A 143380-nucleotide genomic window follows, 5' to 3' on the forward strand; every position below is an offset into this window, starting at 1 on the left:
ACTAGCTCGTTGATCAAAGATGGTTATGTTTCCTAGCCATAGACATGTGTTGTCATTTGATTAACGGGATCACATCATTAGGAGAATGATGTGATTGACTTGACCCATTCAGTTAGCTTAGCACCCGATCGTTAGTATGTTGCTATTGCTTTCTTCATGACTTATACATGTTCCTATGACTATGAGATTATGTAACTCCCGTTTACCGGAGGAACACTTTGTGTGCTACCAAACGTCACAACGTAACTGGGTGATTATAAAGGTGCTCTACAGGTGTCTCCGAAGGTACATGTTGGGTTGGCGTATTTCGAGATTAGGATTTGTCACTCCGATTGTCGGAGAGGTATCTCTGGGCCCTCTCGGTAATGCACATCACTGAAGCCTTGCAAGCATTGCAACTAATGAGTTAGTTGCGGGATGATGTATTACGGAATGAGTAAAGAGACTTGCCAGTAACGAGATTGAACTAGGTATTGAATACCGACGATCGAATCTCGGGCAAGTAACATACCGATGACAAAGGGAACAACGTATGTTGTTATGCGGTCTGACCGATAAAAGATCTTCGTAGAATATGTAGGAACCAATATGGGCATCCAGGTCCCGCTATTGGTTATTGACAGGAGACGTGTCTCGGTCATGTCTACATTGTTCTCGAACCCGTAGGGTCCGCACGCTTAAGGTTTTGATGACGGTTATATTATGAGTTTATGCGTTTTGATGTACCGAAGGTTGTTCGGAGTCCCAGATGTGATCACGGACATGACGAGGAGTCTCGAAATGGTCGAGACATAAAGATTGATATATTGGAAGCCTATGTTTGGATATCGGAAGTGTTCCGGGTGAAATCGGGATTTTACCGGAGTACCGGGAGGTTACCGGAACCCCCCGGGAGGTATATGGGCCTTAGTGGAAGAGAGGAGAGGTGGCCAGAGATGGGCTGCGCGCCTCTCCCCCCCCTTGGTCTGAATAGGACAAGGAGAGGGGGCCGGCCCCTTCCTCCTCTCTCTCCTCTTTCCCCCCTCCACGAATCCTATTCCAACTAGGAAAGGGGGGAGTCCTACTCCCTGGCGCGCCTCCTCTTGGCCGCCCCCCCCTTTGAGCCTTTATATACGGAGGCAGGGGCACCCCCTAGAGACACAAGTTGATCCACGTGATCATATTCTTAGCCGTGTGCGGTGCCCCCTTCCACCATAATCCTCGATAATATTGTAGCAGTGCTTAGGCGAAGCCCTGCGACATTAGTACATCAAGATCGTCACCACGCCGTCGTGCTGACGGAACTCTTCCCCGACACTTTGCTGGATCGGAGTCTGGGGATCATCATCAAGCTGAACGTGTGCTAGAACTCGGAGGTGCCGTAGTTTCGGTGCTTGATCGGTCGGGCCGTGAAGACGTACGACTACATCAACCTAACGCTTCCGTTGTCGATCTACAAGGGTACATAGATCACACTCTCCCCTCTCATTGCTATGCATCACCATGATCTTGCGTGTGCGTAGGAATTTTTTTGAAATTACTACGTTCCCCAACAGTGGTATCAGAGCCTAGGTTTTATATGTTGATGTTATATGCATGAGTAGAACACAAGTGAGTTGTGGGCGATATAAGTCATACTGCTTACCAGCATGTCATACTTTGGTTCGGTGGTATTGTTGGACGAAGCGGCCCGGACTGACATTACGCGTACGCTTACGCGAGACCGGTTCTCCCGACGTGCTTTGCACATAGGTGGCTTGCGGGTGACAGTTTCTCCAACTTTAGTTGAACTAAGTGTGGCTACGCCCGGTCCTTGCGAAGGTTAAAACAGCACCAACTTGACAAATTATCGTTGTGGTTTTGATGCGTAGGTAAGATTGGTTCTTGCTTAAGCCCGTAGCGGCCACGTAAAAATTGCAACAACAAAGTAGAGGAGGTCTAACTTGTTTTTGCAGGGCATGTTGTGATGTGATATGGTCAAGACATGATGCTAAATTTTATTGCATGAGATGATCATGTTTTGTAACCGAGTTATCGGCAACTAGCAGGAGCCATATGGTTGTCGCTTTATTGTATGCAATGCAATCGCGCTGTAATGCTTTACTTTATCACTAAGCGGTAGCGATAGTCGTGGAAGCATAAGATTGGCGAGACGACATCGATGCTACGATGGAGATCAAGGTGTCAAGCTGGTGACGATGGTGATCACGATGGTGCTTCGGAGATGGAGATCACAAGCACAAGATGATCATGGCCATATCATATCACTTATATTGATTGCATGTGATGTTTATCTTTTATGCATCTTATCTTGCTTTGATTGACGGTAGCATTATAAGATGATCTCTCACTAAATTATCAAGAAGTGTTCTCCCTGAGTATGCACCGTTGCGAAAGTTCTTCGTGCTGAGACACCACGTGATGATCGGGTGTGATAGGCTCTACGTTCAAATACAACGGGTGCAAAACAGTTGCACACGCGGAATACTCAGGTTATACTTGACGAGCCAAGCATATACAGATATGGCCTCGGAACACGGAGACCGAAAGGTCGAGCGTGAATCATATAGTAGATATGATCAACATAGTGATGTTCACCAATGAAACTACTCCATCTCACGTGATGATCGGACATGGTTTAGTTGATATGGATCACGTGATCACTTAGAGGATTAGAGGGATGTCTATCTAAGTGGGAGTTCTTAAGTAATATGATTAATTGAACTTAAATTTATCATGAACTTAGTCCTGGTAGTATTAGCATATCTATGTTGTAGATCAATAGCTCGCGTTGTTTCTTCCCTATGTTTTATATATGTTCCTAGAGAAAACTAAGTTGAAAGATGTTAGTAGCAAAGATGTGGATTGGATCTGTGATCTGAGGTTTATCCTCATTGCTGCACAGAAGAATTGTGTCCTTGATGCACCGCTAGGTGACAGACCTATTGCAGGAGTAGATGCAGACGTTATGAATGTTTGGCTAGCCCAATATGATGATTACTTGATAGTTTAGTGCACCATGCTTAACGGCTTAGAATCAGGACTTCAAAGACGTTTTGAACGTCATGGACCATATGAGATATCCCAGGAGTTGAAGTTAATATTTCAAGCAAATACCCGAGTTGAGAGATATGAAGTCTCCAACAAGTTCTATAGCTAAAAGATGGAGGAGAATAGCTCAAGCAGTGAGCATGTGCTCAGATTGTCTGGGTACTACAATCGCTTGAATCAAGTGGGAGTTAATCTTCCAGATAAAATAGTGATTGACAGAATTCTCTAGTCACCATCACCAAGTTAGTAGAACTTCGCGATGAACTATAGTATGCAAGGGATGACGGAAACGATTCCCAAGCTCTTCGTGATGCTGAAATCAACGAAGGTAGAAATCAAGAAAAACATCAAGTGTTGATGGTTAACAAGACCACTAGTTTCAAGAAAAGAGCAAAGGGAAGAAGGGGAACTTCAAGAAGAACGGCAAGCAAGTTGCTGCTCGAGTGAAGAAGCCCAAGTCTGGACCTAAGCCTGAGACTAAGTGCATCTACTGCAAAGGGACTGGTCACTGGAAGCGGAACTACCCCAAGTGATTGGCGGATAAGAAGGATGGCAAAGTGAACATAAGTGTATTTGATATACATGTTATTGATGTGTACTTTACTAGTGTTTATAGCAACCCCTCAGTATTTGATACTAGTTCAGTTGCTAAGATTAGTAACTCGAAACGGGAGTTGCAGAATAAACAGAGACTAGTTAAGGGTGAAGTGACGATGTGTGTTGGAAGTGGTTCCAAGATTGATATGATCATCATCGAACACTCCCTATACTTTCGGGATTAGTGTTGAACCTAAATAAGTGTTATTTGGTGTTTGCGTTGAGCATGAATATGATTTGATCATGTTTATTGTAATACGGTTATTCATTTAAGTAAGAGAATAAATTGTTGTTCTGTTTACATGAATAAAACCTTATATGGTTACACACCCAATGAAAATGGTTCGTTGGATCTCGATCGTAGTGATACACATATTCATAATATTGAAACCAAAAGATGCAAAGTTAATAATGATAGTGCAACTTATTTGTGGCACTGCCGTTTAGGTCATATTGGTGTAAAGCGCATGAAGAAACTCCATGCTGATGGGCTTTTGGAATCACTTGATTATGAATCACTTGATGCTTACGAACCATGCCTCATGGGCAAGATGACTAAGACTCCGTTCTCTGGAACAATGGAGTGAGCAACTGACTTATTGGAAATAATACATACTGATGTATACGATCCGATGAGTGTTAAGGCTCGCGGCGGGTATCATTATTTTCTGACCTTCACAGATGATTTGAGCAGATATGGGTATATCTACTTGATGAAACATAAGTCTGAAACATTTGAAAAATTCAAAGAATTTCAGAGTGAAGTTGAAAATCATCGTAACAAGAAAATAAAGTTTCTACGATCTGATCATGGAGGAGAATATTTGAGTTACGAGTTTGGTGTACATTTAAAACAATGCGGAATAGTTTCGCAACTCATGCCACCCGGAACACCATAGCATAATGGTGTGTCCGAACATCATAACCATACTTTATTGGATATAGTGCAATCTATGATGTTTTTTAATGATTTATCACTATAGTTTTGGGGTTATGCATTAGAGACAGCTGCATTCACGTTAAAAAGGGAACCATCTAAATCTGTTGAGACGACACCGTATGAACTGTGGTTTGGCAAGAAACCTAAGCTGTCGTTTCTTAAAGTTTGGGGCGTCGATGTTTATATGAAAAAGTTTCAAACTGATAAGCTCAAACCCAAATCGAAGAATTGCATCTCCATAGGATACCCAAACGAAATTGTTGGGTACACCTTCTATCACAGATCCGAAGGCAAATTCATTGCTGAGAATGGATCCTTTCTAGAGAAGGAGTTTCTCTCGAAAGAAGTGAGTGGGAGGAAAGTAGAACTTGACGAGGTAACTGTACCTGCTCCCTTGTTGGAGAGTAATACATCACAGAAACCTTTTTCTGTGACACCTACACCAATAAGTGAGAAAGCTAATGATAATGATCATGAAACTTCAGAACAAGATACTACTGAACCTCGTAGATCAACCAGAGTGAGATCCGCACCAGAGTGGTACGGTAATCCTGTTCTAGAAGTCATGCTACTAGATCATGATGAACCTACGAGCTATGAAGAAGCGATGGTGAGCCCAGATTCCGCAAAATTGTTTGAGGCCATGAAATCTGAGATAATATCCATGTATGAGAACAAAGTATGGACTTTGGTTGACTTGCCCGATGATCGGCAAGCCATAGAAAATAAATGGATCTTCAAGAGGAAGACGGATGTTGATAGTAGTGTTACTATCCACAAAGCTAGAGTTGTCGAAAAAGGTTTTTGACAAAGTTCAAGGTGTTGACTACGATGAGATTTTCTCACTCGTATCTATGCTTAAGTCTGTCCGAATCATGTTAGCAATTGCCGCATTTTATGAAATCTGGCAAATGGATAACAAAACTACAATCCTTAATGGATTTCTTAAAAAAGAGTTGTATATGATGCAACCAGAAGGTTTTGTCAATCCTAAAGGTGTTAACAAAATATGCAAGCTCCAGCGATCAATCTATGGACTGGTGCAAGCATCTCGGAGTTGGAATATACGCTTTGATAAGTTGATCAAAGCATATAGTTTTATACAGACTTGCGGTGAAGCCTGTATTTACAAGAAAGTGAGTGGGAGCACTACAGCATTTCTGATAAGTATATGTGAATGACATATTGTTGATCGGAAATAATGTAGAATTATTCTGCAAAGCATAAAGGAGTGTTTGAAAAGAGTTTTTCAAAGAAAGACCTCGGTGAAGCTGCTTACATATTAAGCATCAAGATCTATAGAGATAGATCAAGACGCTTCATAAGTTTTCAATGAGTACATACCTTGACAAGATTTTGAAGTAGTTCAAAATGGAGCAGTCAAAGAAAGAGTTCTTGCCTGTGTTACAAGGTGTGAAATTGAGTAAGACTCAAAGCCCGACCACGGCAGAAGATAGAAAGAGAATGGAAGTCATTCCCTATGCCTCAGCCATAGGTTCTATAAAGTATGTCATGCTGTGTACCAGATCTATTGTATACCCCACACTGAATTTGACAAGGGAGTACAATAGTGATCTAGGAGTAGATCACAGGACAGCGGTCAAAATTATCCTTAGTGGAATAAGGATATGTTTCTCGATTATGGAAGTGACAAAAGGTTCATCGTAAAGGGTTACGTCGATGCAAGTTTTGACACCGATCTGGATGACTCTAAGTCTCGATCTAGATACATATTGAAAGTGGGAGCAATTAGCTAGAGTAGCTCTGTGCAGAGCATTGTTGACATAGAAATTTGCAAAATACATACGGATCTGAATGTGGCAGACCCGTTGACTAAATTTCTCTCACAAGCAAAACATGATCACACCTTAGTACTCTCTGGGTGTTAATCACATAGCGATGTGAACTAGATTATTGACTCTAGTAAACCCTTTGGGTGTTGATCACATGACGATGTGAACTATTGGTGTTAAATCACATGGCGATGTGATCTAGATTATTGACTCTAGTGCAAGTGGGAGACTGAAGGAAATATGCCCTAGAGGCAATAATAAAGTTATTATTTATTTCCTTATTTCATGATAAATGTTTATTATTCACGCTAGAATTGTATTAACCGGAAACATGATACATGTGTGAATATATAGACAAACAGAGTATCACTAGTATGCCTCTACTTGACTAGCTCGTTGATCAAAGATGGTTATGTTTCCTAGCCATAGACATGTGTTGTCATTTGATTAACGGGATCACATCATTAGGAGAATGATGTGATTGACTTGACCCATTCTGTTAGCTTAGCACCCGATCGTTAGTATGTTGCTATTGCTTTCTTCATGACTTATACATGTTCCTATGACTATGAGATTATGTAACTCCCGTTTACCGGAGGAACACTTTGTGTGCTACCAAACGTCACAACGTAACTGGGTGATTATAAACGTGCTCTACAGGTGTCTTCGAAGGTACATGTTGGGTTGGCGTATTTCGAGATTAGGATTTGTCACTCCGATTGTCAGAGAGGTATCTCTGGGCCCTCTCGGTAATGCACATCACTTAAGCCTTGCAAGCATTGCAACTAATGAGTTAGTTGCGGGATGATGTATTACGGAACGAGTAAAGAGACTTGCCAGTAACGAGATTGACAAAGGGAACAATGTATCTCGGGCAAGTAACATACCGATGACAAAGGGAACAATGTATGTTGTTATGCGGTCTGACCGATAAAAGATCTTCGTAGAATATGTAGGAACCAATATGGGCATCCAGGTCCCACTATTGGTTATTGACAGGAGACGTGTCTCGGTCATGTCTACATTGTTCTCGAACCCGTAGGGTCCGCACGCTTAAGGTTTTGATGACGGTTATATTATGAGTTTATGCGTTTTGATGTACCGAAGGTTGTTCGGAGTCCCAGATGTGATCACGGACATGACGAGGAGTCTCGAAATGGCCGAGACATAAAGATTGATATACTGGAAGCCTATGTTTGGATATCGGAAGAGTACCGGGAGGTTACCGGAACCCCCCGGGAGGTATATGGGCCTTAGTGGGCCTTAGTGGAAGAGAGGAGAGGTGGCCAGAGATGGGCCGCGCGCCTCTCCCCCCCCCTTGGTCCGAATAGGACAAGGAGAGGGGGCCGCCCCCCCTTCCTCCTCTCTCTCCTCTTTCCCCCCTCCACGAATCCTATTCCAACTAGGAAAGGGGGGAGTCCTACTCCCTGGCGCGCCTCCTCTTGGCCGGCCGCCCCCCCCCCTTGAGCATTTATATACGGAGGCAGGGGCACCCCCTAGAGACACAAGTTGATCCACGTGATCATATTCTTAGCCGTGTGCGGTGCCCCCTTCCACCATAATCCTCGATAATATTGTAGCAGTGCTCAGGCGAAGCCCTGCGACATTAGTACATCAAGATCGTCACCACGCCGTCGTGCTGACGGAACTCTTCCCCGACACTTTGCTGGATCGGAGTCCGGGGATCGTCATCAAGCTGAACGTGTGCTAGAACTCGGAGGTGCCGTAGTTTCGGTGCTTGATCGGTCGGGCCATGAAGACGTATGACTACATCAACCTAACGCTTCCGTTGTCAATCTACAAGGGTACGTAGATCACACTCTCCCCTCTCGTTGCTATGCATCACCATGATCTTGCGTGTGCGTAGGAAATTTTTTGAAATTACTACGTTCCCCAACAGATAGAACTTGAGGGAATATTTGTTCTACCTTTAGCTCCTCGTTGGGTTCGACACTCTTACTTATCAAAAACTGTTGTGATCCCCTATACATGTGGGTTATCAAATATTTTCATGGGTGAGATATTTATTTTGCACACGAACCATTTCGATGATTCGAAAGGCTTCGATCTCGGTGGGGGCGAGATGATCATAGTAAGGTTTAAGGATATCTTCTTCTTCCTCGGTAGTCAAGGCCTGCTCAAACACTGGCGCTTGATCTCCAGTTTCCTTCTTGCTCTTGTCCCCTTTGACGTCTTCTACGGGCTCTTCTCTCTTCAGCTCGATCTTCATCAACCAAGCATCCTCTTCCACATTGTTGGAGGAGAAAGAAGACTTGATGCCTGGCTTAAAAAAATCTGACCGAAAACAGCAAGAAACGAAAATAGAAGATATCTCCACGATACGGTGGTCAATAGGTTCGGGGGGTATATAAAGATTTTTTATCTTGGGAAACAAGCAAACAGAAGAAAAATGGAGTCCGGAAGGTACCCGAGGTGGGAACAACCCACCTGGGCGCGCCTGGCATGCCCTGGTGTCTTGTGCCCACCAGGGGTGCCTTACTGGTTGTTTCTTATTTTACTAATTTCTGTTATATTTGAAAATGGACAGAAAATATTTTGCAATTTTTCGGAGTCTGTTTACTTACAGTATCACGCAACTCCTCTTTATCATGATTCTGGAGTGTTCCAGAAGGTTTCTTTTATGTGTTCTTCCAGTGTCATAGTTTGGATAATATTGCTTTCAACATTAATGGGCCTGAGATATAATGTTTTATTCATTGTCCATTAACAACCTTCGGGTTAGTACCTTCGACATTATTTAGTTCGATGGCTCCAGATCGATAAACCTCCTCGATAACATAGAGTCCTTCCCATTTGAAGAGGAGTTTTCCTACAAAGAATCTAAAACGAGAGTTGTACAAAAGTTCATATTCTCCAACTTTAAACTCACGCGTTTGGATTTTTTTATCATGCCATCTTTTAAATTTTTCCTTAAATAACTTGGCATTTTCATAAGCTTGGGTTCTCCATTCATCTAGTGAGCTAATATCAAATAACCTCTTTTCATCGGCAAGTTGGAAATCATAGTTGAGTTCTTTAATTGCCCAATAAGCTTTATGTTGTAACTCAAGAGGCAAATGACAAGCTTTTCCATAAACAATTTTATAAGGAGACATACCCATAGGATTTTTATATGTTGTTCTATAAGCCCAAAGTGCATCATCTAATTTCTTAGACCAATTCTTTCGGGACCTATTGATAGTTTTTTGTTATATTAACTTTATTTTTCTATTGCCAAGTTCAACTTGACCACTAGACTGAGGATGATAGGGTGATGCAATTCTATGGTTAACATCATACTTAGCAAGCATTATGTGGAAAGCGCCATGAATGAAGTGTGAACCACCATCAGTCATTAAATATCTAGGGACTCCATACCTTAGGAATATAACTTCCTTAAGCATTTTAATAGAGGTGTTGTGATCATCACTACTAGTTGGAATAACTTCTACCCACTTAGTTACATAATCAACAGCAACGAAAATATGTGTGTACCCATTAGAGGAAGGAAAAGGTCCCATTTAATAAAATCCCCAAACATCAAATGGTTCAACAGCAATTGAATATTTTATAGGCATTTCTTAACGCTTACCAATATTTCCAATTCTATCACAAGATAAAACAAACATACGGGCATCCTTGAAGGGAGTAGGACAATAAAAACTAGATTGAAATACCTTGTGAGCAGTTGTATCTCCCGCATGATGTCCTCCATAAGCTTCGGAGTGACATTTCCATAGGATTTGAACCTGTTCATGCTCAGGTACACAAAGTCTAACAATACCATCTACTCCTTCTTTATAAAGATGTGGGTCATCCCAAAAGGAATATCTTAAATCATAGAAGAATTTTTTCTTTTGTTGCTATGTGAAGCTAGGTGGTATATATTTAGCAACAATATAATTGGCATAGTCAGCAAACCAAGGAGTATTATGAGAAACATTTATTGCAGCTAATTGTTCATCAGGAAAACTATCATTAATAGGTTGTGGGTCATCAAGAATATTTTCTAGCCTAGACAAGTTATCAGCCACGGGGTTCTCAACTCCTTTTCTATCAGCGATATGTAAATCAAATTCTTGTAGCAAAAGAACCCACCTAATGAGTCTAGGTTTAGCATCTTTCCTTTCCATAAGATATTTTATAGCAGCATTATCTGTGTGAACATTCACTTTAGAATCAACAATGTAAGATCTAAATTTATCACAAGCAAACACCACTTCTAGGAATTCTTTTTCAGTAGTAGCACAATTGCTTTGGGCACTGTCTAGAGTTTTACTAGCATAATGAATAACATTTAATTTCTTATTAACTCTTTGTCCTAGAACATTACCAACAACATAATCACTAGCATCACACATAATTTCAAAAGGCAAGTTCTAATCGGGTGGTTGAACAACAGGTGCAGAAATGAAGGCTTTCTTAAGTGTTTCAAAGGCTTCTACACAATCATCATCAAAAAAATGGAACTTCCTTTTGTAAAAGATTGGTAAGAGGCCTAGAAATTTTAGAGAAGTCTTTAATAAACCTTCTATAGGAACCAGCATGACCGAGGAAACTAGGAATACCTTTGATATCTTTAGGACATGACATTTTCTCAATTGCATCAACCTTAGCTTTATCCACCTCAATACCTCATTCAGAAATTTTATGTCCCAAGACAATACCTTCATTAACCATAAAGTGGCACTTCTCCCAAGTCATGATGAGATTAGTTTGCTCGCATCTCTGCAAAACTCGATCAAGGTTGCTTAAGCAATCATCAAAAGAAGTTTCGTAAACGGAAAAATCATCCATGAAAACCTCAACAATCTTTTCACAAAAATCAGAGAATATAGCAGTCATACATCTTTGAAAGGTAGCAGGTGCCACTACTGGAGTCCACTTATTTGCCGTCTGCCACTTCTTTGCCGTCAGCTAGCGGACGGCAAAGAAAGGCTTCGCCATCAGCAACCAGAAAACTGACGGCAAAGAGGCAGCGGACGGCAAAGAATGGCTTTGCCATCACCATATCTTTGACGTCCGCTAGCTGACGGCAAAGAGGGTGGGTGGCGGGCGTACGGGGACGACCTAACGGCCATCTTCCTTGCCGTTTGCTGGCTCACGGCAAAACATCTTTGTCGTCCGTCAGCAGACGGCAATGAAGATGGCCGTTAGTTCGTCCGTTTCCCCCAGGCCCCACCCCACTAGGTACGCTCTTTGTCATCTGCTGGCAGACGACAAAGAGATGTGACCTAGAAGATAAGGGGCCGCGCCCGCGCCCGATCTGTCCATTCCCTCTCTCTCCCTGCCCGAGCCGCCCCGACCCCTCACCCCTACCGCCGCCCGGCCGCGCCGCCGCCCACCCCGCCCAGCCGAGCCGCCGTCGCCGGTCGCGCCGCCCCGCCTGCCCGGCCGCGCCTGAGCCGCCCCCGCCTTGCGCCACCCATTTCGTCGGCCGCCCCGCCCCGCGCCACCCACGTCGTCGGCCGCCCCGCCCCGCCCGTCCCAAGCCGTAGCCGCCCAGGCGAGCCACCACCGCCGACCGCTACGCCCCGCCCGCCCACCCGCCCGGCCACGCCGCCCTCGTCCCGAGTCGCCGGCCGCCCCGCCGCCGTCCGCCCCGCCGCACCGCACGGCCCTGCCTCGCCACTGCCCCGCCCCTCATCATGGTGAGTTTTTTTTCCTGTTTTTTTAGATTTAGTTTATATTTGTTTAGTTTAGGTTAGTTTAGTTTATTTAGTTTAGGTCAATTTAGTTTATTTTAGGTTACATTTAGTTTATAGTTTTGTTTAGGGTTTTTTCATGTTTTTAAGAATAATCAAGAAAGATGAAAAAAAGAAAAAGAAGAAGAGGAAGAAGCAGAAGAAAAAAGAACAATAAGTAGTAGTAGTAGTAGAAGAAGAAGAAGATGATGATGAAAAAAGAAGTAGAAGTTGAAGATGAAAAAAAGAAGTAGGAAAAGAGGGCGCCCAGGGACGAGCAGGTTAGGGGGTTCCTCGGTGTCGATGGAACCCTAAATAGCAAGTATCGTCGGTGCGAGGTACATGTGGTCATCGGTGTCGAATACTACATCCACGTCCCACAAGTGACACCGACGTCCGGCGTCCCAAAGCGACTGTTCTCGGCATCGATGGCGGTCGAACACCATTGCGAATTTGTCTGGCAGCCTCTGCGATGACGATTAAAAGGCAAGTGTTGAAACTTGAAACACCCAAACTGAATCAAGTCGGTTTGGTTGTTTGAAATTCCAAAACTTGGGTTTAATCCTCATCGTAGAGGCTGCCAGACAAATTCGCCAAGGTGTTCGACCGTCATCGGCCACCAGAACTATTGTTGCGGGACGCCGGGAGCCGGCTTCACTTGTGGGATGTGGATCTAGGGTTCAACGTCGACCGCCTCATGTAACTTGCACCAATGGTAGTTGCTATTTAGTTTACCCGGGGACGAGCGGGTTAGGGGGTCGCTATGTTACTCATCTTTGGATTTAAATGTGCAGTTATTTCGTCGCTGCGAGGGTCTAGTGTTCAACGAGCTCCGCCCCTGCGTTCGTTGGTGAGCACAAATGATATCTCCTGATGAAACTTGCTAGCTATAGGTGTCAATCATCAGTATGCGTAACCACTATGCGTCTCCCGTTCGAAAGGGTTACATCTATAAATATGCATGTATTTGCATCTTTATAATCGTGATTCTTTCGAATTGTCCAACGTTATCCATGGACAGCCCGAGTATGTGTAGATTGGGTTCATTTTCCCATATGCTCAGCTCTGGATCCGATGCAGAATTTCGTCAGTGCCTCCATGTTGTTCTCCGGGTACACATTCTCTCTGCTTATTGCCGAGACATGTATCAGGAGAACAACGGGGAGGTGCTGCCGAAATTTTGCGTCGGATCCGGAGTAGAGCAAGGGAAAACAAACCCGATCTACACATACTCGGGTGGGATTAGGACATATCTTTACCTATTATCGTGTAGGTTGCATGGACGTAATAAAACTGACAAACTCCATTAACTGATGGATATGGTTTGCTTAATTATGTATATATTTCTTGTGTGTCCAGTAGGAAGTCAATATGAGTGATCGTGCATGTATGTACACCGGTTACACTAGTCAGAAAGTTTGGACCGAGGAATGGTTAACAAAAACCAAGGGGTTTGTTAGAGCCGCATTTGCAAATGGCCAGGAATTTAGCTGGTGCCCCTGTGCCCATTGCGACAACTATAACAAGAGGGATGAGCTTGAAATGAGTATAGACCTGTAGAAGTTTGGTTTTACGCCTGGTTACATGGTCTGGACATTACATGGTGAGTCTGCCCAACGTGCCAGAGCCGAGGTTCATCATCGCACCGACGAGCATGGTACCGGGACCGCAGACATGGTGCAAGACTTTGACGATGCTCGGGACTCGGACGAGGAGATGGAGGAATCTGCAAAGGCCTTCACTGAAATGTTGGAGTCCTCAAAACGTCCTCTCCACGAGCACACTGTGCTTTGTCAGCTGGATGCCATCTCACAAATGATGGCTTTGAAGGCTCAATTCAACTTGGGCAGAGAATGCTACGACGCGATGATGCCAGTATTTGGACGATTTCTACCCAAGGGCCATGTGCTACCTCCAAATCTGTATCAGTCAGACAAAATCCTCCGTGCTCTTAAGATGCCCTATGAGAAGATACATGACTATGAGAAAGGATGTGTCTTATTTAGGCTTCAGTATGAGGACTTGAACTATTATCCCATTTGCAATTCTTCCAGGTATGTTGTGGTAAACAACGGTATGGGTGAGAAGACTCAGACCAAAATACCCGTTAATGTTCTTCGGTATATGCCAATCGTACCAAGACTTCAACATATTTTCATGGTCGAAGAGACGGCCAGACAGATGACATGGCACAGAACGGGCAAAAGAACCGAACTACATGCAGATGGGAATGTGATGATGGTGCACACATTGGATGGTGAAGCGTGGAAGCGCTTCGATGCATTACATAAGGAAAAAAAAGGCAGATCCAAGGCATCCTTGAGTCGCCGTCAGCATAGATGGGTTCAGTGTGTTTGGTCAGATGGCAGCCCCATACAGCTATTGGCCCGTGTTTGTCATTCCACTCAATCTCCCCCCCCCCTCGGGCAGATTATGCAACGAAAGAATATTTTCCTGACGTTGATAATTCCAGGGCCCAACTATCCGGGGAAGAATATGAATGTGTACTTGCAGCCGCTTAAGGACGAATTGCAAGAAGCTTGGGATAATGGGTTCAAGACATACGACACCTTTAGCAAACAGAACTTCATAATGCGTGCCTGGTACATGTACTCGACGCATGACTTGCCGGCGTGTGTGCTATTCGTTGGCTGGTGTGTGCATGGAAAGTTCCCGTGCCCCACATGCAAGGGAGCTCTTGAGTTTCGTTGGCTGACGGCAGGGCGCAAGTATAGTTGCTTCGACTTGCATAGACCGTTTCTACATCCTGGCCATAAGTTCAGGAAAGACAAGAAGAACTTCATCAAAGGTAGAGTTGTCAAACACTCTGCACCACCTGCGTTGACAGGCCAACAGACCCTAGATTAGTTAAACGCTCTCGAGCCAGATCCAGAGCATCCAGGGTATTTCAAGCGGTATAGTAAGGAACACGCCTGGACTCGCAAGACATGCTTCTGGGATCTGCCTTACTTCAAAGACCTCCTTTGCCCACACAACATCGACGTGATGCACACTGAAAAGAATATCGCCGAAGCCATTTTTGGTACATTGTTCGGCATAGAGGGGAAATCAAAGGATAATACTAAGTCTAGAGTCGATCAAGAGGAGCTATGTGATAGACCATTAAAAACATGAAAGAACCGAAAGGAAAGGGGATCAACTGGACGAAGCGAAAGGCATGATTCAATCTTGGAAGGCCAGCTATGAAGGAAATTATTTTGTGGGTGAAAATGGAGTTGATGTTCCCCGATGGGTATGCAGCAAATCTAAAGAGGGGAGCGAGTCTTAAAAAATTGAAAATATTTGGTCTAAAAAGTCATGATTGGCACATATGGATTGAGCGGATAATGCCGGTGATGTTGTGTGGCTTCATCCCTGAGGATGAATGGCTAGTACTGACAGAGCTGAGCTATTTCTTCCGTGTTCTTTGTGTGAAAGAACTATCTCCTGGCCTCCTAGAAGAAATGGAACAGTTGGCGCCGGAGTTGATCTGCAAGTTAGAGAAGATCTTTCCGCCAAGCTTTTTTAATCCAATGCAACACTTGATTTTGCATCTCCCGACCGAGGCACGATTGGCGGGGCCCGTGCAAAATCGTTGGTGCTACTCAACTGAGAGGATGCAGAAGACGCTTCGAGCAAAATGTAAAAATAAACGTAGAATAGAAGCATCGATGGTGGAGGCATTCATCACTGAGGAGGCGGCAAAAACTTCGTGAAAGCACACTATGAAGCCAAAAATCGTCATTTGCATAATCCGAAGCCTCGGTACAATGTTGACGAACCTCAAAAGGGTCAATCCAACCTCAACCTATTCAAAGGGAACCTCGCACCAGCTAGTGGTTGGAAACCAGTAAGGTTGGATGTTGAAGAATGGCGGACCATTTCGTTGTATCTCTTCAACAACCTAACAGAAGTGCGGCCGTACATCGAGTAAGATCTCGGTACATTGTTTCACAACTTCTAATTCCTTTGAACTTCTCTTATTCATGGATATTTGATGCAGTCGATACGTCGCCATATTCTCATATGGAGCGGTGATCCAAAAGGATTCCGTCGAAGAGTATGAGCTTCTGGCAAAATAAGGAGCCGGATAACCCGGTTTCATCTCTTGGTTCAAAAAATAGTAATTTCCATTAGACCCTTTCTTTTCTTTGGCTAATTTGCGTCTAATGCAACAATCCTTTCGTATTAAACTTGTAGGCTAATTCAGAGATTATGGATGCCGAATTGAGACAAGTAGCTAATGGTTTTGACTATAAGGTCCGTTCATTTGACAAATACGACATCAACGGGTATCGCTTTCGTACCTATGGCAAAGAGCTATCTATGGCCGACCGAAAGTCTATGAATTGTTGTGTCTCTACTATCGGCGAAGGAGGTATCAAATATTATGGAAGAGTTGAAGCAATTTATAACTTGAATTCTATGGTGAAAACCCACCAAACGTCGTAGTCTTCAGATGTTATTGGTTCCAGCCGAGGGAGACTAGAAGGAGTCATGAACATATAGGGCTAGTCGAAATCAAACAAAGCACCCATTTGGATGTTCCCGATGTCTATATTACGGCTCAACAGGCAACCCAAGTTTTCTATCTACCGTGGGCTTATCAAAGTGATCCAAATCTCAGTGGTTGGGACGTCGTTTTATGAAGTGCCGCCACGTGTTAGACCACCTCCCCCCAATGAAAAGGATTATGAACCTCACATTAACCAGGACACATATGACGAAGGAGAATTCTTCCTAGCAACACGTCTTTCCAAAAAAACATTTCAAGAACCACTCTACTCCACCCTAGAACATTGAAGTAGACAAAGATAGTGAATCCGACTTCACCCGTGAGCCGGAACAAGAAGAGGCGGAAGAAGAAAAAGAAGTTACTGCTACAGATGACCTGTCAATGCTTGAACGATTACGTAAAGGTGGCCTTCCACATGATGATGCATTTATTAATGATGATGATGAGCATGTCATTACCGATAGTGATGATGATGATGCTTTTATTAATGATGATGACGAGCACGTCATTACCGATAATGATTATTAGGTATTCAAATTTTTATGGTGTACTTGATTTATATAGTTATTTGTATGATTGTATGATTTATATAGTTGGTATTTATAATTTTCTTACTTTGTATGATTGTTTCTTATACATAGTGCCATGGTCTTCATTTCCGTCCTGGCCGGCCCTCGCCTGCTTTATGATTCAGATGTGGTAAATTCTCTTTCATAACTATTTGTTGCATTTCACATTTATGCAAATTATGGCCATCAAGTTGACATAGAGATATTTTAATCTAGGAGGTATGTGAACCGGAATTTGAAACGGACCCTCTTGTCCACAACTTAAATTTAGTTGAAAAAGAAAATGAGTATTTGAAAGAAAAAATTAAAAGAATTGAAGAAGAGAAGATGACATTGGAGTTGTACGTTGCCGATGTCATCGATGATCACAAGATGAAGATGAATGCAATGCGCTTGAAGATGGATGCAATGCGCCTGAAGCTTAAGAAGATTAGAAAATATGCCATTGATAATGAGGCTTGGTATCATTATGCCATTGGATCAATTGTTACCTTAGTTGCGATCTTCATCACATTTGTTGTGATGAGGGTAAGTTTTCTCTAGTGTTTTGCTTTACAAATGGATACTTAGCTTATTTTCATCCTAAATGGCATAATTACCTAAGTTAGATAAAAAATAAGCTATACTTAGCTTATTCAGTTCATTTATGACATACTTAGCATACTTAGGTAAAAAATGGCATGATAATCTTTGTTAGCTCCAAAATGATATAGACTTAGCTTATTTTTCTCGAAAATGACATAATAACCTTACTAAGCTCCAAAATGACCTATTTACCTACCTTAGCTCTAAAATGACCTACACTTAGCATTTTTACCTAGCTTAGCAATAAAATGACATTTTTACCTAACTTAGTTAGAAGAAGAAGAAGATAAAGAAGAGGAGAGGAGAGAAATAAAGAGAAGAAAAAAAATCTTCTTCTTCTAACTACTCTTCTCCTTCTTATTATTCTTCTAACTAGTCTTCTTCTTCTTCTTCTTCTAACTTTCATCTTTCCAATTTGTAGATTTGCTTTACATGAGGAAGCTTGGATTCATGGAGTGTATTATTCTAATTATGTTCGATATGTATGCATGGATATGTTGTTGGAAACTAGTTTCTGCTTATGCATGTATATATGGATATGTTTGATTTTGTTGAACTATGTTGGATTCGATGAAATATGATGTTGGATATATATGTTGTTGGATTTGTTGAAATATGATGTTGGACTTGCTGTTATATGTTGTTGGATATGTTCCATATGTATGCATGTATATCTGTGTTTGAAACACTGTCAAATTACATGGATTAAAATAAAATCAGGGGATATGTAGCCTCTTTGCCGTCTGCTAGCGGACCGCTTTGCCGTCCGCTAGCAGATGACAAAGAGGACACATGGCAGTCATCTGTGCAAACTGGGAACACTGGCTGCCTATTTGGTCATTTTGCCGTCTACTGGAAGACGACAAAGTGACCAGCTATGCCATCAGCCAGCAGACGGCAAAGATTCATACCTCTTTGCCATCTGCCTGCGGACGGCATAGCTGGACACGTGGCAACTTCCCACTTCTGCCTAGCTGAGCTCTTTGCCGTCTGTTGCCAGATGGCAAAGAGCGCCGTTAAACCCCTAACGGCTCTCATGCCACCGCACTGCCATCCATAGTCTGTGCCGTCTGCTGGCCTTGGATGGCGGACGGCGTAATCCTTTGCCGTCCGTTTCTAAGAAGCGGACAGCAAAGAAGGCCTTTGCTGGCATGCGTTCATCCAGACAGTTTGCCGCCCGCTAGTGGACGACAAAGAGTTTTGCCGTCCTGAACCATGCCTTTGCCGTCCGCCATGGCGGACGGCAAAGAGGCTGATTCCAGTAGTGTGCATTGCATAAACCAAAAGGCATACGTCTATAAGCATAAGTTCCAAAAGGAGAAGTAAAGGTGGTTTTCTCTTGATCAGGTTGTGAAACAGGTATTTGAGAGAAACCAGAATATCCATCAAAAGAAAACAAAATTGTGTGCCTTTGATAGTCTTTCTAGCATTTGATCAATAAAAGGCAGAGGGTAATGATCTTTTCTAGTATCTTTATTTAATTTTCTAAAATTGATTACCATTCTATAACCAGTGACAATTCTTTGTGGAATAAGTTCATTCTTATCATTAGGAACAATGGTAATACCTCCCTTTTTAGGGACACAATGAACGGGACTTACCCATCTACTGTTAGCTATGGGATAGATTATACCTGCTTCCAGAAGCTTCAGTATTTCTATTCTTACCACGTCTTTAATTTTGGGATTTAAACGTCATTGGTGATCAACAACGGGTTTAGCATCATGTTCCATATTAATTCTGTGCTGGCAGAGAGTGGGACTAATGCCCTTAAGATCATCAAGAGTATATACAATGGCAGCTCGTTGCTTACTCAAAACCTTTAATAATCTTTATTCTTCATGTTCTGAAAGGTTAGCACTAATAATAACAGGATAAATCTTTTTTTTCGTCAAGATAAGCATATTTCAAAGTGTCTCGCAATAGTTTTAATTCAAACACAGGATCACCTTTAGGTGGAGGAGTACCTCCTAGAGTTTCAGTAGGCAAATTGTGTTTCAGAAGAGGACGTTGTTCAAAGAAAATTTTATCTATTTCATTTTTTCATGCAGATGCATATCATTTTCATGGTCTAGCAAATATTGCTCTAGAGGATCAGTAGGAGACATGGAAATAGAAGCAAGACCAATTATTTCATCCTTACTAGACAAGTATTTCTTATGATGTTTTCTACTAAACTTGGAAAAATTAAACTCATGAGACTCATCACCAAAACTAACACCGACAGTTTGTTTCTCATAATCTATTTTAGCATTAATGGTGTTCAAGAATGGTCTACCAAAGATAATGGGACAAAAGTCATCTTGTGGGGAACCAAGAACAATAAAATCAGTAGGGTATTTTATTTTCCCACATAAGACTTCAACATCTCTAACAATCCCAAGTAGTGTGATGGTGTCCCTATTAGCAAGTTTAATAGTAACATCTATGTCTTCTATTTCAGCGAGTGCTATATCATTCATAATTTCTTGATATAAGGTAAAAGGAATAGCACTCATGCTAGCACCTATGTCACATAAACCATGATAACGGTGATCTCCTATTTTAACTGAGACAACAGGCATGCCAACAACGGGTCTATGTTTATCTTTTTCATCGGGTTTGGCAATTATAGCAGCTTCATCACAGAAGTAAATAACATGCCCATCTATATTTTCAACCAAGAGATCTTTAACCATAGCAACATTAGGTTCTACTTTAATTTGTTCAGCAGGTTTGGAAGTTCTAATATAACTCTTGTTGACCATAGTTCAAACTTTAGCATGTTCATTTATCCTAACAGGGAAAGGTGGTTTTTCAATATAAGCAGTAGGAACAACTGGATCAACATTAAAGATAATAGTTTCATCTGTAGCTATTACCGGTTCTTTAATTTCTTCGTTGGTACGTGGGTGATATTTAAACCACTTCTCCTTAGAGAGGTCAACATGAGTAGCAAATGATTCACAAAAGGAGGCTACTATCTCAGAGTCAAGTCCATATTTATTGCTAAACTTTTGAAAAGCATCAGTTTTCGTAAAAGATTTAACACAATCATACTTAAGCTTAATACTTGACTCTTTACCTTCGTCGAGTTCCCAATCTTCAGAGTTGCGCTTAACTCTTTCTAAAAGATCCCACTGGAAGTCAATAGTCTTCTTCATAAAGGAACCAGTACAGGAAGTATCAAGCATGGATCGATCATCATGAGAAAGCCGAGCATAAAAATTCTGAATAATAATTTCTCTTGAGAGCTCATGATTGGTGCATGAATATAACATTGACTTAAGCCTCCCCCAAGAGACAGTGATTTAAGTGGGATAAGCACCTCCCGGTATGCTCCAACCTTCCCCTTATGGTCCCCAAGAGTCAGTGGTTTATTTTTCCTCCAAGCATCCTTGTTAGTATGCAAGTTTCTTTTGAATGAGCCAATGTTAAAACTCTGCTCCCTCCACTTCTTCCACCCAGAAGCTCATCCCTCACACAAATTTCCTTGGCCCGTGTCACTCTCCCTACGGGGTATAGAAGCTTTCATCCATGCTCTGTATTAGGGTTCCTCCCCTTTTTCTCAACTTGATGTTGCACTAATTATTTACATGGCCGAGCCTCCCACATGTGAAGCAAAGATCAAGCAGGAACTCATACTGAAACCTACACCAGAGGAACACATCAGTTTTATCATCACTCCCCCATTCCCCGTCCTCTTCATCCTCCTCTATCATGAAACCTCGCATAAGGGGCTCCTAGATATCTAGACGAACCTTAACTCTAAGGAATTTGCCAATTGCCACCTCGTTTACACCCACATACACTTCCAGAGTCTCCCCTATGAAACCTCTGACGACTTCGCTTGCATCCCGACACATCTTACCGAGGGTAGGTTGAAGATCCTCACGCACACCACACAGACACCCATTTGCAATTCATATTCAGCAAAGTTTTACTCGGGACAAAATCCTTCACCACTAAGAGTGCCTTACCTGATTTACATGGCCCATCCTCAAGTATTTTTCTCTTCCTTGTCGGCTGGTGAAACGTGAACAAGAAGATGTTCTCTCCCATGTCTTTGCAGTCCAAACCCCTCATAGAGCATCATACTCTAGCTAGAGCATTGGCTAGTGCCTCTGCGTGAGCCAGCTTATCTAACAGGATCTTTGATATGGCTTGTGGCTCCACAACACACACCTTTCCTCCCCCTCCCGGCCCCCTCCTCCTTCTCCTCCTTCCAGATGATCTTCCTCCCCTTGCTCTCCATCTCCAACAATTTTGGACTCTTCATCAATCCTTTTACCGACCCATGGTCCCCGAGCACCCTCCAATGAAACGCCAGACGAAACTAGGTTTGGTGTGGGTGGTGTATGATCGTGCGCCCTAGCACACACGAAATGATTATGGTGGAGGGAGGGATGGGTAACTAGATCTTGGCACAGCCCTTGATAGGATTTGATCTATGCGGCAGAAACCCTAAGACATGACGATCGCCTATCCTATCGCTAGAGTAACCAACCGTCACATGAGATACAGACTTGGGATGGAGCATTAGTTACCTGCTTCTATATTAGCAACACCTTCGCCTTGTACGTTCGTGCAGTACACTTCAACGTATTGGACCATTATAAAAACATTTTTTTTAGACATACCATTAAAAAACCATGCCATAGAAAGAAAAAAACCTCACTCGAGCGCTCTGTTCCGCTCGTGACGAGTCGCCACGCGGCGGCCTGCAGCACCCTCCCAGGAAAAAGGACGAATAAAAAACCGGCTGCCCAAAAACCGGGGATGGGCCTGGCCCATGAGACACGCGCCTAGTTTGTTGACGCTACTGGGAGACAGCGCCTAGCCGACGAGAGACAGCCGACAGTCCCCACTCTCGAATCCCGCCGCCGCCGCCGTCGCCGTCGCCGCCAATGGAAGAGCTGCGCCGGCCGCCCGAGTTCGACCACATGTTCACGGACGAGGCGTGGGCCAACATGACCCAGGACACGCGGCGTCGGATCGTCGACATCTCATGCCGGGTGGAAGAGGAGCCCACCGAAGAGGAGCGCCGCATCCACGATGAGCTCATCGTCGGCGGCGGCAGCATCAGCTACCCCCCCCCCCCCGACCCCTCCCTCCTCCCCGATGGTAGGCGCACACCTCCTCTCTACTCGCTAGGGACCTCCTCCGAGAAACTCAATTCTTTTTTCATATAGTACTCCAGTAGTTACCCTAACCTACACTGAGCCCATGTTCCCAACACGCAACATTAAGCCCAGTGTGTTAATAAGCTGGCCTAGGTCTCGAATCCTTCACGACCACATCACCCCAGGTCCCAAACGATAGGGGGCACTAGAAATTTGACATTTTTTAACATTTACCTACTGTACATGGGTTCATTTTACATGTTTGTGATGTTTGTATCTGATAGTCTGATATGGGTACCAGCAAAGTATCTCATTTTTCATTGTTCACGGACGGACGGATGCAGATTTTGAGGGTCCAATTGAGTCACTTGGCCGTCCGTGGAGGATCTTCGTGGATCCAGATGCTGTTCGTGAGGTCTTGAAATCCGCAGAAGAATATCACTGGCAAATGGAGCGACGTGACAGGGAAGGGGTACTGCAAGGGCTGCATTACGCTGAAAGTGTTGGCTGTAGCACCTCTGGCACTGAGGATGTGCTGCTATTCGACCAGGTATGTGTATGCTGCTCGTTAGTTTAAGCAATGTCACTGTTGCATGCCTTGCACTCTCTCATGGATTGGTAACACTAGTGTCTTTTTGCCTACTGCCTGAAGCTTATTCAAGGCATTCTACTTTGATAGTGCACAGATTGGACTATGAATCCTATTCAGAAGCAAACAATACGAGTTGTAACTGCCCACAGATGCTTGTGTTGCCAACATCCTGCTTTCTTGTTTGTCTAATTCAAATGTCACCGCTGCTAAAATGCTGCTTATTGTCTATCTTCAAATATCTCACATTTATTTTGTCTCTGCAGTTGATGGGTGTGGTTGAAGAGCTCTCTGAGCGTGTAGCGACTATGGAGAAGAAACAGGTCTGTTTTCAAATGATGTACCATGTTCAAATGCCTTATGTATGTTACACTGAACCTTTGGATCTTAAAGATTAGGAAACAATAAGATGTTTGTCATCCTTCTAACTCATGATGAAATGGAATTTGCTCATATATGAAAAAGTTCTTACGTGTAGTTAACTTTTCAGGTAGACTGTAGTTTAAACAAGTTTACTATCTTCTTATGTGGAGGGTCAAACAGTTTTTAAATGTTGGAAACCCTTTACTAATTAGCTTCCTTTGGTGTTATGTTCCTGATATTTTGGCATAATTGAATGCAGGCTTGCTCCATCGACAAAGTCAAATACCTACGTGGAGAAAATGGCAGGTTACTGAAAAAAGTTGTTGAGCTGAATGGCACTGTGAAGAACCTGAATTCTCAAATAGACCCTTTACCTCTAGATGATTCAGTAAACCAGTTGATTAAACAGTGTTTGGGTTCAGACGTCATTTATCTTGTTGGTGGTCTAGATGACATGTTTTGTCCATCGTCACTAGGTTTCTCATGCTTTTCGCCCTCCCTGGACGTACTAATACCTATGAAACCAATGCCGGATGAAAGGCTTTTTAACTCTACTGTTGCCTTAGACAACAGAATATTTGTTCTGGGCGGTGCTGATCATCCGTATGGAAGCAGCATTGATGCAGGTGCTGATCATTTTTATGTTTACCTTCCCAAAATCTTTCTGGTTGCCGTTTCTGCCCTAATATGTGCTTTTAATCTTTATCATGAAGTTTGCTGTTATGACACAACCTCTGATGATTGGACCCTATGCCCACCAATGACCCGTGCAAAGGCAAACCTTGCCGGAGTTAGTTTGTGTGGGAAAATTTATGCATTTGGTGGTGGAGATGGTTCTGAATCTTTTCTTGATGTTGAGGTCTTCGATCCTGCATATGGGAAGTGGATAAAGAATCAGCCTATGCTGAAAAAGGTATAGCTACCTACATTTTTAACATATCATCCTTGATTCAGTTTACCGTTATTAAGTAATGGTTTGATTTGATCTTGGGTTTGCCGTATATGTTGCAGAGCAAGAAAATAAAATTACCAGTGATTTGATAGTACTCTACCCAGAAGAAGGAAATAATGTGGTGTTTTTCTTCAGAAAAAAATGTGGTTACTGATTAACTAGCTTGTTAGTTACTGGGTTTTCATTTGAGATAGTAAAAAATTTAGAATTGCTTCAAACTCTTAGCTATTAGTCTACATCGTTTATTTGCTTTCATTTTGCAAATTTCCTTATCATTGACAACAGTCTTTACCATCTTTTTACTTTTTACAATGTACCTAAACCTCGCCTGAAACAAGGACAAGTCGTGGAGAGATATAATCTGCTCAAGGAAATGCATACTTTTATAGTGCTCTCAAAATGCCATCTTATTTTTCTACTTACTAGTTTGGTTTCTTACTTAGTTCTTTATAATGTTGTTCTGGGATATGATTTTGTACCTATGTAGGATGTGATGATTTCTTTTATCTGAATAACTTATCCCACTTGGTCCTCAGCGCTCTGCTCTAGCTGGTGTGGAAGTCAATGGTGCGATTTATGCGGTTGGTGGATATGCTGGTATTGAAACTTGGAGGTGATGTCCTTTTGCTGCCTGTATGTAGAGCTACTGTTACAAACTCATGTTGATTAATGACTTTGTGAATCCCATGCGAATCCTCTATTTAAAAAAGTGGATAAATAATTGGCTTAAAGTTAAAGTACTGTACACTGAATGACTAGTGTAAATCTGTAATCAACTGAATCGTTTCTTTAGACTTAAGCACTTAATCTACTGATTATCAGGGATACAATCAGACCGTAACCCATGAATCATTTCACAATGCTCATTAGACTATTTCCTATGGCTTTCATGGTGGTGAACTTGTTGTTGAAGTGAGAATAATACATGGACTTTTTTGGCTAACATTATGGTGTTGGTTGCCAGCTGCGCTGAGAGACTTGATCCTAGGGAACCTCACTGGAAAATGCTCCCAACGATGAGTACACAAAAATGCTTCCATACGCTGGCAGTTCTTGATGAGAAGATGTAAGTATGGAGCTAGCTCTTTCTTACAACTTAGGAGGATCCACCAAAACTTGCCTCCAAGCATTGTTGATGGTGTAGTCATGAGTTGCAGATACCTAACTTGTCTTGCCATTTGTTGCTTTCAGATACTCGATTGGTGGTTACAATCCTGAGGCTAGAGCAGGGGTGGCCACTGTTGAGCTGTACGACCCAAGGATGCCATCATGGGTGGCAGTCTAACCAATGAAGTATTCCAAGGCGTGCCATTCTTCAGCCGTGCTTGGTGGCTCGATATTCACATTCGGTGGCCTGGAAGATCCAGAACAGAACATCTTAGACGTGGTAGGTAGCTACACCAAGATCTATGCTTGCATCAGTAAATCTATCAAGCATCAGATTGCTAATGTCCAAATTGTATATAGTTATAGAACATACTACTCCCTCCGTAAAGAAATATAAGAGCATTTAGATCACTAAAGTAGTGATCTAAACACTCTTATATTTCTTTACAGAGGGAGTAGTAAACTTGTGGTTGCATTGCATGTATGTATGTGTGTCAGTGTGGAAACTCCTGATGTATGAACTTGTCTGTTCTTATTCTTATAATTTTGACTAACTAACAGTTGGAACCTTTATGTTGGATAAACTTGTCAGGTAGAGTGCTACAGTGAAGGGCGTGGTTGGGTGAATACAGCGCTCAAATCAATCGGCAGGAGAAGCCATTGTTCTGCCATTGTCTACTGACTTGGTTGCAGATGCTTTACAGTGGCGCAGCAAGTCTACTTGCTAGTAATGCATCAGAAAGTTTCCTATATGTACTGAAAACTGGAGTGAGCTCAATTTGGCAAAAGCCCTCTTTTTCTGTAAGGGAGGAAACTCTAGTCCCCCTAATCCAGTTTCAGATCCCAGTCCGAGCTCTTATCTTATCTGAAACAAAAGCAAGAAGACGGCAGCGCATGGTGAACACCAAAAGTATTTTGCTCTAGAATTTTCCCTAGCTTAGGGTTTTCTACCTAACAGTATCTTCCTATGATTACCTTGGTTATCCGAGAACCTTTTTCTCAAAGTAAAGAGCTAGGACAAGCTTGCAATATGGCTAAGGGAGATATTTGGAACACAGTTTAATTAAGCACTATATGAGGAATAAGTGTAATAGCGTCTCAGTTCTTGTATTTGATTGGCTTCTCTGATTTCATATCATAAGTGTCAAACACAAGTTCTTCTTCCTTCTCTCTCATTTCTACTTACAGAGATAAAACACACGAGTTACATTGAATTTGAATTGCGCCTGGCTTAAAAAAAACTTCTTTGCTGATTTCATAAGAGCGCCAAACATAATTCATTTATGAAAAACATTTCAATTATATGTCAGGTTTAATTTTTTTTATAATTTCAGAAATTCATAGACAGACTATTTTGGGCAAGTTTCACAAAGTTTGCCAGAACTGGCATTAGCACTATATGATCAGCAGACCAGAAATAAGTGCCCCTTCAAATACACGAATAAGTGACATTGACCATTCATATAACTTCTAATGAGCATCTACTAAATGATCAACCATGTAATCGTCAGTGTTACACCATCACCGAAAAAGTCAGGATCAACCGGTTTTAAACATTATTACAGCACTAATCAGCATCTACTTGTGCACACTTACACCAAGGCTAAAATAGCAAATAGGATATCATTCTCTCCGGCCTTCCATCTAAGAAAAAGATAACTCAGGCTACTCCAACACCGACAAAGAAACTGACTTTGAAAACTGGGCGCCACTGATCATTCTTCATAGTCGTCTACACTTAATATAGTTGACCACACAACTCGCACCGAGACCAACGCTCCATTGCTAAACCGATATGTCTGCTCCTCTTCGCCTGTCTTGGACGCCACAAATGAAAGCGCGTCTTGGCCCTCCTCCATGAAGTCTATACGCAGCGTGTCGCCTAGATTCACGGCTGCAACGAACTTTTAAATGTGCTTCCCGCTGGATGGTATAAAACCAACTGTGTCACGGCAGTGCTCATCGATGAAGGAGTAGGAGCCTTGGGAAAGGACAGTGTTGCCACGCATGCGCACAAGAAAGCCATCTGCAGGCACCTCCACAAAATCCAGGTCTATAGTAGCCTCCATGCCTCTAGGAACAACACATGTTTCCAGTGTAATCTTGCCGTTGATATCATCGACATGGTTCAGTCTCCACGGGTCAAACTGTTCAGATGCTTTCAGGCAACCGGAGACAATAGTCAAGTCTTCAGCAGCCACCTTGGCCTTGGCCTTTATATCAATTTCGATCAAGCAGGATGCTGCGAGTATTCCTCTTGCAGGATTCCTCAGGCATAAATAGCCACCTTTCTAAAATGTAGGGAAGAGCAATGATAATCAGACTTAATATTGGATATATTCTCCATAAATAACATCAAGGATGTGTATGAAAGAAGGAAGGATTACATACTGGGTCAACTGCTTGTGCATTCTCTCTAGAGCAATGGAAAATGTAGTTGCGCGAGAAATCCAGGTGATCCCTTACTGCGATCACGCCATAGACGTCGATATTATTCGATTGTACCATATTCTCACGCAAAAACTTGACGAAACAGTAAGATTTCGTATACAGCTCGACCATAACATCGAGGAACTGTAGCATAGGGACAGGATTGTGTAGGCATCTGTCATCACCACCAAATTCACACGAAGCGTATCTCATCGGACCCGGCCGAGCTGAATAAATCAAGTAGTTTGGGTCATACTACCACTTGTATCATCATCATCAGATTGGAAAGGAAAGAAGAACGCTAGTACTGATTGGTAAAAAGATTTGCTTGTGCAACATAAAATTAGCTTACCTGGTGAGGGTCGGTGTAGGAGGTGTAGCTGGTGGTATCTAGTCCAGAGAAAAGCCTTTGATTTCTGTATATCCCTGGACAATGTTTGGTTCGGCGGCCGGGTGTCGACGGTCTGCGCCATCGGCGTCTTCATCATGGTCTTGCCGTCCTCATCGTCATCTGCGCATTCGTCGGTGTAATGCCGCCCTTGCAGCACCGCCTCCCAGTCCTCTCGCTCCGCCTCCCGCTGATGTCTGTCCGCGAAATCCAGTACCTCAGCGACGGCAGCGGCATCGGTGAAGACGCTGCAGGGCCCGGATCATTGCATAGCCTATACCATGCCAATGATTTTCCCTTCAAAGATAAAGAGAAAACTTTCTTCTTAGCTTCATCTCCGGGTAAACGTGCAAGCTTAAATAATCCACAAATTTCATCCACATATATCAAGTGCATATCAGGATGTTCGGTTCCGTCTCCTACATAAGGATTAGCTAGCAGTTGTTCTATCATACCCGAAGGAATTTCATAACCAATACTTTCAGTAGGTGCAGTAGGTTGAGGGGTAACTAATTGTGGTTCCAGTCGAGGTGAAGATAGCCCGAACAAAACATCAAAGGATTGTTCTCCATAGTAACATGTGACAACAAATTTCAGCACATAGTCATAATTTTTCCTTAGTGATTTCAACTTAACAAGAGCGCTTCACTCCCCGGCAATGGTGCCAGAAAAGAGCCTTGATGACCCACAAGTATAGGGGATCAATCGTAGTCCTTCCGATAAGTAAGAGTGTCGAACCAAACAAGGAGCAGAAGGAAATGACAAGTGGTTTTCAGCAAGGTAATGTCTGCAAGCACTGAAATTATAAGTTACGAGTAATTTGATAGCAAGATAATTTGTAATGAGCAAGTAATGGTAATGGTAAAAAGAATGCAGCAAGGTAGCCCAATCATTTTGAGGCAAAGGACAGGCCAAAACGGTCTATTATGATAAGCAAAGTGTTCTTAAGGGTACACGGGAATTTCATCTAGTCACTTTCATCATGTTAGTTTGATTTGTGTTCACTACTTTGATAATTTGATATGTGGGTGGACTAGTGCTTAGGTGTTGTTCTTACTTGAACAAACCTCCTAGTTATGATTAACCCCCTCGCAAGCATGCGAAACTATGAGAAAAGTATTAAGAATAAATCTAACCATAGCATTAAACTTTTGGATCCAAATCAGTCCCTTACAGAATAGCGCGTAAACTAGGGTTTTAGTCTCGCAACCCATCATCTAATAACTACTCCACAATGCATTCCCTTAGGCCCAAGTGTGGTCAAGTGTCATGTAGGCGACGTTCACATGACACCACTAAGGGAATCACAACTACATACCATCAAAATATTGAACACATATCAAGTTCACATGATTACTTGCAACAAGATTTCTCGTATGACCTCAAGAAAAAAAGTAACTACTCACAAATGATAATCATGCTCATGATCAGAGGGGTATTAAATAGCATAATGGATCTAAACATATAATCTTCCACCGAATAAACCATATAGTAGTCAACTACAAGATGTAATCAACACTACTAGTCACCCACAAGTACCAATCTATAGTTCCGGTACAAAGATTGAACACAAGATATGAACTAGGGTTTGAGAGGAGATGGTGTTGTTGACGATGTTGATGGAGATTGCCCTCCCCAAGATGGGAGAGTTGTTGGTGATGATGATGACGATGATTTCCTCCTCCGGGAGGGAAGTTCCCCCAGCGGAATCGCTCTGCCGGAGGGCAAAAGTGCTCCTGCCCAAGTTCCGCCTCGAGACAGTGGTGCTTCGTCCCGAAAGTCCTCCCCTGATTTTTTTTCTAGGTCAAAATGACTTATATACTAGAAGATGGGCACCGAAGGTGGGCCGAGGAGGGCACAACCCACCAGGGCGCGCCTGGGCTCCTTGGCACGCCCAGGTGGGTTGTGCCCACCTGGTGGGCCCCCTCTGATACTTATTTGCTCCAATAATTATTATTTATTCCATAAAAATTCCTCGTGAACTTTCGGCTCATTTGGAGTTGTGTAGAATAGGTAGCCCGACGTAGCCTTTTCAGGTCCAGAATTCCAGCTGTCGGTATTCTCCCTCTTTGTGTGTACCTAGCATATTATGAGAGAAAATGCATTAGAATTACTCGAAAAAGCATTATTATGCATAAAAACATAATAAATAACAATAGGAAAACATGATACAAAATGGACGTATCATCCTCTTCATCGGATTTGTCAACAGGAGGAGGTGCTTCCGCTGGAACATGTTCAGTTGATATATCATTATCTGCACCAACTATTGCGGAAACTTCTTTCTCTGTTTTAGTAGCTCTTACATCAAACTGTCCAACTATTTCAGATCTAGTTGCAACAGATTGTGCTACTGTTTCAGTTCCATTTGCAGCAACCGCCCTTCTTCTGACTTCCATCTTAGGAGGTATAGAAACTTATGTTGCACCAAAGTATGTCTCCAACTTAGTTGGACTTGCAGCAACATATCCCTCTGTTTCATGAGCAGAGGATGCACTAACTTGAGATTTTTCAGCAGCACTTACCATCTCATCAACCACTTTAGTGTCAACAACTTTCACACTAATAAGTGGTAATTTTGTCCCTTTGTGCCTAGAGTAAGTTTCTTTTACATTTACTGACAACAAACCTGCATATATGTCAAACTGCTCATCACCTACACATATGTCAAACTGCTCATCACTAAGAGATAGCATGGTTTGGTCTTGATGCATTTCTGTATTACGAACAAAGTGCTCCTGCTGAATTGGCATGTTCATTTCTTCAACAAAAACATCAGCATAACCACCATCTTTTAATCCAATGTCCATCCTCTTCACCGAATCATCATCAGACAGGAACATAAGATCATCACTGTCTTTTTTTCTGGAAGTAACCAATGTAATTTGTAGCTATAAGAACCTCTGAAGTGACCTCTATCCACTTGATGAATATCTTCTGCATAGTTACATAATTCTCCAAACAACAAATTATCCCTTGGAATGAACATCTCTGCCACCAATTCCCCAATGTAATCCAACTTTCCATCCACTCACTACTAGGGAAAACCTTATACACAGAAGTTTATCAGTAGCGCGGTCTAAAAACGGGCGCTACTGCTAATTAGTAGCAGCGTGGGGTATAAAAACCGCGCTACTAATAAGCTGATAGTAGTAACGAGGGGTATAAACCCGCGCTACTACTAAATGATCTTCATCATACCCCTGAAAGAGGTCATAGTAGTAGCGAGGGGTATAAAACCCGCGCTACTACTAAGTAGGTAGCTATAGCGCAGGTAAGAACCCCACGCTATTACTAACCGTGTCCACTGCTGCACCATCCACCCCGGCCCAATCCACTCCCACCCCACCACTCTCTCTATCTCAGGAACTCCGCACAATCTCCTCGGTCCACCCCACCCCGGCTCCTCTCCCCACGATCTCCTCGCCGCCGCCCCCACCCACGCCGGCCGATTCCGGCGAGCACCGGCCGCGTGCAACACCCCACCTCCTCCTCCCCCCCTCCCTTCCCCTTCCTCCTCTGCCCGCCCCTTCTCTCTCCTTCCTCCCGGCGGCCGGCGATGGGCGCGGACGAGGAGGAGCACCAGTCCCCTGCGTGGAAGCGCGAGCACGAGGAGGGGGAGGAGCCCGCGGCCGCCGACGAGAAGTGCCCGCGCACGGCGGACAAGTCGGAGGGCGTTTACCAGGAGAGGCCGCCCCGAAGCCTCTCTCCTCCGGAGACCCTCGCCGCCCATCTCCACCGGAGCACCGGCGAGAAACCGTCCTCCTCCCGGTAAGGAAGCCCTTATCTTTCCTCGGATTTCCCTTCGTTTCCTCGCTTACATATGACCTCCCGCATGAAGAACCGAGCCGGATCGAGTCCGGTCTGGCTGGCCAGCCCGGATCTCCCCCGTCCGAGGCCGGTCTCGCCCCCCGCCGGTAGCGCGCGTAGGCACTAGGTAGGCAGGGCCGTCACCATGGCGCTCCATCGGGCGCCCATGTATTCCGCCACGGAACTCTAGGGATTTGGGGGTCGATTCAGGGACCAAATCGGGGGATCACTGGAGGCTCAGGGGCGATGCAGATCGATGATGCATTAGTGCCTCAGGTCTAAGCTGCATGATTGGGCTGCAGGTGTTGTTCCTGATCGCTCCATCATGCTACATACATACATTGTGCAATTCGTTGCCGGATCGGTGATACCCAACGGCTTCATTTTTGGCTCTACTCTGGCCAATGTTTCGGTCTCCGTCCGGCTATCTGCCAGCTTGGAGTTGTCATCAGTTTATTTGTGCACTTCATCAATTTATACACAAACATGCTGTACCGAGATAGCTTAAATTTGCTACCTATGTTCAGATGCGTGCTTGCCTGTTTCTGTAGACCTATGTGCTAGACTCTTAACACATGAATGACGAGTATTGAATGCGAAGCTTCATTCAGTCTCACAGTGTCATAGGTTTTCGACAATCCGGCAACTTCTTTGTGCTAGTGCGTCATGCTTACATGACAAAGGAGTTGATGTTTAATTTTTATAGATCTGGCTACTACTATATGCAAATAGGGAAAATGTGAATTAAAGTTTCTTTATTTATCCCAGTATTACTCTACGTAATTAGTTATGCTTATATATTATGGGATTATAAGTCAAGACATCTAAAGAAAATGAATATCATTTTTGCTCCTTAGCTGCAGGGAAAAGAAACATGTGTAGATGTTGAGGTAGTCATATCCAGTGAACCCAGGTAATAAGTGAAGATGAATATTACATGTGTATATTACTTTTTCCTCTGTCGTTAGATTATGTTCAGAATATTTCTGATATTTTTTTGGAATGCTAGGACCATCACATATAAAAAAGAACTTTAAATCACAAAAATGTTGATTTCTTTTATTAAAGATCTCGAGGGTGAGACAGTTTTCAGCAGATTCAGAGGAATAGCTTAAGTACCATACAGAGGATGACACAAATGGTAATGAACACATCATGGATCTTGCATTAATTTTCTTATTCTAGCAGTACAATTTATGCAGGGAAGTCATTCATTTGTGATGCCATGGAAGTATCGTTTGAAGTTTCCTTGATGTTAAGACTTTTTTTTCAACATCTATGAGGTGGCAAGCAAAGTTATGGTAACTGCAGTTCATATCAGGTATAATGTGAAATGTAGGTCCATCATCTCATCATCCTTTATGCCCTTTCTTTCCCTAATATTTTACAGCAAACCAACGGATCAGCTAACCACAAGCTTAGTATGTGGTATACTGCATAAATATCTAGCTTGGTAGAAAGCATGGTCAGTAGAGCGTTTTTTAACCATGCACTAGCAGTGCCCACTCCATGCTACTGTTATGTACACAGATGAGAAGTTTGTTTGAGAAAGAGTATGCTTGTTGCCTTTCATCTAATATCATATGTTTCTGTTTCCTATGTGAAACTGATGGTTCACGTCTCTAACTTCTACTGCTTTATAGTTTTGCACAATAAGTTTTCACTTTCTCGACTGGGTGCAGGGTGACCGACGAGGACTACCGCGGCCCTATGGGAGTCCTGTTCTTCAACTACTCGGGGGCAGACTTCACCGTGAAGCCTCGCGACCGCGTCATACAGATTATCGTCCAGGTGATTGCGACGCAGGAGGTCCCTGGGGTGGAGGACCTCGACGCCACCGTCCGGAGGTCACCGAGGTGGAGGACGACGCCACCGTCTGGAGTTCCTCAAGGTGGAGGACCTCGACTCTTTGTACATACATCTAGAGAAGTGGTCTGGTTAGGTTGGTGGTGAAACACTAGGGAAGGTACCAACCTTTTGATGATGGTTGTGTGCGTCCTCGTGATCTCTTCGTGTTGAGATGTTCAATGTTGCATCCATGAACACTGCAAGTGTTAAGATGGTTCTGTGAAATTTATTTTGCATTGGATGTGTCTCTGATCTCCATTCATGAATACTGCATCTATTTTTATTTTTTTTCAATTCCTATTTTGTTACTAGTAGCGTTGGGAAAAAAGTGCCCTACTAGTATTTAGGATACTAGCAACGCTGGTATTATAGGCATGCTACTACTACTTCATTAGTAGTAGCGCGGGTCTGTAATAGCAGTAGCGTGGGTGGCACACGCTACTACTAACAAAGTTAGTAGTAGCGCGGGTTTCACCCACGCTACTACTAACTATTAGCTGTAGCGCCTTATTAGTAGCATGGGTACCCGCGCTACTGATACACCTAAAACCCGCGCTGCTGCTAGCCTTTTCCCTAGTAGTGACTTGCTGAAATGATCCATAGTAATGAAACCTGACAAAGAAGTTGTCCAATGGATCGGGACCAGGAGAACCTACAAATTCAGAAAGGAAGAACTGACGTTCAGAAAACAAATAAAGTTGAATCTTTAGCTCTGACCATACAAAATTCAGACAGGAAGAACTAACATTCAGTTAAGCATGGCAGATCATTTACTCTGAACTGAAAGTATGTACAGTGCAACTTCAGTTCTTTCAGGAAAAATATGTCCACTTTTCACCTAAACCAAACAGGAAAATCCTCTACAATAAATTCAGACAAATATGTGCACTGAAAGTCCATTCAGCCTCATTTACTCTGTAGGAGAAAGTGCAATTTTTCCTACACCAAATTATCTTGAAAGGTTGCTCCTTTTCCTACCAGTTCTCCTTGCATTCAAAGTTCAGTCAGCCCCACTTTTTTTCTAAACTATCATTAGAACAGGACAACTAACATAGAACGCAGTTGACATAACAGGGCATCATCCAAAAAGCTACATCTACCCTATAATCGTAGCACTAAAACATCCAATTCCCCTCATATGAACCCATGCCTCTACAGCACACGCGATTCCGCCGGCGCTCACGATTCTGTCGGCGAACGACACCTGAACCCAAACAGAGGAGCAGTAGAGATGGAGTGAGATGCACATGGACACATGGTTTGGTTCTGCCCGCTACAGATGAGCGACAGGCGATGGAGGCGATAGCAGACGGCGCCTGCGATTGCCAAGCCCTAGCGAACGAAAGAGGGGAGGCGATTCTTCTGGAGGCGGAGCTCTGACGAAGAAAAACGGAAGGTGATGATAGAAAAAGGAAGAAAGAAGGAAGCCATCTGACTAATGGGACCCACACTATCCTACTTAGCTTTCTCTGCCCAGTCAGCGCCTGATCAGAATCATGGGGGGGGGGCAAAAACCGCTCCAGATTACAAAGAAACAACTCAAGGGGGTTATTAACCTGGTTTGAGTAATTTTAGGGTGTTATTTGTCCCGGTTTTGAGTTCAGGGGGTATTTATCCCAAAGAGTGGATTTGAGGGTGATTTGTATAGTTGTTTCAAGTATAAATACCTGCAGAGGCTATGGGCCTCTGCTTGGGCTGGGCCCAAGGCCGTCACACTCGCCGCCATGGCCCAGAGCTGGCCCTATATGTAGTTTGCACAAGGGCCTCTAGAAGGCAAGGGTCTGCCCTAATGGACAGATTCTTCTCTTGCACACTACATCACTTTTTGCGGTTCCGACACTTTTGTAGCTCTTTTCTTGGATACTTTCGGTTTGTGAGCTAGAACTGCTCTCATTGAAGCTTTTCCTGTATTTCTTGCACCCCATGTCCTCACTGTCTGAGCTTTGGTCGGATGATTTGTAACACAATTTAATCTTCTTGTTCTTCTTAGCATATTTTTTATCATTTTTCGAGCTATCACCAATCGTCGTTTTCTTAATCTTCTTTGTTCTGCGTTCAGGCTCACATTCATAGCTTGATCTGGCTTTCTAATTTTCCGCTTCCTTTTTGCGAGTGCTTGTTCACTTTCAGAACTTGGCTCCACTATGCTGTTTTTCTTTCTAATCTTTGGATTCAAATCTTTAGTCTCGGATAAACACTTTGCTTTCCTTCGATGCGTCCTCATTCTAGCTCTTTGCTCCACTAGTTTGCTTCCTGTCGGGGATATACCCCGCGGTATGACCTGACTGGAGATATGACCTGGCTGGGACTTTGTTTCATTGGTGACCCGGCAGACTATAAGCCGGTGGGAACAGTTAAGCATTGTAAGCCGGCAGACATAGTCATGTAACCCGGTAGACACAGTCATGTAACCCGGCAGACACAGTCATATAACCTGACAGATACAGTCATATAAGCCGGACAGTTAAGCCGGCAGATGTTAAGCCAGATGATAAGTCAGATCGTAAGCCAGACCGTACGTTAGATTGTAAGCCAGACTGTAAGAAGCCCAAGACGTTAAGAAGCCCATGGTGAGAAGCCCATGGTAAGACGTCAAAATAAGGTGAAGTCTTAAGTCCGAGTTGGACTCTACATGTAACCCGCCCCTTCAGCTTATATAAGGAGGGGCGGGGCACCCCAAGAAGAGGAGGAAACAATCTCTAGGGTTAGACATAACACGGAGAGCTGGCTTACGGCAACTCCTCTCATGAGCATAATGAGACCTATCCACAAACAGCATGTAGCGTTGTTACCGGATGATGTTTCCCGGGGCCCGAAGCTGTCTAAATCTTTGTCTTGCATGTTGTGTCTCTCGATTCCGATCAACCCCTTCAAGCTACCGCATAGATGCATTGGCCTCACGACTAAGTCCTCACACTAGGACATCTGCCGTGACAATTCCACGACAGTTGGTGCCCACCGTGGGGCTCGCGCACGGTCGTGTTGAGTTCTTGGAGGGATCTCTCCGAGGGATCGAGAAGCTTGCAATTTTCTGGAGGAAGAATATCCGGATCGAACGGATCTACATCAGCTTGAAGATCGTCAATCCAAGTTTATAATCTGTGATTTCTAAAAGTTTAAGAGGTTTTAGGGTTACACAGCGGATTACAAATCGAGCCGCCGCCATCGCCGAGAGCGACTTAAAATTCTTCTTTACAAAACTACCATGGCAAGGAAAATAGATGAGATTCCAAATTGAGCCGGACTCGGACTCGCTGGTCGCGCCTCTGCCATCGAGCCGCCAAGGATACTGCCGGCCTTCGACCCAGAAGCAGATTCTCCCGGGCTCAGACTCCTCTGTTGACCGCTCTATTGACCTGAACAACAGCGATAGGGACTCCCCTGCCGCGCGGACCTGAACAGCAGCGATGGGTTATCCACTACCACCACGGCTGGGTCAAACCTGTCTAGGTCGACCTACCAATCCTCCACCGCTACGGCTCTGCCACGGCCGATGCGCCGTTCCGTCGCCGCGGTCTCAAACCTCCACCTCGGCCGCGACCGCGCTAAGGCGCCTTGGCCTCCGCCACCGAGCTGGTCCGTTTCGAGCTGCCGCCTACCTCTTTCGCCATGGATCGCCGCCGCTGCTAAGACTCTGCCACGTCAGCCTCACATCACTGGCTCACCTCGCGCTGGCCTGCTTGCCTTCAAGACCGCGCCCCCAACACTGAGCCTGCCTACCTCTGCTTGCTCTGAACCGTCCCCGCGCTTGACCTCCCGTGCCCTGAGCCGCCCGTTTGCTGCTGCCGCGAGATGCCCCGGTTTCCGCCTCGTGCTGTTGTTGAAACACCGGTGCGCCCTCGCGTTTTCTTAAACCGCCCCTGCTGGTCTCTGCTCTTCCGAACAGCCGGCCGTCGAGCCGTTTCCACCGTCGCTGAGACCTGCCTCGCCAACAAGAAGTCACAACGGCCGCCTACCGTCATCGAGGCCTCAAAACGACTCCGTTGGTCTCCGTTTTCAGCCACGGTTTCAACCCGCCTTGCTCCACACGAGCCGCCATGGCCTCGAAGCTGGCCACTGCAGTCAACGGCCGGATCTCGCATATTAATCCTTGCAGTGAGCCGCCGTTGGCCGGTCTGCCGCCTCTGCTGCTAGCCTTCTGCCGCTGTGTTTTTGCCTCGACGCGGCTATTTACTGTCGCTGCTCCAAGCCGTACTTGTTGAATCGCCTGGGTCCTCCGCCTCTGGGCGCCTCCTCCGGCGCGCCTCGCTGGAGAGCCTCGACAGCGATCTCTCGGCCGGCCTCGATCCGCCCAGCAGATTCGTTTCAATTTTTGAGGAGTTTGGTGGTTCAAATGTTATATCAGCCGCCCGTTGACTTACCATGATCCGCCGCCTGTGGCCTCGATCGAATCGCCAGCAAGCTGCTGCTCTGGCACCACCGTAAATCGCCGCCCCCGAGGCCGTTTCCATTGAGCTGCGCTGCTGCCCCGATGTATTGCACCCGCCGGCTCCGCCGTGAACCGCCCACGCCGGCCGCCCGCAGATTTCTCGCGCCGCGGCAACTTTGCCCCCGCGAGCCCTCATTGGCTTGAGCCGCCGTCGCCTCCATGGTTTGCCTTGCCTCGCCCTGCATGGATTCGTTCCGACTTGTGATCTGCCTGCGTCAAGACGCCGCTCACATCTGCCCGCGCGTGGCCTCTAGGCCATCGGCCGCTACGGCCGTCATTGCAAGCCGGTGTCACTTCGGCGCTGCTTCCAAGTTGTCGCTCCAAGGACCGTTTCTACCGCTCCGTCCCAACCCGTCGATTTCGTCGTTGCCGGTTCGCGCCCATCTCCGCACCGGGTCTCTGGGCGCTGGGTTTCATCATCCGCCCAGCTTGCCTGCGCTGTCGCCGTCCCTCGAGCCGGCCACTACCGGTTTACCTCGCTGCCGCATCACATCTCTACCGAGTCACCTTACTGCCCCCGCGGCCTGCTGAGTCACCGGCCCTATTTTCGCCGTGGCCACTCTGAGCCGCCGGCCCAGCTGAGTCGCCGCTCCTGAGCCGGCCTACCGCTCCTCCTTTGCTGCGCCATAGCTCGTCTTCGCTCCATCTCCGCCTCCCACGGTTTCTGAGCGCTCCACAGCTCCGCAGGCCTCGGCCTCGAGCCACCGTCACAGGGTCGTCCTGGTTTCCGGGTCGCCACTCTGCTGGAGGATATCCAAATCGACGCTGCCGCCTTGCTCCGTCTCCGCAGAGCCGCCGGTCGTTGTCATCACTTCTGTGGCCAGTTCTGCCCTTCGCCTCTGTCGCGCGTGGCCGTAGCCTTGTGCTGAGCCGCCTTCGAGGTCCAGCTGCTCTGTTCCTCCACACCAAGGCCGCTGCTGGCTTGCCTCACGCCGGAGATGCCGGAGAGACGGCCTGATGCCATCTCCGTGTGACTCGCCACTGCGAGCCGCCGCTGGAGAGCCGCCTCGCGCCTCCGCCAATTGCCATCCCCATGGCCGAATGCCAAGTCATGGTCGAGCCACCCCATGTGTCCAGCACCTCACCGGTGGTCTCATCTCGCCTTGTCGAGTCGCCACGGTTCTTCCTCTTTGCCTGGCCATCTTGAAAATGGACTTGACCAGCGCCTTTAAGCCACCGCCGCCTTGGGCTGACTCTCCCGCCTTGGAGCTGCTTCGCCTCCCAAGACGCCAGTCTGCACCACCAACGAGCCGTACTGAGCCGCCTCCGAGGAATGCTGCTAGCGTCTGAGTCGTTGCTTCCATCTCGCCAAGACGTCGGGATTCGGTTGAGAGTAGTAGCAAACCAGGAAGTTTACTGTGTCGTGGAACCAGCACAGTAATATATTGAGGACCACAACAAGGTCAAAGCAATGGAGGGAGAGTGCCAACGTGATTTCTATTACATCTCCTGGGGTTAATGCTACAGTTTTCTGAACCCAAAAAATGCAACGAGTGTGATCAGCAGTATGATTCCTATCTATACTATCCAAGTTGCCAATTTACACAAAATGTGACCGATCCATACCAGTACTATCGACAATGGAGCAGATGATAGCCATCCGGTTACAATATATATTGATGGAAAATCATATGAAGATCCAGACCTCAATGGTATGTCTTTTTAGATAAAAGGCCGTGGCCCAACTTTATAAATAAAGCCACCAGGCAGAGTTAACACATACCCATAAGACTAGCACGAGAACATGCAGAGTATCAACCCAGACAACACGAGAGAATAGTCTAAGTACATGGCTCCCAGGCCAGTACACGACTCGCAGGCCGGAGGTAGAAAGATAACGAAAGCAAGCCACCAGCGCCTAAGTGCCTGCTTGTACTTGGGAAATGGAGATAGCAGAATTTCGGATCTTGGCCAACATGGCGTCGAGGGCGTCCCTGTCTTCCTCCTTAGTCAATAATCTCCACTGCTGTAGGAATATACAAGTCTTAAATAAGCAATCAGCGGGCTTAGCAGGGAAAACATGCTTGATAGTAAATTTATTCCTTGTCGTCCAAAGGGACCAGCACATGGCTGCGAAGCCCACCCAAAACAATCTCCTCTGGGCCCCAACCAAAGAATTGACCAAGATGCGCAGGTTAGAAAAGGAAGTCGGAGCCCAGGAGACATGCATCCAGGATCTAATACAACACTAGAACAGATTAGCCAACACACAGTTGAAGAAAATATGTGACATGTCTTCTCTCATCCCATACAAAGCACACCTATCAGATCTCGGACCATTTCGCTTGCGAATTTGGTCACCCGTCGGCAGACGCCCATGAGAGGCTTGCCAGAGGAAAACCTTGACCTTAGGAGGAATACGAGCCCTCCAGATCCATTTGAATTTGGAGGTGATGGACACGGCAATGAGCTTACCATATAGAGATTTAACCGAGAACCGAACAGAAGGGGAATGGGGCCAAACAACCGTGTCTTCCTCCTCCGAGAGCGAAGGGAAGAGAGCAACAAGATGCTGCCAGTCTTCCAACTCTACGGGAGAGAGAGAGAGAGAGAGCGAACGACGCAGACGCAGGTCCCAATTATGCGACGCGAGCTCGAAGATTGAGATCTCAGGGTCCGGGCAGTAAGAAAAAAGAACAGGAAAAGCAGTAGCCAACGAAGAAGAACCACACCACCAATCTAGCCAGAACCTGGTGGACCTACCATTGTGAACAACGAATTTGATGAGGCCTTGAAAAATAGGCCTGAGTTTAACAAGGTTTTTCCAGAATTGAGATGCCCCCGAGGCACGAGCAAACATAGGACTAGAAGAGGGAATGTACTTTGCTTTGAGGATGTTGAACCAGAGGGGCTTGTCCTGGTGTATGGTCATGATCTTCCACCACCATTTGATGATCAGAACTTTGTTCATGACAAGAGTGTTGATAATGCCCAGCCCCCCAAGGCTTTTTGGCTTACAAATAAGGTCCCATTTGACCAAGCAATATTTGCGCTTGTTATCAACCGCGTTCCAATAAAAGGCACCTCTATGCTTATCAAAACCAGCATGGGTTCCCATTGAAAGAAGGTAAAAGACCATCAAGAACATCGGGAGAGATGAGAGGCAAGCGTTAATCAAGGTCACTTTACCCGCCTGAGTGTTGTACCTGCCCCTCCAGGGCATTACACGATTACCAACCTTGGCCACCGTAGGAGCAAAATCTTTAGCAAGGAGTTTGTCAGAGGTGATAGGTAAACCCAAATACTTAATAGGAAACGATCCAAGAGAACAATTCAAGAGACGGGCCACCCATAAGGCCTCGGTACCCGGCACACCAGTAACAATAACTTCACTTTTGGAGAAGTTGATCTTAAGACCCGAGAGAGCTTCGAAGCAGAGGAGCAGAAATTTGAGATGGGCAATGCAGTGATCATTCAATTCCACCAAAATAATAGTGTCGTCCGCGTACTGAAGGTGAGTAATACCCTCCGGGATGAGGTGTGAGCTAACAGGAAAAATATGGCCGGCCTTCGCGCCTCTAGAAAGGATATTAGAAAGAGCGTCCGCCACAAAGTTAAAGAGGATGGGCGAGGCTGGGTCACCTTGCCGGAGACCTCTAGAGTTCTTAAAGAAATTGCTAACTTCCCCATTGACATTAATGGCAGCGCGGCCCCCCATGACCAACTGCAGAAAACGGTGAACCATCCCACTGTCAAAACCTTTAGCCAGTAGGACTTGTTTAAGGATGCCCCAACTCACCGAATCGTAGGCCTTTTCGAAATCCAATTTAAGAATGACAACCTTGCCACCTGATTTATGGATATCATGGATAATCTCATGAAGGCAGAGGACCCCATCCAGGATGAAGCGACCCTTGACAAAGGCCTACTGAGTAGGGGAAAGGGTCCGATGAGCCACCGGGGTGAGGCAAGTGGCCAGACACTTGGCAGGGAATTTGGCGAAGTTATTAATAAGAGTAATAGGTCTAAACTGAGAAATAAGTTCGGCACCCTTAATTTTAGGGATAAGGGAAATAACCGCATAGTTGAGCCTGGATATATCTACTGTCCCCAGACAATAGCCTTGAATGACTTCACAAATAAGCTCTTTAAGTAATGGCCAGAACTTTTTAAAGAAAGGGATGGAATAGCCGTCCGGGCCCGAGGCAGAGTTAGGGTTCGCTTTATTAATCGCAGAGAAGATCTCCTCTTCAGAGTAAGGAATCATCAGGGCAGTATTTTCTTCCGGGGAGACCATGACCCCCTGGTCCCAAAAGTTAGAAGACAACCTGAACCCCTGGTCAGGTTTGGCAGAGAGGAGAGAGGAGAAGAATGCCACAATATGGTTTAAGATGGTGCCTTGGTCAGAAGACCTAACCCCATCAATGATCAGGCTATCAATAAGGCATCTGCGCCGCCTCCCATTAGCAATAGCAAAAAAATAAGCAGTGGGGGAATCAACTTTAAGCATCCAATTAATCGAGCCCCTCTGGCGCCAATATATCTCATTAAGGCGGTGAATCTGCACTAGAGAGCGTTCAAGGGAGAAGCGAAGGGTCCAATCAAAATCGGAAAGACTAGAGGAGTCAGCCCGAGAATCAAGGGCCTCGATCTGGGCCAAGAGAAGGGCCTTCTCTCTGTGTTCCTGGGCCGAGTGATTACGGGACCAACCACGGAGAAATTTGCACAGCAGGCCCGAGCATTTATGCCATTCGTCCAAGGGCCCAAAGGAACGATGAGGTGCCGAAAGGAAGCCACTAATTTTAGAGCCAAGGAGGTCACTAAAGCCATCAACAAGAAGCCAACACGCATTGAACTGAAACCTAGGGGGGAGGAAACCGGTCAAATCCTAGCATCAAGGATTAGAGGGGCATTCTCCGAGCCCACAATCGCCTTAGATTTAAGCGTAGCTAGCGGGAAGAGCGAGTCCCAATTCGAACAGACAAGGACTCGATCCAGAACGGAGCGAATAGGGGAAATTTGATGGTTAGTCCAAGTAAATCTAGAGCCCACCCTAGGGATCTCACGAAGGGCGCATGAGCTAATGCACTCGCTAAAGGCGTTAGCCAGCGCCTAAGAGAAGTTATTAGTGTTCTTATCCGCAGGAGAGCGAAGCAGATTAAAGTCACCTCCGATCACAAGTGGGAGGGTGCAAGCTTTTCGACTTTGTTCGAGATTTCGTCCAGGAAGATGGGGGAGAGGGAGTGATCCGCCGGTCCATAAACAACCATAAATTCCCAAAGCGAATTGAGCTGATGGTGAAAAAGCACGGAGTAGGCCCAGAAGATACCATGATCAAAGCTAACAAAGTCGAAAACATCACGTTTTGACCCTAACAAAATGCCACCCGAGTGGCCAGAAGAGGGAAGGAAATTCCAATCAAAGCGATCAGCCCCCACAATAGAAGAAAGATCATGGGGAGAGAAGGAGGGTTTGAAAGTTTCAACCAAGGCAATCAAGTCTATATTATCTCCCCTGACAATATCTTTAATTTGGTCCCGGCGCCCCCGAGCGCCGAAACCTCTGATATTCCAGAAAAGAGCTCTCATTTGTAGGATAGATTTTTAATGCGTAGACTCAACCTGCAGGGTGCCAAGCAAGTTTTAGCACATTTAGAGACACCCTTCTTCACAGAAATCTGAGGGACAACACCACTAGCAGAGACCCCCTCCTCCGGAACCCCAGCAGCCACAACTGAGGGGGCAGGAGGAGCCGCGGCGGCCTCTTTAGCCTTGGCCAAAGCCGCCTGGGCCACCTCATTGGCCCTAATAAGAGCAATAAGAGAAGAGGGAGATCCAAAATTATGATCAAGAGAGATGCCAGAATCCGCGAGAACCTTAGTCAAGTGCTCATCCGAGTAAGGTGGGAGGGACATCATCCACAAGGACCCAAATCTCCGAGAGGGGTGATATAGGTTTAGCCCCATTGGTAGCCACCTTCACCGAGACAACTAGTTGGTTAAGAGGGAGAGTGAAACTAGTGCAGGAAGAAATCATATTAAGACTACTCTTAGAAGGGAAGACCACAGCAAAATCGAAATCGGACAACTATCGGATCTGCCAATCCCAGCCCCCATCGTCCCACAGTTTGAGCTCATCCAAGAGAGTTTGGGTGGTGATTTTATGGTCTTTGATCGAGATGATCGTGGCGTTGGAGAGCGCAGGAGCCACTGCCACCTAAGGAATATCACTATCGAGCGCGAAGAAGGAGCAACCAGGGAGACCTTGACCAAAGAGCTTAAAAGATGCAGATTTGCGACGATTTTGGCAGTTCACGGTCAGGTGACCGTCCTCTCTACGGATAAGGCAGAACGGGGGGTTGAAATAGCGGGATTGGAAGTGACCAGGTTGATGACAGGAGAAGCATGTAAGATTAGGGTTTGGAGGTTGGAGAGGCGGAGGAGATGGACGGGTCGGTGGAGGAGGAGGAGGAGGAGGGAGGATCCCATCTCCCAAGGCGCCAGAGGACGAACCAGGACCAGACGCCGGGAGTCGACGGCCGAGGGAGCCAGATCCGCCGCCCCCGTGACCCAACGAACGCCCACCAAACCCAGATGACGGACCAGAGCCGCGGCCGCCGCCACGAGCTAGGGGGCGGACCATGCGAGGGAGGAGGAGGGGGACGAGCCGCAGGACCAGAGCCGCCAGCAGCCGCCGCGGCCTCCCATGGATCAGCCCTAGATCCTCCCGATCCGGGGGCATCAGATCCAGAGCCCACCACGGCCGGCGCCGATGCCCTAGCGCGCTCATCGCCCTGGAGCCACTCGGGCCCCGCCGCCCAAGCCTCGTGCTCACGGGCCATTTGCTGCCGAGCCGCCTGCTCGGCCTCAAGCTTAGAGCGGAGGGACGCCTCGAGCTCCAGATCGGCCACCCCATCGCCCGCATCCTCCCGCCGCTGCTTCATGCCCGACACGGTCTCGCTCGAAGACCCACGGGAGCGATCCATGGCAACCACCGCTGCGAAAGGGAGGGAGGGAGGTGGGGGGAGGAGATCTGTGGTAGGTAGGGATGCGGAGGCGGAAGTGGCGCAGGTCGGAATGAGATGCAGGAAACCCTAGAAATGGGGGGGGGCGAACCCTTTCGGACCCATAAGTACCCAGAGCAGGCCAGGCCGGGAGGGGGCGACGCATGTTGGGCCGGCCAAAGCAGAGGAAGGCACGAGGGCCGCGCTGGGCCCAGGGCCCAAAATGGAGAGGGGGGGAATCAGAAAAGGACGACAGCGTTGGCGGCCCAGCATGAGCAGACGGCCCAGGAAGGCCCAACTGAAACGGTACGGAGAGCCCACGAGCCTCACGCACAGGAGACGGATCTAGGGTTTGAGAAGGAGGAGAGACGACCGTCGTCGCCGCCAGCGGCGCCGACACCACCGAGACCACCGGCGGCGAGGACGGCGGAGAGCAGGAGGAGCGAGCAGGGCCACCTGCCCGAGAAGAAACACCACCAAGAACCGCACGGCCCGGCGAGGGGAGCGTCCCCGAGCGCTTCCGTCGCCGGCCGCGCCTCACCTGGAGCCAGCCCGAGCCATCCACCTCAACAAAGACCATTGGACGGCCGCGGCCGCCCGGAGCAAACTTCCGGACCCTACCAGACGGCGTCGACTCCGCCACCAGCGAAGCGGACGGAAGAGAAGCCAGGGGAGGGAGGGAGAACCAACCTCCAGATCGGGATCCTCATCCGCCTCGTCCGACAACAAGGCCCAGAACTTGTTCCTAGCTCCAGATCCAGAAGCGAGCGAGCAGCGAGCAGGCCCAGGAGGCGAGGGAGGAGGGGCGGCGAGGGAGAGAGCCGGCGACGGCTGAGGGAGGGGAGCGAGGAGAGTCGGACCAGGGGACCGGAGCGAAGACGGGGAGGGGGAGGAGGGAGAGCGTAGAGAGGAGGAAGGAGGAGGAGCCATCCTCCCAATGGTATGTCTGGTACGGCTGTTAAAGGACAGAAGGAAAGAACAGAGGACCGGCTGTCCATGTAAAGTTGGACTAAAGTCAAAGAAACCTGTCCATGTAAAGTTGGACTAAAGTCAAAGAAACCAGCTGATCAAAGGAGCTACATCACACATTTGATATACTTTGGATCCCCAGTATCCATGGTTAAAAAAAATCAAGTTACAACATAGGGTCACGTGGATGTTATGCTACACCACATCAGCGGAGCTCAACGTGCATATACTATTCAGTACTATATGGCACCAGCATCCGCGTTCATCCGACAAAAACAAAATCAGGTGTTTTCCCTCCTATATATTTTATCAGTACATTTTAATTCCTATGAGAACCATTACACTGCCCTATTGGTGTTTTTATATACAGGTAGACTGCGGGTATAGAGCACGCACTGGCAACGTTCTACAACGGTGTTTTCCTCCGTGTCATATTACCCGATGAACGAACGGCCGGTTCATACGTCCGCACCGGTTTACAACGCGGAGGACAACTTGCTCGTCCGCACCGGTTTACAACACGGAGGACAGCTTGTTCGTCCGCACTGGTTTACAACGTCGCGGCCGATTCATTTATCTGTTCCCACGACCGATCCGGTCGTGATTGATTTCAGCTTTACCGGGGTGATCATCAACTCCACGGTGGATAACTTCTGGCCTAACATATCAGGTGAAATCCATCCGGTATATTTTTATATTATATATTGCTTTCTTTAAAAAGAGCAATTACTCTAGCTTGCAAGCTTTCTAATGCATGACAAGTTGTCTACTGCAAAAGGGATTATTATATCACTGAGTTGTTGAATGACTCATACCGGTTTATATCACGGTCAAATATGGAGAATCTCATGACAACTCCTTGAGTCCTCTTGAGACTCGGGGGTTACGATGATATGACTTAGCAAACATTGTGAGATTCAAGACCCCGGGTCATTGGAGGGAAAAAATAACCCGGACCCAAGGCTACTGCCACATTGGTGCAAATTTAAAGGTCGTCAGAAAATTTCCGGCTCAAAATGAAGATCCCTTTTGGGTCCGACATGGATCGTATTCGAATCAGCATCGTTAAACAACTCTCAAGGTCATTTGGGGGCTTCCTGTTCAAACATAGGTCGTATTCAAACCAAAGAGAACATAGCTGTCAGTACCCTTTTGATCGGCACACTGCCAAACTCACTAGGGGGCTTCTTGATCGTATTCGAATCATAGCTTAACCCCTTTTGGGTCCGACGTGGATCGTATTCGAATCAGCGTCGTTAAACAACTCTCAAGGTTATTTGGGGGCTTCCTATTCAAACATAGGTCGTATTCGAACCAAATAGAACATAGCTGTCGGTACCCTTTTGATCGGCAACGCCAAAGCCACTGGGGGCTACATGATCGTATGCTAATCCTAGCTTAACCCCTTTGAAACGGTTTACTGATCGTATTTGAATTAGAAGCCTCAATTTTTTCTATTTTTTTAAGTTTTTGCAAACAACCTTTGATTTTGTCTTGAGACCTTTTTGTTCATATCTGAAGCATACATGTGGTTTCGATTAACCCGGCTTGACTTTGGATGATAAGTCGCCATATATGACAATCATAAACATTTGGAAGTTTTTGGCTTCTAAAGATTGGGTTATCACCCTTACTGCACATGTATCCTAAACCGGCAGTACGATTCAATATCACAGGAACCGTTTTTCCAAACCGGATTATATTATTCAAATATTTAATAGCCAACATGGCTGGATTTTTATTATGGTTATCAATAGCCAGTATTATGATGGAGGTCTTCAAAGTCGCTTCAGCGCAATGGCTATTATTTTATCAATGGGCATGATTTATTTTACAATGGAGGAAATAGTCCCGAGTCGCTGCAGGCTTACGACCCGGCACTTGGGGGCTACATTATTCAAGTTGAGATTACATCAAATGTGCAAATCTCATGTCGATGCAAGCATGCACCATGACACTTGGGGGCTAATGCAAAGTCATTTTACTGACCTTATTGAAGACCCGACTCATCATATCATAATGAGCCGGCCCTTGGGGCCTACCAATTGCTCCTGTAAAAAATTTCAGGTACACAAGCTTTAATCCATTATGTTGGAAGGTTTATTGTTCAGTTGTTAGAGTACAAAGCTCTTAACCTTGTGGACGTGGGTTCGAGCCCCATGGTGGGGGTTACGTCATATGAAGTTATTTTCAATGAAGTATATAAAGTCCCAGCTCAGTATTATCTTACTGAGCCGGCCCTTGGGGACTACACGTTGTTGTTCAAGTCTACATGATCATATCTATTAAGTCCCTGCTCATTATTGCATAATGACCCGACACTTGGGGGCTACATATGTGGAATACTCAGTTTTGACTAGTGATTGAGATAAACAACATGGATTTCTTCAAAGTGATAATATTTATGTTGAAACAAGTCTTAAGTCATTACTTTGTTCTGCTCAAGACTTGGGGGCTACAGGTAATATGGATATGAGGGAGAGAAATCTTCAAAATTCTCAGTTTTAACCCGACATCGACAACAATTATGACTTAGCATCATCTATTTATAACCCGGCAAGTTTTTCCATCTTTAAACCGGTTGAAGGTCACATGAGTATTTCAAGACCTATATTTTTAAACATTGGGAGATGGTCAAATGAGTTATTCTTCAGTCTTTCTCTGTGAGAAACCAACGTCAGCAAATTGATTATGAAGTTGGCTTATTGACCTAGATTTTTGGAAAAGGAAATAACAAGGAGTTAAGGATGATCAGGTGCTGGCTTACAAAGATGTTTAACCCGGAGCATAATATGTCAAAATTGTTCTTGTGTTTGTTTTACAGGATCAGTTTAACATGGACGAATCCAAATTAAACTGGGGGCTAATGTCGGGGATATACCCCGCCGTATGACCCGGCCGGAGATATGACCCGGCTGGGACTTGATGTTTCATTGGTGACCCGACAGACTATAAGCCGGCGGAAACAGTTAAGCATTGTAAGCCGGCAGACACAGTCATGTAACCCGGCAGACACAGTCATGTAACTCGGCAGACACAGTCATATAACCCGGCAGATACAGTCATATAAGCCGGACAGTTAAGCCGGCAGATGTTAAGCCAGATGGTAAGCCAGATGATAAGTCAGATCGTAAGCCAGACCGTAAGTCAGATTGTAAGCCTGATTGTAAGGAGCCCAAGACGTTAAGAAACCCATGGTGAGACGTCAAAATAAGGTTAAGTCTTAAGTCCGAGTTGGACTCTACATGTAACCCGCCCCTTCAGCTTATATAAGAAGGGGCGGGGCACCCCAAGAAGAGGAGAAAACAATCTCTAGAGTCTAGACCGTCATATGCTCGAATCTTAACGAACTGCGCTCTCTAGCATTTACTTGTTATATGGTTCTGATTTTGCTTTGTCAAGGCTTATATGGTTCTGCTAAGCATTTGTATCTCTGACCCACAACAGATAGTGCAGATATAAACAAAACAGATCATTACCACCTCCATTATATGACCCTTATCGAGGTGTTCGTGTATGTGCATCAAGCAGTACGTGTTCTACTGAGCAACTATGCACCTCTTCCTGGCCCTAGGAATTGCGGCGCCTGCCAAAAAATGCAGATGCTTAAAATGGTTCATCTGGCAAACAAAATAGACGGAAGAGAGCAGGCAGAGATCATAGCTTCTTGCCTCCTTTTAATGGCAGATGCTACAGCATCCGCTGCGTACTACGGCGGCGGCGTGCGGAGCTGATGAACCGTGCGAAGCAAACGGCAATCTCTGTCTGTGCTACTCGCTGGATATCTTCAACAGAATTGAACGTGCGGGCCACAGCGGGGTCGTGTACTCATACAAACTCGCGCCCTATACGGTGTCGATGTGTACTCCTACACAATGGACCAGAACTAGTGGTTTGCCACATATTTCGGTGTTATGTACCACGAAGGAAGACCTTTATGAATATGAAAACAGGAAATTTCTCCACGCATGATTCTGTTCCTAGTCGTTTGTACGTACTAAGACTGGGCCAAGATATTGATCAAATCAACACAAAGATAACACGTCATCCTGGTGCACTAGACATGCCAGCCACTCTCTGTCTATATATAACTGATTCAAGTGTGCAGACCAGATTGCCTTCCATTATCCAGTCTGACAATCTCCAGATAGATATCACTTGACAATCAGTAGCCCAGAAATTCCTACGCACCTCGTCTATTAGAACCCAACTCATCTTTTAGAACTTGCAGCTGGAGAACCACACTTTGAGGCCAGTGATGATAACGCGAAGATAATTGAACAACGAAGGCGAAAAAACACATGCATTGAAACAACGGGTTCATATATTAGAAAGCAACAATAAATCGTGTTAAACTACTACAGTATTATATTACCATATCCCAGTTTCAGCAAACATGAAAATAGAGCACAGAAATGGAATGGCAAAAATAACTGAATCTCCATGGCACGTACTCCTCGAATGCTCTAGAAATGCAACAGCAGTCTTGGGCATTCCAGGTCCACCCAAACAGCAAGATAAGTTACGGGCTATAAGAGATTAAGAACAAGAATATAACCATTCATGTACTGCCGTAAACACATACTGGTATACTGTGAAATTTTCACAAACAGAGAAATAACAGAGACCAGAATCCAGATCTTAAAATATTAATAATAGTTTCAACAAGATGGCACATATCCATGATTAAGTACAGAACTACAAAAACACAGGCAGAGTACTAAATTGACTGAATAGCTAGCAGCATAAAGTCAGTCCATGACTTCACAAGCACCAACAGCTTCTCACAACTTACCAGATTACTGTTCCTCATATTCAAGATCTCACTCCACTATCATCATCAGAAAGGTGGACAACTGTGAGGCTCCAATACACAAGACCATTATTGCCCATCTGCCAATGACTCCGAGAACAAAGGAACACATGAAAGATAAGGGCGCCTGGAAATCCTTCCAATATCACATATAAATTTCAGCTCCTTAGAATCAATTTCATATGAAAATAATTTCAACTGTAATCGTTCCCCCGATAATGTAGATTTAGATTCTACGGTTATGAATATCACATTGTCTTCTTGGTGGACTGAGATAACACCGTAACGTCCCTTAGATCTTGAACCGAACAGTTGCAGGTAGCTAATATTGTGCTTCAAGGTCCAATAATCTTCACTGCTAGAATCTTCAAGCACCCAGATTGATGCTTCAGCAGCACCATAATATGCGACATACAATTGTCCTTGTGAAACATAAACATCATGACGACCACAACCATCATGTAAAGTAGGAGCAGGAATGAAACGACAGTTTCCCTCCACGTCGACAGCTGCAACCAAATTATTATCAGAACATAAATACAACACCCCGCTGAGAAATGTGCCAGCTGAAAAGTTGCATATCTCAAATGGATCGTTCCATTCAATTTGATGTGTCCAACCTCCAGCTTTGGACGAGTAGATCCCCACCTCTTCGATGTTATAATCAGACTTCACATTCGCATTCAAAGCCGCGGCAGGTGCCAACTCAAACACATGGAAATGGGAGGAGATGGCCGGGTCGAATCCCAAGCGAGCATACGAGTCCGAGGACCATTTGTTGGCGGGGACAGTTACCCATTTCTCAGTGGCAGGATTGCACACCACGTAATTCGGTGTCTCGGGATAAGGCTTGGAACATCGACAGAGCAGGAGGCTGTTGCAGCAGTCCAACAAGTCGATCTTCTTGTATTCGGGCAGGAATGAGAGTGAGGCATCAATAGGGCACCAGTTCCCTGAGAGGCTTCGGTAACCATGAGAGTCATATTGACAGCGGTCCATGTCGTAGGTTTTGTAGAAGAAGCCAGCGGGTTGACCGGGGAACCTTCTCCTGGTGGTCGGAGTGGGCGATGAGGTCCCGCCAGCGCGTGTTGACGCACTTGCAGCAGCGGGTGGACTTGTACGGCACGCGTGAGATGATGTCCATCAGGACGTCGCCGGGGAGCTTGGCCGTCGGGTCGCTCATGAGGGCCGTCTCCATGGATCCCATGAGGACGGCTAATCTGCAGATCGGGGCGGAGGAAAGGATAGAGATCGAAACGACTCCTTGGCGATTGATCGCCGGAGCGATCGATTCCGACCACGTGTGGCGCACGTTCTATTCCCTTTCCCTTTCCTGCTCGTTTCCTTTTTGGGAAAACCGACCGCATCTTATTCCCTTTTCCCTTTCGCCATCCCTCCTACTCTGCCCTGCCGCTTCCCCTCCTCGCCGGCGGCTCCTCCCTCGCGGCAGCGACCAATACGGCGACACGCCCCAGCCGCACGAGCCCCCGCGAGGTCAACGGCGAATAGGGCGAGGCGCCGCGGCCGCACGAGCGCCCGCGAGGTCAGTGGTGAATACGGCGAGGCGCCGCGTCCGCACGGGCGGCAGGGGCCAATACGGCAAGGCGCAGCTGGCGCACGGCCGCCGCGATGTCCAGGGGCGGAAGCGGCCAATACGGCGAGGCGGTGGCTGTCCGGCGGCCGTACGTCCTCCTGCCTGGGCTCGACCTCCCGCTGTGCGTCCCCAAGCTTCCCAGCGGCGTCCGCATCGGCTCCGAGGATGTCCCCGTACCCCCCCCCCCCCCCCCCCCCCCCCATCCCTCTTCCTTCCGATGAGTCCATAGCTGATGGTGGCCACCTTCTCTGAGCTCACGAACACCCAGATTTGACAGGGAGCAGCACATGGATGTCGATTTTTGGCAGCTCTGCTCTCATGAAACTAGTATGGATAGGTTCGTCAGGCACAGCTTGCTCGTTTTCAGCATGAGGAGGAAGAAGATGATTTCATTTCTTTGGAAGGACTAATCCAGCTAATCCAGTGAGGATGTTGTACAAGAAAATAGGAGGAATATGGATCTCAAAACTGAAGAAAAGCATGCCACCTTGGTGGCTCTGTGCTCAGAATAGAGGATTGCTTACTGATTCACAAAAATAGGACTTTTCGACAGCAACTCATCCGCATCAGTCTCATCTTTCGTTGACGCCGGAGGACAACGTAGTAGTGTTTGGGGCGCATCTTCTCTGCGAAAATCCTTACAAGTATCAGAACCGTCTGTGGAGATTGGAAAAAGGAAATCCCTAAATGCTTCTCTGAAACAATGACATTTTTTCAGTCAATGAACTGATACTAGCAGTTCATTTTTATTCTGTAGGGGAATCTTTCTTGGATGAAATTCTGAACACTATTCAAAGAAATAAGCAGCTGGCATTTGTTCATGTACTAAGTCTGTGAACATTGTTTTGTTTCTCTGTAGCAAGTTATTCTATAAATACTGAACACTATGCAAGGAAATCAGCAGCTGCCATTGTTCAAGAATGTACTAATTCTCTGAACATTGTTTTGTTTTCTGTAGCAAGTTATTTTTATAAATACTGAACACTGCAAGGAAATCAGAAGCTGCCCCTGTTCAGAGAATGAGCTAAATCTCTGAATATCATTTTGTTTTTCTGTAGCAAATTATTGTATGAATTCTGAACATTTGTTCAAAGAAACTGAGCTCTGAACATTGTTCAAACAACAGAGATAGAGCACAATCTGTATATACATTGAGCATTAAGCTAGGAGAATTCTTAGCTAATCCTTGATGAGACATTGGTGTGCCGAATGATCTCTGTTACCCACCATAATTTTATTTATTTTTATATGAAATATGCATGCTTGTATGTGTTGTCCCATTTTTTAGTACTTGCGGTGTCATCTTCAGTTGTTTTCTCATAAATTATGATTTTGTTTAGTTATCAATTTTAGGTTTCTAATCTGGTGCCTGCTACTCCTTTTGACCATTTTTGCAGGTCATAGTTGAAATAGACCCACAAGATAGAACTCGGCTCCGGATTAGTCCTTCCGAAGCTGAGTTATTTTACATCAGTTTACCCCCTTTTAGCAGTTGCCATTTTTTCCGGTACTCCTCTCGAGCATTGTTGAAAGAAATCAGCAGCTGCCATTATTTTACATCAGTTTACCCCTTTTTAGGAGCTACCATTATTTCTGGTACTCCGTACTCCTTTCGAGCATTGTTCAAAGAAATCAACAACTGCCATTATTTTACATCAGTTTACCCCCTTTTAGCAGAAACGAAAAACTCATTTTCTCGATACTCCTGATTTTTTATTGTGCTTTTGTGTATAGGAGGAGAAATTGATTCTCGGACCACAAAAACAAAAGAACAGCAGGGATGATATTCAGGTTGATATATCTCCATAGACAATCTAACCTCTACAGGGATGAGTAAGAGATGAAAAACTTCAATTGAAAGCACCACAAAGGTATCTAAGCAATGGTAAATCATTTGAAGAGCATCCCTTTTTCTTCCTTTCTTTTCCCTGTTTTTTCATAGGTTAATAAAAGCGTAAATGTCAATAACTTTACAGCACAAATATCTTTTGCTATAAATGATGAACTGAGTACACAAATAATGGTGGAAATTTTTAGTAGTTGCGGATGCTTGTTAGAGTTCCAATCATAAGTGCATATGATCCAAGTAGAGAAAGTATGTTAGCTTATGCCTCTCCCTCAAATAAAATTGCAATAATGATTACCGGTCTAGTTATCGATTTCCTAGGGACAAATAACTTTCTCGTGACAAAAAGCTCTCTACTAAAACTAATTTAGTTGTGTCTTTATCTAAACAGCCCCTAGCTTTTATTTACATGCTCTTTATTATTTTGCAAACCTATCCAAAAACACCTACAAAGTACTTCTAGTTTCATACTTGTTTTAGGTAAAGCGAACGTCAAGCGTGCGTAGAGTTGTATAGGTGGTCGACAGAACTTGAGGGAATATTTGTTCTACCTTTAGCTCCTCGTTGGGTTCGACACTCTTACTTATCGAAAGAGACTACAATTGATCCCCTATACTGGTGGGTTATCAGCTACCTCAACGGGGATATGCACATCCTCAATAATAAGAATATCATATTTCTTCTTAATAGTAGGCAAAGGAAATTCAAAACCTCCAATAGTAATCGATGGAATTTTCCAATAGAGTTGATATTGTGGACTTGAGGTTGTTTCCTCGGAAAGTGTACCGTGTGCTCATTACCATTAACATGAAAAGTGACATTGCCTTTGTTGCAATCAACAACAGCCCTACAGTATTCAAAAAGGGTCTACCAAGGATAATTGACATACTATCGTCCTCGGGAATATCAAGAATAACAAAGTCCGTTAAAATAGTAACCGTTTGGAACCACAACAGACACATCCTCACAAATACTGACAGGTATAGCAGTTGATTTATCAGCCATTTGCAAAGATATTTCAGTAGGTGTCAACTTGTTCAAATCAAGTCTACGATATAAAGAGAGAGGCATAACACTAACACCGGCTCCAAGATCACATAAAGCAGTTCTAACATAGTTTCTTTTAATGGAGCATGGTATAGTTAGTACTCCTGGATCTCCTAATTTCTTTGGTATTCCACCCTTAAAAGTATAATTAGCAAGCATGGTGGAAATTTCAGCTTCCGGTATCTTTCTTTTATTTGTAACAATATATTTCATGTACTTAGCATAAGGATTCATTTTAAGCATATCAGTCAAACGCATATGCAAAAAGATATGTCTAATCATTTCAGCAAAGCGCTCAAAACCCTCATCATCTTTTTTTCTTGGATGGTTTAGGAGGAAAAGGCATGGGTTTCTGAACCCATGGTTCTCTTTCTTTACCATGCTTCCTAGCAACAAAGTCTCTCTTATCATAACATTGATTCTTTGATTGTGGGTTATCAAGATCAACAGCGGGTTCAATCTCTACATCATTGTCATTGCTAGGTTGAGCATCAACATGAACATCATCATTAACATTATCACTAGGTTCATGTTCATCACCAGATTGTGTTTCAGCGTCAGAAATAGAAATATCATTAGGATTCTCAGGTGTGTCAACAACAGTTTCATTAGAAGCATGCAAAGTCTTATCATTTTTCTTTTTCTTCCTCCTAGAAGGACTAGGTGCATCAACATTAGTTCTCTGACAATCTTGCTCAATTCTCTTAGGGTGGCCCTCAGGATACAAAGGTTCCTGAGTCATTTTACCCCCTCTAGTCATAACTCTAACAGCATTATCATTCTTCTTATTATTTAATTCATTGAGAAAAAAATCATTTTGAGCTTTAAGCACTTGTTCTACTTGAGTGGTAACCATAGAAGCATGTTTACCAATAAGTTTAAGTTCACCTTTAACTCTAGACATATAATCACTCAAGTGTTCAATCATATAAGCATTGCGTTTCAATTGTCTACCAACATAAGCATTGAAGTTTTCTTGTTTAACAATAAAATTGTCAAGCTCATCTAAGCATTGGCTAGCAGACTTGTAACGAGGAATATCACCTTCCTCAAATCTATAGAGAGAATTTACCTTTACTACCTGTGTCGGGTTATCAAGACCATGTATTTCTTCAACAGGAGGCAAATTAAGACCATGTATTTCTTCAATAGGAGGTAATTTCTTAACATCTTCAGCTTTAATACCTTTTTCTTTCATAGATTTCTTTGCCTATTGCATATCTTCAGGACTGAGAAAATAGAATACCCCTTTTCTTCAGAGTTGGCTTAGGAGTTGGTTCAGGAAGTGTCCAATTATTTTCATTAGTCAACATATTATTGAATAGCAATTCAGCTTGATCAACAGTTCTTTCCCTGAAAACACAACCAGCACAACTATCCAGATGGTCTCTGGAAGCATCGGTTAGTCCATTATAAAAGATATAAAGTATTTCATTTTTCTTGAGAGGATGATCAGGCAAAGCATTAAGTAATTGGAGAAGCCTCCCCCAAGCTTGTGGGAGACTCTCTTATTCAATTTGCACAAAATTATATATTTCCCTTAAAGCAGCTTGTTTCTTATGAGCGGGGAAATATTTAGCAGAGAAGTAATAAATCATATCCTGGGGACTACGCACACAACCAGGATCAAGAGAATTAAACCATGTTTTAGCATCACCCTTTAATGAGAACGGGAATAATTTAAGGATATAGTAGTGGCGAGTTTTCTCATCATTAGTGAACAGGGTGGCTATATCATTTAATTTAGTAAGATGTGCCACAACAGTTTCAGATTCATAGTCATAAGAAGGATCAGATTCAACCAAAGTAATTATCTCGGTATCAACAGAGAAATCATAATCCTTATCAGCAACACAGATAGGTGAAGTAGCAAAAGCAGGGTCATATTTCATTCTAGCATTCAAAGATTTTTCTTTAAGCTTAGCTAATAATTTCTTAAGATCACTCCTATCATTGCAAGCAAGAAAGTCTCTAGCAGTTTCTTCATCCATAACATAACCCTCGGGCACAACAGGCAATTCATATCTAGGGGGAGAATCTTCATCATCACTTTCATCAATATTATCAGTTTCAATAATTTCATTCTCTCTAGCCCTAGCAAGTTGTTCATCAAGAAATTCACCTAGTGGCACAATATTATCAAGCATAGAAGTAGTTTCATCATAAGTATCATGCATAGCAGAAGTGGCATCATCAATAACATGCGACATATCAGAATTAATAGCAGAAGCAGGTTTATGTGTCGCAAGCTTACTCAAAACAGAAGGTGAATCAAGTGCAGAGCTAGATGGCAGTTCCTTACCTCCCCTCGTAGTTGAGGGATACATTTTGGTTTTCTCGTCTTTCAAGTTCCTCATAGTGACCAGCAGATATAAATCCCAAGTGACTCAAAGAATAGAGCTATTCTCCCCGGCAACGGCGCCACAAAATAGTCTTGATAACCCACAAGTATAGGGGATCGCAACAATTTTCGAGGGTAGAGTATTCAACCCAAATTTATTGATTCGACACAAGGGGAGCCAAAGAATTTTCTCCATCGGCACCACCGGTAAGCCACTTGCTATTTGCAGATGACAGCCTGCTATTTGTTAAAGCCAGCTCTGTGGGAGGAATGGAATTATCTTCCTTGATGGAGAACTATTGCAATGCTTCGGGTTAAAAAATAAATCTATCAAAATCCTCGGTCTACTTTAGTAAGGGATGTCCAAATTCTCTTATAACGGAGGTGAAGACTGCTTTGAATATCACCAATGAATTACTTTCTGATAGATATTTGGGAGTGCCATCTGATGTGGGAAACTGTAAGGATGGGGCCTTCAAATTATAAAAAGACCAAGTATGGAACAAAGTCAAGGGGTGGATGGAGAAGCTGCTGTTAGTGGGAGGAAAGGAAGTTCTAATTAAATCTGTTGCACAAGTTGTTCCTGTCTACTCGATGTCATGCTTCAAACTCCCCCGTGGCCTTTTTGAACACATCAACTCGTTGATCGGGAAGTTTTGGTGGGGCAGAAAGGAAGGGAAACGGAAGCCAAGCTGGGTCTCATGGAGCATGATGACACAGCCTAAATATTGTGGAGGTCTAGGTTTCCGCGACATAGAACTGTTTAACCTAGCTTTACTAGCTAGACAAGCATGGAGGATCTTAATGGACCTAGGATCTCTTAGTGCACGCATTCTGAAGGCAAAGTACCATGCTAATGCTGAGTTCTTGTAGGCCGAGCTGGGTTCATCCCCTTCTTAGATATGGCGGGCCATCCTTCATGGTCGTGAGGTACTAACTCAAGGTCTTATTCGGCGGATCGGGGACGGACAGACGATTGCACATTTGGCAGCAGAACTAGTTACCGAGACCAGCGAACATGAGACCAATTTTGAGAAAAGTCGTGAACCCCCCTCGGCTGGTGGGCGAGCTGATCCTGCCAAGTGCAGAATGGAACCGTGCTGTCGTTGCTGACATTTTCTTGCCGATAGATGCCTCCGCGATCATGTCGATTCCTTTATGCACAAGACACATTGAGGACTTTTGGTCCTGGATACATGAAAATAATGGTGTTTTCTCAGTCCGTTCTGCATATCGAATGCTTGTGGAGACAAAAATGAGAAGAGAGGCCTAGCTTGAGGGCCGATCAGATTCTTCAAATACGGGCAAAGAGCAAAAGTCTTGGGAGATGATGTGGAAGGTCGATGTTCCCTCAAAGGTGAAAATATTTTTATGGAGATTGGCCCAACAGTCAATCCCTACAGCTGACAGATAACCCACAAGTATAGGGAATCGCAACAGTTTTCAAGGGTAGAGTATTCAACCCAAATTTATTGATTCGACACAAGGGGAGCCAAAGAATATTCTCAAGTCTTAGCAGCTGAGTTGTCAATTCAACCACACCTGGATAACTTAATATCTGCAGCAAAATATTTAGTAGCAAAGTAGTATGTAAGTAATGGTAATGGTAGCAAAAGTAACAGTAGCAGCTTTGTAGTAATTGTAACAGTGGCAACAGTAAAGTAACTAAGCAAAGATCAATATGTGAAAAACTCGTAGGCATTGGATCAGTGATGGATAATTATGTCGGATGCGATTCCTCATGCAATAGTTATAACATAGGGTGACACAAAACTAGCTCCAATTCATCAATGTAATTTAGGCATGTATTTCGAATATAGTCATACGTGCTTATGGAAAAGAACTTGCATGACATCTTTTGTCCTACCCTCCCGTGGCAGCGGGGTCCTATTGGAAACTAAGGGATATTAGGGCCTCCTTTTAATAGAGTACCGGACCAAAACATTAACACTTAGTGAATACATGAACTCCTCAAACTACGGTCATCACCGGTAAGGATCCCGATTATTGTCACTTCGGGGTTAACGGATCATAACACATAATAGGTGACTATATACTTGCAAGATAGGATCAAGAACTCACATATATTCATGAAAATATAATAGGTTCAGATCTGAAATCATGGCACTCGGGCCCTAGTGACAAGCATTAAGCATAGCAAAGTCATAGCAACATCAATCTCAGAACATAGTGGATACTAGGGATCAAACCCTAACAAAACTAACTCGATTACATGATAAATCTCATCCAACCCATCACCGTCCAGCAAGCCTACAATGGAATTACTCACGCACGGCGGTGAGCATCAGGAAATTGGTGATGGAGGAAGGTTGATGATGATGACGGCGACGGCGACGGATTCCCCTCTCCGGAGCCCCGAACGGACTCCAGATCAGCCCTCCCAAGAGAGTTTAGGGCTTGGCGGCGGCTCCGTATCACAAAACGCGATGAATCCTTCTCTTTGATTTTTTTTCTCCCCAAACACGAATATATAGAGTTGGAGTTGAGGTCGGTGGAGCACCAGAGGGCCCACGAGGCAGGGGGCGCGCCCCCCACCCTCGTGGACAGGGTATGGGCCCCCTGGCCTTGATTCTTTCGCCAGTATTTTTTATTAATTCCAAAAATATTCTCCGTAAAGTTTCAGGTCATTCCGAGAACTTTTATTTATGCACAAAAATAACACCATGGCAATTCTGCTGAAAACAGCGTCAGTCTGGGTTAGTTCCTTTCAAATCTTGCAAGTTAGAGTCCAAAACATGGGCAAAAGTGTTTGGAAAAGTAGATACGATGGAGACGTATCACTGACCTATTACATCATCGGAATATGTCTACCACTACACGATGTGGGTTATGTGGTGCTGATGATTATTGGCAACATTCTTTGCTTCATTGCACTGTTGCTCGATGTGTTTGGGCATTGCACGATCAGGATCTGGTGGAAGCACTGAACAATACCAAGGAGCCTGATGCAAAAAGGTGGTTGTTTACACTTTTGGACATGCTCTCTCCAAAAGAATTCATCTGGTAACTGTTACCCTATGGGCGCTTTGGCACGCACGGAGGTTAGCCCTTCATGAGCATATTTTTCAAAGTCTGTTATCCACGTATAGTTTCATCATGAAGTATATCCGAGAGATTGCGGAGTGCAAACCGAAGAAAAATCTACGGGAAGTACCTCCAAATATTGTACGCTCGCAGCAAAGATGGATTCCGCCACCGCCAGGTATAGCGAAGATCAGAGTGGATGGGGCTGTTTCACGAGATGCTATGCATGGATCTTTTAGTGTTGTTTGCAGGAATGCAACAGGAGACTACATGGGTGCTTATGTCATTAAGATCCTTGGAATAACGAAACCGGCGACGCTGGAAGCTTTAGCCTGCCGCGAGGCATTGGCACTTGCATCAGACTTGGGCCTGACACACATCACCATTGCATCTGATTGCCAAGGAGTGGTCAACAATATTAACCTCCGCATGGGGGAGCTTATGCTAGCACCGTAAAGGAGATTACGGAGAAGGCGGAGTTTTTTGCCCACTGTACCTTCATCTTTGAGAGGAGGGCTACAAATATTGAGGCACACAGCCTCGCTAAACATGCTTTCGGTTTGGACGATGGGCGCCATGTGTGGCTGTTAAATCCTCCAGACCTTCTATGTATCCCTTTAAACATTATTGAGCAATAAATAAAGTGTATTTAGACTTAAAAAATATGATAGGGGAAAATCCCTCAAAAGATATGATAGGGGAAAATCCCTCAAAAAATATGATAGAGAAAATGAACGAACGGGACAAATGAAAGATTACAATTCCCTGCTCAAATGGAAAGGCCTAAAATTTTATTCACGTTTAAAAATATAAATTGACTCCAATTTAAGGCTTCTTTTGATTGCATGAAGTAGAAACATAGGAACAGTAAAACCGTATAGTAGGATTGAGATGGCATGTCCTATGAATTCTTACATGATTTCAAAACATAGGAATTATAAGGGCCTCTTTGATTCACATGTGCACATAAGGATTACACATCCATTGATCATGAAGAGGCTGGCGCGACCTCAAATCTTAAAGATGCGACCGATCAAGATGAATGGGTCGACTAGGGGGGACCGGCCTGATGGACAACCCAAAAGGCAACATAGGCCTAGGCATCGAAACAAGCTCGAGACCAATAAGATTGTCATCAATTTAGTGTGCGAGCCATCCGGTCTACCCGTTAGTCCCAAGAGGGCCAAACAAGGCTATAGTAATGCGCTAGGCTACATCCTATACGAAACTGTGAGCATTAATGAAACTAATCTTAAGTCAAAAAATAATGAGCCACCAGCAAGCACTCCTCATGTGAAGATGCACACTCGATATATGTTCTCGAATGAGTCCCTATAGGAGATCACTTCAGTAAATAACATAGCCATCTCCATGTTTCCACTCTTTTGAATGGTTGGAAATCCAAGGCCAAAAATGAACACCTTGCTAAAGATTGCGACGAGATCCAAAAGATGTGGCCTTCGGTTTCTGAGGTGGAATGGAACCTATTCAAGGAGCATGGCAAAACCCTTGAAGTCAAGGTGATGGAAAATGAAGTAGAATATGCAAGCACGAAAGGCAACACCATCGGAAGTCATGGTTACCTAGGGAAGAGGTTGAAGTGCGTCAAGCAAGATGTTGAGTTTGTTGCGGCGGCACACTAAACCCCTTCAAGCATTTCCAAAACCCGTGCCATAACGATTTCATTAGCGCCTGATACCATTAGGATGAGGAGAATAAGAAAGAGGTACTCTTGGACAAAACAACAACTAAATTCAAGGAACTCTTCGTATTAGCCCGCATATATTTCTCCGAGATAAAGAGCAAATCAAGGTATTCTGCCATCTGTAGTTATAGAAGGCTTTAAAATGTTGTCGGGTTCCCAAGCCTTCAGCAGTTATAGGCAATCGGTTTCATTAGTCTTTGCAGGGTGTTTCCAGCATCCCTCAATAGATTGTGGTGTTTGCTCCCCGATGTTGGCCTTCCTTTTTCCATCACTCACCACATCATCCACCTCCATGTTGTCCCCACTTCTCCTATTTCTCACACGAACCTCAAGAGGATGTTGATCCCCTTTTAAACCTTTCCTCTTTTGTCTCTGGAACTTACTGCACTGCTTCCCTTCTCCATTATTCTTTGGAACATTTTCATTCCCCCTTCCCACCCCGGTTCCCCGCATGCAGATCCTCTCCACCCAAAGCCCCTACACTTCTCCCTTTACCAGGCATATTCAAATCCGTTTTGTTCGAGCCCTTAACTTCCTCCGACCCTCCAGTATTTTGTATCTCACTCAGCTTTGTAACCCCAAAGGTCGGTTGTTTCCCACTCCCACTAGTTCCATCCTTCACCTCTCCTGCAGGCGACAGTGATTTAAGTGGGATAAGCACCTCCCGGTATGCTCCAACCTTCCCCTTATGGTCCCCAAGAGTCAGTGGTTTATTTTTCCTCCAAGCATCCTTGTTAGTATGCAAGTTTCTTTTGAATGAGCCAATGTTAAAACTCTGCTCCCTCCACTTCTTCCACCCAGAAGCTCATCCCTCACACAAATTTCCTTGGCCCGTGTCACTCTCCCTACGGGGTATAGAAGCTTTCATCCATGCTCTGTATTAGGGTTCCTCCCCTTTTTCTCAACTTGATGTTGCACTAATTATTTACATGGCCGAGCCTCCCACATGTGAAGCAAAGATCAAGCAGGAACTCATACTGAAACCTACACCAGAGGAACACATCAGTTTTATCATCACTCCCCCATTCCCCGTCCTCTTCATCCTCCTCTATCATGAAACCTCGCATAAGGGGCTCCTAGATATCTAGACGAACCTTAACTCTAAGGAATTTGCCAATTGCCACCTCGTTTACACCCACATACACTTCCAGAGTCTCCCCTATGAAACCTCTGACGACTTCGCTTGCATCCCGACACATCTTACCGAGGGTAGGTTGAAGATCCTCACGCACACCACACAGACACCCATTTGCAATTCATATTCAGCAAAGTTTTACTCGGGACAAAATCCTTCACCACTAAGAGTGCCTTACCTGATTTACATGGCCCATCCTCAAGTATTTTTCTCTTCCTTGTCGGCTGGTGAAACGTGAACAAGAAGATGTTCTCTCCCATGTCTTTGCAGTCCAAACCCCTCATAGAGCATCATACTCTAGCTAGAGCATTGGCTAGTGCCTCTGCGTGAGCCAGCTTATCTAACAGGATCTTTGATATGGCTTGTGGCTCCACAACACACACCTTTCCTCCCCCTCCCGGCCCCCTCCTCCTTCTCCTCCTTCCAGATGATCTTCCTCCCCTTGCTCTCCATCTCCAACAATTTTGGACTCTTCATCAATCCTTTTACCGACCCATGGTCCCCGAGCACCCTCCAATGAAACGCCAGACGAAACTAGGTTTGGTGTGGGTGGTGTATGATCGTGCGCCCTAGCACACACGAAATGATTATGGTGGAGGGAGGGATGGGTAACTAGATCTTGGCACAGCCCTTGATAGGATTTGATCTATGCGGCAGAAACCCTAAGACATGACGATCGCCTATCCTATCGCTAGAGTAACCAACCGTCACATGAGATACAGACTTGGGATGGAGCATTAGTTACCTGCTTCTATATTAGCAACACCTTCGCCTTGTACGTTCGTGCAGTACACTTCAACGTATTGGACCATTATAAAAACATTTTTTTAGACATACCATTAAAAAACCATGCCATAGAAAGAAAAAAACCTCACTCGAGCGCTCTGTTCCGCTCGTGACGAGTCGCCACGCGGCGGCCTGCAGCACCCTCCCAGGAAAAAGGACGAATAAAAAACCGGCTGCCCAAAAACCGGGGATGGGCCTGGCCCATGAGACACGCGCCTAGTTTGTTGACGCTACTGGGAGACAGCGCCTAGCCGACGAGAGACAGCCGACAGTTCCCACTCTCGAATCCCGCCGCCGCCGCCGTCGCCGTCGCCGCCAATGGAAGAGTTGCGCCGGCCGCCCGAGTTCGACCACATGTTCACGGACGAGGCGTGGGCCAACATGACCCAGGACACGCGGCGTCGGATCGTCGACATCTCGTGCCGGGTGGAAGAGGAGCCCACCGAAGAGGAGCGCCGCATCCACGATGAGCTCATCGTCGGCGGCGGCAGCATCAGCTACCCCCCCCCCCCGACCCCTCCCTCCTCCCCGATGGTAGGCGCACACCTCCTCTCTACTCGCTAGGGACCTCCTCCGAGAAACTCAATTCTTTTTTCATATAGTACTCCAGTAGTTACCCTAACCTACACTGAGCCCATGTTCCCAACACGCAACATTAAGCCCAGTGTGTTAATAAGCTGGCCTAGGTCTCGAATCCTTCACGACCACATCACCCCAGGTCCCAAACGATAGGGGGCACTAGAAATTTGACATTTTTTAACATTTACCTACTGTACATGGGTTCATTTTACATGTTTGTGATGTTTGTATCTGATAGTCTGATATGGGTACCAGCAAAGTATCTCATTTTTCATTGTTCACGGACGGACGGATGCAGATTTTGAGGGTCCAATTGAGTCACTTGGCCGTCCGTGGAGGATCTTCGTGGATCCAGATGCTGTTCGTGAGGTCTTGAAATCCGCAGAAGAATATCACTGGCAAATGGAGCGACGTGACAGGGAAGGGGTACTGCAAGGGCTGCATTACGCTGAAAGTGTTGGCTGTAGCACCTCTGGCACTGAGGATGTGCTGCTATTCGACCAGGTATGTGTATGCTGCTCGTTAGTTTAAGCAATGTCACTGTCGCATGCCTTGCACTCTCTCATGGATTGGTAACACTAGTGTCTTTTTGCCTACTGCCTGAAGCTTATTCAAGGCATTCTACTTTGATAGTGCACAGATTGGACTATGAATCCTATTCAGAAGCAAACAATACGAGTTGTAACTGCCCACAGATGCTTGTGTTGCCAACATCCTGCTTTCTTGTTTGTCTAATTCAAATGTCACCGCTGCTAAAATGCTGCTTATTGTCTATCTTCAAATATCTCACATTTATTTTGTCTCTGCAGTTGATGGGTGTGGTTGAAGAGCTCTCTGAGCGTGTAGCGACTATGGAGAAGAAACAGGTCTGTTTTCAAATGATGTACCATGTTCAAATGCCTTATGTATGTTACACTGAACCTTTGGATCTTAAAGATTAGGAAACAATAAGATGTTTGTCATCCTTCTAACTCATGATGAAATGGAATTTGCTCATATATGAAAAAGTTCTTACGTGTAGTTAACTTTTCAGGTAGACTGTAGTTTAAACAAGTTTACTATCTTCTTATGTGGAGGGTCAAACAGTTTTTAAATGTTGGAAACCCTTTACTAATTAGCTTCCTTTGGTGTTATGTTCCTGATATTTTGGCATAATTGAATGCAGGCTTGCTCCATCGACAAAGTCAAATACCTACGTGGAGAAAATGGCAGGTTACTGAAAAAAGTTGTTGAGCTGAATGGCACTGTGAAGAACCTGAATTCTCAAATAGACCCTTTACCTCTAGATGATTCAGTAAACCAGTTGATTAAACAGTGTTTGGGTTCAGACGTCATTTATCTTGTTGGTGGTCTAGATGACATGTTTTGTCCATCGTCACTAGGTTTCTCATGCTTTTCGCCCTCCCTGGACGTACTAATACCTATGAAACCAATGCCGGATGAAAGGCTTTTTAACTCTACTGTTGCCTTAGACAACAGAATATTTGTTCTGGGCGGTGCTGATCATCCGTATGGAAGCAGCATTGATGCAGGTGCTGATCATTTTTATGTTTACCTTCCCAAAATCTTTCTGGTTGCCGTTTCTGCCCTAATATGTGCTTTTAATCTTTATCATGAAGTTTGCTGTTATGACACAACCTCTGATGATTGGACCCTATGCCCACCAATGACCCGTGCAAAGGCAAACCTTGCCGGAGTTAGTTTGTGTGGGAAAATTTATGCATTTGGTGGTGGAGATGGTTCTGAATCTTTTCTTGATGTTGAGGTCTTCGATCCTGCATATGGGAAGTGGATAAAGAATCAGCCTATGCTGAAAAAGGTATAGCTACCTACATTTTTAACATATCATCCTTGATTCAGTTTACCGTTATTAAGTAATGGTTTGATTTGATCTTGGGTTTGCTGTATATGTTGCAGAGCAAGAAAATAAAATTACCAGTGATTTGATAGTACTCTACCCAGAAGAAGGAAATAATGTGGTGTTTTTCTTCAGAAAAAAATGTGGTTACTGATTAACTAGCTTGTTAGTTACTGGGTTTTCATTTGAGATAGTAAAAAATTTAGAATTGCTTCAAACTCTTAGCTATTAGTCTACATCGTTTATTTGCTTTCATTTTGCAAATTTCCTTATCGTTGACAACAGTCTTTACCATCTTTTTACTTTTTACAATGTACCTAAACCTCGCCTGAAACAAGGACAAGTCGTGGAGAGATATAATCTGCTCAAGGAAATGCATACTTTTATAGTGCTCTCAAAATGCCATCTTATTTTTCTACTTACTAGTTTGGTTTCTTACTTAGTTCTTTATAATGTTGTTCTGGGATATGATTTTGTACCTATGTAGGATGTGATGATTTCTTTTATCTGAATAACTTATCCCACTTGGTCCTCAGCGCTCTGCTCTAGCTGGTGTGGAAGTCAATGGTGCGATTTATGCGGTTGGTGGATATGCTGGTATTGAAACTTGGAGGTGATGTCCTTTTGCTGCCTGTATGTAGAGCTACTGTTACAAACTCATGTTGATTAATGACTTTGTGAATCCCATGCGAATCCTCTATTTAAAAAGGTGGATAAATAATTGGCTTAAAGTTAAAGTACTGTACACTGAATGACTAGTGTAAATCTGTAATCAACTGAATCGTTTCTTTAGACTTAAGCACTTAATCTACTGATTATCAGGGATACAATCAGACCGTAACCCATGAATCATTTCACAATGCTCATTAGACTATTTCCTATGGCTTTCATGGTGGTGAACTTGTTGTTGAAGTGAGAATAATACATGGACTTTTTTGGCTAACATTATGGTGTTGGTTGCCAGCTGCGCTGAGAGACTTGATCCTAGGGAACCTCACTGGAAAATGCTCCCAACGATGAGTACACAAAAATGCTTCCATACGCTGGCAGTTCTTGATGAGAAGATGTAAGTATGGAGCTAGCTCTTTCTTACAACTTAGGAGGATCCACCAAAACTTGCCTCCAAGCATTGTTGATGGTGTAGTCATGAGTTGCAGATACCTAACTTGTCTTGCCATTTGTTGCTTTCAGATACTCGATTGGTGGTTACAATCCTGAGGCTAGAGCAGGGGTGGCCACTGTTGAGCTGTACGACCCAAGGATGCCATCATGGGTGGCAGTCTAACCAATGAAGTATTCCAAGGCGTGCCATTCTTCAGCCGTGCTTGGTGGCTCGATATTCACATTCGGTGGCCTGGAAGATCCAGAACAGAACATCTTAGACGTGGTAGGTAGCTACACCAAGATCTATGCTTGCATCAGTAAATCTATCAAGCATCAGATTGCTAATGTCCAAATTGTATATAGTTATAGAACATACTACTCCCTCCGTAAAGAAATATAAGAGCATTTAGATCACTAAAGTAGTGATCTAAACACTCTTATATTTCTTTACAGAGGGAGTAGTAAACTTGTGGTTGCATTGCATGTATGTATGTGTGTCAGTGTGGAAACTCCTGATGTATGAACTTGTCTGTTCTTATTCTTATAATTTTGACTAACTAACAGTTGGAACCTTTATGTTGGATAAACTTGTCAGGTAGAGTGCTACAGTGAAGGGCGTGGTTGGGTGAATACAGCGCTCAAATCAATCGGCAGGAGAAGCCATTGTTCTGCCATTGTCTACTGACTTGGTTGCAGATGCTTTACAGTGGCCCAGCAAGTCTACTTGCTAGTAATGCATCAGAAAGTTTCCTATATGTACTGAAAACTGGAGTGAGCTCAATTTGGCAAAAGCCCTCTTTTTCTGTAAGGGAGGAAACTCTAGTCCCCCTAATCCAGTTTCAGATCCCAGTCCGAGCTCTTATCTTATCTGAAACAAAAGCAAGAAGACGGCAGCGCATGGTGAACACCAAAAGTATTTTGCTCTAGAATTTTCCCTAGCTTAGGGTTTTCTACCTAACAGTATCTTCCTATGATTACCTTGGTTATCCGAGAACCTTTTTCTCAAAGTAAAGAGCTAGGACAAGCTTGCAATATGGCTAAGGGAGATATTTGGAACACAGTTTAATTAAGCACTATATGAGGAATAAGTGTAATAGCGTCTCAGTTCTTGTATTTGATTGGCTTCTCTGATTTCATATCATAAGTGTCAAACACAAGTTCTTCTTCCTTCTCTCTCATTTCTACTTACAGAGATAAAACACACGAGTTACATTGAATTTGAATTGCGTCTGGCTTAAAAAAAACTTCTTTGCTGATTTCATAAGAGCGCCAAACATAATTCATTTATGAAAAACATTTCAATTATATGTCAGGTTTAATTTTTTTTTATAATTTCAGAAATTCATAGACAGACTATTTTGGGCAAGTTTCACAAAGTTTGCCAGAACTGGCATTAGCACTATATGATCAGCAGACCAGAAATAAGTGCCCCTTCAAATACACGAATAAGTGACATTGACCATTCATATAACTTCTAATGAGCATCTACTAAATGATCAACCATGTAATCGTCAGTGTTACACCATCACCGAAAAAGTCAGGATCAACCGGTTTTAAACATTATTACAGCACTAATCAGCATCTACTTGTGCACACTTACACCAAGGCTAAAATAGCAAATAGGATATCATTCTCTCCGGCCTTCCATCTAAGAAAAAGATAACTCAGGCTACTCCAACACCGACAAAGGAACTGACTTTGAAAACTGGGCGCCACTGATCATTCTTCATAGTCGTCTACACTTAATATAGTTGACCACACAACTCGCACCGAGACCAACGCTCCATTGCTAAACCGATACGTCTGCTCCTCTTCGCCATGCTTGGACGCCACAAATGAAAGCGCGTCTTGGCCCTCCTCCATGAAGTCTATACGCAGCGTGTCGCCTAGATTCACGGCTGCAACGAACTTTTGAATGTGCTTCCCGCTGGATGGTATAAAACCAACTGTGTCACGGCAGTGCTCATCGATGAAGGAGTAGGAGCCTTGGGAAAGGACAGTGTTGCCACGCATGCGCACAAGAAAGCCATCTGCAGGCACCTCCACAAAATCCAGGTCTATAGTAGCCTCCATGCCTCTAGGAACAACACATGTTTCCAGTGTAATCTTGCCGTTGATATCATCGACATGGTTCAGTCTCCACGGGTCAAACTGTTCAGATGCTTTCAGGCAACCGGAGACAATAGTCAAGTCTTCAGCAGCCACCTTGGCCTTGGCCTTTATATCAATTTCGATCAAGCAGGATGCTGCGAGTATTCCTCTTGCAGGATTCCTCAGGCATAAATAGCCACCTTTCTAAAATGTAGGGAAGAGCAATGATAATCAGACTTAATATTGGATATATTCTCCATAAATAACATCAAGGATGTGTATGAAAGAAGGAAGGATTACATACTGGGTCAACTGCTTGTGCATTCTCTCTAGAGCAATGGAAAATGTAGTTGCGCGAGAAATCCAGGTGATCCCTTACTGCGATCACGCCATAGACGTCGATATTATTCGATTGTACCATATTCTCACGCAAAAACTTGACGAAACAGTAAGATTTCGTATACAGCTCGACCATAACATCGAGGAACTGTAGCATAGGGACAGGATTGTGTAGGCATCTGTCATCACCACCAAATTCACACGAAGCGTATCTCATCGGACCCGGCCGAGCTGAATAAATCAAGTAGTTTGGGTCATACTACCACTTGTATCATCATCATCAGATTGGAAAGGAAAGAAGAACGCTAGTACTGATTGGTAAAAAGATTTGCTTGTGCAACATAAAATTAGCTTACCTGGTGAGGGTCGGTGTAGGAGGTGTAGCTGGTGGTATCTAGTCCAGAGAAAAGCCTTTGATTTCTGTATATCCCTGGACAATGTTTGGTTCGGCGGCCGGGTGTCGACGGTCTGCGCCATCGGCGTCTTCATCATGGTCTTGCCGTCCTCATCGTCATCTGCGCATTCGTCGGCGTAATGCCGCCCTTGCAGCACCGCCTCCCAGTCCTCTCGCTCCGCCTCCCGCTGATGTCTGTCCGCGAAATCCAGTACCTCAGCGACGGCAGCGGCATCGGTGAAGACGCTGCAGGGCCCGGATCATTGCATAGCCTATACCATGCCAATGATTTTCCCTTCAAAGATAAAGAGAAAACTTTCTTCTTAGCTTCATCTCCGGGTAAACGTGCAAGCTTAAATAATCCACAAATTTCATCCACATATATCAAGTGCATATCAGGATGTTCGGTTCCGTCTCCTACATAAGGATTAGCTAGCAGTTGTTCTATCATACCCGAAGGAATTTCATAACCAATACTTTCAGTAGGTGCAGTAGGTTGAGGGGTAACTAATTGTGGTTCCAGTCGAGGTGAAGATAGCCCAAACAAAACATCAAAGGATTGTTCTCCATAGTAACATGTGACAACAAATTTCAGCACATAGTCATAATTTTTCCTTAGTGATTTCAACTTAACAAGAGCGCTTCACTCCCCGGCAATGGTGCCAGAAAAGAGCCTTGATGACCCACAAGTATAGGGGATCAATCGTAGTCCTTCCGATAAGTAAGAGTGTCGAACCAAACAAGGAGCAGAAGGAAATGACAAGTGGTTTTCAGCAAGGTAATGTCTGCAAGCACTGAAATTATAAGTTACGAGTAATTTGATAGCAAGATAATTTGTAATGAGCAAGTAATGGTAATGGTAAAAAGAATGCAGCAAGGTAGCCCAATCCTTTTGAGGCAAAGGACAGGCCAAAACGGTCTATTATGATAAGCAAAGTGTTCTTGAGGGTACACTGGAATTTCATCTAGTCACTTTCATCATGTTAGTTTGATTTGTGTTCACTACTTTGATAATTTGATATGTGGGTGGACTAGTGCTTAGGTGTTGTTCTTACTTGAACAAACCTCCTAGTTATGATTAACCCCCTCGCAAGCATGCGAAACTATGAGAAAAGTATTAAGAATAAATCTAACCATAGCATTAAACTTTTGGATCCAAATCAGTCCCTTACAGAATAGCGCGTAAACTAGGGTTTTAGTCTCGCAACCCATCATCTAATAACTACTCCACAATGCATTCCCTTAGGCCCAAGTGTGGTCAAGTGTCATGTAGGCGACGTTCACATGACACCACTAAGGGAATCACAACTACATACCATCAAAATATTGAACACATATCAAGTTCACATGATTACTTGCAACAAGATTTCTCGTATGACCTCAAGAAAAAAAGTAACTACTCACAAATGATAATCATGCTCATGATCAGAGGGGTATTAAATAGCATAATGGATCTAAACATATAATCTTCCACCGAATAAACCATATAGTAGTCAACTACAAGATGTAATCAACACTACTAGTCACCCACAAGTACCAATCTATAGTTCCGGTACAAAGATTGAACACAAGAGATGAACTAGGGTTTGAGAGGAGATGGTGTTGTTGACGATGTTGATGGAGATTGCCCTCCCCAAGATGGGAGAGTTGTTGGTGATGATGATGACGATGATTTCCTCCTCCGGGAGGGAAGTTCCCCCAGCGGAATCGCTCTGCCGGAGGGCAAAAGTGCTCCTGCCCAAGTTCCGCCTCGAGACAGTGGTGCTTCGTCCCGAAAGTCCTCCCCTGATTTTTTTTCTAGGTCAAAATGACTTATATACTAGAAGATGGGCACCGAAGGTGGGCCGAGGAGGGCACAACCCACCAGGGCGCGCCTGGGCTCCTTGGCACGCCCAGGTGGGTTGTGCCCACCTGGTGGGCCCCCTCTACTACTTATTTGCTCCAATAATTATTATTTATTCCATAAAAATTCCTCGTGAACTTTCGGCTCATTTGGAGTTGTGTAGAATAGGTAGCCCGACGTAGCCTTTTCAGGTCCAGAATTCCAGCTGTCGGTATTCTCCCTCTTTGTGTGTACCTAGCATATTATGAGAGAAAATGCATTAGAATTACTCGAAAAAGCATTATTATGCATAAAAACATAATAAATAACAATAGGAAAACATGATACAAAATGGACGTATCATCCTCTTCATCGGATTTGTCAACAGGAGGAGGTGCTTCCGCTGGAACATGTTCAGTTGATATATCATTATCTGCACCAACTATTGCGGAAACTTCTTTCTCTGTTTTAGTAGCTCTTACATCAAACTGTCCAACTATTTCAGATCTAGTTGCAACAGATTGTGCTACTGTTTCAGTTCCATTTGCAGCAACCGCCCTTCTTCTGACTTCCATCTTAGGAGGTATAGAAACTTATGTTGCACCAAAGTATGTCTCCAACTTAGTTGGACTTGCAGCAACATATCCCTCTGTTTCATGAGCAGAGGATGCACTAACTTGAGATTTTTCAGCAGCACTTACCATCTCATCAACCACTTTAGTGTCAACAACTTTCACACTAATAAGTGGTAATTTTGTCCCTTTGTGCCTAGAGTAAGTTTCTTTTACATTTACTGACAACAAACCTGCATATATGTCAAACTGCTCATCACCTACACATATGTCAAACTGCTCATCACTAAGAGATAGCATGGTTTGGTCTTGATCCATTTCTGTATTACGAACAAAGTGCTCCTGCTGAATTGGCATGTTCATTTCTTCAACAAAAACATCAGCATAACCACCATCTTTTAATCCAATGTCCATCCTCTTCACTGAATCATCATCAGACAGGAACATAAGATCATCACTGTCTTTTTTTCTGGAAGTAACCAATGTAATTTGTAGCTATAAGAACCTCTGAAGTGACCTCTATCCACTTGATGAATATCTTCTGCATAGTTACATGATTCTCCAAACAACAAATTATCCCTTGGAATGAACATCTCTGCCACCAATTCCCCAATGTAATCCAACTTTCCATCCACTCACTACTAGGGAAAACCTTATACACAGAAGTTTATCAGTAGCGCGGTCTAAAAACGGGCGCTACTGCTAATTAGTAGCAGCGTGGGGTATAAAAACCACGCTACTAATAAGCTGATAGTAGTAACGAGTGGTATAAACCCGCGCTACTACTAAATGATCTTCATCATACCCCTGAAAGAGGTCATAGTAGTAGCGAGGGGTATAAAACCCGCGCTACTACTAAGTAGGTAGCTATAGCGCAGGTAAGAACCCCACGCTATTACTAACCGTGTCCACTGCTGCACCATCCACCCCGGCCCAATCCACTCCCACCCCACCACTCTCTCTATCTCAGGAACTCCGCACAATCTCCTCGGTCCACCCCACCCCGGCTCCTCTCCCCACGATCTCCTCGCCGCCGCCCCCACCCACGCCGGCCGATTCCGGCGAGCACCGGCCGCGTGCAACACCCCACCTCCTCCTCCCCCCTCCCTTCCCCTTCCTCCTCTGCCCGCCCCTTCTCTCTCCTTCCTCCCGGCGGCCGGCGATGGGCGCGGACGAGGAGGAGCACCAGTCCCCTGCGTGGAAGCGCGAGCACGAGGAGGGGGAGGAGCCCGCGGCCGCCGACGAGAAGTGCCCGCGCACGGCGGACAAGTCAGAGGGCGTTTACCAGGAGAGGCCGCCCCGAAGCCTCTCTCCTCCGGAGACCCTCGCCGCCCATCTCCACCGGAGCACCGGCGAGAAACCGTCCTCCTCCCGGTAAGGAAGCCCTTATCTTTCCTCGGATTTCCCTTCGTTTCCTCGCTTACATATGACCTCCCGCATGAAGAACCGAGCCGGATCGAGTCCGGTCTGGCTGGCCAGCCCGGATCTCCCCCGTCCGAGGCCGGTCTCGCCCCCCGCCGGTAGCGCGCGTAGGCACTAGGTAGGCAGGGCCGTCACCATGGCGCTCCATCGGGCGCCCATGTATTCCGCCACGGAACTCTAGGGATTTGGGGGTCGATTCAGGGACCAAATCGGGGGATCACTGGAGGCTCAGGGGCGATGCAGATCGATGATGCATTAGTGCCTCAGGTCTAAGCTGCATGATTGGGCTGCAGGTGTTGTTCCTGATCGCTCCATCATGCTACATACATACATTGTGCAATTCGTTGCCGGATCGGTGATACCCAACGGCTTCATTTTTGGCTCTACTCTGGCCAATGTTTCGGTCTCCGTCCGGCTATCTGCCAGCTTGGAGTTGTCATCAGTTTATTTGTGCACTTCATCAATTTATACACAAACATGCTGTACCGAGATAGCTTAAATTTGCTACCTATGTTCAGATGCGTGCTTGCCTGTTTCTGTAGACCTATGTGCTAGACTCTTAACACATGAATGACGAGTATTGAATGCGAAGCTTCATTCAGTCTCACAGTGTCATAGGTTTTCGACAATCCGGCAACTTCTTTGTGCTAGTGCGTCATGCTTACATGACAAAGGAGTTGATGTTTAATTTTTATAGATCTGGCTACTACTATATGCAAATAGGGAAAATGTGAATTAAAGTTTCTTTATTTATCCCAGTATTACTCTACGTAATTAGTTATGCTTATATATTATGGGATTATAAGTCAAGACATCTAAAGAAAATGAATATCATTTTTGCTCCTTAGCTGCAGGGAAAAGAAACATGTGTAGATGTTGAGGTAGTCATATCCAGTGAACCCAGGTAATAAGTGAAGATGAATATTACATGTGTATATTACTTTTTCCTCTGTCGTTAGATTATGTTCAGAATATTTCTGATATTTTTTGGAATGCTAGGACCATCACATATAAAAAAGAACTTTAAATCACAAAAATGTTGATTTCTTTTATTAAAGATCTCGAGGGTGAGACAGTTTTCAGCAGATTCAGAGGAATAGCTTAAGTACCATACAGAGGATGACACAAATGGTAATGAACACATCATGGATCTTGCATTAATTTTCTTATTCTAGCAGTACAATTTATGCCGGGAAGTCATTCATTTGTGATGCCATGGAAGTATCGTTTGAAGTTTCCTTGATGTTAAGACTTTTTTTTCAACATCTATGAGGTGGCAAGCAAAGTTATGGTAACTGCAGTTCATATCAGGTATAATGTGAAATGTAGGTCCATCATCTCATCATCCTTTATGCCCTTTCTTTCCCTAATATTTTACAGCAAACCAACGGATCAGCTAACCACAAGCTTAGTATGTGGTATACTGCATAAATATCTAGCTTGGTAGAAAGCATGGTCAGTAGAGCGTTTTTTAACCATGCACTAGCAGTGCCCACTCCATGCTACTGTTATGTACACAGACGAGAAGTTTGTTTGAGAAAGAGTATGCTTGTTGCCTTTCATCTAATATCATATGTTTCTGTTTCCTATGTGAAACTGATGGTTCACGTCTCTAACTTCTACTGCTTTATAGTTTTGCACAATAAGTTTTCACTTTCTCGACTGGGTGCAGGGTGACCGACGAGGACTACTGCGGCCCTATGGGAGTCCTGTTCTTCAACTACTCGGGGGCAGACTTCACCGTGAAGCCTCGCGACCGCGTCATACAGATTATCGTCCAGGTGATTGCGACGCAGGAGGTCCCTGGGGTGGAGGACCTCGACGCCACCGTCCGGAGGTCACCGAGGTGGAGGACGACGCCACCGTCTGGAGTTCCTCAAGGTGGAGGACCTCGACTCTTTGTACATACATCTAGAGAAGTGGTCTGGTTAGGTTTGTGGTGAAACACTAGGGAAGGTACCAACCTTTTGATGATGGTTGTGTGCGTCCTCGTGATCTCTTCGTGTTGAGATGTTCAATGTTGCATCCATGAACACTGCAAGTGTTAAGATGGTTCTGTGAAATTTATTTTGCATTGGATGTGTCTCTGATCTCCATTCATGAATACTGCATCTATTTTTATTTTTTTTCAATTCCTATTTTGTTACTAGTAGCGTTGGGAAAAAAGTGCCCTACTAGTATTTAGGATACTAGTAACGCTGGTATTATAGGCATGCTACTACTACTTCATTAGTAGTAGCGCGGGTCTGTAATAGCAGTAGCGTGGGTGGCACACGCTACTACTAACAAAGTTAGTAGTAGCGCGGGTTTCACCCACGCTACTACTAACTATTAGCTGTAGCGCCTTATTAGTAGCATGGGTACCCGCGCTACTGATACACCTAAAACCCGCGCTGCTGCTAGCCTTTTCCCTAGTAGTGACTTGCTGAAATGATCCATAGTAATGAAACCTGACAAAGAAGTTGTCCAATGGATCGGGACCAGGAGAACCTACAAATTCAGAAAGGAAGAACTGACGTTCAGAAAACAAATAAAGTTGAATCTTTAGCTCTGACCATACAAAATTCAGACAGGAAGAACTAACATTCAGTTAAGCATGGCAGATCATTTACTGTGAACTGAAAGTATGTACAGTGCAACTTCAGTTCTTTCAGGCAAAATATGTCCACTTTTCACCTAAACCAAACAGGAAAATCCTCTACAATAAATTCAGACAAATATGTGCACTGAAAGTCCATTCAGCCTCATTTACTCTGTAGGAGAAAGTGCAATTTTTCCTACACCAAATTATCTTGAAAGGTTGCTCCTTTTCCTACCAGTTCTCCTTGCATTCAAAGTTCAGTCAGCCCCACTTTTTTTCTAAACTATCATTAGAACAGGACAACTAACATAGAACGCAGTTGACATAACAGGGCATCATCCAAAAAGCTACATCTACCCTATAATCGTAGCACTAAAACATCCAATTCCCCTCATATGAACCCATGCCTCTACAACACACGCGATTCCGCCGGCGCTCACGATTCTGTCGGCGAACGACACCTGAACCCAAACAGAGGAGCAGTAGAGATGGAGTGAGATGCACATGGACACATGGTTTGGTTCTGCCCGCTACAGATGAGCGACAGGCGATGGAGGCGACAGCAGACGGCGCCTGCGATTGCCAAGCCCTAGCGAACGAAAGAGGGGAGGCGATTCTTCTGGAGGCGGAGCTCTGACGAAGAAAAACGGAAGGTGATGATAGAAAAAGGAAGAAAGAAGGCAGCCATCTGACTAATGGGACCCACACTATCCTACTTAGCTTTCTCTGCCCAGTCAGCGCCTGATCAGAATCATGGGGGGGGGGCAAAAACCGCTCCAGATTACAAAGAAACAACTCAAGGGGGTTATTAACCTGGTTTGAGTAATTTCAGGGTGTTATTTGTCCCGGTTTTGAGTTCAGGGGGTATTTATCCCAAAGAGTGGATTTGAGGGTGATTTGTATAGTTGTTTCAAGTATAAATACCTGCAGAGGCTATGGGCCTCTGCTTGGGCTGGGCCCAAGGCCGTCACACTCGCCGCCATGGCCCAGAGTTGGCCCTATATGTAGTTTGCACAAGGGCCTCTAGAAGGCAAGGGTCTGCCCTAATGGACAGATTCTTCTCTTGCACACTACATCACTTTTTGCGGTTCCGACACTTTTGTAGCTCTTTTCTTGGATACTTTCGGTTTCTGAGCTAGAACTGCTCTCATTGAAGCTTTTCCTGTATTTCTTGCACCCCATGTCCTCACTGTCTGAGCTTTGGTCGGATGATTTGTAACACAATTTAATCTTCTTGTTCTTCTTAGCATATTTTTTATCATTTTTCGAGCTATCACCAATCGTCGTTTTCTTAATCTTCTTTGTTCTGCGTTCAGGCTCACATTCATAGCTTGATCTGGCTTTCTAATTTTCCGCTTCCTTTTTGCGAGTGCTTGTTCACTTTCAGAACTTGGCTCCACTATGCTGTTTTTCTTTCTAATCTTTGGATTCAAATCTTTAGTCTCGGATAAACACTTTGCTTTCCTTCGATGCGTCCTCATTCTAGCTCTTTGCTCCACTAGTTTGCTTCCTGTCGGGGATATACCCCGCGGTATGACCTGACTGGAGATATGACCTGGCTGGGACTTTGTTTCATTGGTGACCCGGCAGACTATAAGCCGGTGGGAACAGTTAAGCATTGTAAGCCGGCAGACACAGTCATGTAACCCGGTAGACACAGTCATGTAACCCGGCAGACACAGTCATATAACCTGACAGATACAGTCATATAAGCCGGACAGTTAAGCCGGCAGATGTTAAGCCAGATGGTAAGCCAGATGATAAGTCAGATCGTAAGCCAGACCGTACGTTAGATTGTAAGCCAGACTGTAAGAAGCCCAAGACGTTAAGAAGCCCATGGTGAGAAGCCCATGGTAAGACGTCAAAATAAGGTGAAGTCTTAAGTCCGAGTTGGACTCTACATGTAACCCGCCCCTTCAGCTTATATAAGGAGGGGCGGGGCACCCCAAGAAGAGGAGGAAACAATCTCTAGGGTTAGACATAACACGGAGAGCTGGCTTACGGCAACTCCTCTCATGAGCATAGTGAGACCTATCCACAAACAGCATGTAGCGTTGTTACCGGATGATGTTTCCCGGGGCCCGAAGCTGTCTAAATCTTTGTCTTGCATGTTGTGTCTCTCGATTCCGATCAACCCCTTCAAGCTACCGCATAGATGCATTGGCCTCACGACTAAGTCCTCACACTAGGACATCTGCCGTGACAATTCCACGACAGTTGGTGCCCACCGTGGGGCTCGCGCACGGTCGTGTTGAGTTCTTGGAGGGATCTCTCCGAGGGATCGAGAAGCTTGCAATTTTCTGGAGGAAGAATATCCGGATCGAACGGATCTACATCAGCTTGAAGATCGTCAATCCAAGTTTATAATCTGTGATTTCTAAAAGTTTAAGAGGTTTTAGGGTTACACAGCGGATTACAAATCGAGCCGCCGCCATCGCCGAGAGCGACTTAAAATTCTTCTTTACAAAACTACCATGGCAAGGAAAATAGATGAGATTCCAAATTGAGCCGGACTCGGACTCGCTGGTCGCGCCTCTGCCATCGAGCCGCCAAGGATACTGCCGGCCTTCGACCCAGAAGCAGATTCTCCCGGGCTCAGACTCCTCTGTTGACCGCTCTATTGACCTGAACAACAGCGATAGGGACTCCCCTGCCGCGCGGACCTGAACAGCAGCGATGGGTTATCCACTACCACCACGGCTGGGTCAAACCTGTCTAGGTCGACCTACCAATCCTCCACCGCTACGGCTCTGCCACGGCCGATGCGCCGTTCCGTCGCCGCGGTCTCAAACCTCCACCTCGGCCGCGACCGCGCTAAGGCGCCTTGGCCTCCGCCACCGAGCTGGTCCGTTTCGAGCTGCCGCCTACCTCTTTCGCCATGGATCGCCGCCGCTGCTAAGAATCTGCCACGTCAGCCTCACATCACTGGCTCACCTCGCGCTGGCCTGCTTGCCTTCAAGACCGCGCCCCCAACACTAAGCCTACCTACCTCTGCTTGCTCTGAACCGTCCCTGCGCTTGACCTCCCGTGCCCTAAGCCGCCCGTTTGCTGCTGCCGCGAGATGCCCCGGTTTCCGCCTCGTGCTGTTGTTGAAACACCGGTGCGCCCTCGCGTTTTCTTAAACCGCCCCTGCTGGTCTCTGCTCTTCCGAACAGCCGGCCGTCGAGCCGTTTCCACCGTCGCTGAGACCTGCCTCGCCAACAAGAAGTCACAACGGCCGCCTACCGTCATCGAGGCCTCAAAACGACTCCGTTGGTCTCCGTTTTCAGCCACGGTTTCAACCCGCCTTGCTCCACACGAGCCGCCATGGCCTCGAAGCTGGCCACTGCAGTCAACGGCCGGATCTCGCATATTAATCCTTGCAGTGAGCCGCCGTTGGCCGGTCTGCCGCCTCTGCTGCTAGCCTTCTGCCGCCGTGTTTTTGCCTCGACGCGGCTATTTACTGTCGCTGCTCCAAGCCGTACTTGTTGAATCGCCTGGGTCCTCCGCCTCTGGGCGCCTCCTCCGGCGCGCCTCGCTAGAGAGCCTCGACAGCGATCTCTCGGCCGGCCTCGATCCGCCCAGCAGATTCATTTCAATTTTTGAGGAGTTTGGTGGTTCAAATGTTATATCAGCCGCCCGTTGACTTACCATGATCCGCCGCCTGTGGCCTCGATCGAATCGCCAGCAAGCTGCTGCTCTGGCACCACCGTAAATCGCCGCCCCCGAGGCCGTTTCCATTGAGCTGCGCTGCTGCCCCGGTGTATTGCACCCGCCAGCTCCGCCGTGAACCGCCCACGCCGGCCGCCCGCAGATTTCTCGCGCCGCGGCAACTTTGCCCCCGCGAGCCCTCATTGGCTTGAGCCGCCGTCGCCTCCATGGTTTGCCTTGCCTCGCCCTGCATGGATTCGTTCCGACTTGTGATCTGCCTGCGTCAAGATGCCGCTCACATCTGCCCGCGCGTGGCCTCTAGGCCATCGGCCGCTACGGCCGTCATTGCAAGCCGGTGTCACTTCGGCGCTGCTTCCAAGTTGTCGCTCCAAGGACCGTTTCTACCGCTCCGTCCCAACCCGTCGATTTCGTCGTTGCCGGTTCGCGCCCATCTCCGCACCGGGTCTCTGGGCGCTGGGTTTCATCATCCGCCCAGCTTGCCTGCGCTGTCGCCGTCCCTCGAGCCGGCCACTACCGGTTTACCTCGCTGCCGCATCACATCTCTACCGAGTCACCTTACTGCCCCCGCGGCCTGCTGAGTCACCGGCCCTATTTTCGCCGTGGCCACTCTGAGCCGCCGGCCCAGCTGAGTCGCCGCTCCTGAGCCGGCCTACCGCTCCTCCTTTGCTGCGCCATAGCTCGTCTCCGCTCCATCTCCGCCTCCCACGGTTTCTGAGCGCTCCAGGGTCGTCCTGGTTTCCGGGTCGCCACTCTGCTGGAGGATATCCAAATCGACGCTGCCGCCTTGCTCCGTCTCCGCAGAGCCGCCGGTCGTTGTCATCACTTCTATGGCCAGTTCTGCCCTTCGCCGCTGTCGCGCGTGGCCGTAGCCTTGTGCTGAGCCGCCTTCGAGGTCCGGCTGCTCTGTTCCTCCACACCAAGGCCGCTGCTGGCTTGCCTCACGCCGGAGATGCCGGAGAGCCGGCCTGATGCCATCTCCGTGTGACTCGCCACTGCGAGCCGCCGCTGGAGAGCCGCCTCGCGCCTCCGCCAATTACCATCCCCATGGCCGAATGCCAAGTCATGGTCGAGCCACCCCATGGGTCCAGCACCTCACCGGTGGTCTCATCTCGCCTTGTCGAGTCGCCACGGTTCTTCCTCTTTGCCTGGCCATCTTGAAAATCGCCTTGACCAGCGCCTTTAAGCCACCGCCGCCTTGGGCTGACTCTCCCGCCTTGGAGCTGCTTCGCCTCCCAAGACGCCAGTCTGCACCACCAACGAGCCGTACTGAGCCGCCTCCGAGGAATGCTGCTAGCGTCTGAGTCGTTGCTTCCATCTCGCCAAGACGTCGGGATTCGGTTGAGAGTAGTAGCAAACCAGGAAGTTTACTGTGTCGTGGAACCAGCACAGTAATATATTGAGGACCACAACAAGGTCAAAGCAATGGAGGGAGAGTGCCAACGTGATTTCTATTACATCTCCTGGGGTTAATGCTACAGTTTTCTGAACCCAAAAAATGCAACAAGTGTGATCAGCAGTATGATTCCTATCTATACTATCCAAGTTGCCAATTTACACAAAATGTGACCGATCCATACCAGTACTATCGACAATGGAGCAGATGATAGCCATCCGGTTACAATATATATTGATGGAAAATCATATGAAGATCCAGACCTCAATGGTATGTCTTTTTAGATAAAAGGCCGTGGCCCAACTTTATAAATAAAGCCACCAGGCAGAGTTAACACATACCCATAAGACTAGCACGAGAACATGCAGAGTATCAACCCAGACAACACGAGAGAATAGTCTAAGTACATGGCTCCCAGGCCAGTACACGACTCGCAGGCCGGAGGTAGAAAGATAACGAAAGCAAGCCACCAGCGCCTAAGTGCCTGCTTGTACTTGGGAAATGGAGATAGCAGAATTTCGGATCTTGGCCAACATGGCGTCGAGGGCGTCCCTGTCTTCCTCCTTAGTCAATAATCTCCACTGCTGTAGGAATATACAAGTCTTAAATAAGCAATCAGCGGGCTTAGCAGGGAAAACATGCTTGATAGTAAATTTATTCCTTGTCGTCCAAAGGGACCAGCACATGGCTGCGAAGCCCACCCAAAACAATCTCCTCTGGGCCCCAACCAAAGAATTGACCAAGATGCGCAGGTTAGAAAAGGAAGTCGGAGCCCAGGAGACATGCATCCAGGATCTAATACAACACTAGAACAGATTAGCCAACACACAGTTGAAGAAAATATGTGACATGTCTTCTCTCATCCCATACAAAGCACACCTATCAGATCTCGGACCATTTCGCTTGCGAATTTGGTCACCCGTCGGCAGACGCCCATGAGAGGCTTGCCAGAGGAAAACCTTGACCTTAGGAGGAATACGAGCCCTCCAGATCCATTTGAATTTGGAGGTGATGGACACGGCAATGAGCTTACCATATAGAGATTTAACCGAGAACCGAACAGAAGGGGAATGGGGCCAAACAACCGTGTCTTCCTCCTCCGAGAGCGAAGGGAAGAGAGCAACAAGATGCTGCCAGTCTTCCAACTCTACGGGAGAGAGAGAGAGAGAGAGCGAACGACGCAGACGCAGGTCCCAATTATGCGACGCGAGCTCGAAGATTGAGATCTCAGGGTCCGGGCAGTAAGAAAAAAGAACAGGAAAAGCAGTAGCCAACGAAGAAGAACCACACCACCAATCTAGCCAGAACCTGGTGGACCTACCATTGTGAACAACGAATTTGATGAGGCCTTGAAAAATAGGCCTGAGTTTAACAAGGTTTTTCCAGAATTGAGATGCCCCCGAGGCACGAGCAAACATAGGACTAGAAGAGGGAAAGTACTTTGCTTTGAGGATGTTGAACCAGAGGGGCTTGTCCTGGTGTATGGTCATGATCTTCCACCACCATTTGATGATCAGAACTTTGTTCATGACAAGAGTGTTGATAATGCCCAGCCCCCCAAGGCTTTTTGGCTTACAAATAAGGTCCCATTTGACCAAGCAATATTTGCGCTTGTTATCAACCGCGTTCCAATAAAAGGCACCTCTATGCTTATCAAAACCAGCATGGGTTCCCATTGAAAGAAGGTAAAAGACCATCAAGAACATCGGGAGAGATGAGAGGCAAGCGTTAATCAAGGTCACTTTACCCGCCTGAGTGTTGTACCTGCCCCTCCAGGGCATTACACGATTACCAACCTTGGCCACCGTAGGAGCAAAATCTTTAGCAAGGAGTTTGTCAGAGGTGATAGGTAAACCCAAATACTTAATAGGAAACGAGCCAAGAGAACAATTCAAGAGACGGGCCACCCATAAGGCCTCGGTACCCGGCACACCAGTAACAATAACTTCACTTTTGGAGAAGTTGATCTTAAGACCCGAGAGAGCTTCGAAGCAGAGGAGCAGAAATTTGAGATGGGCAATGCAGTGATCATTCAATTCCACCAAAATAATAGTGTCGTCCGCGTACTGAAGGTGAGTAATACCCTCCGGGATGAGGTGTGAGCTAACAGGAAAAATATGGCCGGCCTTCGCGCCTCTAGAAAGGATATTAGAAAGAGCGTCCGCCACAAAGTTAAAGAGGATGGGCGAGGCTGGGTCACCTTGCCGGAGACCTCTAGAGTTCTTAAAGAAATTTCTAACTTCCCCATTGACATTAATGGCAGCGCGGCCCCCCATGACCAACTGCAGAAAACGGTGAACCATCCCACTGTCAAAACCTTTAGCCAGTAGGACTTGTTTAAGGATGCCCCAACTCACCGAATCGTAGGCCTTTTCGAAATCCAATTTAAGAATGACAACCTTGCCACCTGATTTATGGATATCATGGATAATCTCATGAAGGCAGAGGACCCCATCCAGGATGAAGCGACCCTTGACAAAGGCCTACTGAGTAGGGGAAAGGGTCCGATGAGCCACCGGGGTGAGGCAAGTGGCCAGACACTTGGCAGGGAATTTGGCGAAGTTATTAATAAGAGTAATAGGTCTAAACTGAGAAATAAGTTCGGCACCCTTAATTTTAGGGATAAGGGAAATAACCGCATAGTTGAGCCTGGATATATCTACTGTCCCCAGACAATAGCCTTGAATGACTTCACAAATAAGCTCTTTAAGTAATGGCCAGAACTTTTTAAAGAAAGGGATGGAATAGCCGTCCGGGCCCGAGGCAGAGTTAGGGTTCGCTTTATTAATCGCAGAGAAGATCTCCTCTTCAGAGTAAGGAATCATCAGGGCAGTATTTTCTTCCGGGGAGACCATGACCCCCTGGTCCCAAAAGTTAGAAGACAACCTGAACCCCTGGTCAGGTTTGGCAGAGAGGAGAGAGGAGAAGAATGCCACAATATGGTTTAAGATGGTGCCTTGGTCAGAAGACCTAACCCCATCAATGATCAGGCTATCAATAAGGCATCTGCGCCGCCTCCCATTAGCAATAGCAAAAAAATAAGCAGTGGGGGAATCAACTTTAAGCATCCAATTAATCGAGCCCCTCTGGCGCCAATATATCTCATTAAGGCGGTGAATCTGCACTAGAGAGCGTTCAAGGGAGAAGCGAAGGGTCCAATCAAAATCGGAAAGACTAGAGGAGTCAGCCCGAGAATCAAGGGCCTCGATCTGGGCCAAGAGAAGGGCCTTCTCTCTGTGTTCCTGGGCCGAGTGATTACGGGACCAACCACGGAGAAATTTGCACAGCAGGCCCGAGCATTTATGCCATTCGTCCAAGGGCCCAAAGGAACGATGAGGTGCCGAAAGGAAGCCACTAATTTTAGAGCCAAGGAGGTCACTAAAGCCATCAACAAGAAGCCAACACGCATTGAACTGAAACCTAGGGGGGAGGAAACCGGTCAAATCCTAGCATCAAGGATTAGAGGGGCATTCTCCGAGCCCACAATCGCCTTAGATTTAAGCGTAGCTAGCGGGAAGAGCGAGTCCCAATTCGAACAGACAAGGACTCGATCCAGAACGGAGCGAATAGGGGAAATTTGATGGTTAGTCCAAGTAAATCTAGAGCCCACCCTAGGGATCTCACGAAGGGCGCATGAGCTAATGCACTCGCTAAAGGCGTTAGCCAGCGCCTAAGAGAAGTTATTAGTGTTCTTATCCGCAGGAGAGCGAAGCAGATTAAAGTCACCTCCGATCACAAGTGGGAGGGTGCAAGCTTCGACTTTGTTCGAGATTTCGTCCAGGAAGATGGGGGAGAGGGAGTGATCCGCCGGTCCATAAACAACCATAAATTCCCAAAGCGAATTGAGCTGATGGTGAAAAAGCACGGAGTAGGCCCAGAAGATACCATGATCAAAGCTAACAAAGTCGAAAACATCACGTTTTGACCCTAACAAAATGCCACCCGAGTGGCCAGAAGAGGGAAGGAAATTCCAATCAAAGCGATCAGCCCCCACAATATAAGAAAGATCATGGGGAGAGAAGGAGGGTTTGAAAGTTTCAACCAAGGCAATCAAGTCTATATTATCTCCCCTGACAATATCTTTAATTTGGTCCCGGCGCCCCCGAGCGCCGAAACCTCTGATATTCCAGAAAAGAGCTCTCATTTGTAGGATAGATTTTTAATGCGTAGACTCAACCTGCAGGGTGCCAAGCAAGTTTTAGCACATTTAGAGACACCCTTCTTCACAGAAATCTGAGGGACAACACCACTAGCAGAGACCCCCTCCTCCGGAACCCCAGCAGCCACAACTGAGGGGGCAGGAGGAGCCGCGGCGGCCTCTTTAGCCTTGGCCAAAGCCGCCTGGGCCACCTCATTGGCCCTAATAAGAGCAATAAGAGAAGAGGGAGATCCAAAATTATGATCAAGAGAGATGCCAGAATCCGCAAGAACCTTAGTCAAGTGCTCATCCGAGTAAGGTGGGAGGGACATCATCCACAAGGACCCAAATCTCCGAGAGGGGTGATATAGGTTTAGCCCCATTGGTAGCCACCTTCACCGAGACAACTAGTTGGTTAAGAGGGAGAGTGAAACTAGTGCAGGAAGAAATCATATTAAGACTACTCTTAGAAGGGAAGACCACAGCAAAATCGAAATCGGACAACTATCGGATCTGCCAATCCCAGCCCCCATCGTCCCACAGTTTGAGCTCATCCAAGAGAGTTTGGGTGGTGATTTTATGGTCTTTGATCGAGATGATCGTGGCGTTGGAGAGCGCAGGAGCCACTGCCACCTAAGCAATATCACTATCGAGCGCGAAGAAGGAGCAACCAGGGAGACCTTGACCAAAGAGCTTAAAAGATGCAGATTTGCGACGATTTTGGCAGTTCACGGTCAGGTGACCGTCCTCTCTACGGATAAGGCAGAACGGGGGGTTGAAATAGCGAGATTGGAAGTGACCAGGTTGATGACAGGAGAAGCATGTAAGATTAGGGTTTGGAGGTTGGAGAGGCGGAGGAGATGGACGGGTCGGTGGAGGAGGAGGAGGAGGAGGGAGGATCCCATCTCCCAAGGCGCCAGAGGACGAACCAGGACCAGACGCCGGGAGTCGACGGCCAAGGGAGCCAGATCCGCCGCCCGCGTGACCCAACGAACGCCCACCAAACCCAGATGACGGACCAGAGCCGCGGCCGCCGCCACGAGCTAGGGGGCGGACCATGCGAGGGAGGAGGAGGGGGACGAGCCGCAGGACCAGAGCCGCCAGCAGCCGCCGCGGCCTCCCATGGATCAGCCCTAGATCCTCCCGATCCGGGGGCATCAGATCCAGAGCCCACCACGGCCGGCGCCGATGCCCTAGCGCGCTCATCGCCCTGGAGCCACTCGGGCCCCGCCGCCCAAGCCTCGTGCTCACGGGCCATTTGCTGCCGAGCCGCCTGCTCGGCCTCAAGCTTAGAGCGGAGGGACGCCTCGAGCTCCAGATCGGCCACCCCATCGCCCGCGTCCTCCCGCCGCTGCTTCATGCCCGACACGGTCTCGCTCGAAGACCCACGGGAGCGATCCATGGCAACCACCGCCGCGAAAGGGAGGGAGGGAGGTGGGGGGAGGAGATCTGTGGTAGGTAGGGATGCGGAGGCGGAAGTGGCGCAGGTCGGAATGAGATGCAGGAAACCCTAGAAATGGGGGGGGCGAACCCTTTCGGACCCATAAGTACCCAGAGCAGGCCAGGCCGGGAGGGGGCGACGCATGTTGGGCCGGCCAAAGCAGAGGAAGGCACGAGGGCCGCGCTGGGCCCAGGGCCCAAAATGGAGAGGGGGGGAATCAGAAAAGGACGACAGCGTTGGCGGCCCAGCATGAGCAGACGGCCCAGGAAGGCCCAACTGAAACGGTACGGAGAGCCCACGAGCCTCACGCACAGGAGACGGATCTAGGGTTTGAGAAGGAGGAGAGACGACCGTCGTCGCCGCCAGCGGCGCCGACACCACCGAGACCACCGGCGGCGAGGACGGCGGAGAGCAGGAGGAGCGAGCAGGGCCACCTGCCCGAGAAGAAACACCACCAAGAACCGCACGGCCCGGCGAGGGGAGCGTCCCCGAGCGCTTCCGTCGCCGGCCGCGCCTCACCTGGAGCCAGCCCGAGCCATCCACCTCAACAAAGACCATTGGACGGCCGCGGCCGCCCGGAGCAAACTTCCGGACCCTACCAGACGGCGTCGACTCCGCCACCAGCGAAGCGGACGAAAGAGAAGCCAGGGGAGGGAGGGAGAACCAACCTCCAGATCGGGATCCTCATCCGCCTCGTCCGACAACAAGGCCCAGAACTTGTTCCTAGCTCCAGATCCAGAAGCGAGCGAGCAGCGAGCAGGCCCAGGAGGCGAGGGAGGAGGGGCGGCGAGGGAGAGAGCCGGCGACGGCTGAGGGAGGGGAGCGAGGAGAGTCGGACCAGGGGACCGGAGCGAAGACGGGGAGGGGGAGGAGGGAGAGCGTAGAGAGGAGGAAGGAGGAGGAGCCATCCTCCCAATGGTATGTCTGGTACGGCTGTTAAAGGACAGAAGGAAAGAACAGAGGACCGGCTGTCCATGTAAAGTTGGACTAAAGTCAAAGAAACCTGTCCATGTAAAGTTGGACTAAAGTCAAAGAAACCAGCTGATCAAAGGAGCTACATCACACATTTGATATACTTTGGATCCCCAGTATCCATGGTTAAAAAAAATCAAGTTACAACATAGGGTCACGTGGATGTTATGCTACACCACATCAGCGGAGCTCAACGTGCATATACTATTCAGTACTATATGGCACCAGCATCCGCGTTCATCCGACAAAAACAAAATCAGGTGTTTTCCCTCCTATATATTTTATCAGTACATTTTAATTCCTATGAGAACCATTACACTGCCCTATTGGTGTTTTTATATACAGGTAGACTGCGGGTATAGAGCACGCACTGGCAACGTTCTACAACGGCGTTTTCCTCCGTGTCATATTACCCGATGAACGAACGGCCGGTTCATACGTCCGCACCGGTTTACAACGCGGAGGACAACTTGCTCGTCCGCACCGGTTTACAACACGGAGGACAGCTTGTTCGTCCGCACCGGTTTAAAACGTCGCGGCCGATTCATTTATCTCTTCCCACGGCCGATCCGGTCGTGATTGATTTCAGCTTTACCGGGGTGATCATCAACTCCACGGTGGATAACTTTTGGCCTAACATATCAGGTGAAATCCATCCGGTATATTTTTATATTATATATTGCTTTCTTTAAAAAGAGCAATTACTCTAGCTTGCAAGCTTTCTAATGCAGGACAAGTTGTCTACTGCAAAAGGGATTATTATATCACTGAGTTGTTGAATGACTCATACCGGTTTATATCACGGTCAAATATGGAGAATCTCATGACAACTCCTTGAGTCCTCTTGAGACTCGGGGGTTACGATGATATGACTTAGCAAACATTGTGAGATTCAAGACCCCGGGTCATTGGAGGGAAAAAATAACCCGGACCCAAGGCTACTGCCACATTGGTGCAAATTTAAAGGTCGTCAGAAAATTTCCGGCTCAAAATGAAGATCCCTTTTGGGTCCGACATGGATCGTATTCGAATCAGCATCGTTAAACAACTCTCAAGGTCATTTGGGGGCTTCCTGTTCAAACATAGGTCGTATTCAAACCAAAGAGAACATAGCTGTCAGTACCCTTTTGATCGGCACACTGCCAAACTCACTAGGGGGCTTCTTGATCGTATTCGAATCATAGCTTAACCCCTTTTGGGTCCGACGTGGATCGTATTCGAATCAGCGTCGTTAAACAACTCTCAAGGTCATTTGGGGGCTTCCTATTCAAACATAGGTCGTATTCGAACCAAATAGAACATAGCTGTCGGTACCCTTTTGATCGGCAACGCCAAAGCCACCGGGGGCTACATGATCGTATGCTAATCCTAGCTTAACCCCTTTGAAACGGTTTACTGATCGTATTTGAATTAGAAGCCTCAATTTTTTTCTATTTTTTTAAGTTTTTGCAAACAACCTTTGATTTTGTCTTGAGACCTTTTTGTTCATATCTGAAGCATACATGTGGTTTCGATTAACCCGGCTTGACTTTGGATGATAAGTCGCCATATATGACAATCATAAACATTTGGAAGTTTTTGGCTTCTAAAGATTGGGTTATCACCCTTACTGCACATGTATCCTAAACCGGCAGTACGATTCAATATCACAGGAACCGTTTTTCCAAACCGGATTATATTATTCAAATATTTAATAGCCAACATGGCTGGATTTTTATTATGGTTATCAATAGCCAGTATTATGATGGAGGTCTTCAAAGTCGCTTCAGCGCAATGGCTATTATTTTATCAATGGGCATGATTTATTTTACAATGGAGGAAATAGTCCCGAGTCGCTGCAGGCTTACGACCCGACACTTGGGGGCTACATTATTCAAGTTGAGATTACATCAAATGTGCAAATCTCATGTCGATGCAAGCATGCACCATGACACTTGGGGGCTAATGCAAAGTCATTTTACTGACCTTATTGAAGACCCGACTCATCATATCATAATGAGCCGGCCCTTGGGGCCTACCAATTGCTCCTGTAAAAAATTTCAGGTACACAAGCTTTAATCCATTATGTTGGAAGGTTTATTGTTCAGTTGTTAGAGTACAAAGCTCTTAACCTTGTGGACGTGGGTTCGAGCCCCATGGTGGGGGTTACGTCATATGAAGTTATTTTCAATGAAGTATATAAAGTCCCAGCTCAGTATTATCTTACTGAGCCGGCCCTTGGGGACTACACGTTGTTGTTCAAGTCTACATGATCATATCTATTAAGTCCCTGCTCATTATTGCATAATGACCCGACACTTGGGGGCTACATATGTGGAATACTCAGTTTTGACTAGTGATTGAGATAAACAACATGGATTTCTTCAAAGTGATAATATTTATGTTGAAACAAGTCTTAAGTCATTACTTTGTTCTGCTCAAGACTTGGGGGCTACAGGTAATATGGATATGAGGGAGAGAAATCTTCAAAATTCTCAGTTTTAACCCGACATCGACAACAATTATGACTTAGCATCATCTATTTATAACCCGGCAAGTTTTTCCATCTTTAAACCGGTTGAAGGTCACATGAGTATTTCAAGACCTATATTTTTAAACATTGGGAGATGGTCAAATGAGTTATTCTTCAGTCTTTCTCTGTGAGAAACCAACGTCAGCAAATTGATTATGAAGTTGGCTTATTGACCTAGATTTTTGGAAAAGGAAATAACAAGGAGTTAAGGATGATCAGGTGCTGGCTTACAAAGATGTTTAACCCGGAGCATAATATGTCAAAATTGTTCTTGTGTTTGTTTTACAGGATCAGTTTAACATGGACGAATCCAAATTAAACTGGGGGCTAATGTCGGGGATATACCCCGCCGTATGACCCGGCCGGAGATATGACCCGGCTGGGACTTGATGTTTCATTGGTGACCCGACAGACTATAAGCCGGCGGAAACAGTTAAGCATTGTAAGCCGGCAGACACAGTCATGTAACCCGGCAGACACAGTCATGTAACTCGGCAGACACAGTCATATAACCCGGCAGATACAGTCATATAAGCCGGACAGTTAAGCCGGCAGATGTTAAGCCAGATGGTAAGCCAGATGATAAGTCAGATCGTAAGCCAGACCGTAAGTCAGATTGTAAGACTGATTGTAAGGAGCCCAAGACGTTAAGAAACCCATGGTGAGACGTCAAAATAAGGTTAAGTCTTAAGTCCGAGTTGGACTCTACATGTAACCCGCCCCTTCAGCTTATATAAGAAGGGGCGGGGCACCCCAAGAAGAGGAGAAAACAATCTCTAGAGTCTAGACCGTCATATGCTCGAATCTTAACGAACTGCGCTCTCTAGCATTTACTTGTTATATGGTTCTGATTTTGCTTTGTCAAGGCTTATATGGTTCTGCTAAGCATTTGTATCTCTGACCCACAACAGATAGTGCAGATATAAACAAAACAGATCATTACCACCTCCATTATATGACCCTTATCGAGGTGTTCGTGTATGTGCATCAAGCAGTACGTGTTCTACTGAGCAACTATGCACCTCTTCCTGGCCCTAGGAATTGCGGCGCCTGCCAAAAAATGCAGATGCTTAAAATGGTTCATCTGGCAAACAAAATAGACGGAAGAGAGCAGGCAGAGATCATAGCTTCTTGCCTCCTTTTAATGGCAGATGCTACAGCATCCGCTGCGTACTACGGCGGCGGCGTGCGGAGCTGATGAACCGTGCGAAGCAAACGGCAATCTCTGTCTGTGCTACTCGCTGGATATCTTCAACAGAATTGAACGTGCGGGCCACAGCGGGGTCGTGTACTCATACAAACTCGCGCCCTATACGGTGTCGATGTGTACTCCTACACAATGGACCAGAACTAGTGGTTTGCCACATATTTCGGTGTTATGTACCACGAAGGAAGACCTTTATGAATATGAAAACAGGAAATTTCTCCACGCATGATTCTGTTCCTAGTCGTTTGTACGTACTAAGACTGGGCCAAGATATTGATCAAATCAACACAAAGATAACACGTCATCCTGGTGCACTAGACATGCCAGCCACTCTCTGTCTATATATAACTGATTCAAGTGTGCAGACCAGATTGCCTTCCATTATCCAGTCTGACAATCTCCAGATAGATATCACTTGACAATCAGTAGCCCAGAAATTCCTACGCACCTCGTCTATTAGAACCCAACTCATCTTTTAGAACTTGCAGCTGGAGAACCACACTTTGAGGCCAGTGATGATAACGCGAAGATAATTGAACAACGAAGGCGAAAAAACACATGCATTGAAACAACGGGTTCATATATTAGAAAGCAACAATAAATCGTGTTAAACTACTACAGTATTATATTACCATATCCCAGTTTCAGCAAACATGAAAATAGAGCACAGAAATGGAATGGCAAAAATAACTGAATCTCCATGGCACGTACTCCTCGAATGCTCTAGAAATGCAACAGCAGTCTTGGGCATTCCAGGTCCACCCAAACAGCAAGATAAGTTACGGGCTATAAGAGATTAAGAACAAGAATATAACCATTCATGTACTGCCGTAAACACATACTGGTATACTGTGAAATTTTCACAAACAGAGAAATAACAGAGACCAGAATCCAGATCTTAAAATATTAATAATAGTTTCAACAAGATGGCACATATCCATGATTAAGTACAGAACTACAAAAACACAGGCAGAGTACTAAATTGACTGAATAGCTAGCAGCATAAAGTCAGTCCATGACTTCACAAGCACCAACAGCTTCTCACAACTTACCAGATTACTGTTCCTCATATTCAAGATCTCACTCCACTATCATCATCAGAAAGGTGGACAACTGTGAGGCTCCAATACACAAGACCATTAATGCCCATCTGCCAATGACTCCGAGAACAAAGGAACACATGAAAGATAAGGGCGCCTGGAAATCCTTCCAATATCACATATAAATTTCAGCTCCTTAGAATCAATTTCATATGAAAATAATTTCAACTGTAATCGTTCCCCCGATAATGTAGATTTAGATTCTACGGTTATGAATATCACATTGTCTTCTTGGTGGACTGAGATAACACCGTAACGTCCCTTAGATCTTGAACCGAACAGTTGCAGGTAGCTAATATTGTGCTTCAAGGTCCAATAATCTTCACTGCTAGAATCTTCAAGCACCCAGATTGATGCTTCAGCAGCACCATAATATGCGACATACAATTGTCCTTGTGAAACATAAACATCATGACGACCACAACCATCATGTAAAGTAGGAGCAGGAATGAAACGACAGTTTCCCTCCACGTCGACAGCTGCAACCAAATTATTATCAGAACATAAATACAACACCCCGCTGAGAAATGTGCCAGCTGAAAAGTTGCATATCTCAAATGGATCGTTCCATTCAATTTGATGTGTCCAACCTCCAGCTTTGGACGAGTAGATCCCCACCTCTTCGATGTTATAATCAGACTTCACATTCGCATTCAAAGCCGCGGCAGGTGCCAACTCAAACACATGGAAATGGGAGGAGATGGCCGGGTCGAATCCCAAGCGAGCATACGAGTCCGAGGACCATTTGTTGGCGGGGACAGTTACCCATTTCTCAGTGGCAGGATTGCACACCACGTAATTCGGTGTCTCGGGATAAGGCTTGGAACATCGACAGAGCAGGAGGCTGTTGCAGCAGTCCAACAAGTCGATCTTCTTGTATTCGGGCAGGAATGAGAGTGAGGCATCAATAGGGCACCAGTTCCCTGAGAGGCTTCGGTAACCATGAGAGTCATATTGACAGCGGTCCATGTCGTAGGTTTTGTAGAAGAAGCCAGCGGGTTGACCGGGGAACCTTCTTCTGGTGGTCGGAGTGGGCGATGAGGTCCCGCCAGCGCGTGTTGACGCACTTGCAGCAGCGGGTGGACTTGTACGGCACGCGTGAGATGATGTCCATCAGGACGTCGCCGGGGAGCTTGGCCGTCGGGTCGCTCATGAGGGCCGTCTCCATGGATCCCATGAGGACGGCTAATCTGCAGATCGGGGCGGAGGAAAGGATAGAGATCGAAACGACTCCTTGGCGATTGATCGCCGGAGCGATCGATTCCGACCACGTGTGGCGCACGTTCTATTCCCTTTCCCTTTCCTGCTCGTTTCCTTTTTGGGAAAACCGACCGCATCTTATTCCCTTTTCCCTTTCGCCATCCCTCCTACTCTGCCCTGCCGCTTCCCCTCCTCGCCGGCGGCTCCTCCCTCGCGGCAGCGACCAATACGGCGACACGCCCCAGCCGCACGAGCCCCCGCGAGGTCAACGGCGAATAGGGCGAGGCGCCGCGGCCGCACGAGCGCCCGCGAGGTCAGTGGTGAATACGGCGAGGCGCCGCGTCCGCACGGGCGGCAGGGGCCAATACGGCAAGGCGCAGCTGGCGCACGGCCGCCGCGATGTCCAGGGGCGGAAGCGGCCAATACGGCGAGGCGGTGGCTGTCCGGCGGCCGTACGTCCTCCTGCCTGGGCTCGACCTCCCGCTGTGCGTCCCCAAGCTTCCCAGCGGCGTCCGCATCGGCTCCGAGGATGTCCCCGTACCCCCCCCCCCCCCCCCCCCCCCCATCCCTCTTCCTTCCGATGAGTCCATAGCTGATGGTGGCCACCTTCTCTGAGCTCACGAACACCCAGATTTGACAGGGAGCAGCACATGGATGTCGATTTTTGGCAGCTCTGCTCTCATGAAACTAGTATGGATAGGTTCGTCAGGCACAGCTTGCTCGTTTTCAGCATGAGGAGGAAGAAGATGATTTCATTTCTTTGGAAGGACTAATCCAGCTAATCCAGTGAGGATGTTGTACAAGAAAATAGGAGGAATATGGATCTCAAAACTGAAGAAAAGCATGCCACCTTGGTGGCTCTGTGCTCAGAATAGAGGATTGCTTACTGATTCACAAAAATAGGACTTTTCGACAGCAACTCATCCGCATCAGTCTCATCTTTCGTTGACGCCGGAGGACAACGTAGTAGTGTTTGGGGCGCATCTTCTCTGCGAAAATCCTTACAAGTATCAGAACCGTCTGTGGAGATTGGAAAAAGGAAATCCCTAAATGCTTCTCTGAAACAATGACATTTTTTCAGTCAATGAACTGATACTAGCAGTTCATTTTTATTCTGTAGGGGAATCTTTCTTGGATGAAATTCTGAACACTATTCAAAGAAATAAGCAGCTGGCATTTGTTCATGTACTAAGTCTGTGAACATTGTTTTGTTTCTCTGTAGCAAGTTATTCTATAAATACTGAACACTATGCAAGGAAATCAGCAGCTGCCATTGTTCAAGAATGTACTAATTCTCTGAACATTGTTTTGTTTTCTGTAGCAAGTTATTTTTATAAATACTGAACACTGCAAGGAAATCAGAAGCTGCCCCTGTTCAGAGAATGAGCTAAATCTCTGAATATCATTTTGTTTTTCTGTAGCAAATTATTGTATGAATTCTGAACATTTGTTCAAAGAAACTGAGCTCTGAACATTGTTCAAACAACAGAGATAGAGCACAATCTGTATATACATTGAGCATTAAGCTAGGAGAATTCTTAGCTAATCCTTGATGAGACATTGGTGTGCCGAATGATCTCTGTTACCCACCATAATTTTATTTATTTTTATATGAAATATGCATGCTTGTATGTGTTGTCCCATTTTTTAGTACTTGCGGTGTCATCTTCAGTTGTTTTCTCATAAATTATGATTTTGTTTAGTTATCAATTTTAGGTTTCTAATCTGGTGCCTGCTACTCCTTTTGACCATTTTTGCAGGTCATAGTTGAAATAGACCCACAAGATAGAACTCGGCTCCGGATTAGTCCTTCCGAAGCTGAGTTATTTTACATCAGTTTACCCCCTTTTAGCAGTTGCCATTTTTTCCGGTACTCCTCTCGAGCATTGTTGAAAGAAATCAGCAGCTGCCATTATTTTACATCAGTTTACCCCTTTTTAGGAGCTACCATTATTTCTGGTACTCCGTACTCCTTTCGAGCATTGTTCAAAGAAATCAACAGCTGCCATTATTTTACATCAGTTTACCCCCTTTTAGCAGAAACGAAAAACTCATTTTCTCGATACTCCTGATTTTTTATTGTGCTTTTGTGTATAGGAGGAGAAATTGATTCTCGGACCACAAAAACAAAAGAACAGCAGGGATGATATTCAGGTTGATATATCTCCATAGACAATCTAACCTCTACAGGGATGAGTAAGAGATGAAAAACTTCAATTGAAAGCACCACAAAGGTATCTAAGCAATGGTAAATCATTTGAAGAGCATCCCTTTTTCTTCCTTTCTTTTCCCTGTTTTTTCATAGGTTAATAAAAGCGTAAATGTCAATAACTTTACAGCACAAATATCTTTTGCTATAAATGATGAACTGAGTACACAAATAATGGTGGAAATTTTTAGTAGTTGCGGATGCTTGTTAGAGTTCCAATCATAAGTGCATATGATCCAAGTAGAGAAAGTATGTTAGCTTATGCCTCTCCCTCAAATAAAATTGCAATAATGATTACCGGTCTAGTTATCGATTTCCTAGGGACAAATAACTTTCTCGTGACAAAAAGCTCTCTACTAAAACTAATTTAGTTGTGTCTTTATCTAAACAGCCCCTAGCTTTTATTTACATGCTCTTTATTATCTTGCAAACCTATCCAAAAACACCTACAAAGTACTTCTAGTTTCATACTTGTTTTAGGTAAAGCGAACGTCAAGCGTGCGTAGAGTTGTATAGGTGGTCGACAGAACTTGAGGGAATATTTGTTCTACCTTTAGCTCCTCGTTGGGTTCGACACTCTTACTTATCGAAAGAGACTACAATTGATCCCCTATACTGGTGGGTTATCAGCTACCTCAACGGGGATATGCACATCCTCAATAATAAGAATATCATATTTCTTCTTAATAGTAGGCAAAGGAAATTCAAAACCTCCAATAGTAATCGATGGAATTTTCCAATAGAGTTGATATTGTGGACTTGAGGTTGTTTCCTCGGAAAGTGTACCGTGTGCTCATTACCATTAACATGAAAAGTGACATTGCCTTTGCTGCAATCAACAACAGCCCTACAGTATTCAAAAAGGGTCTACCAAGGATAATTGACATACTATCGTCCTCGGGAATATCAAGAATAACAAAGTCCGTTAAAATAGTAACCGTTTGGAACCACAACAGACACATCCTCACAAATACTGACAGGTATAGCAGTTGATTTATCAGCCATTTGCAAAGATATTTCAGTAGGTGTCAACTTGTTCAAATCAAGTCTACGATATAAAGAGAGAGGCATAACACTAACACCGGCTCCAAGATCACATAAAGCAGTTCTAACATAGTTTCTTTTAATGGAGCATGGTATAGTTAGTACTCCTGGATCTCCTAATTTCTTTGGTATTCCACCCTTAAAAGTATAATTAGCAAGCATGGTGGAAATTTCAGCTTCCGGTATCTTTCTTTTATTTGTAACAATATATTTCATGTACTTAGCATAAGGATTCATTTTAAGCATATCAGTCAAACGCATACGCAAAAAGATATGTCTAATCATTTCAGCAAAGCGCTCAAAACCCTCATCATCTTTTTTTCTTGGATGGTTTAGGAGGAAAAGGCATGGGTTTCTGAACCCATGGTTCTCTTTCTTTACCATGCTTCCTAGCAACAAAGTCTCTCTTATCATAACATTGATTCTTTGATTGTGGGTTATCAAGATCAACAGCGGGTTCAATCTCTACATCATTGTCATTGCTAGGTTGAGCATCAACATGAACATCATCATTAACATTATCACTAGGTTCATGTTCATCACCAGATTGTGTTTCAGCGTCAGAAATAGAAATATCATTAGGATTCTCAGGTGTGTCAACAACAGTTTCATTAGAAGCATGCAAAGTCTTATCATTTTTCTTTTTCTTCCTCCTAGAAGGACTAGGTGCATCAACATTAGTTCTCTGACAATCTTGCTCAATTCTCTTAGGGTGGCCCTCAGGATACAAAGGTTCCTGAGTCATTTTACCCCCTCTAGTCATAACTCTAACAGCATTATCATTCTTCTTATTATTTAATTCATTGAGAAAAAAATCATTTTGCGCTTTAAGCACTTGTTCTACTTGAGTGGTAACCATAGAAGCATGTTTACCAATAAGTTTAAGTTCACCTTTAACTCTAGACATATAATCACTCAAGTGTTCAATCATATAAGCATTGCGTTTCAATTGTCTACCAACATAAGCATTGAAGTTTTCTTGTTTAACAATAAAATTGTCAAGCTCATCTAAGCATTGGCTAGCAGACTTGTAACGAGGAATATCACCTTCATCAAATCTATAGAGAGAATTTACCTTTACTACCTGTGTCGGGTTATCAAGACCATGTATTTCTTCAACAGGAGGCAAATTAAGACCATGTATTTCTTCAATAGGAGGTAATTTCTTAACATCTTCAGCTTTAATACCTTTTTCTTTCATAGATTTCTTTGCCTATTGCATATCTTCAGGACTGAGAAAATAGAATACCCCTTTTCTTCAGAGTTGGCTTAGGAGTTGGTTCAGGAAGTGTCCAATTATTTTCATTAGTCAACATATTATTGAATAGCAATTCAGCTCGATCAACAGTTCTTTCCCTGAAAACACAACCAGCACAACTATCCAGATGGTCTCTGGAAGCATCGGTTAGTCCATTATAAAAGATATAAAGTATTTCATTTTTCTTGAGAGGATGATCAGGCAAAGCATTAAGTAATTGGAGAAGCCTCCCCCAAGCTTGTGGGAGACTCTCTTATTCAATTTGCACAAAATTATATATTTCCCTTAAAGCAGCTTGTTTCTTATGAGCGGGGAAATATTTAGCAGAGAAGTAATAAATCATATCCTGGGGACTACGCACACAACCAGGATCAAGAGAATTAAACCATGTTTTAGCATCACCCTTTAATGAGAACGGGAATAATTTAAGGATATAGTAGTGGCGAGTTTTCTCATCATTAGTGAACAGGGTGGCTATATCATTTAATTTAGTAAGATGTGCCACAACAGTTTCAGATTCATAGTCATAAAAAGGATCAGATTCAACCAAAGTAATTATCTCGGTATCAACAGAGAAATCATAATCCTTATCAGCAACACATATAGGTGAAGTAGCAAAAGCAGGGTCATATTTCATTCTAGCATTCAAAGATTTTTCTTTAAGCTTAGCTAATAATTTCTTAAGATCACTCCTATCATTGCAAGCAAGAAAGTCTCTAGCAGTTTCTTCATCCATAACATAACCCTCGGGCACAACAGGCAATTCATATCTAGGGGGAGAATCTTCATCATCACTTTCATCAATATTATCAGTTTCAATAATTTCATTCTCTCTAGCCCTAGCAAGTTGTTCATCAAGAAATTCACCTAGTGGCACAGTATTATCAAGCATAGAAGTAGTTTCATCATAAGTATCATGCATAGCAGAAGTGGCATCATCAATAACATGCGACATATCAGAATTAATAGCAGAAGCAGGTTTATGTGTCGCAAGCTTACTCAAAACAGAAGGTGAATCAAGTGCAGAGCTAGATGGCAGTTCCTTACCTTCCCTCGTAGTTGAGGGATACATTTTGGTTTTCTCGTCTTTCAAGTTCCTCATAGTGACCAGCAGATATAAATCCCAAGTGACTCAAAGAATAGAGCTATTCTCCCCGGCAACGGCGCCACAAAATAGTCTTGATAACCCACAAGTATAGGGGATCGCAACAATTTTCGAGGGTAGAGTATTCAACCCAAATTTATTGATTCGACACAAGGGGAGCCAAAGAATTTTCTCCATCGGCACCACCGGTAAGCCACTTGCTATTTGCAGATGACAGCCTGCTATTTGTTAAAGCCAGCTCTGTGGGAGGAATGGAATTATCTTCCTTGATGGAGAACTATTGCAATGCTTCGGGTCAAAAAATAAATCTATCAAAATCCTCGGTCTACTTTAGTAAGGGATGTCCAAATTCTCTTATAACGGAGGTGAAGACTGCTTTGAATATCACCAATGAATTACTTTCTGATAGATATTTGGGAGTGCCATCTGATGTGGGAAACTGTAAGGATGGGGCCTTCAAATTATAAAAAGACCAAGTATGGAACAAAGTCAAGGGGTGGATGGAGAAGCTGCTGTTAGTGGGAGGAAAGGAAGTTCTAATTAAATCTGTTGCACAAGTTGTTCCTGTCTACTCGATGTCATGCTTCAAACTCCCCCGTGGCCTTTTTGAACACATCAACTCGTTGATCGGGAAGTTTTGGTGGGGCAGCAAGGAAGGGAAACGGAAGCCAAGCTGGGTCTCATGGAGCATGATGACACAGCCTAAATATTGTGGAGGTCTAGGTTTCCGCGACATAGAACTGTTTAACCTAGCTTTACTAGCTAGACAAGCATGGAGGATCTTAATGGACCTAGGATCTCTTAGTGCACGCATTCTGAAGGCAAAGTACCATGCTAATGCTGAGTTCTTGTAGGCCGAGCTGGGTTCAGCCCCTTCTTAGATATGGCGGGCCATCCTTCATGGTCGTGAGGTACTAACTCAAGGTCTTATTCGGCGGATCGGGGACGGACAGACGATTGCACATTTGGCAGCAGAACTAGTTACCGAGACCAGCGAACATGAGACCAATTTTGAGAAAAGTCGTGAACCCCCCTCGGCTGGTGGGCGAGCTGATCCTGCCAAGTGCAGAATGGAACCGTGCTGTCGTTGCTGACATTTTCTTGCCGACAGATGCCTCCGCGATCATGTCGATTCCTTTATGCACAAGACACATTGAGGACTTTTGGTCCTGGATACATGAAAATAATGGTGTTTTCTCAGTCCGTTCTGCATATCGAATGCTTGTGGAGACAAAAATGAGAAGAGAGGCCTAGCTTGAGGGCCGATCAGATTCTTCAAATACGGGCAAAGAGCAAAAGTCTTGGGAGATGATGTGGAAGGTCGATGTTCCCTCAAAGGTGAAAATATTTTTATGGAGATTGGCCCAACAGTCAATCCCTACAGCTGACAGATAACCCACAAGTATAGGGAATCGCAACAGTTTTCAAGGGTAGAGTATTCAACCCAAATTTATTGATTCGACACAAGGGGAGCCAAAGAATATTCTCAAGTCTTAGCAGCTGAGTTGTCAATTCAACCACACCTGGATAACTTAATATCTGCAGCAAAATATTTAGTAGCAAAGTAGTATGTAAGTAATGGTAATGGTAGCAAAAGTAACAGTAGCAGCTTTGTAGTAATTGTAACAGTGGCAACAGTAAAGTAACTAAGCAAAGATCAATATGTGAAAAACTCGTAGGCATTGGATCAGTGATGGATAATTATGTCGGATGCGATTCCTCATGCAATAGTTATAACATAGGGTGACACAGAACTAGCTCCAATTCATCAATGTAATTTAGGCATGTATTTCGAATATAGTCATACGTGCTTATGGAAAAGAACTTGCATGACATCTTTTGTCCTACCCTCCCGTGGCAGCGGGGTCCTATTGGAAACTAAGGGATATTAGGGCCTCCTTTTAATAGAGTACCGGACCAAAACATTAACACTTAGTGAATACATGAACTCCTCAAACTACGGTCATCACCGGTAAGGATCCCGATTATTGTCACTTCGGGGTTAACGGATCATAACACATAATAGGTGACTATATACTTGCAAGATAGGATCAAGAACTCACATATATTCATGAAAATATAATAGGTTCAGATCTGAAATCATGGCACTCGGGCCCTAGTGACAAGCATTAAGCATAGCAAAGTCATAGCAACATCAATCTCAGAACATAGTGGATACTAGGGATCAAACCCTAACAAAACTAACTCGATTACATGATAAATCTCATCCAACCCATCACCGTCCAGCAAGACTACAATGGAATTACTCACGCACGGCGGTGAGCATCAGGAAATTGGTGATGGAGGAAGGTTGATGATGATGACGGCGACGGCGACGGATTCCCCTCTCCGGAGCCCCGAACGGACTCCAGATCAGCCCTCCCAAGAGAGTTTAGGGCTTGGCGGCGGCTCCGTATCACAAAACGCGATGAATCCTTCTCTTTGATTTTTTTTCTCCCCAAACACGAATATATAGAGTTGGAGTTGAGGTCGGTGGAGCACCAGAGGGCCCACGAGGCAGGGGGCGCGCCCCCCACCCTCGTGGACAGGGTATGGGCCCCCTGGCCTTGATTCTTTCGCCAGTATTTTTTATTAATTCCAAAAATATTCTCCGTAAAGTTTCAGGTCATTCCGAGAACTTTTATTTATGCACAAAAATAACACCATGGCAATTCTGCTGAAAACAGCGTCAGTCTGGGTTAGTTCCTTTCAAATCTTGCAAGTTAGAGTCCAAAACATGGGCAAAAGTGTTTGGAAAAGTAGATACGATGGAGACGTATCACTGACCTATTACATCATCGGAATATGTCTACCACTACACGATGTGGGTTATGTGGTGCTGATGATTATTGGCAACATTCTGCTTCATTGCACTGTTGCTCGATGTGTTTGGGCATTGCACGATCAGGATCTGGTGGAAGCACTGAACAATACCAAGGAGCCTGATGCAAAAAGGTGGTTGTTTACACTTTTGGACATGCTCTCTCCAAAAGAATTCATCTGGTAACTGTTACCCTATGGGCGCTTTGGCACGCACGGAGGTTAGCCCTTCATGAGCATATTTTTCAAAGTCTGTTATCCACGTATAGTTTCATCATGAAGTATATCCGAGAGATTGCGGAGTGCAAACCGAAGAAAAATCTACGGGAAGTACCTCCAAATATTGTACGCTCGCAGCAAAGATGGATTCCGCCACCGCCAGGTATAGCGAAGATCAGAGTGGATGGGGCTGTTTCACGAGATGCTATGCATGGATCTTTTAGTGCTGTTTGCAGGAACGCAACAGGAGACTACATGGGTGCTTATGTCATTAAGATCCTTGGAATAACGAAACCGGCGACGCTGGAAGCTTTAGCCTGCCGCGAGGCATTGGCACTTGCATCAGACTTGGGCCTGACACACATCACCATTGCATCTGATTGCCAAGGAGTGGTCAACAATATTAACCTCCGCATGGGGGAGCTTATGCTAGCACCATAAAGGAGATTACGGAGAAGGCGGAGTTTTTTGCCCACTGTACCTTCATCTTTGAGAGGAGGGCTACAAATATTGAGGCACACAGCCTCGCTAAACATGCTTTCGGTTTGGACGATGGGCGCCATGTGTGGCTGTTAAACCCTCCAGACCTTCTATGTATCCCTTTAAACATTATTGAGCAATAAATAAAGTGTATTTAGACTTAAAAAATATGATAGGGGAAAATCCCTCAAAAGATATGATAGGGGAAAATCCCTCAAAAAATATGATAGAGAAAATGAACGAACGGGACAAATGAAAGATTACAATTCCCTGCTCAAATGGAAAGGCCTAAAATTTTATTCACGTTTAAAAATATAAATTGACTCCAATTTAAGGCTTCTTTTGATTGCATGAAGTAGAAACATAGGAACGGTAAAACCGTATAGTAGGATTGAGATGGCATGTCCTATGAATTCTTACATGATTTCAAAACATAGGAATTATAAGGGCCTCTTTGATTCACATGTGCACATAAGGATTACACATCCATTGATCATGAAGAGGCTGGCGCGACCTCAAATCTTAAAGATGCGACCGATCAAGATGAATGGGTCGACTAGGGGGGACCGGCCTGATGGACAACCCAAAAGGCAACATAGGCCTAGGCATCGAAACAAGCTCGAGACCAATAAGATTGTCATCAATTTAGTGTGCGAGCCATCCGGTCTACCCGTTAGTCCCAAGAGGGCCAAACAAGGCTATAGTAATGCGCTAGGCTACATCCTATACGAAACTGTGAGCATTAATGAAACTAATCTTAAGTCAAAAAATAATGAGCCACCAGCAAGCACTCCTCATGTGAAGATGCACACTCGATATATGTTCTCGAATGAGTCCCTATAGGAGATCACTTCAGTAAATAACATAGGCATCTCCATGTTTCCACTCTTTTGAATGGTTGGAAATCCAAGGCCAAAAATGAACACCTTGCTAAAGATTGCGACGAGATCCAAAAGATGTGGCCTTCGGTTTCTGAGGTGGAATGGAACCTATTCAAGGAGCATGGAAAAACCCTTGAAGTCAAGGTGATGGAAAATGAAGTAGAATATGCAAGCACGAAAGGCAACACCATCGGAAGTCATGGTTACCTAGGGAAGAGGTTGAAGTGCGTCAAGCAAGATGTTGAGTTTGTTGCGGCGGCACACTAAACCCCTTCAAGCATTTCCAAAACCCGTGCCATAACGATTTCATTAGCGCCTGATACCATTAGGATGAGGAGAATAAGAAAGAGGTACTCTTGGACAAAACAACAACTAAATTCAAGGAACTCTTCGTATTAGCCCGCATATATTTCTCCGAGATAAAGAGCAAATCAAGGTATTCTGCCATCTGTAGTTATAGAAGGCTTTAAAATGTTGTCGGGTTCCCAAGCCTTCAGCAGTTATAGGCAATCGGTTTCATTAGTCTTTGCAGGGTGTTTCCAGCATCCCTCAATAGATTGTGGTGTTTGCTCCCCGATGTTGGCCTTCCTTTTTCCATCACTCACCACATCATCCACCTCCATGTTGTCCCCACTTCTCCTATTTCTCACACGAACCTCAAGAGGATGTTGATCCCCTTTTAAACCTTTCCTCTTTTGTCTCTGGAACTTACTGCACTGCTTCCCTTCTCCATTATTCTTTGGAACATTTTCATTCCCCCTTCCCACCCCGGTTCCCCGCATGCAGATCCTCTCCACCCAAAGCCCCTACACTTCTCCCTTTACCAGGCATATTCAAATCCGTTTTGTTCGAGCCCTTAACTTCCTCCGACCCTCCAGTATTTTGTATCTCACTCAGCTTTGTAACCCCAAAGGTCGGTTGTTTCCCACTCCCACTAGTTCCATCCTTCACCTCTCCTGCAGGCGACAGTGATTTAAGTGGGATAAGCACCTCCCGGTATGCTCCAACCTTCCCCTTATGGTCCCCAAGAGTCAGTGGTTTATTTTTCCTCCAAGCATCCTTGTTAGTATGCAAGTTTCTTTTGAATGAGCCAATGTTAAAACTCTGCTCCCTCCACTTCTTCCACCCAGAAGCTCATCCCTCACACAAATTTCCTTGGCCCGTGTCACTCTCCCTACGGGGTATAGAAGCTTTCATCCATGCTCTGTATTAGGGTTCCTCCCCTTTTTCTCAACTTGATGTTGCACTAATTATTTACATGGCCGAGCCTCCCACATGTGAAGCAAAGATCAAGCAGGAACTCATACTGAAACCTACACCAGAGGAACACATCAGTTTTATCATCACTCCCCCATTCCCCGTCCTCTTCATCCTCCTCTATCATGAAACCTCGCATAAGGGGCTCCTAGATATCTAGACGAACCTTAACTCTAAGGAATTTGCCAATTGCCACCTCGTTTACACCCACATACACTTCCAGAGTCTCCCCTATGAAACCTCTGACGACTTCGCTTGCATCCCGACACATCTTACCGAGGGTAGGTTGAAGATCCTCACGCACACCACACAGACACCCATTTGCAATTCATATTCAGCAAAGTTTTACTCGGGACAAAATCCTTCACCACTAAGAGTGCCTTACCTGATTTACATGGCCCATCCTCAAGTATTTTTCTCTTCCTTGTCGGCTGGTGAAACGTGAACAAGAAGATGTTCTCTCCCATGTCTTTGCAGTCCAAACCCCTCATAGAGCATCATACTCTAGCTAGAGCATTGGCTAGTGCCTCTGCGTGAGCCAGCTTATCTAACAGGATCTTTGATATGGCTTGTGGCTCCACAACACACACCTTTCCTCCCCCTCCCGGCCCCCTCCTCCTTCTCCTCCTTCCAGATGATCTTCCTCCCCTTGCTCTCCATCTCCAACAATTTTGGACTCTTCATCAATCCTTTTACCGACCCATGGTCCCCGAGCACCCTCCAATGAAACGCCAGACGAAACTAGGTTTGGTGTGGGTGGTGTATGATCGTGCGCCCTAGCACACACGAAATGATTATGGTGGAGGGAGGGATGGGTAACTAGATCTTGGCACAGCCCTTGATAGGATTTGATCTATGCGGCAGAAACCCTAAGACATGACGATCGCCTATCCTATCGCTAGAGTAACCAACCGTCACATGAGATACAGACTTGGGATGGAGCATTAGTTACCTGCTTCTATATTAGCAACACCTTCGCCTTGTACGTTCGTGCAGTACACTTCAACGTATTGGACCATTATAAAAACATTTTTTTTTAGACATACCATTAAAAAACCATGCCATAGAAAGAAAAAAACCTCACTCGAGCGCTCTGTTCCGCTCGTGACGAGTCGCCACGCGGCGGCCTGCAGCACCCTCCCAGGAAAAAGGACGAATAAAAAACCGGCTGCCCAAAAACCGGGGATGGGCCTGGCCCATGAGACACGCGCCTAGTTTGTTGACGCTACTGGGAGACAGCGCCTAGCCGACGAGAGACAGCCGACAGTCCCCACTCTCGAATCCCGCCGCCGCCGCCGTCGCCGTCGCCGCCAATGGAAGAGCTGCGCCGGCCGCCCGAGTTCGACCACATGTTCACGGACGAGGCGTGGGCCAACATGACCCAGGACACGCGGCGTCGGATCGTCGACATCTCGTGCCGGGTGGAAGAGGAGCCCACCGAAGAGGAGCGCCGCATCCACGATGAGCTCATCGTCGGCGGCGGCAGCATCAGCTACCCCCCCCCCCCCCCCGACCCCTCCCTCCTCCCCGATGGTAGGCGCACACCTCCTCTCTACTCGCTAGGGACCTCCTCCGAGAAACTCAATTCTTTTTTCATATAGTACTCCAGTAGTTACCCTAACCTACACTGAGCCCATGTTCCCAACACGCAACATTAAGCCCAGTGTGTTAATAAGCTGGCCTAGGTCCCGAATCCTTCACGACCACATCACCCCAGGTCCCAAACGATAGGGGGCACTAGAAATTTGACATTTTTTAACATTTACCTACTGTACATGGGTTCATTTTACATGTTTGTGATGTTTGTATCTGATAGTCTGATATGGGTACCAGCAAAGTATCTCATTTTTCATTGTTCACGGACGGACGGATGCAGATTTTGAGGGTCCAATTGAGTCACTTGGCCGTCCGTGGAGGATCTTCGTGGATCCAGATGCTGTTCGTGAGGTCTTGAAATCCGCAGAAGAATATCACTGGCAAATGGAGCGACGTGACAGGGAAGGGGTACTGCAAGGGCTGCATTACGCTGAAAGTGTTGGCTGTAGCACCTCTGGCACTGAGGATGTGCTGCTATTCGACCAGGTATGTGTATGCTGCTCGTTAGTTTAAGCAATGTCACTGTCGCATGCCTTGCACTCTCTCATGGATTGGTAACACTAGTGTCTTTTTGCCTACTGCCTGAAGCTTATTCAAGGCATTCTACTTTGATAGTGCACAGATTGGACTATGAATCCTATTCAGAAGCAAACAATACGAGTTGTAACTGCCCACAGATGCTTGTGTTGCCAACATCCTGCTTTCTTGTTTGTCTAATTCAAATGTCACCGCTGCTAAAATGCTGCTTATTGTCTATCTTCAAATATCTCACATTTATTTTGTCTCTGCAGTTGATGGGTGTGGTTGAAGAGCTCTCTGAGCGTGTAGCGACTATGGAGAAGAAACAGGTCTGTTTTCAAATGATGTACCATGTTCAAATGCCTTATGTATGTTACACTGAACCTTTGGATCTTAAAGATTAGGAAACAATAAGATGTTTGTCATCCTTCTAACTCATGATGAAATGGAATTTGCTCATATATGAAAAAGTTCTTACGTGTAGTTAACTTTTCAGGTAGACTGTAGTTTAAACAAGTTTACTATCTTCTTATGTGGAGGGTCAAACAGTTTTTAAATGTTGGAAACCCTTTACTAATTAGCTTCCTTTGGTGTTATGTTCCTGATATTTTGGCATAATTGAATGCAGGCTTGCTCCATCGACAAAGTCAAATACCTACGTGGAGAAAATGGCAGGTTACTGAAAAAAGTTGTTGAGCTGAATGGCACTGTGAAGAACCTGAATTCTCAAATAGACCCTTTACCTCTAGATGATTCAGTAAACCAGTTGATTAAACAGTGTTTGGGTTCCGACGTCATTTATCTTGTTGGTGGTCTAGATGACATGTTTTGTCCATCGTCACTAGGTTTCTCATGCTTTTCGCCCTCCCTGGACGTACTAATACCTATGAAACCAATGCCGGATGAAAGGTTTTTTAACTCTACTGTTGCCTTAGACAACAGAATATTTGTTCTGGGCGGTGCTGATCATCCGTATGGAAGCAGCATTGATGCAGGTGCTGATCATTTTTATGTTTACCTTCCCAAAATCTTTCTGGTTGCCGTTTCTGCCCTAATATGTGCTTTTAATCTTTATCATGAAGTTTGCTGTTATGACACAACCTCTGATGATTGGACCCTATGCCCACCAATGACCCGTGCAAAGGCAAACCTTGCCGGAGTTAGTTTGTGTGGGAAAATTTATGCATTTGGTGGTGGAGATGGTTCTGAATCTTTTCTTGATGTTGAGGTCTTCGATCCTGCATATGGGAAGTGGATAAAGAATCAGCCTATGCTGAAAAAGGTATAGCTACCTACATTTTTAACATATCATCCTTGATTCAGTTTACCGTTATTAAGTAATGGTTTGATTTGATCTTGGGTTTGCTGTATATGTTGCAGAGCAAGAAAATAAAATTACCAGTGATTTGATAGTACTCTACCCAGAAGAAGGAAATAATGTGGTGTTTTTCTTCAGAAAAAAATGTGGTTACTGATTAACTAGCTTGTTAGTTACTGGGTTTTCATTTGAGATAGTAAAAAATTTAGAATTGCTTCAAACTCTTAGCTATTAGTCTACATCGTTTATTTGCTTTCATTTTGCAAATTTCCTTATCGTTGACAACAGTCTTTACCATCTTTTTACTTTTTACAATGTACCTAAACCTCGCCTGAAACAAGGACAAGTCGTGGAGAGATATAATCTGCTCAAGGAAATGCATACTTTTATAGTGCTCTCAAAATGCCATCTTATTTTTCTACTTACTAGTTTGGTTTCTTACTTAGTTCTTTATAATGTTGTTCTGGGATATGATTTTGTACCTATGTAGGATGTGATGATTTCTTTTATCTGAATAACTTATCCCACTTGGTCCTCAGCGCTCTGCTCTAGCTGGTGTGGAAGTCAATGGTGCGATTTATGCGGTTGGTGGATATGTTGGTATTGAAACTTGGAGGTGATGTCCTTTTGCTGCCTGTATGTAGAGCTACTGTTACAAACTCATGTTGATTAATGACTTTGTGAATCCCATGCGAATCCTCTATTTAAAAAAGTGGATAAATAATTGGCTTAAAGTTAAAGTACTGTACACTGAATGACTAGTGTAAATCTGTAATCAACTGAATCGTTTCTTTAGACTTAAGCACTTAATCTACTGATTATCAGGGATACAATCAGACCGTAACCCATGAATCATTTCACAATGCTCATTAGACTATTTCCTATGGCTTTCATGGTGGTGAACTTGTTGTTGAAGTGAGAATAATACATGGACTTTTTTGGCTAACATTATGGTGTTGGTTGCCAGCTGCGCTGAGAGACTTGATCCTAGGGAACCTCACTGGAAAATGCTCCCAACGATGAGTACACAAAAATGCTTCCATACGCTGGCAGTTCTTGATGAGAAGATGTAAGTATGGAGCTAGCTCTTTCTTACAACTTAGGAGGATCCACCAAAACTTGCCTCCAAGCATTGTTGATGGTGTAGTCATGAGTTGCAGATACCTAACTTGTCTTGCCATTTGTTGCTTTCAGATACTCGATTGGTGGTTACAATCCTGAGGCTAGAGCAGGGGTGGCCACTGTTGAGCTGTACGACCCAAGGATGCCATCATGGGTGGCAGTCTAACCAATGAAGTATTCCAAGGCGTGCCATTCTTCAGCCGTGCTTGGTGGCTCGATATTCACATTCGGTGGCCTGGAAGATCCAGAACAGAACATCTTAGACGTGGTAGGTAGCTACACCAAGATCTATGCTTGCATCAGTAAATCTATCAAGCATCAGATTGCTAATGTCCAAATTGTATATAGTTATAGAACATACTACTCCCTCCGTAAAGAAATATAAGAGCATTTAGATCACTAAAGTAGTGATCTAAACACTCTTATATTTCTTTACAGAGGGAGTAGTAAACTTGTGGTTGCATTGCATGTATGTATGTGTGTCAGTGTGGAAACTCCTGATGTATGAACTTGTCTGTTCTTATTCTTATAATTTTGACTAACTAACAGTTGGAACCTTTATGTTGGATAAACTTGTCAGGTAGAGTGCTACAGTGAAGGGCGTGGTTGGGTGAATACAGCGCTCAAATCAATCGGCAGGAGAAGCCATTGTTCTGCCATTGTCTACTGACTTGGTTGCAGATGCTTTACAGTGGCCCAGCAAGTCTACTTGCTAGTAATGCATCAGAAAGTTTCCTATATGTACTGAAAACTGGAGTGAGCTCAATTTGGCAAAAGCCCTCTTTTTCTGTAAGGGAGGAAACTCTAGTCCCCCTAATCCAGTTTCAGATCCCAGTCCGAGCTCTTATCTTATCTGAAACAAAAGCAAGAAGACGGCAGCGCATGGTGAACACCAAAAGTATTTTGCTCTAGAATTTTCCCTAGCTTAGGGTTTTCTACCTAACAGTATCTTCCTATGATTACCTTGGTTATCCGAGAACCTTTTTCTCAAAGTAAAGAGCTAGGACAAGCTTGCAATATGGCTAAGGGAGATATTTGGAACACAGTTTAATTAAGCACTATATGAGGAATAAGTGTAATAGCGTCTCAGTTCTTGTATTTGATTGGCTTCTCTGATTTCATATCATAAGTGTCAAACACAAGTTCTTCTTCCTTCTCTCTCATTTCTACTTACAGAGATAAAACACACGAGTTACATTGAATTTGAATTGCGTCTGGCTTAAAAAAAACTTCTTTGCTGATTTCATAAGAGCGCCAAACATAATTCATTTATGAAAAACATTTCAATTATATGTCAGGTTTAATTTTTTTTATAATTTCAGAAATTCATAGACAGACTATTTTGGGCAAGTTTCACAAAGTTTGCCAGAACTGGCATTAGCACTATATGATCAGCAGACCAGAAATAAGTGCCCCTTCAAATACACGAATAAGTGACATTGACCATTCATATAACTTCTAATGAGCATCTACTAAATGATCAACCATGTAATCGTCAGTGTTACACCATCACCGAAAAAGTCAGGATCAACCGGTTTTAAACATTATTACAGCACTAATCAGCATCTACTTGTGCACACTTACACCAAGGCTAAAATAGCAAATAGGATATCATTCTCTCCGGCCTTCCATCTAAGAAAAAGATAACTCAGGCTACTCCAACACCGACAAAGGAACTGACTTTGAAAACTGGGCGCCACTGATCATTCTTCATAGTCGTCTACACTTAATATAGTTGACCACACAACTCGCACCGAGACCAACGCTCCATTGCTAAACCGATACGTCTGCTCCTCTTCGCCATGCTTGGACGCCACAAATGAAAGCGCGTCTTGGCCCTCCTCCATGAAGTCTATACGCAGCGTGTCGCCTAGATTCACGGCTGCAACGAACTTTTGAATGTGCTTCCCGCTGGATGGTATAAAACCAACTGTGTCACGGCAGTGCTCATCGATGAAGGAGTAGGAGCCTTGGGAAAGGACAGTGTTGCCACGCATGCGCACAAGAAAGCCATCTGCAGGCACCTCCACAAAATCCAGGTCTATAGTAGCCTCCATGCCTCTAGGAACAACACATGTTTCCAGTGTAATCTTGCCGTTGATATCATCGACATGGTTCAGTCTCCACGGGTCAAACTGTTCAGATGCTTTCAGGCAACCGGAGACAATAGTCAAGTCTTCAGCAGCCACCTTGGCCTTGGCCTTTATATCAATTTCGATCAAGCAGGATGCTGCGAGTATTCCTCTTGCAGGATTCCTCAGGCATAAATAGCCACCTTTCTAAAATGTAGGGAAGAGCAATGATAATCAGACTTAATATTGGATATATTCTCCATAAATAACATCAAGGATGTGTATGAAAGAAGGAAGGATTACATACTGGGTCAACTTCTTGTGCATTCTCTCTAGAGCAATGGAAAATGTAGTTGCGCGAGAAATCCAGGTGATCCCTTACTGCGATCACGCCATAGACGTCGATATTATTCGATTGTACCATATTCTCACGCAAAAACTTGACGAAACAGTAAGATTTCGTATACAGCTCGACCATAACATCGAGGAACTGTAGCATAGGGACAGGATTGTGTAGGCATCTGTCATCACCACCAAATTCACACGAAGCGTATCTCATCGGACCCGGCCGAGCTGAATAAATCAAGTAGTTTGGGTCATACTACCACTTGTATCATCATCATCAGATTGGAAAGGAAAGAAGAACGCTAGTACTGATTGGTAAAAAGATTTGCTTGTGCAACATAAAATTAGCTTACCTGGTGAGGGTCGGTGTAGGAGGTGTAGCTGGTGGTATCTAGTCCAGAGAAAAGCCTTTGATTTCTGTATATCCCTGGACAATGTTTGGTTCGGCGGCCGGGTGTCGACGGTCTGCGCCATCGGCGTCTTCATCATGGTCTTGCCGTCCTCATCGTCATCTGCGCATTCGTCGGCGTAATGCCGCCCTTGCAGCACCGCCTCCCAGTCCTCTCGCTCCGCCTCCCGCTGATGTCTGTCCGCGAAATCCAGTACCTCAGCGACGGCAGCGGCATCGGTGAAGACGCTGCAGGGCCCGGATCATTGCATAGCCTATACCATGCCAATGATTTTCCCTTCAAAGATAAAGAGAAAACTTTCTTCTTAGCTTCATCTCCGGGTAAACGTGCAAGCTTAAATAATCCACAAATTTCATCCACATATATCAAGTGCATATCAGGATGTTCGGTTCCGTCTCCTACATAAGGATTAGCTAGCAGTTGTTCTATCATACCCGAAGGAATTTCATAACCAATACTTTCAGTAGGTGCAGTAGGTTGAGGGGTAACTAATTGTGGTTCCAGTCGAGGTGAAGATAGCCCGAACAAAACATCAAAGGATTGTTCTCCATAGTAACATGTGACAACAAATTTCAGCACATAGTCATAATTTTTCCTTAGTGATTTCAACTTAACAAGAGCGCTTCACTCCCCGGCAATGGTGCCAGAAAAGAGCCTTGATGACCCACAAGTATAGGGGATCAATCGTAGTCCTTCCGATAAGTAAGAGTGTCGAACCAAACAAGGAGCAGAAGAAAATGACAAGTGGTTTTCAGCAAGGTAATGTCTGCAAGCACTGAAATTATAAGTTACGAGTAATTTGATAGCAAGATAATTTGTAATGAGCAAGTAATGGTAATGGTAAAAAGAATGCAGCAAGGTAGCCCAATCCTTTTGAGGCAAAGGACAGGCCAAAACGGTCTATTATGATAAGCAAAGTGTTCTTGAGGGTACACGGGAATTTCATCTAGTCACTTTCATCATGTTAGTTTGATTTGTGTTCACTACTTTGATAATTTGATATGTGGGTGGACTAGTGCTTAGGTGTTGTTCTTACTTGAACAAACCTCCTAGTTATGATTAACCCCCTCGCAAGCATGCGAAACTATGAGAAAAGTATTAAGAATAAATCTAACCATAGCATTAAACTTTTGGATCCAAATCAGTCCCTTACAGAATAGCGCGTAAACTAGGGTTTTAGTCTCGCAACCCATCATCTAATAACTACTCCACAATGCATTCCCTTAGGCCCAAGTGTGGTCAAGTGTCATGTAGGCGACGTTCACATGACACCACTAAGGGAATCACAACTACATACCATCAAAATATTGAACACATATCAAGTTCACATGATTACTTGCAACAAGATTTCTCGTATGACCTCAAGAAAAAAAGTAACTACTCACAAATGATAATCATGCTCATGATCAGAGGGGTATTAAATAGCATAATGGATCTAAACATATAATCTTCCACCGAATAAACCATATAGTAGTCAACTACAAGATGTAATCAACACTACTAGTCACCCACAAGTACCAATCTATAGTTCCGGTACAAAGATTGAACACAAGAGATGAACTAGGGTTTGAGAGGAGATGGTGTTGTTGACGATGTTGATGGAGATTGCCCTCCCCAAGATGGGAGAGTTGTTGGTGATGATGATGACGATGATTTCCTCCTCCGGGAGGGAAGTTCCCCCAGCGGAATCGCTCTGCCGGAGGGCAAAAGTGCTCCTGCCCAAGTTCCGCCTCGAGACAGTGGTGCTTCGTCCCGAAAGTCCTCCCCTGATTTTTTTTCTAGGTCAAAATGACTTATATACTAGAAGATGGGCACCGAAGGTGGGCCGAGGAGGGCACAACCCACCAGGGCGCGCCTGGGCTCCTTGGCACGCCCAGGTGGGTTGTGCCCACCTGGTGGGCCCCCTCTGCTACTTATTTGCTCCAATAATTATTATTTATTCCATAAAAATTCCTCGTGAACTTTCGGCTCATTTGGAGTTGTGTAGAATAGGTAGCCCGACGTAGCCTTTTCAGGTCCAGAATTCCAGCTGTCGGTATTCTCCCTCTTTGTGTGTACCTAGCATATTATGAGAGAAAATGCATTAGAATTACTCGAAAAAGCATTATTATGCATAAAAACATAATAAATAACAATAGGAAAACATGATACAAAATGGACGTATCATCCTCTTCATCGGATTTGTCAACAGGAGGAGGTGCTTCCGCTGGAACATGTTCAGTTGATATATCATTATCTGCACCAACTATTGCGGAAACCTCTTTCTCTATTTTAGTAGCTCTTACATCAAACTGTCCAACTATTTCAGATCTAGTTGCAACAGATTGTGCTACTGTTTCAGTTCCATTTGCAGCAACCGCCCTTCTTCTGACTTCCATCTTAGGAGGTATAGAAACTTATGTTGCACCAAAGTATGTCTCCAACTTAGTTGGACTTGCAGCAACATATCCCTCTGTTTCATGAGCAGAGGATGCACTAACTTGAGATTTTTCAGCAGCACTTACCATCTCATCAACCACTTTAGTGTCAACAACTTTCACACTAATAAGTGGTAATTTTGTCCCTTTGTGCCTAGAGTAAGTTTCTTTTACATTTACTGACAACAAACCTGCATATATGTCAAACTGCTCATCACCTACACATATGTCAAACTGCTCATCACTAAGAGATAGCATGGTTTGGTCTTGATGCATTTCTGTATTACGAACAAAGTGCTCCTGCTGAATTGGCATGTTCATTTCTTCAACAAAAACATCAGCATAACCACCATCTTTTAATCCAATGTCCATCCTCTTCACCGAATCATCATCAGACAGGAACATAAGATCATCACTGTCTTTTTTTCTGGAAGTAACCAATGTAATTTGTAGCTATAAGAACCTCTGAAGTGACCTCTATCCACTTGATGAATATCTTCTGCATAGTTACATAATTCTCCAAACAACAAATTATCCCTTGGAATGAACATCTCTGCCACCAATTCCCCAATGTAATCCAACTTTCCATCCACTCACTACTAGGGAAAACCTTATACACAGAAGTTTATCAGTAGCGCGGTCTAAAAACGGGCGCTACTGCTAATTAGTAGCAGCGTGGGGTATAAAAACCGCGCTACTAATAAGCTGATAGTAGTAACGAGTGGTATAAACCCGCGCTACTACTAAATGATCTTCATCATACCCCTGAAAGAGGTCATAGTAGTAGCGAGGGGTATAAAACCCGCGCTACTACTAAGTAGGTAGCTATAGCGCAGGTAAGAACCCCACGCTATTACTAACCGTGTCCACTGCTGCACCATCCACCCCGGCCCAATCCACTCCCACCCCACCACTCTCTCTATCTCAGGAACTCCGCACAATCTCCTCGGTCCACCCCACCCCGGCTCCTCTCCCCACGATCTCCTCGCCGCCGCCCCCACCCACGCCGGCCGATTCCGGCGAGCACCGGCCGCGTGCAACACCCCACCTCCTCCTCCCCCCCTCCCTTCCCCTTCCTCCTCTGCCCGCCCCTTCTCTCTCCTTCCTCCCGGCGGCCGGCGATGGGCGCGGACGAGGAGGAGCACCAGTCCCCTGCGTGGAAGCGCGAGCACGAGGAGGGGGAGGAGCCCGCGGCCGCCGACGAGAAGTGCCCGCGCACGGCGGACAAGTCAGAGGGCGTTTACCAGGAGAGGCCGCCCCGAAGCCTCTCTCCTCCAGAGACCCTCGCCGCCCATCTCCACCGGAGCACCGGCGAGAAACCGTCCTCCTCCCGGTAAGGAAGCCCTTATCTTTCCTCGGATTTCCCTTCGTTTCCTCGCTTACATATGACCTCCCGCATGAAGAACCGAGCCGGATCGAGTCCGGTCTGGCTGGCCAGCCCGGATCTCCCCCGTCCGAGGCCGGTCTCGCCCCCCGCCGGTAGCGCGCGTAGGCACTAGGTAGGCAGGGCCGTCACCATGGCGCTCCATCGGGCGCCCATGTATTCCGCCACGGAACTCTAGGGATTTGGGGGTCGATTCAGGGACCAAATCGGGGGATCACTGGAGGCTCAGGGGCGATGCAGATCGATGATGCATTAGTGCCTCAGGTCTAAGCTGCATGATTGGGCTGCAGGTGTTGTTCCTGATCGCTCCATCATGCTACATACATACATTGTGCAATTCGTTGCCGGATCGGTGATACCCAACGGCTTCATTTTTGGCTCTACTCTGGCCAATGTTTCGGTCTCCGTCCGGCTATCTGCCAGCTTGGAGTTGTCATCAGTTTATTTGTGCACTTCATCAATTTATACACAAACATGCTGTACCGAGATAGCTTAAATTTGCTACCTATGTTCAGATGCGTGCTTGCCTGTTTCTGTAGACCTATGTGCTAGACTCTTAACACATGAATGACGAGTATTGAATGCGAAGCTTCATTCAGTCTCACAGTGTCATAGGTTTTCGACAATCCGGCAACTTCTTTGTGCTAGTGCGTCATGCTTACATGACAAAGGAGTTGATGTTTAATTTTTATAGATCTGGCTACTACTATATGCAAATAGGGAAAATGTGAATTAAAGTTTCTTTATTTATCCCAGTATTACTCTACGTAATTAGTTATGCTTATATATTATGGGATTATAAGTCAAGACATCTAAAGAAAATGAATATCATTTTTGCTCCTTAGCTGCAGGGAAAAGAAACATGTGTAGATGTTGAGGTAGTCATATCCAGTGAACCCAGGTAATAAGTGAAGATGAATATTACATGTGTATATTACTTTTTCCTCTGTCGTTAGATTATGTTCAGAATATTTCTGATATTTTTTGGAATGCTAGGACCATCACATATAAAAAAGAACTTTAAATCACAAAAATGTTGATTTCTTTTATTAAAGATCTCGAGGGTGAGACAGTTTTCAGCAGATTCAGAGGAATAGCTTAAGTACCATACAGAGGATGACACAAATGGTAATGAACACATCATGGATCTTGCATTAATTTTCTTATTCTAGCAGTACAATTTATGCAGGGAAGTCATTCATTTGTGATGCCATGGAAGTATCGTTTGAAGTTTCCTTGATGTTAAGACTTTTTTTTCAACATCTATGAGGTGGCAAGCAAAGTTATGGTAACTGCAGTTCATATCAGGTATAATGTGAAATGTAGGTCCATCATCTCATCATCCTTTATGCCCTTTCTTTCCCTAATATTTTACAGCAAACCAACGGATCAGCTAACCACAAGCTTAGTATGTGGTATACTGCATAAATATCTAGCTTGGTAGAAAGCATGGTCAGTAGAGCGTTTTTTAACCATGCACTAGCAGTGCCCACTCCATGCTACTGTTATGTACACAGACGAGAAGTTTGTTTGAGAAAGAGTATGCTTGTTGCCTTTCATCTAATATCATATGTTTCTGTTTCCTATGTGAAACTGATGGTTCACGTCTCTAACTTCTACTGCTTTATAGTTTTGCACAATAAGTTTTCACTTTCTCGACTGGGTGCAGGGTGACCGACGAGGACTACTGCGGCCCTATGGGAGTCCTGTTCTTCAACTACTCGGGGGCAGACTTCACCGTGAAGCCTCGCGACCGCGTCATACAGATTATCGTCCAGGTGATTGCGACGCAGGAGGTCCCTGGGGTGGAGGACCTCGACGCCACCGTCCGGAGGTCACCGAGGTGGAGGACGACGCCACCGTCTGGAGTTCCTCAAGGTGGAGGACCTCGACTCTTTGTACATACATCTAGAGAAGTGGTCTGGTTAGGTTGGTGGTGAAACACTAGGGAAGGTACCAACCTTTTGATGATGGTTGTGTGCGTCCTCGTGATCTCTTCGTGTTGAGATGTTCAATGTTGCATCCATGAACACTGCAAGTGTTAAGATGGTTCTGTGAAATTTATTTTGCATTGGATGTGTCTCTGATCTCCATTCATGAATACTGCATCTATTTTTATTTTTTTTTCAATTCCTATTTTGTTACTAGTAGCGTTGGGAAAAAAGTGCCCTACTAGTATTTAGGATACTAGTAACGCTGGTATTATAGGCATGCTACTACTACTTCATTAGTAGTAGCGCGGGTCTGTAATAGCAGTAGCGTGGGTGGCACACGCTACTACTAACAAAGTTAGTAGTAGCGCGGGTTTCACCCATGCTACTACTAACTATTAGCTGTAGCGCCTTATTAGTAGCATGGGTACCCGCGCTACTGATACACCTAAAACCCGCGCTGCTGCTAGCCTTTTCCCTAGTAGTGACTTGCTGAAATGATCCATAGTAATGAAACCTGACAAAGAAGTTGTCCAATGGATCGGGACCAGGAGAACCTACAAATTCAGAAAGGAAGAACTGACGTTCAGAAAACAAATAAAGTTGAATCTTTAGCTCTGACCATACAAAATTCAGACAGGAAGAACTAACATTCAGTTAAGCATGGCAGATCATTTACTCTGAACTGAAAGTATGTACAGTGCAACTTCAGTTCTTTCAGGCAAAATATGTCCACTTTTCACCTAAACCAAACAGGAAAATCCTCTACAATAAATTCAGACAAATATGTGCACTGAAAGTCCATTCAGCCTCATTTACTCTGTAGGAGAAAGTGCAATTTTTCCTACACCAAATTATCTTGAAAGGTTGCTCCTTTTCCTACCAGTTCTCCTTGCATTCAAAGTTCAGTCAGCCCCACTTTTTTTCTAAACTATCATTAGAACAGGACAACTAACATAGAACGCAGTTGACATAACAGGGCATCATCCAAAAAGCTACATCTACCCTATAATCGTAGCACTAAAACATCCAATTCCCCTCATATGAACCCATGCCTCTACAGCACACGCGATTCCGCCGGCGCTCACGATTCTGTCGGCGAACGACACCTGAACCCAAACAGAGGAGCAGTAGAGATGGAGTGAGATGCACATGGACACATGGTTTGGTTCTGCCCGCTACAGATGAGCGACAGGCGATGGAGGCGACAGCAGACGGCGCCTGCGATTGCCAAGCCCTAGCGAACGAAAGAGGGGAGGCGATTCTTCTGGAGGCGGAGCTCTGACGAAGAAAAACGGAAGGTGATGATAGAAAAAGGAAGAAAGAAGGCAGCCATCTGACTAATGGGACCCACACTATCCTACTTAGCTTTCTCTGCCCAGTCAGCGCCTGATCAGAATCATGGGGGGGGGGGCAAAAACCGCTCCAGATTACAAAGAAACAACTCAAGGGGGTTATTAACCTGGTTTGAGTAATTTCAGGGTGTTATTTGTCCTGGTTTTGAGTTCAGGGGGTATTTATCCCAAAGAGTGGATTTGAGGGTGATTTGTATAGTTGTTTCAAGTATAAATACCTGCAGAGGCTATGGGCCTCTGCTTGGGCTGGGCCCAAGGCCGTCACACTCGCCGCCATGGCCCAGAGCTGGCCCTATATGTAGTTTGCACAAGGGCCTCTAGAAGGCAAGGGTCTGCCCTAATGGACAGATTCTTCTCTTGCACACTACATCACTTTTTGCGGTTCCGACACTTTTGTAGCTCTTTTCTTGGATACTTTCGGTTTCTGAGCTAGAACTGCTCTCATTGAAGCTTTTCCTGTATTTCTTGCACCCCATGTCCTCACTGTCTGAGCTTTGGTCGGATGATTTGTAACACAATTTAATCTTCTTGTTCTTCTTAGCATATTTTTTATCATTTTTCGAGCTATCACCAATCGTCGTTTTCTTAATCTTCTTTGTTCTGCGTTCAGGCTCACATTCATAGCTTGATCTGGCTTTCTAATTTTCCGCTTCCTTTTTGCGAGTGCTTGTTCACTTTCAGAACTTGGCTCCACTATGCTGTTTTTCTTTCTAATCTTTGGATTCAAATCTTTAGTCTCGGATAAACACTTTGCTTTCTTTCGATGCGTCCTCATTCTAGCTCTTTGCTCCACTAGTTTGCTTCCTGTCGGGGATATACCCCGCGGTATGACCTGACTGGAGATATGACCTGGCTGGGACTTTGTTTCATTGGTGACCCGGCAGACTATAAGCCGGTGGGAACAGTTAAGCATTGTAAGCCGGCAGACACAGTCATGTAACCCGGTAGACACAGTCATGTAACCCGGCAGACACAGTCATATAACCTGACAGATACAGTCATATAAGCCGGACAGTTAAGCCGGCAGATGTTAAGCCAGATGGTAAGCCAGATGATAAGTCAGATCGTAAGCCAGACCGTACGTTAGATTGTAAGCCAGACTGTAAGAAGCCCAAGACGTTAAGAAGCCCATGGTGAGAAGCCCATGGTAAGACGTCAAAATAAGGTGAAGTCTTAAGTCCGAGTTGGACTCTACATGTAACCCGCCCCTTCAGCTTATATAAGGAGGGGCGGGGCACCCCAAGAAGAGGAGGAAACAATCTCTAGGGTTAGACATAACACGGAGAGCTGGCTTACGGCAACTCCTCTCATGAGCATAATGAGACCTATCCACAAACAGCATGTAGCGTTGTTACCGGATGATGTTTCCCGGGGCCCGAAGCTGTCTAAATCTTTGTCTTGCATGTTGTGTCTCTCGATTCCGATCAACCCCTTCAAGCTACCGCATAGATGCATTGGCCTCACGACTAAGTCCTCACACTAGGACATCTGCCGTGACAATTCCACGACAGTTGGTGCCCACCGTGGGGCTCGCGCACGGTCGTGTTGAGTTCTTGGAGGGATCTCTCCGAGGGATCGAGAAGCTTGCAATTTTCTGGAGGAAGAATATCCGGATCGAACGGATCTACATCAGCTTGAAGATCGTCAATCCAAGTTTATAATCTGTGATTTCTAAAAGTTTAAGAGGTTTTAGGGTTACACAGCGGATTACAAATCGAGCCGCCGCCATCGCCGAGAGCGACTTAAAATTCTTCTTTACAAAACTACCATGGCAAGGAAAATAGATGAGATTCCAAATTGAGCCGGACTCGGACTCGCTGGTCGCGCCTCTGCCATCGAGCCGCCAAGGATACTGCCGGCCTTCGACCCAGAAGCAGATTCTCCCGGGCTCAGACTCCTCTGTTGACCGCTCTATTGACCTGAACAACAGCGATAGGGACTCCCCTGCCGCGCGGACCTGAACAGCAGCGATGGGTTATCCACTACCACCACGGCTGGGTCAAACCTGTCTAGGTCGACCTGCCAATCCTCCACCGCTACGGCTCTGCCACGGCCGATGCGCCGTTCCGTCGCCGCGGTCTCAAACCTCCACCTCGGCCGCGACCGCGCTAAGGCGCCTTGGCCTCCGCCACCGAGCTGGTCCGTTTCGAGCTGCCGCCTACCTCTTTCGCCATGGATCGCCGCCGCTGCTAAGACTCTGCCACGTCAGCCTCACATCACTGGCTCACCTCGCGCTGGCCTGCTTGCCTTCAAGACCGCGCCCCCAACACTGAGCCTGCCTACCTCTGCTTGCTCTGAACCGTCCCCGCGCTTGACCTCCCGTGCCCTGAGCCGCCCGTTTGCTGCTGCCGCGAGATGCCCCGGTTTCCACCTCGTGCTGTTGTTGAAACACCGGTGCGCCCTTGCGTTTTCTTAAACCGCCCCTGCTGGTCTCTGCTCTTCCGAACAGCCGGCCGTCGAGCCGTTTCCACCGTCGCTGAGACCTGCCTCGCCAACAAGAAGTCACAACGGCCGCCTACCGTCATCGAGGCCTCAAAACGACTCCGTTGGTCTCCGTTTTCAGCCACGGTTTCAACCCGCCTTGCTCCACACGAGCCGCCATGGCCTCGAAGCTGGCCACTGCAGTCAACGGCCGGATCTCGCATATTAATCCTTGCAGTGAGCCGCCGTTGGCCGGTCTGCCGCCTCTGCTGCTAGCCTTCTGCCGCCGTGTTTTTGCCTCGACGCGGATATTTACTGTCGCTGCTCCAAGCCGTACTTGTTGAATCGCCTGGGTCCTCCGCCTCTGGGCGCCTCCTCCGGCGCGCCTCGCTGGAGAGCCTCGACAGCGATCTCTCGGCCGGCCTCGATCCGCCCAGCAGATTCGTTTCAATTTTTGAGGAGTTTGGTGGTTCAAATGTTATATCAGCCGCCCGTTGACTTACCATGATCCGCCGCCTGTGGCCTCGATCGAATCGCCAGCAAGCTGCTGCTCTGGCACCACCGTAAATCGCCGCCCCCGAGGCCGTTTCCATTGAGCTGCGCTGCTGCCCCGATGTATTGCACCCGCCGGCTCCGCCGTGAACCGCCCACGCCGGCCGCCCGCAGATTTCTCGCGCCGCGGCAACTTTGCCCCCGCGAGCCCTCATTGGCTTGAGCCGCCGTCGCCTCCATGGTTTGCCTTGCCTCGCCCTGCATGGATTCGTTCCGACTTGTGATCTGCCTGCGTCAACACGCCGCTCACATCTGCCCGCGCGTGGCCTCTAGGCCATCGGCCGCTACGGCCGTCATTGCAAGCCGGTGTCACTTCGGCGCTGCTTCCAAGTTGTCGCTCCAAGGACCGTTTCTACCGCTCCGTCCCAACCCGTCGATTTCGTCGTTGCCGGTTCGCGCCCATCTCCGCACCGGGTCTCTGGGCGCTGGGTTTCATCATCCGCCCAGCTTGCCTGCGCTGTCGCCGTCCCTCGAGCCGGCCACTACCGGTTTACCTCGCTGCCGCATCACATCTCTACCGAGTCACCTTACTGCCCCCGCGGCCTGCTGAGTCACCGGCCCTATTTTCGCCGTGGCCACTCTGAGCCGCCGGCCCAGCTGAGTCGCCGCTCCTGAGCCGGCCTACCGCTCCTCCTTTGCTGCGCCATAGCTCGTCTCCGCTCCATCTCCGCCTCCCACGGTTTCTGAGCGCTCCACAGCTCCGCAGGCCTCGGCCTCGAGCCACCGTCATAGGGTCGTCCTGGTTTCCGGGTCGCCACTCTGCTGGAGGATATCCAAATCGACGCTGCCGCCTTGCTCCGTCTCCGCAGAGCCGCCGGTCGTTGTGATCACTTCTGTGGCCAGTTCTGCCCTTCGCCTCTGTCGCGCGTGGCCGTAGCCTTGTGCTGAGCCGCCTTCGAGGTCCGGCTGCTCTGTTCCTCCACACCAAGGCCGCTGCTGGCTTGCCTCACGCCGGAGATGCCGGAGAGCCGGCCTGATGCCATCTCCGTGTGACTCGCCACTGCGAGCCGCCGCTGGAGAGCCGCCTCGCGCCTCCGCCAATTGCCATCCCCATGGCTGAATGCCAAGTCATGGTCGAGCCACCCCATGGGTCCAGCACCTCACCGGTGGTCTCATCTCGCCTTGTCGAGTCGCCACGGTTCTTCCTCTTTGCCTGGCCATCTTGAAAATCGCCTTGACCAGCGCCTTTAAGCCACCGCCGCCTTGGGCTGACTCTCCCGCCTTGGAGCTGCTTCGCCTCCCAAGACGCCAGTCTGCACCACCAACGAGCCGTACTGAGCCGCCTCCGAGGAATGCTGCTAGCGTCTGAGTCGTTGCTTCCATCTCGCCAAGACGTCGGGATTCGGTTGAGAGTAGTAGCAAACCAGGAAGTTTACTGTGTCGTGGAACCAGCACAGTAATATATTGAGGACCACAACAAGGTCAAAGCAATGGAGGGAGAGTGCCAACGTGATTTCTATTACATCTCCTGGGGTTAATGCTACAGTTTTCTGAACCCAAAAAATGCAACGAGTGTGATCAGCAGTATGATTCCTATCTATACTATCCAAGTTGCCAATTTACACAAAATGTGACCGATCCATACCAGTACTATCGACAATGGAGCAGATGATAGCCATCCGGTTACAATATATATTGATGGAAAATCATATGAAGATCCAGACCTCAATGGTATGTCTTTTTATATAAAAGGCCGTGGCCCAACTTTATAAATAAAGCCACCAGGCAGAGTTAACACATACCCATAAGACTAGCACGAGAACATGCAGAGTATCAACCCAGACAACACGAGAGAATAGTCTAAGTACATGGCTCCCAGGCCAGTACACGACTCGCAGGCCGGAGGTAGAAAGATAACGAAAGCAAGCCACCAGCGCCTAAGTGCCTGCTTGTACTTGGGAAATGGAGATAGCAGAATTTCGGATCTTGGCCAACATGGCGTCGAGGGCGTCCCTGTCTTCCTCCTTAGTCAATAATCTCCACTGCTGTAGGAATATACAAGTCTTAAATAAGCAATCAGCGGGCTTAGCAGGGAAAACATGCTTGATAGTAAATTTATTCCTTGTCGTCCAAAGGGACCAGCACATGGCTGCGAAGCCCACCCAAAACAATCTCCTCTGGGCCCCAACCAAAGAATTGACCAAGATGCGCAGGTTAGAAAAGGAAGTCGGAGCCCAGGAGACATGCATCCAGGATCTAATACAACACTAGAACAGATTAGCCAACACACAGTTGAAGAAAATATGTGACATGTCTTCTCTCATCCCATACAAAGCACACCTATCAGATCTCGGACCATTTCGCTTGCGAATTTGGTCACCCGTCGGCAGACGCCCATGAGAGGCTTGCCAGAGGAAAACCTTGACCTTAGGAGGAATACGAGCCCTCCAGATCCATTTGAATTTGGAGGTGATGGACACGGCAATGAGCTTACCATATAGAGATTTAACCGAGAACCGAACAGAAGGGGAATGGGGCCAAACAACCGTGTCTTCCTCCTCCGAGAGCGAAGGGAAGAGAGCAACAAGACGCTGCCAGTCTTCCAACTCTACGGGAGAGAGAGAGAGAGAGCGAACGACGCAGACGCAGGTCCCAATTATGCGACGCGAGCTCGAAGATTGAGATCTCAGGGTCCGGGCAGTAAGAAAAAAGAACAGGAAAAGCAGTTGCCAACGAAGAAGAACCACACCACCAATCTAGCCAGAACCTGGTGGACCTACCATTGTGAACAACGAATTTGATGAGGCCTTGAAAAATAGGCCTGAGTTTAACAAGGTTTTTCCAGAATTGAGATGCCCCCGAGGCACGAGCAAACATAGGACTAGAAGAGGGAAAGTACTTTGCTTTGAGGATGTTGAACCAGAGGGGCTTGTCCTGGTGTATGGTCATGATCTTCCACCACCATTTGATGATCAGAACTTTGTTCATGACAAGAGTGTTGATAATGCCCAGCCCCCCAAGGCTTTTTGGCTTACAAATAAGGTCCCATTTGACCAAGCAATATTTGCGCTTGTTATCAACCGCGTTCCAATAAAAGGCACCTCTATGCTTATCAAAACCAGCATGGGTTCCCATTGAAAGAAGGTAAAAGACCATCAAGAACATCGGGAGAGATGAGAGGCAAGCGTTAATCAAGGTCACTTTACCCGCCTGAGTGTTGTACCTGCCCCTCCAGGGCATTACACGATTACCAACCTTGGCCACCGTAGGAGCAAAATCTTTAGCAAGGAGTTTGTCAGAGGTGATAGGTAAACCCAAATACTTAATAGGAAACGAGCCAAGAGAACAATTCAAGAGACGGGCCACCCATAAGGCCTCGGTACCCGGCACACCAGTAACAATAACTTCACTTTTGGAGAAGTTGATCTTAAGACCCGAGAGAGCTTCGAAGCAGAGGAGCAGAAATTTGAGATGGGCAATGCAGTGATCATTCAATTCCACCAAAATAATAGTGTCGTCCGCGTACTGAAGGTGAGTAATACCCTCCGGGATGAGGTGTGAGCTAACAGGAAAAATATGGCCGGCCTTCGCGCCTCTAGAAAGGATATTAGAAAGAGCGTCCGCCACAAAGTTAAAGAGGATGGGCGAGGCTGGGTCACCTTGCCGGAGACCTCTAGAGTTCTTAAAGAAATTTCTAACTTCCCCATTGACATTAATGGCAGCGCGGCCCCCCATGACCAACTGCAGAAAACGGTGAACCATCCCACTGTCAAAACCTTTAGCCAGTAGGACTTGTTTAAGGATGCCCCAACTCACCGAATCGTAGGCCTTTTCGAAATCCAATTTAAGAATGACAACCTTGCCACCTGATTTATGGATATCATGGATAATCTCATGAAGGCAGAGGACCCCATCCAGGATGAAGCGACCCTTGACAAAGGCCTACTGAGTAGGGGAAAGGGTCCGATGAGCCACCGGGGTGAGGCAAGTGGCCAGACACTTGGCAGGGAATTTGGCGAAGTTATTAATAAGAGTAATAGGTCTAAACTGAGAAATAAGTTCGGCACCCTTAATTTTAGGGATAAGGGAAATAACCGCATAGTTGAGCCTGGATATATCTACTGTCCCCAGACAATAGCCTTGAATGACTTCACAAATAAGCTCTTTAAGTAATGGCCAGAACTTTTTAAAGAAAGGGATGGAATAGCCGTCCGGGCCCGAGGCAGAGTTAGGGTTCGCTTTATTAATCGCAGAGAAGATCTCCTCTTCAGAGTAAGGAATCATCAGGGCAGTATTTTCTTCCGGGGAGACCATGACCCCCTGGTCCCAAAAGTTAGAAGACAACCTGAACCCCTGGTCAGGTTTGGCAGAGAGGAGAGAGGAGAAGAATGCCACAATATGGTTTAAGATGGTGCCTTGGTCAGAAGACCTAACCCCATCAATGATCAGGCTATCAATAAGGCATCTGCGCCGCCTCCCATTAGCAATAGCAAAAAAATAAGCAGTGGGGGAATCAACTTTAAGCATCCAATTAATCGAGCCCCTCTGGCGCCAATATATCTCATTAAGGCGGTGAATCTGCACTAGAGAGCGTTCAAGGGAGAAGCGAAGGGTCCAATCAAAATCGGAAAGACTAGAGGAGTCAGCCCGAGAATCAAGGGCCTCGATCTGGGCCAAGAGAAGGGCCTTCTCTCTGTGTTCCTGGGCCGAGTGATTACAGGACCAACCACGGAGAAATTTGCACAGCAGGCCCGAGCATTTATGCCATTCGTCCAAGGGCCCAAAGGAACGATGAGGTGCCGAAAGGAAGCCACTAATTTTAGAGCCAAGGAGGTCACTAAAGCCATCAACAAGAAGCCAACACGCATTGAACTGAAACCTAGGGGGGAGGAAACCGGTCAAATCCTAGCATCAAGGATTAGAGGGGCATTCTCCGAGCCCACAATCGCCTTAGATTTAAGCGTAGCTAGCGGGAAGAGCGAGTCCCAATTCGAACAGACAAGGACTCGATCCAGAACGGAGCGAATAGGGGAAATTTGATGGTTAGTCCAAGTAAATCTAGAGCCCACCCTAGGGATCTCACGAAGGGCGCATGAGCTAATGCACTCGCTAAAGGCGTTAGCCAGCGCCTAAGAGAAGTTATTAGTGTTCTTATCCGCAGGAGAGCGAAGCAGATTAAAGTCACCTCCGATCACAAGTGGGAGGGTGCAAGCTTCGACTTTGTTCGAGATTTCGTCCAGGAAGATGGGGGAGAGGGAGTGATCCGCCGGTCCATAAACAACCATAAATTCCCAAAGCGAATTGAGCTGATGGTGAAAAAGCACGGAGTAGGCCCAGAAGATACCATGATCAAAGCTAACAAAGTCGAAAACATCACGTTTTGACCCTAACAAAATGCCACCCGAGTGGCCAGAAGAGGGAAGGAAATTCCAATCAAAGCGATCAGCCCCCACAATATAAGAAAGATCATGGGGAGAGAAGGAGGGTTTGAAAGTTTCAACCAAGGCAATCAAGTCTATATTATCTCCCCTGACAATATCTTTAATTTGGTCCCGGCGCCCCCGAGCGCCGAAACCTCTGATATTCCAGAAAAGAGCTCTCATTTGTAGGATAGATTTTTAATGCGTAGACTCAACCTGCAGGGTGCCAAGCAAGTTTTAGCACATTTAGAGACACCCTTCTTCACAGAAATCTGAGGGACAACACCACTAGCAGAGACCCCCTCCTCCGGAACCCCAGCAGCCACAACTGAGGGGGCAGGAGGAGCCGCGGCGGCCTCTTTAGCCTTGGCCAAAGCCGCCTGGGCCACCTCATTGGCCCTAATAAGAGCAATAAGAGAAGAGGGAGATCCAAAATTATGATCAAGAGAGATGCCAGAATCCGCGAGAACCTTAGTCAAGTGCTCATCCGAGTAAGGTGGGAGGGACATCATCCACAAGGACCCAAATCTCCGAGAGGGGTGATATAGGTTTAGCCCCATTGGTAGCCACCTTCACCGAGACAACTAGTTGGTTAAGAGGGAGAGTGAAACTAGTGCAGGAAGAAATCATATTAAGACTACTCTTAGAAGGGAAGACCACAGCAAAATCGAAATCGGACAACTATCGGATCTGCCAATCCCAGCCCCCATCGTCCCACAGTTTGAGCTCATCCAAGAGAGTTTGGGTGGTGATTTTATGGTCTTTGATCGAGATGATCGTGGCGTTGGAGAGCGCAGGAGCCACTGCCACCTAAGGAATATCACTATCGAGCGCGAAGAAGGAGCAACCAGGGAGACCTTGACCAAAGAGCTTAAAAGATGCAGATTTGCGACGATTTTGGCAGTTCACGGTCAGGTGACCGTCCTCTCTACGGATAAGGCAGAACGGGGGGTTGAAATAGCGGGATTGGAAGTGACCAGGTTGATGACAGGAGAAGCATGTAAGATTAGGGTTTGGAGGTTGGAGAGGCGGAGGAGATGGACGGGTCGGTGGAGGAGGAGGAGGAGGAGGGAGGATCCCATCTCCCAAGGCGCCAGAGGACGAACCAGGACCAGACGCCGGGAGTCGACGGCCGAGGGAGCCAGATCCGCCGCCCCCGTGACCCAACGAACGCCCACCAAACCCAGATGACGGACCAGAGCCGCGGCCGCCGCCACGAGCTAGGGGGCGGACCATGCGAGGGAGGAGGAGGGGGACGAGCCGCAGGACCAGAGCCGCCAGCAGCCGCCGCGGCCTCCCATGGATCAGCCCTAGATCCTCCCGATCCGGGGGCATCAGATCCAGAGCCCACCACGGCCGGCGCCGATGCCCTAGCGCGCTCATCGCCCTGGAGCCACTCGGGCCCCGCCGCCCAAGCCTCGTGCTCACGGGCCATTTGCTGCCGAGCCGCCTGCTCGGCCTCAAGCTTAGAGCGGAGGGACGCCTCGAGCTCCAGATCGGCCACCCCATCGCCCGCGTCCTCCCGCCGCTGCTTCATGCCCGACACGGTCTCGCTCGAAGACCCACGGGAGCGATCCATGGCAACCACCGCCGCGAAAGGGAGGGAGGGAGGTGGGGGGAGGAGATCTGTGGTAGGTAGGGATGCGGAGGCGGAAGTGGCGCAGGTCGGAATGAGATGCAGGAAACCCTAGAAATGGGGGGGGCGAACCCTTTCGGACCCATAAGTACCCAGAGCAGGCCAGGCCGGGAGGGGGCGACGCATGTTGGGCCGGCCAAAGCAGAGGAAGGCACGAGGGCCGCGCTGGGCCCAGGGCCCAAAATGGAGAGGGGGGGAATCAGAAAAGGACGACAGCGTTGGCGGCCCAGCATGAGCAGACGGCCCAGGAAGGCCCAACTGAAACGGTACGGAGAGCCCACGAGCCTCACGCACAGGAGACGGATCTAGGGTTTGAGAAGGAGGAGAGACGACCGTCGTCGCCGCCAGCGGCGCCGACACCACCGAGACCACCGGCGGCGAGGACGGCGGAGAGCAGGAGGAGCGAGCAGGGCCACCTGCCCGAGAAGAAACACCACCAAGAACCGCACGGCCCGGCGAGGGGAGCGTCCCCGAGCGCTTCCGTCGCCGGCCGCGCCTCACCTGGAGCCAGCCCGAGCCATCCACCTCAACAAAGACCATTGGACGGCCGCGGCCGCCCGGAGCAAACTTCCGGACCCTACCAGACGGCGTCGACTCCGCCACCAGCGAAGCGGACGAAAGAGAAGCCAGGGGAGGGAGGGAGAACCAACCTCCAGATCGGGATCCTCATCCGCCTCGTCCGACAACAAGGCCCAGAACTTGTTCCTAGCTCCAGATCCAGAAGCGAGCGAGCAGCGAGCAGGCCCAGGAGGCGAGGGAGGAGGGGCGGCGAGGGAGAGAGCCGGCGACGGCTGAGGGAGGGGAGCGAGGAGAGTCGGACCAGGGGACCGGAGCGAAGACGGGGAGGGGGAGGAGGGAGAGCGTAGAGAGGAGGAAGGAGGAGGAGCCATCCTCCCAATGGTATGTCTGGTACGGCTGTTAAAGGACAGAAGGAAAGAACAGAGGACCGGCTGTCCATGTAAAGTTGGACTAAAGTCAAAGAAACCTGTCCATGTAAAGTTGGACTAAAGTCAAAGAAACCAGCTGATCAAAGGAGCTACATCACACATTTGATATACTTTGGATCCCCAGTATCCATGGTTAAAAAAAATCAAGTTACAACATAGGGTCACGTGGATGTTATGCTACACCACATCAGCGGAGCTCAACGTGCATATACTATTCAGTACTATATGGCACCAGCATCCGCGTTCATCCGACAAAAACAAAATCAGGTGTTTTCCCTCCTATATATTTTATCAGTACATTTTAATTCCTATGAGAACCATTACACTGCCCTATTGGTGTTTTTATATACAGGTAGACTGCGGGTATAGAGCACGCACTGGCAACGTTCTACAACGGCGTTTTCCTCCGTGTCATATTACCCGATGAACGAACGGCCGGTTCATACGTCCGCACCGGTTTACAACGCGGAGGACAACTTGCTCGTCCGCACCGGTTTACAACACGGAGGACAGCTTGTTCGTCCGCACCGGTTTAAAACGTCGCGGCCGATTCATTTATCTCTTCCCACGGCCGATCCGGTCGTGATTGATTTCAGCTTTACCGGGGTGATCATCAACTCCACGGTGGATAACTTTTGGCCTAACATATCAGGTGAAATCCATCCGGTATATTTTTATATTATATATTGCTTTCTTTAAAAAGAGCAATTACTCTAGCTTGCAAGCTTTCTAATGCAGGACAAGTTGTCTACTGCAAAAGGGATTATTATATCACTGAGTTGTTGAATGACTCATACCGGTTTATATCACGGTCAAATATGGAGAATCTCATGACAACTCCTTGAGTCCTCTTGAGACTCGGGGGTTACGATGATATGACTTAGCAAACATTGTGAGATTCAAGACCCCGGGTCATTGGAGGGAAAAAATAACCCGGACCCAAGGCTACTGCCACATTGGTGCAAATTTAAAGGTCGTCAGAAAATTTCCGGCTCAAAATGAAGATCCCTTTTGGGTCCGACATGGATCGTATTCGAATCAGCATCGTTAAACAACTCTCAAGGTCATTTGGGGGCTTCCTGTTCAAACATAGGTCGTATTCAAACCAAAGAGAACATAGCTGTCAGTACCCTTTTGATCGGCACACTGCCAAACTCACTAGGGGGCTTCTTGATCGTATTCGAATCATAGCTTAACCCCTTTTGGGTCCGACGTGGATCGTATTCGAATCAGCGTCGTTAAACAACTCTCAAGGTCATTTGGGGGCTTCCTATTCAAACATAGGTCGTATTCGAACCAAATAGAACATAGCTGTCGGTACCCTTTTGATCGGCAACGCCAAAGCCACTGGGGGCTACATGATCGTATGCTAATCCTAGCTTAACCCCTTTGAAACGGTTTACTGATCGTATTTGAATTAGAAGCCTCAATTTTTTTCTATTTTTTTAAGTTTTTGCAAACAACCTTTGATTTTGTCTTGAGACCTTTTTGTTCATATCTGAAGCATACATGTGGTTTCGATTAACCCGGCTTGACTTTGGATGATAAGTCGCCATATATGACAATCATAAACATTTGGAAGTTTTTGGCTTCTAAAGATTGGGTTATCACCCTTACTGCACATGTATCCTAAACCGGCAGTACGATTCAATATCACAGGAACCGTTTTTCCAAACCGGATTATATTATTCAAATATTTAATAGCCAACATGGCTGGATTTTTATTATGGTTATCAATAGCCAGTATTATGATGGAGGTCTTCAAAGTCGCTTCAGCGCAATGGCTATTATTTTATCAATGGGCATGATTTATTTTACAATGGAGGAAATAGTCCCGAGTCGCTGCAGGCTTACGACCCGGCACTTGGGGGCTACATTATTCAAGTTGAGATTACATCAAATGTGCAAATCTCATGTCGATGCAAGCATGCACCATGACACTTGGGGGCTAATGCAAAGTCATTTTACTGACCTTATTGAAGACCCGACTCATCATATCATAATGAGCCGGCCCTTGGGGCCTACCAATTGCTCCTGTAAAAAATTTCAGGTACACAAGCTTTAATCCATTATGTTGGAAGGTTTATTGTTCAGTTGTTAGAGTACAAAGCTCTTAACCTTGTGGACGTGGGTTCGAGCCCCATGGTGGGGGTTACGTCATATGAAGTTATTTTCAATGAAGTATATAAAGTCCCAGCTCAGTATTATCTTACTGAGCCGGCCCTTGGGGACTACACGTTGTTGTTCAAGTCTACATGATCATATCTATTAAGTCCCTGCTCATTATTGCATAATGACCCGACACTTGGGGGCTACATATGTGGAATACTCAGTTTTGACTAGTGATTGAGATAAACAACATGGATTTCTTCAAAGTGATAATATTTATGTTGAAACAAGTCTTAAGTCATTACTTTGTTCTGCTCAAGACTTGGGGGCTACAGGTAATATGGATATGAGGGAGAGAAATCTTCAAAATTCTCAGTTTTAACCCGACATCGACAACAATTATGACTTAGCATCATCTATTTATAACCCGGCAAGTTTTTCCATCTTTAAACCGGTTGAAGGTCACATGAGTATTTCAAGACCTATATTTTTAAACATTGGGAGATGGTCAAATGAGTTATTCTTCAGTCTTTCTCTGTGAGAAACCAACGTCAGCAAATTGATTATGAAGTTGGCTTATTGACCTAGATTTTTGGAAAAGGAAATAACAAGGAGTTAAGGATGATCAGGTGCTGGCTTACAAAGATGTTTAACCCGGAGCATAATATGTCAAAATTGTTCTTGTGTTTGTTTTACAGGATCAGTTTAACATGGACGAATCCAAATTAAACTGGGGGCTAATGTCGGGGATATACCCCGCCGTATGACCCGGCCGGAGATATGACCCGGCTGGGACTTGATGTTTCATTGGTGACCCGACAGACTATAAGCCGGCGGAAACAGTTAAGCATTGTAAGCCGGCAGACACAGTCATGTAACCCGGCAGACACAGTCATGTAACTCGGCAGACACAGTCATATAACCCGGCAGATACAGTCATATAAGCCGGACAGTTAAGCCGGCAGATGTTAAGCCAGATGGTAAGCCAGATGATAAGTCAGATCGTAAGCCAGACCGTAAGTCAGATTGTAAGCCTGATTGTAAGGAGCCCAAGACGTTAAGAAACCCATGGTGAGACGTCAAAATAAGGTTAAGTCTTAAGTCCGAGTTGGACTCTACATGTAACCCGCCCCTTCAGCTTATATAAGAAGGGGCGGGGCACCCCAAGAAGAGGAGAAAACAATCTCTAGAGTCTAGACCGTCATATGCTCGAATCTTAACGAACTGCGCTCTCTAGCATTTACTTGTTATATGGTTCTGATTTTGCTTTGTCAAGGCTTATATGGTTCTGCTAAGCATTTGTATCTCTGACCCACAACAGATAGTGCAGATATAAACAAAACAGATCATTACCACCTCCATTATATGACCCTTATCGAGGTGTTCGTGTATGTGCATCAAGCAGTACGTGTTCTACTGAGCAACTATGCACCTCTTCCTGGCCCTAGGAATTGCGGCGCCTGCCAAAAAATGCAGATGCTTAAAATGGTTCATCTGGCAAACAAAATAGACGGAAGAGAGCAGGCAGAGATCATAGCTTCTTGCCTCCTTTTAATGGCAGATGCTACAGCATCCGCTGCGTACTACGGCGGCGGCGTGCGGAGCTGATGAACCGTGCGAAGCAAACGGCAATCTCTGTCTGTGCTACTCGCTGGATATCTTCAACAGAATTGAACGTGCGGGCCACAGCGGGGTCGTGTACTCATACAAACTCGCGCCCTATACGGTGTCGATGTGTACTCCTACACAATGGACCAGAACTAGTGGTTTGCCACATATTTCGGTGTTATGTACCACGAAGGAAGACCTTTATGAATATGAAAACAGGAAATTTCTCCACGCATGATTCTGTTCCTAGTCGTTTGTACGTACTAAGACTGGGCCAAGATATTGATCAAATCAACACAAAGATAACACGTCATCCTGGTGCACTAGACATGCCAGCCACTCTCTGTCTATATATAACTGATTCAAGTGTGCAGACCAGATTGCCTTCCATTATCCAGTCTGACAATCTCCAGATAGATATCACTTGACAATCAGTAGCCCAGAAATTCCTACGCACCTCGTCTATTAGAACCCAACTCATCTTTTAGAACTTGCAGCTGGAGAACCACACTTTGAGGCCAGTGATGATAACGCGAAGATAATTGAACAACGAAGGCGAAAAAACACATGCATTGAAACAACGGGTTCATATATTAGAAAGCAACAATAAATCGTGTTAAACTACTACAGTATTATATTACCATATCCCAGTTTCAGCAAACATGAAAATAGAGCACAGAAATGGAATGGCAAAAATAACTGAATCTCCATGGCACGTACTCCTCGAATGCTCTAGAAATGCAACAGCAGTCTTGGGCATTCCAGGTCCACCCAAACAGCAAGATAAGTTACGGGCTATAAGAGATTAAGAACAAGAATATAACCATTCATGTACTGCCGTAAACACATACTGGTATACTGTGAAATTTTCACAAACAGAGAAATAACAGAGACCAGAATCCAGATCTTAAAATATTAATAATAGTTTCAACAAGATGGCACATATCCATGATTAAGTACAGAACTACAAAAACACAGGCAGAGTACTAAATTGACTGAATAGCTAGCAGCATAAAGTCAGTCCATGACTTCACAAGCACCAACAGCTTCTCACAACTTACCAGATTACTGTTCCTCATATTCAAGATCTCACTCCACTATCATCATCAGAAAGGTGGACAACTGTGAGGCTCCAATACACAAGACCATTAATGCCCATCTGCCAATGACTCCGAGAACAAAGGAACACATGAAAGATAAGGGCGCCTGGAAATCCTTCCAATATCACATATAAATTTCAGCTCCTTAGAATCAATTTCATATGAAAATAATTTCAACTGTAATCGTTCCCCCGATAATGTAGATTTAGATTCTACGGTTATGAATATCACATTGTCTTCTGGGTGGACTGAGATAACACCGTAACGTCCCTTAGATCTTGAACCGAACAGTTGCAGGTAGCTAATATTGTGCTTCAAGGTCCAATAATCTTCACTGCTAGAATCTTCAAGCACCCAGATTGATGCTTCAGCAGCACCATAATATGCGACATACAATTGTCCTTGTGAAACATAAACATCATGACGACCACAACCATCATGTAAAGTAGGAGCAGGAATGAAACGACAGTTTCCCTCCACGTCGACAGCTGCAACCAAATTATTATCAGAACATAAATACAACACCCCGCTGAGAAATGTGCCAGCTGAAAAGTTGCATATCTCAAATGGATCGTTCCATTCAATTTGATGTGTCCAACCTCCAGCTTTGGACGAGTAGATCCCCACCTCTTCGATGTTATAATCAGACTTCACATTCGCATTCAAAGCCGCGGCAGGTGCCAACTCAAACACATGGAAATGGGAGGAGATGGCCGGGTCGAATCCCAAGCGAGCATACGAGTCCGAGGACCATTTGTTGGCGGGGACAGTTACCCATTTCTCAGTGGCAGGATTGCACACCACGTAATTCGGTGTCTCGGGATAAGGCTTGGAACATCGACAGAGCAGGAGGCTGTTGCAGCAGTCCAACAAGTCGATCTTCTTGTATTCGGGCAGGAATGAGAGTGAGGCATCAATAGGGCACCAGTTCCCTGAGAGGCTTCGGTAACCATGAGAGTCATATTGACAGCGGTCCATGTCGTAGGTTTTGTAGAAGAAGCCAGCGGGTTGACCGGGGAACCTTCTCCTGGTGGTCGGAGTGGGCGATGAGGTCCCGCCAGCGCGTGTTGACGCACTTGCAGCAGCGGGTGGACTTGTACGGCACGCGTGAGATGATGTCCATCAGGACGTCGCCGGGGAGCTTGGCCGTCGGGTCGCTCATGAGGGCCGTCTCCATGGATCCCATGAGGACGGCTAATCTGCAGATCGGGGCGGAGGAAAGGATAGAGATCGAAACGACTCCTTGGCGATTGATCGCCGGAGCGATCGATTCCGACCACGTGTGGCGCACGTTCTATTCCCTTTCCCTTTCCTGCTCGTTTCCTTTTTGGGAAAACCGACCGCATCTTATTCCCTTTTCCCTTTCGCCATCCCTCCTACTCTGCCCTGCCGCTTCCCCTCCTCGCCGGCGGCTCCTCCCTCGCGGCAGCGACCAATACGGCGACACGCCCCAGCCGCACGAGCCCCCGCGAGGTCAACGGCGAATAGGGCGAGGCGCCGCGGCCGCACGAGCGCCCGCGAGGTCAGTGGTGAATACGGCGAGGCGCCGCGTCCGCACGGGCGGCAGGGGCCAATACGGCAAGGCGCAGCTGGCGCACGGCCGCCGCGATGTCCAGGGGCGGAAGCGGCCAATACGGCGAGGCGGTGGCTGTCCGGCGGCCGTACGTCCTCCTGCCTGGGCTCGACCTCCCGCTGTGCGTCCCCAAGCTTCCCAGCGGCGTCCGCGTCGGCTCCGAGGATGTCCCCGTACCCCCCCCCCCCCCCCCCCCCCCCCCATCCCTCTTCCTTCCGATGAGTCCATAGCTGATGGTGGCCACCTTCTCTGAGCTCACGAACACCCAGATTTGACAGGGAGCAGCACATGGATGTCGATTTTTGGCAGCTCTGCTCTCATGAAACTAGTATGGATAGGTTCGTCAGGCACAGCTTGCTCGTTTTCAGCATGAGGAGGAAGAAGATGATTTCATTTCTTTGGAAGGACTAATCCAGTGAGGATGTTGTACAAGAAAATAGGAGGAATATGGATCTCAAAACTGAAGAAAAGCATGCCACCTTGGTGGCTCTGTGCTCAGAATAGAGGATTGCTTACTGATTCACAAAAATAGGACTTTTCGACAGCAACTCATCCGCATCAGTCTCATCTTTCGTTGACGCCGGAGGACAACGTAGTAGTGTTTGGGGCGCATCTTCTCTGCGAAAATCCTTACAAGTATCAGAACCGTCTGTGGAGATTGGAAAAAGGAAATCCCTAAATGCATCTCTGAAACAATGACATTTTTTCAGTCAATGAACTGATACTAGCAGTTCATTTTTATTCTGTAGGGGAATCTTTCTTGGATGAAATTCTGAACACTATTCAAAGAAATAAGCAGCTGGCATTTGTTCATGTACTAAGTCTGTGAACATTGTTTTGTTTCTCTGTAGCAAGTTATTCTATAAATACTGAACACTATGCAAGGAAATCAGCAGCTGCCATTGTTCAAGAATGTACTAATTCTCTGAACATTGTTTTGTTTTCTGTAGCAAGTTATTTTTATAAATACTGAACACTGCAAGGAAATCAGAAGCTGCCCCTGTTCAGAGAATGAGCTAAATCTCTGAATATCATTTTGTTTTTCTGTAGCAAATTATTGTATGAATTCTGAACATTTGTTCAAAGAAACTGAGCTCTGAACATTGTTCAAACAACAGAGATAGAGCACAATCTGTATATACATTGAGCATTAAGCTAGGAGAATTCTTAGCTAATCCTTGATGAGACATTGGTGTGCCGAATGATTTCTGTTACCCACCATAATTTTATTTATTTTTATATGAAATATGCATGCTTGTATGTGTTGTCCCATTTTTTAGTACTTGCGGTGTCATCTTCAGTTGTTTTCTCATAAATTATGATTTTGTTTAATTATCAATTTTAGGTTTCTAATCTGGTGCCTGCTACTCCTTTTGACCATTTTTGCAGGTCATAGTTGAAATAGACCCACAAGATAGAACTCGGCTCCGGATTAGTCCTTCCGAAGCTGAGTTATTTTACATCAGTTTACCCCCTTTTAGCAGTTGCCATTTTTTCCGGTACTCCTTTCGAGCATTGTTGAAAGAAATCAGCAGCTGCCATTATTTTACATCAGTTTACCCCTTTTTAGGAGCTACCATTATTTCTGGTACTCCGTACTCCTTTCGAGCATTGTTCAAAGAAATCAACAGCTGCCATTATTTTACATCAGTTTACCCCCTTTTAGCAGAAACGAAAAACTCATTTTCTCGATACTCCTGATTTTTTATTGTGCTTTTGTGTATAGGAGGAGAAATTGATTCTCGGACCACAAAAACAAAAGAACAGCAGGGATGATATTCAGGTTGACATATCTCCATAGACAATCTAACCTCTACAGGGATGAGTAAGAGATGAAAAACTTCAATTGAAAGCACCACAAAGGTATCTAAGCAATGGTAAATCATTTGAAGAGCATCCCTTTTTCTTCCTTTCTTTTCCCTGTTTTTTCATAGGTTAATAAAAGCGTAAATGTCAATAACTTTACAGCACAAATATCTTTTGCTATAAATGATGAACTGAGTACACAAATAATGGTGGAAATTTTTAGTAGTTGCGGATGCTTGTTAGAGTTCCAATCATAAGTGCATATGATCCAAGTAGAGAAAGTATGTTAGCTTATGCCTCTCCCTCAAATAAAATTGCAATAATGATTACCGGTCTAGTTATCGATTTCCTAGGGACAAATAACTTTCTCGTGACAAAAAGCTCTCTACTAAAACTAATTTAGTTGTGTCTTTATCTAAACAGCCCCTAGCTTTTATTTACATGCTCTTTATTATCTTGCAAACCTATCCAAAAACACCTACAAAGTACTTCTAGTTTCATACTTGTTTTAGGTAAAGCGAACGTCAAGCGTGCGTAGAGTTGTATAGGTGGTCGACAGAACTTGAGGGAATATTTGTTCTACCTTTAGCTCCTCGTTGGGTTCGACACTCTTACTTATCGAAAGAGACTACAATTGATCCCCTATACTGGTGGGTTATCAGCTACCTCAACGGGGATATGCACATCCCCAATAATAAGAATATCATATTTCTTCTTAATAGTAGGCAAAGGAAATTCAAAACCTCCAATAGTAATCGATGGAATTTTCCAATAGAGTTGATATTGTGGACTTGAGGTTGTTTTCTCGGAAAGTGTACCGTGTGCTCATTACCATTAACATGAAAAGTGACATTGCCTTTGTTGCAATCAACAACAGCCCTACAGTATTCAAAAAGGGTCTACCAAGGATAATTGACATACTATCGTCCTCGGGAATATCAAGAATAACAAAGTCCGTTAAAATAGTAACGTTTGGAACCACAACAGACACATCCTCACAAATACTGACAGGTATAGCAGTTGATTTATCAGCCATTTGCAAAGATATATCAGTAGGTGTCAACTTATTCAAATCAAGTCTACGATATAAAGAGAGAGGCATAACACTAACACCGGCTCCAAGATCACATAAAGCAGTTCTAACATAGTTTCTTTTAATGGAGCATGGTATAGTTAGTACTCCTGGATCTCCTAATTTCTTTGGTATTCCACCCTTAAAAGTATAATTAGCAAGCATGGTGGAAATTTCAGCTTCCGGTATCTTTCTTTTATTTGTAACAATATATTTCATGTACTTAGCATAAGGATTCATTTTAAGCATATCAGTCAAACGCATACGCAAAAAGATAGGTCTAATCATTTCAGCAAAGCGCTCAAAACCCTCATCATCTTTTTTTCTTGGATGGTTTAGGAGGAAAAGGCATGGGTTTCTGAACCCATGGTTCTCTTTCTTTACCATGCTTCCTAGCAACAAAGTCTCTCTTATCATAACATTGATTCTTTGATTGTGGGTTATCAAGATCAACAGCGGGTTCAATCTCTACATCATTGTCATTGCTAGGTTGAGCATCAACATGAACATCATCATTAACATTATCACTAGGTTCATGTTCATCACCAGATTGTGTTTCAGCATCAGAAATAGAAATATCATTAGGATTCTCAGGTGTGTCAACAACAGTTTCATTAGAAGCATGCAAAGTCTTATCATTTTCTTTTTCTTCCTCTTAGAAGGACTAGGTGCATCAACATTAGTTCTCTGACAATCTTGCTCAATTCTCTTAGGGTGGCCCTCAGGATACAAAGGTTCCTGAGTCATTTTACCCCCTCTAGTCATAACTCTAACAGCATTATCATTCTTCTTATTATTTAATTCATTGAGAAAATCATTTTGAGCTTTAAGCACTTGTTCTACTTGAGTGGTAACCATAGAAGCATGTTTACCAATAAGTTTAAGTTCACCTTTAACTCTAGACATATAATCACTCAAGTGTTCAATCATATAAGCATTGCGTTTCAATTGTCTACCAACATAAGCATTGAAGTTTTCTTATTTAACAATAAAATTGTCAAGCTCATCTAAGCATTGGCTAGCAGACTTGTAACGAGGAATATCACCTTCATCAAATCTATAGAGAGAATTTACCTTTACTACCTGTGTCGGGTTATCAAGACCATGTATTTCTTCAACAGGAGGCAAATTAAGACCATGTATTTCTTCAATAGGAGGTAATTTCTTAACATCTTCAGCTTTAATACCTTTTTCTTTAATAGATTTCTTTACCTATTGCATATCTTCAGGACTGAGAAAATAGAATACCCCTTTTCTTCAGAGTTGGCTTAGGAGTTGGTTCAGGAAGTGTCCAATTATTTTCATTAGTCAACATATTATTGAATAGCAATTCAGCTTGATCAATAGTTCTTTCCCTGAAAACACAACCAGCACAACTATCCAGATGGTCTCTGGAAGCATCGGTTAGTCCATTATAAAAGATATAAAGTATTTCATTTTTCTTGAGAGGATGATCAGGCAAAGCATTAAGTAATTGGAGAAGCCTCCCCCAAGCTTGTGGGAGACTCTCTTATTCAATTTGCACAAAATTATATATTTCCCTTAAAGCAGCTTGTTTCTTATGAGCGGGGAAATATTTAGCAGAGAAGTAATAAATCATATCCTGGGGACTACATACACAACCAGTATCAAGAGAATTAAACCATGTTTTAGCATCACCCTTTAATGAGAACGGGAATAATTTAAGGATATAGTAGTAGCGAGTTTTCTCATCATTAGTGAACAGGGTGGCTATATCATTTAATTTAGTAAGATGTGCCACAACAGTTTCAGATTCATAGTCATAAAAAGGATCAGATTCAACCAAAGTAATTATCTCGGTATCAACAGAGAAATCATAATCCTTATCAGCAACACAGATAGGTGAAGTAGCAAAAGCAGGGTCATATTTCATTCTAGCATTCAAAGATTTTTCTTTAAGCTTAGCTAATAATTTCTTAAGATCACTCCTATCATTGCAAGCAAGAAAGTCTCTAGCAGTTTCTTCATCCATAACATAACCCTCGGGCACAACAGGCAATTCATATCTAGGGGGAGAATCTTCATCATCACTTTCATCAATATTATCAGTTTCAATAATTTCATTCTCTCTAGCCCTAGCAAGTTGTTCATCAAGAAATTCA

At 45.6% G+C, this 143380-nt stretch overlaps 8 protein-coding genes, 2 long non-coding RNA genes and 3 pseudogenes across 10 annotated transcripts; 7 read left to right on the forward strand and 6 right to left on the reverse strand.

Moving 5' to 3' along the window:
* The first annotated feature begins 22511 nt into the window (after positions 1–22511).
* Positions 22512–26535, forward strand: LOC147981332 (uncharacterized). The gene is made up of 9 exons (XM_087517085.1): positions 22512–22817; positions 23161–23366; positions 23672–23728; positions 24028–24394; positions 24482–24681; positions 25257–25333; positions 25685–25786; positions 25912–26107; positions 26420–26535. The coding sequence occupies exons 1-8, from the start codon at positions 22601–22603 to the stop codon at positions 26003–26005; spliced, it is 1320 nt and encodes a 439-aa protein (XP_087373211.1). The 5' UTR covers positions 22512–22600; the 3' UTR covers positions 26006–26107; positions 26420–26535.
* Positions 26536–27235: 700 nt separating this feature from the next.
* LOC147981333 (uncharacterized) lies at positions 27236–28734 on the reverse strand. The gene is made up of 3 exons (XM_087517086.1): positions 28610–28734; positions 28219–28484; positions 27236–28118 (listed from the first exon to the last, which is right to left on the reverse strand). Exons 1-3 carry the CDS (start codon positions 28728–28730, stop codon positions 27735–27737), a joined length of 771 nt encoding a protein of 256 aa, XP_087373212.1. The 5' UTR covers positions 28731–28734; the 3' UTR covers positions 27236–27734.
* A 23057-nt stretch (positions 28735–51791) lies between these two features.
* Positions 51792–52663, reverse strand: LOC147981334 (uncharacterized; annotated as a pseudogene).
* Positions 52664–52711: 48 nt separating this feature from the next.
* On the forward strand, positions 52712–61785 carry LOC147981335 (uncharacterized; annotated as a pseudogene).
* Positions 61786–65225: 3440 nt separating this feature from the next.
* LOC147981336 (uncharacterized) lies at positions 65226–69681 on the forward strand. The gene is made up of 9 exons (XM_087513933.1): positions 65226–65489; positions 65833–66038; positions 66344–66400; positions 66700–67066; positions 67154–67353; positions 67929–68005; positions 68357–68458; positions 68584–68779; positions 69092–69681. The coding sequence occupies exons 2-8, from the start codon at positions 65937–65939 to the stop codon at positions 68675–68677; spliced, it is 999 nt and encodes a 332-aa protein (XP_087370059.1). The 5' UTR covers positions 65226–65489; positions 65833–65936; the 3' UTR covers positions 68678–68779; positions 69092–69681.
* A 227-nt stretch (positions 69682–69908) lies between these two features.
* On the reverse strand, positions 69909–74637 carry LOC147981337 (uncharacterized). The gene is made up of 6 exons (XM_087515937.1): positions 74618–74637; positions 73844–74183; positions 73491–73717; positions 71283–71566; positions 70892–71157; positions 69909–70791 (listed from the first exon to the last, which is right to left on the reverse strand). Exons 1-6 carry the CDS (start codon positions 74635–74637, stop codon positions 70216–70218), a joined length of 1713 nt encoding a protein of 570 aa, XP_087372063.1. The 3' UTR covers positions 69909–70215.
* Positions 74638–94055: 19418 nt separating this feature from the next.
* On the reverse strand, positions 94056–95115 carry LOC147981338 (uncharacterized). Its single transcript, XM_087513932.1, has one exon. The coding sequence runs from the start codon at positions 95098–95100 to the stop codon at positions 94171–94173; it is 930 nt and encodes a 309-aa protein (XP_087370058.1). The 5' UTR covers positions 95101–95115; the 3' UTR covers positions 94056–94170.
* A 53-nt stretch (positions 95116–95168) lies between these two features.
* Positions 95169–104427, forward strand: LOC147981339 (uncharacterized; annotated as a pseudogene).
* Positions 104428–107917: 3490 nt separating this feature from the next.
* LOC147981340 (uncharacterized) lies at positions 107918–110657 on the forward strand. The gene is made up of 6 exons (XM_087515938.1): positions 107918–108137; positions 108481–108686; positions 108992–109048; positions 109348–109714; positions 109802–110001; positions 110577–110657. The coding sequence occupies exons 1-6, from the start codon at positions 107918–107920 to the stop codon at positions 110655–110657; spliced, it is 1131 nt and encodes a 376-aa protein (XP_087372064.1).
* A 113-nt stretch (positions 110658–110770) lies between these two features.
* LOC147981341 (uncharacterized) lies at positions 110771–112387 on the forward strand. Its single transcript, XR_015598913.1, has 3 exons — positions 110771–111106; positions 111232–111427; positions 111740–112387. It is a non-coding gene; the product is annotated as an uncharacterized LOC147981341 (long non-coding RNA).
* Positions 112388–112555: 168 nt separating this feature from the next.
* Positions 112556–117284, reverse strand: LOC147981342 (uncharacterized). The gene is made up of 5 exons (XM_087515939.1): positions 117265–117284; positions 116491–116830; positions 113930–114221; positions 113539–113804; positions 112556–113438 (listed from the first exon to the last, which is right to left on the reverse strand). The coding sequence occupies exons 1-5, from the start codon at positions 117282–117284 to the stop codon at positions 112863–112865; spliced, it is 1494 nt and encodes a 497-aa protein (XP_087372065.1). The 3' UTR covers positions 112556–112862.
* Positions 117285–117687: 403 nt separating this feature from the next.
* On the forward strand, positions 117688–119880 carry LOC147981343 (uncharacterized). The gene is made up of 3 exons (XR_015599900.1): positions 117688–118688; positions 118977–119095; positions 119457–119880. It is a non-coding gene; the product is annotated as an uncharacterized LOC147981343 (long non-coding RNA).
* Positions 119881–136704: 16824 nt separating this feature from the next.
* On the reverse strand, positions 136705–137799 carry LOC147981344 (uncharacterized). Its single transcript, XM_087517087.1, has one exon. The coding sequence runs from the start codon at positions 137782–137784 to the stop codon at positions 136855–136857; it is 930 nt and encodes a 309-aa protein (XP_087373213.1). The 5' UTR covers positions 137785–137799; the 3' UTR covers positions 136705–136854.
* Positions 137800–143380: the final 5581 nt, after the last annotated feature.

The sequence above is a fragment of the Triticum urartu genome, chromosome 3A, assembly GCF_056163025.1.
Source record: "Triticum urartu cultivar PI428250 chromosome 3A, HENAU_Tu73, whole genome shotgun sequence".
Taxonomy (NCBI): domain Eukaryota; kingdom Viridiplantae; phylum Streptophyta; class Magnoliopsida; order Poales; family Poaceae; genus Triticum; species Triticum urartu.

Coding starts and splice junctions, on each gene's coding strand:
- LOC147981336 (XM_087513933.1), top strand. CDS start 65,937: ATGGAGCGACGTGACAGGGAAGGGGTACTGCAAGGGCTGCATTACGCT. Junction 67,067..67,153: donor TGGAAGCAGCATTGATGCAG/GTGCTGATCATT, acceptor TTTATCATGAAG/TTTGCTGTTATGACACAACC. Junction 68,459..68,583: donor GCAGTTCTTGATGAGAAGAT/GTAAGTATGGAG, acceptor TGTTGCTTTCAG/ATACTCGATTGGTGGTTACA.
- LOC147981338 (XM_087513932.1), bottom strand. CDS start 95,100: ATGGACCGCTGTCAATATGACTCTCATGGTTACCGAAGCCTCTCAGGG.
- LOC147981333 (XM_087517086.1), bottom strand. CDS start 28,730: ATGGCGCAGACCGTCGACACCCGGCCGCCGAACCAAACATTGTCCAGG. Junction 28,485..28,609: donor CCTACACCGACCCTCACCAG/GTAAGCTAATTT, acceptor TGATTTATTCAG/CTCGGCCGGGTCCGATGAGA. Junction 28,119..28,218: donor ATGCACAAGCAGTTGACCCA/GTATGTAATCCT, acceptor CCTACATTTTAG/AAAGGTGGCTATTTATGCCT.
- LOC147981337 (XM_087515937.1), bottom strand. CDS start 74,637: ATGGTGCAGCAGTGGACACG. Junction 74,184..74,617: donor ATGGTGCAGCAGTGGACACG/GTTAGTAATAGC, acceptor GGTTACTTCCAG/AAAAAAAGACAGTGATGATC. Junction 71,567..73,490: donor GAGGATGATACGTCCATTTT/GTATCATGTTTT, acceptor CGGGCCCTGCAG/CGTCTTCACCGATGCCGCTG.
- LOC147981340 (XM_087515938.1), top strand. CDS start 107,918: ATGGAAGAGCTGCGCCGGCCGCCCGAGTTCGACCACATGTTCACGGAC. Junction 108,687..108,991: donor ATGTGCTGCTATTCGACCAG/GTATGTGTATGC, acceptor TTGTCTCTGCAG/TTGATGGGTGTGGTTGAAGA. Junction 109,049..109,347: donor CGACTATGGAGAAGAAACAG/GTCTGTTTTCAA, acceptor AATTGAATGCAG/GCTTGCTCCATCGACAAAGT.
- LOC147981342 (XM_087515939.1), bottom strand. CDS start 117,284: ATGGTGCAGCAGTGGACACG. Junction 113,805..113,929: donor CCTACACCGACCCTCACCAG/GTAAGCTAATTT, acceptor TGATTTATTCAG/CTCGGCCGGGTCCGATGAGA. Junction 113,439..113,538: donor ATGCACAAGAAGTTGACCCA/GTATGTAATCCT, acceptor CCTACATTTTAG/AAAGGTGGCTATTTATGCCT.
- LOC147981344 (XM_087517087.1), bottom strand. CDS start 137,784: ATGGACCGCTGTCAATATGACTCTCATGGTTACCGAAGCCTCTCAGGG.
- LOC147981332 (XM_087517085.1), top strand. CDS start 22,601: ATGGAAGAGCTGCGCCGGCCGCCCGAGTTCGACCACATGTTCACGGAC. Junction 23,367..23,671: donor ATGTGCTGCTATTCGACCAG/GTATGTGTATGC, acceptor TTGTCTCTGCAG/TTGATGGGTGTGGTTGAAGA. Junction 24,682..25,256: donor ATCAGCCTATGCTGAAAAAG/GTATAGCTACCT, acceptor CTTGGTCCTCAG/CGCTCTGCTCTAGCTGGTGT.